The sequence below is a fragment of the Mixophyes fleayi genome, chromosome 3 (assembly GCF_038048845.1).
Source record: "Mixophyes fleayi isolate aMixFle1 chromosome 3, aMixFle1.hap1, whole genome shotgun sequence".
Taxonomy (NCBI): domain Eukaryota; kingdom Metazoa; phylum Chordata; class Amphibia; order Anura; family Limnodynastidae; genus Mixophyes; species Mixophyes fleayi.
Window position 1 is genome coordinate 131227787 of NC_134404.1, and position 144179 is coordinate 131371965.

Consider the following 144179-nt stretch of genomic DNA (forward strand, 5'->3'; position numbering starts at 1 on the left):
AGTGTCCGGTAACTCTTTTACCAGAACCCCACACCACCTCAGGGGGAGCGTCACTAAATCGTTGTCAGCGCACTACCTGAGTATAGCCACTGCGTTCACAATATGAATGCCGCAATGATGAGGCTAATAATAAGCCTATTTTAAATTAAAGTTAAGTAAAAATTGAGACTAGACCAAAAAGGTGCCTTACTCTTTAGGCACTATTAATAAAACTGAGAGCTTCTGGCTGGAGGGGGCATAGAGGGAAGAGGAGCAAGCTAGACAAGTTTCTAGTGCCATTACTCCCACAGCGCCCTTTATGCCCAAGGTGAGCAGTGTCCCCCAACTGTGATAAGAGAAAGATTTTACAGTATATACAAAAATCTTGTTTTCCTAGCTTCTTTTACATGAGCTTCAGCCAAAATCAAGAACTGTCTTGTACTTCCTAGAGTAGAAACACCCCATTTATAATGTTACAACTGCATTTAATGCAGCATTGCTCAACAGAGTAAATAAAATAAAAAACAAACAAACAATTGTGAAAAACAATGGAGCATTTGTAAATTCTGAAAAATGTGTAACAAGAAAACCGTGGCTTCCTACATTGTGACATCATGGGTCAATTTTCTTGCAATTGTCCCTGTTTTTTTTGTAGATTCACAAAAATTTGTGTTTAGCTATAAGAAATGGCATTGAAGAGGTGAAAAAAGTTTGCTAAAATGATGGACAGAGCTTGCAAGACAGGATTAGAATGGGACGAAAGATAATCCCAAATCATTTATTACACAAAAGTAAAAAGGAGATTTGCATTTATGGGACAAACTATAAAAGTCAACACATTGTTAGATTAATAATCAGCGACATATGGCTGTGTGGAAAATATGGAGAACTCACCTTGTTATGACTATATACTCACTAGCTGAATTTAGCATGGTTGAAGTTATTTAAAATAATTAAATACATAATGAAAAGGCCTATACTTTTAAGAGATCTGTTTGGTGGGGAGAAGCTTTGTTCTCAATACCGGTAATAAAACAGAATGCATGCACTTTGTGAAATAAATAATAATGTTTGCCTTGAAAGCCATTGCCGTTTTAAATTTGCCCTGCAAAGTTGACGAATATCGGCAACTTGCAAAACCGTTGGTTAATACTTTTACCCCTAGGAGTTATAGGTTAACAACTGGGAAGCCACAGATTACTTAAGCATGTAATATGCATACCACACAAATCTAATATGTACCCCAAATAGAAATATAATAACTAAGATCCAATAACTATCTGGAGTCAATTATCCACTGACTAGGAAGTAAAGCTGTTGAAGCATGATCTCCTTCATGTTTTTCCCAACAGCATGCAAACCATCTCAATAGTAATATATGGACAACTGGAACCCCTTCTGAGGTGCGTGCCTGCAGGGGTCAGAGAAGCATGTGCTGTGCTCCTAATGTTCACCCTCACGTGATTGAGGCTGAGTGAATATAACAGTGCATCAGGAAGTGCTGGCCCTACTTTACTGACAACATAATCACCAGACCTGCGCTGCCATTAACCCAATAGGCGATGTTCTGGCGGCACAATCGGCAATGGAAAAACTCACCCCTCCCCCAGGAATCCAGGCACCTCTTGCTTTTGAGCCACTTTTTATAAAAATGAAAAAATCAAGTAGCCGAATGGGTAATCTGACCCTGCTGATGCCTTAATGTGATAATTTGATATTTTTTTAATTCACATCATTCTACCTAATTTATGTCTGCCTTCAAGTATAGATGTGTATCTTTGTATTTTTTTAATCTTTTGGGGTAAGGGATGGGCTTGTGGGGAGCAGTTTATTTAATTTAAGTTGATTTTAATATTATGTGTGTATTCTTTTTTGTGGTCCCTCCCTTCCAACCCTGTGCTGACCAGTCTGGAATGATTTTCACTGTAGCAGTTTCTTTTAACGCTTATGGTCTCCCCTTTATAATGGATATAGTACCAGACTATTTGTCTCTCGGGGTGGTTGAGAATTTTGTGTTAGACGCTGTCTGTTTTGTAATTCCCATGTACTGTTGTAGACATTTTTTAATCATTTATTTATTTACCATACTTTTAAATGGCCTTCTAAAACCTATTGGAAATAATGGTAAAGCCATTCCAGAGATAAACAATCGTTCATCACTGCTGATTTGTTTATTAACTAATTAACTAATTTTTCAGTAGTCAATCTCTGAAATTCAACCAAAATTCTGAATCTATAGAAATGATTCATCCATCTCTATTACTCACAAGTTCAGCACAGTGCAGATAAGATAACAAGTGATACATCACACTATTCATTGTAACAGCATTTGCTTTAACCATGTTCTAAAGCACTTTAAGAGGTGCAAATTGCACATATTAGGAGGTGTTCTCGCTTGAGTACAAAGAGTATTTCAAGCTATGCAAAGAGGAACGATTTTTACACCATCGTTGAGAAAGAGGTAATGAGAACTTGTTGAAATCTTTCACTAGGATGCATTTTGCTCCATGTATGAAGAAGCTCATTCATAGGTGCAAATAAGCAGTGTAAGTGAAATCTAAAAATGCTCCAAAGAAAGATAGAGAAATGATAAATTGTGACACCTGAGATAAAGGTAGTAGAGATTCATCTTTTTTTCATGATTTCCAGCCATAAACAAGCAATGTTTCAGGAAAAGAAAGGAAAAGCTTGCATGAATTTAGTGGGTAGTGCCATAACATGTATCATCAGATGGGGGGCAATACTTGAGGTGAGGAATATACTTTATTACGTGTCAACCATCAGTCAAAATACTGCAAAATATTGTGCAAAGCATCTGCCCAAATTGACTACAGAATGTAAAATTAGATAATTCACCTATATAGGGGAAGGGCACTAATGTAGATGCACAATTGTCTGAAAAAAATGTTCATCATGGCCAGTCACCCAATCATTTGAAAACAGTATTAAAGTGAGAGATTTGCTCACTAATATTTCCATTACTTGGATTTCTAATTATATCACGATGGAATACCTAGGGTTTACAGAGTCTAAGGGTGGAAGGGAGATATGATCTGTATAACCATGACAATCATCACTAGTGTCTATTTCTACTGTTATGAATACATATTTTCAAGCATTGCTCGCAATAGGAGAAACTCATTGTACTCTACAGCCAATAACTTATAAAAGAAAAAAATACTTGAAACAATGATTAAAACAAATAAATAAGATTAACACTGTTAAAAACGTATTTTATATCTTACAACTGTTTTTATACACAGATATTAATGAATGTCTGAGCAATCCCTGTAGGAATGGTGCCACTTGCAATGATTTAGTCAATGGCTTCTCCTGCTCCTGTGTTCCTGGATTCACCAGCAGATTCTGTGAGATAAGTGAGTGACTGACTGAGTCAGAGCCTTTGTAAATAACTATACAGGTATATTACTGCTTTATACACTGATCAGTGATCTCTATTCTCAGTATATCCCTTTCTTTCACTTCTACAGATATTAATGACTGCACCAGAACTACATGTAGCAATGGCGGTATCTGTGTGGACCTAGTAAATGATTTCTTCTGCTCATGTCCTTCTAACTGGCAAGGGAAGACTTGCAACACAGGTAACACTTAATCATTGTATTATTATTATTATTATAATTATAATTATTATGTCATTGTTTGACATCAGCAACTTAAATGAGGACATTGATTGACTTTCTAATTCTTTGGAAATATTTTTGTCTTTCAGATGTGGATGAATGTTCAAATGGTCGCAGCCGTTGCAGCAATAATGCAGCATGTACAAACACACCAGGATCATATTATTGTACTTGCAAACCTGGATACATCGGTGATGGATTTACCTGCAAAGGTATAAAGGATTAACATATCCCTTCCAGTGTATCAAAGTCAAGCATACAATATTCATGGTGTTCATTTTGCTAGTTGAGGCTATTGGTTATTGCGCTATTGTCAGGCCAGGCTATTGGTTATTTCCTTATTGTGAGGCCAAGTTATTAGTTATTACATTATCGCTACAAAAGCCAATAACCTGACTTTAACTAATGAACTGTTTAGTTAAAGTCAGGTTATTGGTTTTTGTAGTCTGTCATCATCAAAACCACTGCGCAGACGGCAATGACCAATATGGATATGAAGTAGTAATGGTTACTATTTAATGGGCACATCTGTTCCTGACATCATATATTTTGGGGATGACAAACTACATAAGGTGCACACTTTGTTAGAATTAACAACAAATTTTGGTGCTTTACTATATAAAGGAGATTTGACTTAATTACAATCGAGCATTAGATCCACAACCATATTCTGATTATCTTCAAATATAGATTGCACACATTTAGTGGAAGTGCTCAGAACATATGGGTCAAATGAACCATTATACTTCATTTCTATTTCTGCTAATACACAAAAGTTTTAATTTCTAAATCTATTATGTTAATAAACCAATTTTGAGCATTCTTTGTGTGGGTTGAACCAAAGTACCTCATGTGTTAGGGATGTTTCTAGTTCCTTGAAGTGCTAAAAGTGGGGATGTATATGGTGGTATGTCATACCGCCTCTTCTCAGACTGCTTTCATTGGAAATCTATCAAATTACATTTACTTACATCTTCCATACTGCCACTCCGACCACTGGGTCACAGTGAATTACTAGCCTCAATTTTGGTTTGGCCCACAACATGGATGACTCCACACTGAACAAATTACTTTTGAAAAGATACAGCATGGCTTGCTTAGGCCAAAGATTGAAACATATGTTAGAGAAGGTAAATTTGCACATTTAAATAAAAAAAATATGTATATATTTTTTTAAAAGATAGTATAGTAAATGTCCTGTGCAACATCACTGATTATCACAAATTTATTAGGGACATTTGTAGCTACAACATGTTTATCATCAGTAATATTTAATGCATTTTATAATAACCCTAAGCTAAAACAAAGTTTGTTAAATCTATGAATAAAGTATTATTTGCAATGTAATGCAGATAGTGAAGATTATAGCTATAATACATGTAAGCATAGGGAAGAACTAGTGTGAATAACTGTGTTATGATATCTTTATTACAGAGGACAGACTATTTGAGTATAGAAGCGGGTACAGAGCCACACAACGCGTCAGGGATTTTGTCTCTCCTATGATTAATGTCCCAACAGCCTTTCCTTTTGGATCCTCATTTTACAGCAGATTATATGTAAGTTATAGAGCATAAAAAATTATCATATTTTACAGCAGCTGACACACAAAAGTCAGAACTGAAGATATGAAAAATACTAAATCACTTAAAATAATAGTAGCTGCAATTCTAAAGTATGCAAAAGAGTGTGAATCCAGCTCAGCAGCTGTCATTGGAAACTTATGGTAAATTCATAAATATGTGCTTAGCATGTTTGGTGTCGTCACCCACTTTTGCTATATAATGATTATTATTAATTATAACTTAGAAAAAAGCTACATGTAGGAGCCAAGCAACATTAGATACAGTACAACTTCCCCCTTTAGTTTTTTCCCCCTTTTCTGCATTTAACATGAAGCTTCTTATAAATACACTCAGCTCTTGAAAAGCCCACAAATAACGCTGACCTTCAAGAAGGAGTTCGTGTAAGTGCTTGTGCAGTACAGAAATGGCAGTGTAACTGTTTTTCTTCATATCTTACTCTGTGTATCTTGGTTCTAGGGGGATTCCCAGCACCTGTAATCCTACCCTGATCCTAAACACTTTTGCTTGCATTCATAGACATATGTTGTCAACATTAACAGACACATGACACAACACAGCTTTCTGTATACAGATAAAACTCTATACACATAGCTTACAATACAAATAAGACTGATGACTGATGTCACTGATGCTGATTTGATTGAATTCAGTAGATTTTCAAGCATAAAACTGAGTTGCAGTTTTTATGGAAAAACACATGAATTAAGATGATAGAATGATGGGGTGCAAGTTTGAATATTCTGTTGGTGGAGATACTTACATAAATGAGATCGAAGAAGGACAATATATTATTTATGCTACTAATCTCTGCGTGTGTGTATGTGTGCCAGTATTGCTATACTTGTGTGGACCTCAGACATAATGGGGACACAAAATGAGGTCACCATGAAACTGACTATGCTAGTCAATGCAGGAGACCTTTTTAATGGACCCAGCATCAAAATCGGCCATGTCCGAATGAGTCACTTTGTCAGACAAAAAGTGTGTGTGTTCATGCCATGGAGGGGAAAGTGTGTGTACTCCACCACTGGCCATTAGTGGAACTGCAGGCTCATACATACATTCGATTACGAGACCTGTGGAGGTACTCTGTTGCATCATAGAACCATCAGGGTCCTTAGTGTGCGAGCAGAAAAGGAGATCACTGCTCCTGATTACACATAATGAGAAGCAGAGAGAGAGACTATCACAGCCTTCTCCTGCCAAAAGGAAGGTAAGGAACAGTGGGGTATGACCCAGCCCTAATGTCTAAATATGAATGTTCTCAATGGCATTGGTGGGGGCTCTGATTATAGCCTGGATAGCAGTTAAGACATATAGGACCCTTCAGACGGCAATAGTTCAGGCATCTGCAACAACGGTGATGAGATACCATTGCAGGAAAGTGGAACAAAAATAAAAAACACAGACTTGTTCTACACACGATGATTCCCGCCATCGGTGTTTTAAACACAGAAAGGCCGATGCAGTGTTTGTCCAAACTAGAGAAGCTCAGGATCTTTGTAGATCCAAGTGCCGATCTGACTGAGTACTTTCGCACGCCCTCCAAAGTGAAAACGAGGCAAAACGTCATTGGATCTCGCGAGTTTTGGATTCTATAAGTACTGCCCTCCACGAAGAACCAGTGCCATTTCACAGAGAGACACAGAAGGGGTAGCAGGGATGTTGGCATTCTCCGGTGCAGTAGGGCAACGTCATTAATGAAAGAGAAAGAGGAGGGGTGGCAGTTCTCTTAGCAGTCTCCAGTGACTTTGTACTGTGACATAGCTCACACAGAAATAGAAGAGGTGGCAGTTTTGAGTGCTGAAAGACAAATGATAGGGCTGACAGTGTAATTAAAGTCTCCAGTGACATTCTATTGTGTCATACCTCACCAAGAAACAGGAGAGATGGCAATGTTCAGTGCTGAAAGCAAAAAGCAAAATTGTAATAATAGGGCTGGCAGTATTTTTAAAAGTCTCCAGTGACATTGTACTGTGCCATAGCTCACCCAGAAACAGGAGAGGTGGCAGTTTTCAGTGCTGAAACCGAAATTATAATAATAGAGCTGGCAGTGTTATTAAAAGTCTACAGTCACATTTGTACTGTGTCATCAAAATGGATTCACATCAGTCCACAGAAGACCAGGAGCACCAAGAAGCTGCTGGCACCAGTCATACTGATAGTAATCCCTCTACATCATCCGCTAAAGCCTATGCTAAAGTGCATAGTGTTTTTTAGTCAGGGAAATAAAAATGTAAAATGCACCTTTTACCTTGGTAAAGTAAAAAACACCTGTAATCCAGGCAAAGTTAAGTGCTGAAAAAAATAAAATTGCCAACATGCTATTCAACACATGCAGTGGCAAGGAATGGCTCAGGCCTTTGTCTTTCTCTATGAGTGCTAGTTCTGCAACTGTCAGTGAGCCATCTTCTTGTAAGGTCAGTCATGGCGATACAAGACCTTGTCATTCTGACTCAAAAAGTGGTGCCCAGATACTTTTACGTGTAAAACCCAAGCAGCAAAAAAACAGTTAGGCATTAGAAGAAACAGAATGTTCAGATTCAGAAATGACACAATTCTCTGAGGAGAGTCTATCCACGAGTGCTAGGTGTAAGCCTGACCTTTCTGATACTAGACAAATAAAGAAGCCTCCTTTCAGCATTTATGCACATGTGTGGATGAGCAGCCATAGTGTAGCCGGTGATACACAAATTGAGGATGCCACTTAGGAATTGCAACAGGATGGGGGGGATATTTGTGAAGCTGACGACGGCGCTAATGAGGATGTTGATGAGGATGACGTTGTTTGTGTAAGTCCTGCACCAGTGGAAGCAGTTCTTGCACATGATAAGAAGAAGACCATTATCATACCTGTGCATAAGAACAAAAAATCCACCTCTTATGTGTGGAATTATTTTTGCCCAAATCCTGACAACAGTTGTCTAGCCATTTGTAGCATTTGTAAAGCCACAGTCAGTAGAGGTATGAACCTTAACCATCTAGGAGCCTCACACATGATACGCCATTTGAATCGAATTCATGGGAAGCTGTTGGGAAATTCTCAAACTTATGTTAAAAAAATAACAACAAGCAGTGAGCATCAGCTAGTTCCCTTCTCTCACCTAGATCTCTGCACCTGCAATCTACACCCACAACACTGTCCTCATCAATATCCTCTGTAGCGATCGGAGTTTGTCCTGCATCCAAGTTGCTAAGGCTAAAATGCTCCTCCACTATCCATGATTCCTCAGAAGAATTAATGAGCGTTAGTCCCGCTGCTGCTGGGGGTGGATCTTCAACCCAGAAGCAGACCAAGAAGAAGACTACTAGTAGTTTACAACAATTAACTGTTAAACAATCCTTTGCAAGGGGAAGCAATTATGAAACCTGTCACCCAGTCGTAAAGCAGATCACAGACACCATGGGGACTATGCTAGTATTAGATCTGTGTCCAATATCCACTATTAATGCAACTGGTTTTAGACAGTTAATTGAGGTCTTGTGTCCCAGTTACCAAAAACCATCACAACACCAATTTATACACCCAATGTAATAATTGGGGTACAAAATGCCATTCTACCCACTGTACACTTATCCAAAGATATGTGATCAAGCGGAAGTGTGCAAAATAAAGATTATATGACTGTGACAGCTCACTGGGTTGGTGATTCACCTTCACCAGCAGGAACAACAGCAGCATGTACCCAACTACATCACATTTTTCAGAGGCATACTCTGTGTATCACCAGCTTCACTAAAAGGCATACAGCTGACAATCTGTTACAAAAGCTAAGGGATGTCATTGCTACATGGCTTATCCCGCTTGGACTCTCCCCAGTATATATCATTTCTGATAACGCCACCAATATTGTGAGAGCATTACAGCTGAGTGAATTCCTTCACATTCCCTGTTTTGCTCACACAATCAACTTGGTGGTATAGAGCTTTTTCAAAAATGACAGGGACGTGTAGAGATGCTGTCTGTTGCCCGCAAAATATCTGGACATTTCTGCCATTCTGCTAAAACATGTTAGAGATTGCAGCAGCTACAAGAGCAATTTAATTTGCCCTGCCATCAACTGAACCATGAGGTGGCAACAAGGTGGAATTCCACCCTGTATATGCTTTTGAGAATGGAGGAGCAGCGAAAAGTCATTCACGCTTACTCCACAAGCCATGACATCGGGAAAGGAGGGGTAATGTATTTTACTCAAACGCTGTGGAGAATACTTTCCATATTGTGCAAGGTGCTGAAACCATTCAAAGTAGTCCCCTGTGAAGTGAGTTCAGTGTTTGTATCGTTGCTCTGTCGCTTAGCTTCCAGCCAGCTCCTGCAGTCTTTGGCCGAAAGTGTATGAAAATAATATTGTGACATGTGAGGTGGTCAAAAATTGACTGGAAATTACTGGAAATTAGGGTTATTGAGGTTAATAATAATGTAGTAACAAAAAAGAGCAAAATTATGTGATTTTAGGATATTTTAGAAATTTTTCAAAAAAATACCGATCCAAAACCAAAACCAAACACGGAGCTAATCCAGATCCAAATCCAAAACATGGGTGTCAGTGAGTATCTCTAGTCCAAATATTTTACCAAACAAAGTGATGGTTCCACAGTGTACAACAAAAAGCAGTGCTGCCGAGTGGGGTACTAATTATTGATGAGGAGAATTCTGACAAGAGGGAGTGTGCTGTTACTCCAAAAGGTAAAATAAAAAGGATAGGGGTGGTGTTTCTAAATAGTATCAAGTTTGGCAACGCTAAAGTTAAATCTGTTTATTAAAGAGACCCTTACGCTTTATATTTTACATTTTGGAGTAACAGTTATACTTTATCCTGGCTCCGGGTCCTCGCATCACCCCCTTAAGAGCAGCAAACTAAATGTTAGCAAGTTAGCTGTGTGGACAATGAGACTTACGGCATTAATTCCTATCGGAAATCTTTCCTTTCACTTTTTGTGTATAGCCATTGTAATTTTCATGTCTAACTCCCTCTTGTCGGAATTGTAGTCTTCGTAAGTATGTGTGGCCTCAACTATAAGAAATCTGTCTCAAAAATAGCATGGGAAATTGAGTATATTCATGGTAATGAATCTGAAGTTGCAGGGGCACTTAAATTTCCAAAGTACTCAAAGAAAATGTTTATACAAGTTGAACACCTTAGAAATAGAGGTAACTTTGCACACAACTCTGAGGTAATGAGGACAGGACGCGGAGTTCTGATTCCAATCTTTTTTACCTACACATTTGTTAGTATAATATAATTTCATCACATTACATTTCCTAAATGGATGTAGACTGTGGAGTAGTTGAGCTCCTATGAGGAGAATCACTGCATACAATATGGGCTAATACACCACTTGTAAAATATAAGAACTTTTTAGAAGTCACACAGGAGTTTTGTCACCAAATAAAGGTCATATAGATATCTCAGAACTCCAAGGTGAATTCTTATATACTTAAATTAAAGTAGTGTTGTATTATTCATTTATGCACAAGTAGTTATTTTGGAAAATTAATCAAATATGTGAGCACTTTGTTATTTTTTATCATATTTTGGTATAATTATATTTTTGTTCAGGTGTGTATTTTTAGTGAGAGAAATGGGAAAAAATTGGTAGTCATCACCTATATCATAATCATCATTATTATCCCAACATTTTTCAGATTCTCCATTAAATGTATTGTAAACTTGGGCTGTATTTTCTAAAGTATCAACTTAAAATGGGATAATAGGAGCATTAAAGATATTCTAAGTTGCTTTAAAGAGGAACCAATTGAATTTCTTATTTTTAAAATGGGCTGTATATATTTAAAATCATCATATAATCAAAACTTAGCAACTACGTTTATCAAAGAGGAGTGACAGGAAAACATGATAGAAAATAACATTTTAAAATTAAAATTGCTATAAATCATTAATGCACTATTAATATTACATATATCCTGATGCACTGTGCCTGAGAATTGGGGCCCAAAACAATTGTTGCAAGGATTAAATGATTTTTTCTAAATTGTTCAAAAGCTTGTTCTATGTTAACGTTTTTGTGTATATTCATTTATTTTCATTTTCCTTTCTACAGTTCACAGACAATGGGGTTATTATTTTCCAACGTAATTCTTATGATCCTATTTACACCATGAAATACCCTTATAGTTATTTCTACAACTACGACTACATTACTCCTCCTATGATCGCTGTTTTCTGGGCAGATGCTGATTTTTCCCTCATGGGTGAACTTTACTACCAGGTGAGAGATCTCTTTTAATAATTAGTCTCTGTGCACTCTAACATGGGTGTGTTGGTGCTCACATGTGTTCATGCTATAGATGTACTTTTTGAGTGATACCCTTGTGAGTGAATCTGTAACCAATTTTTAATTTTAAAAAACAGTCAAAAAGTGATTTAATACAGTCTATAATTGTTTCTTGTTCCAAGCTCATAAAGTGTTGCTGTCATTATAGCAATTGCAAATATGTGAATATTGCACCTAGCCTAGCACAGAAACTAATATAATTATGCTGTTAAAACTTTTAAAGTTGGGAACTATAGTATGTTTTTGTTTAGTTTTTAGTTTTTTTTCAAGACTAGCTCTGGATCAGTCCACTCTTTACTTTAGGTTGATTACTACTATATTCTGGAGAAGAGATCTCTCCAATGATTTTCTCAAGCTAACAACAGTCTAAATTAAAAAGTATCGCTAAATAGTACATTAATACATTTGCAGTATTATCCTAAAACTACTTCAGTGTTTGATATGCTAATTTTTTTTATTGTAATAAGGAAGCTACAGCTGATGTGTAACTAATCCCTGAGGTGCAGTTGCCAATGACGCCTCCATTTTTAAAAGGGGTAATATAGCAATTTGAGCCTAGTCCTCATTGCATACACTGAGAGTGGATATCTTAAACAGTCTTTCTATTTTTCAGACATATGATTTCCAGGCATCACCCAATCAGGATACAGTCTTCCAAAACACACTTACATCTGAAGTACAGAGGTATTTCTCTTCCGTTCCTGCGAGTTTCAAAGCTCTCTGGGCAATAAAGATAACTTGGGAACAAGTTCTACCATATCCCGCATATTACTTCTCCTACAACTCCCAAGAGGTAAGGTTACAGACAGGACATCTGCGCTAATCTGTTTAAAGCACTTACATGACTTCTGGGATGGATGTAATATTAAGAAGATAATTATAAAACTATTGTAAGTTATTTCAGAGAAATTTATTTAGAAACATAATAAAATCAGTTAGCTGTACTCACAGCTAGTTTCCTGGTCTGCTTCCGTCTTCAGTGGTTGTGCCTTTTTTGGTATATTATAGATAATTTATCACACTCAAGTTATTTGTGTGAACCTTTTTTTACATTAAAACATAGAAGTTGTAATAATAAAAGGCTATTTTGGATCCTCTTTTAGTTGCACACATTGGCCTGAATATGCAGCCTATTTTCATGGCTCTATCTAACATGTTTCTTGCAGACAAACACCTACCAAGCTGTACTAGTCACAGACGGCATCTTCTCCTTCTGTCTGATGAGATTTGCAGATGGAGGAATGAACTGGCGATATTATTCACTTCCTACATACTACATGCCCAAAATGGGTTACTTCAGGTATATTCTGTGTAAATTATAGCTGTTTGCATATAAAAAAAAAACAGTTTACCTACTTACTATGTAAGACTTGTGATCACTCTTGTGTCATTTTGTGCGTCATATATGCGCTGTATATCTGTTTCACTGTTGATTTAAAGATCACTGCTCTAGACATAATGTTAGTCAGTGTATAGAATAGTTTTTAAATTACAGATGTGTATTGCTTAAAATAAGCAAAGTAGACTTGTCCACTAATACGAGTCTTTTGGCTTAAAGTTCGACAATTTGCTCTAGACATACTGGGCAATTATCCCCTGTTCACTCTGGAATGGGCCATCTTAGGTATCCTCTCTCAAGGTCAAAAGGTCTCTAGAGGTAGAGGTTCTCTTGGCCCTAAATGCGGCAGGCAAAAAAACAGTTTTGCAGGTGTGGTCCCAGCCTGGGGTTCCACATTCATTAAAAATGGGCTGGTTAGAGGCCAAGCTTGCAAAGGAATCCAGAGTGCAGACAGGTATCAGTCAGATATATCGCTGCTTTTCATCAGGGCCCATAGAAAAAACTAGCAAGTTGTGGAATCTGGATACCTCCTTCCCTCTTCCCTGCACCGGGGTCCACAAATCGCTAATTCCGCCGCTTACTATAAACATTTTGCCAGGTCATGCTGTCAGTGAATGTAGTGGCTGGGTGGTAAAAGAGCTATGTTAGCAGGGGAACCACATTCTCTTAAATTTGCTGGGAAAACCCAGAGCAGACCAAACAGCAGCTCATTGGCTGAATAAAGACTTTCAGGATATTCCCTGATAACACCCATAGAACATGTTATAATTTATAAAATCTTGCTAAAAAAAATGTATTTATTAGATATACCAGCTATATCCAATAAAAAGCTTCAATAGTACTATTTATTAAGTGATTTGCATATTGCGAAATTTTGAGTCACATAGAACTGAAGACATCTATATTGCATAAAGTAGTGTTGCTCAACATCTTTTTAGCTGGGACCCCAAGTTTTTAAATAACTGACATTTCTTTTGGATTCCAAATATCATTGTTTAATTGTTTTGTTACCCCAAAAGAGGAGGTTACCTAGAGAACATATTGTATATCTTACAATCAACTGACCCTAAACTATGCAAACCATTGTGCATTATGTGTTATGTTATTAGGTATCATTAGTGTTAGATTATTATGCAGGTACAAGTTTCACATATATGGATTCTCTGTGAGACAGTTGTTCATACTTCACGTCTACAAATATTGTGTTTTTGTTTTAGTGGAGAACTTTCATACAGCTCTGCTCCCAATTTCCCAGCATTTAATGACCCACAAACTGATTATTATGGTAGTATTCAAAAGAGATACTTTCCAGATCAGTACCCAGGATACAACACAAGTAAGTACTATACACTGACATGTCCCGAAGTCTATTAATGAAGTTTATCTACCATCATGTAATATTAAAAGTACGTGGCATTACCCCAAAAATGGGTCTCTATCACTGTATAGATAGGTACATTTTTCTTCAACAGTGTTCCCGGATTAGTTTATCTATTGTAGCTAAAATCAGGGCCAGATTTTTTTCGTGGGAGCCTGCAGGCACACAAGATGTGACACTCTAAACACCCCCCTTTTCCTCTAGCCTAACATGTTTTAACATTTTTCTAACTGGCAATTAACTCATGAGTTTGCTTGCCTAATTGCCTAAGTTATTTTTTTTATGAAATGCAAAAAAATTGTAAAACATGTGCTATAGAAGCAAAGGCACACCTTCACGCCTCTAGCACAGGCCTTCTGTGCCTAATTCTAATATATATATATATATATATATATATATATATAATATATAAATATTTATATACATATATATATATATATATATATATATATATATAAATATATATATATATATATATATATATATATATATATATATATATATATATACAGATAGATAGCTATATGTAGATATATAGTAGATATATATATATATATATATATATATATATATATATATATATATTTAAAGTAACGTTTAGCTCACCTAAATTACGGGTAAGAATACATTTTGCCTCCAAAATATTTTTTATATGTATTATATATATTCTATTTAAATATATACACTGTAACTTACAACAGTTAGGGACTATCCAAGAGTGTAACATAGAAGGTATACAGGAATGGGACCAATTATATAGAAAACCATTATGAAGAATGTTCAGAAAAGCATCAAACATTGTTGCTGCTGCTTGTTGATAATGTCACACATTCTGATGATCCCTAAGCATGTCTCATTGGAACAGTATGTTTCAGTGATACTTTTAAATGTAATTTAGTATATTTTAGGCATGGTGCTATAAATTGCAGAAAAAAAACCTTATCTGAAAAAACAAATCAATCATGCCAGATAATAAACCTCATAACTATTCAATGTTAAGTACCCCTGTGTTATATTTTAAATGTCTACCTATGACTGTGTCTAAAATATATTTTTTATTTCTTTTGTTATCACAGATAAAAATGGCTATTGGGCTTATCGTCTGGAATATAATACAGCCAACACAGTAACCCCCCGGCAGCAATGTCTGGCGTGGTATTACAGTGAGGTTTACACATTTCCGCACTGGATGTATTATTCAAGACCATGCCCATGCTCATTATGGCAGGCTATATTTGATTCTTCTTATACACTAGGAAATAGTCTACAGTGGTATGGCTTTCAACAGAAAAATGCAGGTTAGTCCTTGTCTTTCAATGAATGTACATCTGTTATCATCAAATAGGAATGTAAAGGCTAAATGCTGGAGCTCTGGGGACAGGGATAAGTGACAAGATTGGTACCTCTATAATGGTCAGTGCAATGTTAATTGCTCATGAAGCCAAACAACACACACTATTATCGAGTCAACTTATATTGAATAAACAACTCCATAAAATCTTCATTCACCACATTCAGGATTTTAAAATAAAATCTTCTTTTCTTCTTTCTTGGTTCTTCATACTACAAATAATGGAAGTATAATATTAGTTTCTTATTTATTCTTTCCCCATAAAAGCAACCCATCTACATACAACAAACAGACACAGCAAAATTGTGAAACCCGGCAGTCCCTGGGTCTCCTCTTGACTGCCAACCAATAAGCAGCCAGAGTGGGAAAACACATGTGACTCACTGATGGTAAAGGAGAATTCCAGGAACTCCTGACTGTGATCTTTTCCTTTCAGTACTTTGTATTTTATGTTCCAGTGAGAACAGAAATGATAGGGTTAATATTCTGCTGAAGAGACCTAAAAATTTTGCTCATCCCTATTGTATTTGAAACTTTTTATTACATTGGTCTAGAAATGTGCTTTCCCACACGAGTACAAAATGTGTCCCATTATCAGTAAAGGTATGAGACCCAAGCTTCAGAATTTCAGAATTGCTAGAGAATTCATGCCCTTTGTCTACATGAATAGGCAGTGTGCCCCCCACACCCACAAATCCAGGAACACTCATGTAAATGCACATAATCTGCACTTAGCAAAAAAGGCTCTTGATCTTCCTGACTCTGCCAATTGACTGGTGCAATCTTTTATATTGCTGCAAACACAGCCATACTGCCCTGCAAACCTATGCACTTACCCATATATCCCCATAAATCCAGGTGCAATGGCTCAAAAGTATTCACATGTCATTACAAAAGAACATTTGATTGCTGTTCTACATATACAGGAAAATCTGTGATTATTACTGTTATTGTAGAGTTTTAAGGCGTCACAGTGTTCCGCAGTGCTGTACAGTAAGGAAACTAGGGGACATACATAAAACAAGGACATTCATAAAACAAGGACATACAAGGCAGAAAAAATAAATGCAGACTTGAAAACAAAGGGTATGGAAGACTCTGCTCATTAGAGAGCTTACATTCTAAGTGGAAGAGAGCACCGCTGAAACAGGAGGAGCAAGTGTGGCTTAGAGTAGAAATTGGGACAGCTGTGAGGATGTATTAGTGTGAATAGTATCACCAAGGACAGGATAAGCTTTAAAAAAGAGATAGGTATTCTAGAGAACGACTAAAAATTTGAAGGCTGTGGGAAAGCCTGATTGGGCGTGATAGGGAATTCCATAAGTGGGGAGCAGCACAGGAGAAGTCTGGTAAACATGAGTGAAAAGTGATGTGATGTGCAAGTACCATATTAACTGGAAATGAGTGCAGCCAGACATCGCAGGGATATCTAGTGGCACATGGCAACGTACTATATTAACTGGAAATAAGTGCAGCCAGACATCGCAGTGATATCTAGTGGCTCATGGCAGAGAATTGAATAGAACAACTGTAAAAATGCATTTTATGTACAGTAGGCATTACTAACATCCTGATAAATGTGTTTCATGTTAGAAAACATTTTTTTTCAATGTATTTTTGCTAATGAATATATTATCAATATGTGTAAATGTATTTTTTATGTGCATTCTGATGGGACTTTATATTGCACATATGCATGGATTGTATCCTGCAGTGTGTTGTGTCTGTCTGCATACGGCAGGTGCCATATAGGCAAAGCGCACTTTTACCTGTATTCAAATGGAGATGCTCCTTGAGATCCGCTTGTACTTATACGGGCATAAGTGTGTGCTGTCTCTGCTCAATTAAAAAGAAAAAAACGCAAATTGCGTTCACTTTGCGCTCCTTGGTGAATCAGGCCCTAAATGCCTCTAGGTTATTTATGTCTTTAAATAGTAAAATTTTTTGCAAATTGCAAATTAGCTTTGAAAGCTTACAAAACACGAGGAGGGTAGATTATTATGGAACAAAGAGAGAAAATGAAATATAAACACACTGAATAATGTTTTGAAGTTGACAAATAGAAAACTCACAAGTAATAATGTACTGTGCTAATATTAAGAAAAAGTAGCAGAACAGAGTTCATGCAGTTATGGCTGTAAGAAATATAGAACAACTTGTACTAATTAGCTGTATAAATTTAAGATATTTCTAATAACCAAGTTTTAAGTAACCGTACCAGTGCAGGCAGGAGACATAAACAAAACCAAGAAGCTACACTTACACTTACTTGTTGGAAAATGAGCAGATGTATATGACAATTCTTCAAGGAAGTGCTGCTGTACAGTTATGCTTCCAAGTACCATAATCAAAGGCCTTATTTTCTGTAAAGTAGGAGTAATTTTCTGTAGGAGTAATACTAAACTAAGAGCGCCAAATCCAACCCATAAAAATAAAATAATTAAAAAAATAAATAATCCTTAATTGTAACCACAAATTTAAATATTTTATGTGATATGTATGTAATATGTATATATAATATGGCAATTAAATCACAAGGGATAAGTGTAGTAATTATCTCACTATCCATCAGTACTAAGGTAAAACATTTTGTATATACTGTATTTAAATAAATAGTACATCTAAACAAAAACACTTACTTGTAACATAATATTAGAATCTCAATCAGTGGTCGAAGAGTAAATTTAGAAGTGGTGGTATGGAAAATGAAAGTGAATGGAATTTGATAGTGATACAGTAAATGCACTGAGAGGTGGCAATGAGATGGTGACGATATAGCATACCACCATATACCAGCCCACTTCGACCATTGATCACAATACAATAGTTGAAAATATCTCCTAATACCTTAGAACTACCCTTTTATTAAATTAAATGTTTCAGCTCATTTCTGCTAAAATATCGCTTGTTTTAGCCTCATTTATGGCTTAAATGAATCATAAGGGTCGGGAGACATCAGGAATGGCTTTATTGCGCTTCTCTACAGCTGGAAGGTGCAAGATGCATAAAGGGAGGAGAAAATGTATTGACAAAGAAATATCCAATAAACCAGAGATGGAGATTATAAGGTTTCTAACCTCACATCATAATTTTTAATCTTGATGCAGTGCAAGTATATGTGGGCAAAGGTGTCAAATCTGAGCACATTGATGCCAACACATATTTGTGCAAGGAGCAGAGAAAACAAAATCCTGGAGAGTATGATATACGATTTGTAATAAAGTTCATACATATTTTCTTTACTGCGTACACATATGGAGCTATTTAATTTTGACTTGAAGCAGATATGTCAACTCCAGCCCCACACATCCCTAACAGCTCATATTTTGAGGATTTTCATATTGAGCCTCCTAGTGTTGTGTTCAAGGATGCTTAGAGCTCTCCGTCAGGGAACTTTGTGCAACATTTCACAATGCTTATCCTCACAAGCTCAACTGTCCACCCTACAGTACATAGCAGAAACAGTTCCAGACAGGAACACCTGATTCAGACTTAAAAGGACAGTACATTTGCTGTAAAATGCATAGTAAAGGTAAGAGACAAAAAGATGCAGGGGCACGTAAAGTTAGTGCAGGGAAACAGAAATGATAGTGACAATTTATTTATACTAAATATTGCTGTCCGTTTAATACTAATTAACTTGTTATTTTATTTCCTAAGATTGGTATAACCAGTACTACACCTTCCAGAGCTCATTTTCTTCTTGGTTTGGAGGGGGCACAAGATGTTACTACAATTATTGGGGAAGCCTGTCCTATGGAGAGAAGGAAAGATATTTACCAACCCCTTGGGAGTATGAAAACAGTTGGCTTAGATGGTGGAACCCATATTATTATTATTACTATTATTACAATTATTATCAATCACAATTGGCTCAACAAAGGAAACAATACAAAGGTAACTGAGTACATAATTTACTACTTTCATTTAAATAATTGTGTTTATATCAATTTGAAGATCACTGGGGGCAATGTGGATTTTGAGCAATTGTGTTGTCCTGTCTTTGCTCTTGATCTTTATCATGTGGATACATTAGTCCTCTTATTATTCAGTACTAATATAAATACTGTGATATATGGTGTATTTCTTTGCTGACTGACACTGAGTTATTGTACAATTATCTATTATTTTGTCCTTATAGAATATGAAGTTGATCCTTACAATAACTGCTGTAGGTACTCTGGCTCTTCATATCTCTGTTCTTTGTACCGACAAAGAAGACCTTACGACTTCTGCTCTGGATATGTTCCTCCACGGTTTGGTAAGCTTTGATGTTATTAGGTGATGTTGGTAGTACTTTTCCAACCACAATTCAGTCTACTATTGAATTGCTGCATAACAAGCCCACAAATGAAATGCATACTATTCTATTGTAGGATTCCTATTTGGAGACCCCCACATCAGCACTATAGATGGTGTGCAATATACTTTCAATGGTTTGGGGGAGTTCATCTTGACTAACGTTAAAGACGAGAATGACACAGAGATCTTTAGGCTCCAGGGACGTACAGCAAGAGCCGGCAATGGCACACAGGCAACCAACTTTGTGGGGTTGGCTGCATTAATACAAAATGAGACAACGGTAAGGATTGCTAGTTTTGTAAGAAAATTATGAATATCCGCACTGGAGCATGTAGTTTATTGGGGGCCTCCTTTATTTATCCATATACAATAAATTATTGCTAATATCTTATGATATTCTTATGTGAATAAGCAGGTGGGGCTCCCCCAGGGTATTACAATATTTTATGTCATTAATACTATATACCAAAGAAAACAAGAAAGTCTCTGTTGTGGGGGTACTCTCAATAGGTCCACATTAATCAATTATAATATTATAGTTCTTTATTTTAACATATCATCCAAAGTAAATATTATTTTTGGCAAATAATATTAAAATAATAGATCATGTGAAAATATTAATTAAAACTAATTGTCAATTTAACAACCAAGTTGTTAGTTAAATTTGTTACATGTATTAAAATTTTTAATAAGTGTAACAAATTAACTAAAACTTTGTATATTGAGATCAGAAATATTTATCTAGAGAAGGAATGATAAATGCTATAAAGAAGAGCATAGAAGTGATTTATTGATTATTATAATGTAAGACACAGTGTATAGATTTAACCCATTAACAGGTTCCTAAATTGTTAAATTGACAATCTTTTTAATTTACCTTTTCACATATGTTTTAGCATCATCACTAATCATATTTTAGTATGATTCGCTTAAAAAGACTATTTCATGTGGATGATTTTAGATGTGTTAAAATAAAGAATTATAATATTTGAATTGCTTAGTGTGGAACTATTGAGAGTGCTACCACAACAGAGATTTTCTTTTTTCTTTAGTATAACGTTTACTAGTTGGATGTATATATTCTTGTACGATAGAACATTTTTTTTGGAAAGAAAACATATCACAAATTATTGTAATACACTAAAACATTTTAATTTTTTTTCTCAAAATATGTATGCAAAGAAATATATTGTTCTATTTGATGCCTTTTTTCTAATAATTGGCCTGTTTTAGGTCGAGTGGATACTGCATGACACCAACACAACCATTGTGAGGATAAATGGTACTGAATTTACTTTACCAGGTAAGATAATATTTAATGCTGGGTGCAATTCTACATTGACTGGTAAGAAAATAGAAAGTTTGTGTAAATAATTTTACTATTGGAATCACTGTTTCCCTTTAGTGTTCCTTGTGATGCAGCCTCACAAATGACCAGTGCACGGTTGTACACCAAGTAACCTTATCATGAATACGGTCTGGCAGTGAAAAGTATTGCACTTGCTAGTTGGTCCAATTGTTTAGTATACCGTATGTTCATTATTAACACTATGACATTTTTTGTGATAATGGAAAAGGTAATAGCAAACATGTTTACCTTCGCTCATTGCTGCTAGCACAAGGCAGTAAAAACAGGTTTATGTGCTATATAAGTTTGCTAAATATCTTTAGTAGTTATATAATGTTTGTAAGTAACACTTATGTCAACCTGGTGTTTTTGCTGTGAAATTTTCAAAGCTTCATTTTAAATTGATCACAATTGCATCGCTAACTGCACTGCTATTTTCAAAGTCTATTTTAGCACCTTAAGACATTTTAGCACTATTCACAATTCAACAACACTTTACGTTGGAATGTATCTCAATTTTTTGTTACACTAGATATTCATTTCCATACTGCTCATGTGCATATCCAAATTAAACAAGTAAGTTAATTGTCCTCTGAAACAAAAGAATATGGACGTGTGTGTGTGTGTGTGTGTGTGTGTGTGTGTCTCCTTACCCCCTTCAAAATGAAAAGTGGTTTGTGTCTTATCGAGAGGAAGAGTTATACAAATAAAAAAAATCTATTAATTTTACATTATATTGTGTACTAATAGTGCACATACTACTTAAAATTGTCCAACCACATCTTTGCGCTATCAGGGTTTAAGAATACACACTTGACACACATTTGCCACAAATATTGCTGTTTCTGAGCTGAAAGCATCTTGAGATATCTCATATATAATTAAGTACACTTCTTAGTGTGCGTTTCTCCTACATACAGTACGCAAATGCTTCCAACTCTAAATAAGCACCTTAGTGCAAAGATTGTTCTTTACACATTTTAAACAAATTTCCCTACATATGTTTGGTAGCTTTTCCCCAAATACGTATTCATTGGCTTGTAGGTGGATTCATTTTTCCTTATAGTGGACCTTTCACCTACACACAGTGAAGGCGTTAGAGGCATTTGTGAGCTGAACCAGTATGGAACTTATTAGAAACTACTGACATCATTGAGGCACTGCATGATCAATGTTATTTAGGCCAGACTTATATTTATGAAGTGCTGGTTCCTTGTGATTCACTCTCATGAATATTGGTTCAGTCCACAAAGAAGATGCTTCAATTGTATAATACTAAGATATTTGTGAGCAGAAATGATTAAAAAAACAGTTGTGTACATATATTTAAGTTAGGTATTGAAAATATGTGTGTATCATATATACCCATATATGGATAATAATTAATTATCCACATACTCTTTCCTTTAAGCCAATTCTACATATGTCAGCAAGGTGACATTGGAGAAGACAAGCAAAGGTGAAATTCAAGCTTCATTTGATGGTGGCATCTCAATCACAGTGTCTGCTAAGCTGGGAGCTTTAAGCTTTGTCACATTGTTAGACACTACTTACAAGAACAAAACTAAAGGCCTTCTGGGTAAGATGGATCTTGTCAATGAAATATGTATTTTAAAAAGAACTGCAATACAATCTAATGTGTAGGAGAAAAGATGTTTATGTGATAAAAATAAGTCAGACATTTGTTTGTTGTTCAGCGACACTAGAAAACATAATAGTGTGTGCTTTATTCAAATATTTGAGATGTGTATAGGTATAAAAGTTAATAAAAAAAAATTAAAACTTAATTTGCACACTGTGGCTTAGTGGTTAGCACTTCTACCTCACAGCACTGGGGTTATGTGCTTGATTCCCAACCTGGCCTTATCTGTGTGAAGTTTGTATGTGCTCCCTGTGTTTGCGTGGGTTTCCTCTGATTTCCTCCCACACGTCAAAAACATATTAGTCTATCTCGGTCTGTGTTTGTGTATGATAGAGACTTTAGCCTGTAAGCTCCAATGGCATAGGGACTGATGTGAGGGAGTTCTCTGTACAGTGCTCCAGAATTAATGGTGCTATATAAATTGCGGATGATGATGACATTAACTTTCATGTAAATGTCATTTCAGGTGTGTTCAATGATGATAAAACAGATGATCTAATGGCTGCCAATGGAACTAAACTGGAATATGATGGTGTGAAGCTCCCCAATGAATCCCTAATTTTTGAAATTGGACTTACGTGTAAGTGACTACTAATATCCAATATGTCATGGAAATCCATTTGTGCATAAATTAAATTATAATAAAATTATTTGTACATGTGCCCACTGTTATCTCACATTGCTCAACATAAAATCCCTCTACAGCCAAAAGTTAACCTAGGACATCTCATATGTATGTTATATTTTATATAAATGGTTTTATTTTAAAACAAAAAGTACAACTCAATGTTTTAGACTGTTTTAGGTGCCCCCTAAACATTTGCGCCCTAGGCAACTGCCTAATTTTGCCTAATGGTAGCACCGGCACAGGAAATTACATTGCCTGATCCCAATTATTCTTCATTGCAACATTAAGATGGGCTTTCATGCTTTTGCCACCAGGATCATTGCAGCAAAACACAGGCTCCAATTATCATTGCAAGTTGTAATTATTGTAATGGTGACAAATTGCAACAATCATGCAGTATCTCTAATTAGTTAAAATATTATATTATTCATCTTGATAATGCATTGTTGTCTGGTTCAAATGAACACCATGGGGTAAATGTATGAATCTCCGGATTCTTCATCTCCGGCGTGTTCAGCCTCTTCAGCGCTTAAATTTAAAGCGGTGCTGCATTGTAAAGGGAAGTTTTCCTTTACAATGCAGCGCCGCTTTAAATTTAAGCGCTGAAGAGGCTGAACACGTCGAAGATGAAGAATCCGGAGATTCATACATTTACCCCCATGTAGGTAAACTGATGTTCTGTCACTTAATTCTTGCACACAACTGTAATATTCACTGCTTTCTTTCACAGGGAAAACTACCCCTTCGAACAGCATCTTTATCTACAATGAAACAGATGGGGAATCCTGGTACACCTACAACAATAATACATTTGTGCCACTGTTTTATGATGAGCTTCTATTAGTCAGTGATCCTGACACTATTAAGAAAGCGAATGAAACATGTAATGGAAATGATGAGTGTATCTTTGACATCCTGAGTACTGGAAATTTTGCAGTGGGAGAAGCCACACTGAACAGTGTCAACTCAGCCCATGAACAACAGAGCACAATGAGTAAGACATGTTCTTCACTGTATTCTACCTAAGGCTTTTAGTACTGGTCATATATACATCATGCTTTTATGCAGTATGCTACATTGATTAGTTATTTATTTAAAGTTATTACCTTTTGTGCATGCTACAGAATTGACAGGTTGGGAAAAGGGATGATAAGAATGCTTGGCGTATTCAAATGTTACAAAGTTGTTCAGGATAAGAATGCTTGGCGTATTCAAATGTGACAAAGTCATTTTACTTACACACAAATGTAGTAATCACATTTTGGGCAATATTGCTTTCTTTAACAGATACCATTACATATTATCAAATATATTGTAATATAGTTGGACATGAATAAATGTTCTGTCTAAACTATTTTTTTCCAACAGATAACTTTCCTCCCAATGTAACTGGGCCAAGCACCATCAGCACCAAGCTTTTCCAGCCAGTGACAGTGTATTACACAGCTACTGATGACAACAATGACACCGTTATCTTCTCTCTGCAGACAGATTCCTCTGACATCAATATAACAGGTGAATACATTAATTGATATCTATCTATCTATCTATCTATATTAGTCCATGTTGACATGACAGCATCACACAGTTGCTGCAGATTTGATTGCTGCACATTCATACTGCAAATCTCTCGTTCTACCACATCCCAAAAATGCTATATTGTATTGAGATCTGATAACCGTGGAGGCCATTGGAGTACACTGACCTCATTATCATGTGGAACCAGCTTGGGATAACGTGCCTTGTGACATGGTGTGTTATCCTGCTGGATGTAGTCATTAGAAGAAGTGTGGGATCCCCCTGAAATTTCCAAGAATGGGGCTCCCTCAAAATTGTAATACCAGGAGAAATTCTCCCTACGTGTTGCGGTGATCTATCGTCCCCCTGGAGCACACCAACAATTTATTGAGGATTTCTCTGCATGGCTCCCTCACTTCTTATCTTCAGACATCCCCACCATCATCATGGGTGACTTCAACATCCCCATTGATAACCCACCTTCCAAAGCTGCTTCCAAACTACTCTCTCTAACATCCTCACTTGACCTCTCCCAGTGGATTGAATCATCTACTCATAAGGATGGCCACTGCCTTGATCTTGTTTTCTCTAGACTATGCTCAGTTTCTAACTTTATTAATACACCCTTCCCCCTCTCGGATCATCACCTTATCAGCTACACTCTCACCCCCACTGCTCTAACCTCTCTACTGTCTAACTCAACCAAGCCTCCTCATACTCGTAGAAATCTGAATTCTATTAATCTTCAACAATTTTCCACCTCTCTCCAACACCTTCTCTCCCCTATCTCTACATTCTCATCCCCTGAGATGGCAGTACCTCATTTTCACCTAACCTTAGCAACGGCCCTTGATCAAGTGGCTCCAGCGACACTTCATACTACACGTCGACTTCGATGTCAACCGTGGCACACCAAAGCAACACGAAATCTTCCAAAACTGTCCCGTAAAGCAGAACGTCACTGGCGTAAATCTCGAAGCTCTAATGACTTCTTCACATATACTTCTGTCTACCACTCCTATCGAAATGCTCTGGACACTGCAAAACAAACATACTTTCAATCTCTTATCTATGCTCAGGCTTCTAACCCCAAACGCCTTTTCAATACATTTAATCATCTTCTCAATCCTCCCACCCCGAACCCTCCATCTACTATCAGTGCTCAGGATCTTGCTACCTACTTCAAGGACAAGATTGATAAGATCAGACTAGAAATGGTATCCTCTTCCTCAACAAGCCATCAGCTCATTTCCTTCCCACTACCCTCTGACACCCTCTCTTCATTTGACCCCACAAATGAAGAGGAAATTTCTACGCTCTTCTTATCTTCCTACTCTACCTCCTGTCCTCTTGATCCTATTCCCTCGCAAATTGGTAGATCCCTGTCTTCTGTGCTCATTTCACCTCTAACTCAAATCTGTAATCTCTCACTCTCTACTGGCATCTTTCCATCACTATACAAGCATGCAGTGATTACTCCTATTCTAAAAAAACAAAACTCCGACCCAAACTCTCTCTCAAATTACCGTCCCATCTCTCAGCTCCCTTGCCCCTCCAAGCTTCTAGAGAGACTTGCCTACACTCGCCTCGCACGCTTTCTTTCCGCAAACAACCTGTTGGATCCTCTTCAGTCAGGCTTTCGTTCTCAACACTCCACAGAGACTGCGCTGACCAAGGTTGTTAATGATCTGATCACTGCTAAGACTGAACGCCATTACTCTCTCCTAATTCTCCTTGATCTCTCGGCTGCATTTGACACAGTTGACCACTCTCTTCTCATACAAACGCTGCAATCCCTAGGTCTTCAAGACACAGTTCTATCCTGGTTCTCATCTTACCTCTCTAATCGCTCTTTCACTGTTAATTTCTCTGGAGCCACATCTGCTCCGCTTCCCCTATCAGTTGGAGTACCACAAGGCTCGGTGCTAGGTCCTCTGCTGTTCTCTATCTATACCGCTTCTCTTGGAAATCTAATAAGTTCCTTTGGCTTTCAGTATCATCTCTATGCGGATGATACCCAAATCTATCTATCCTCTCCTGATATCTCGACATCTGTGTTGTCCCGTGTAACTGACTGTCTTTCTGCCATTTCATCTTGGATGTCCTCTCGTCAACTCAAACTTAATCTTTCTAAAACAGAGTTAATAATATTCCCACCCGCCAACAAGAGCATACCTGACATTTCTATCTCTGTTGATAACATGACCATAAATCCCACCCCACAAGCTCGCTGCCTAGGTGTAATCCTTGATTCACGCCTATCCTTTGTTCCCCACATTGACTCTATATCTAAATCATGTTACATACATCTAAAGAACATTTCCAGAATCCGCACATATCTCACACAAGACACTGCTAAAACCTTAATTCATGCACTAATCATCTCCCGCATTGACTATTGCAATTCCCTCCTTACTGGTCTTCCCAAAAACAGACTCAAACCCCTAAAATCTATTTTGCATGCTTCGGCAAGACTGATTTTCCTTGCAAATAGCTATTCCTCTGTTGAATCACTCTGTATGTCTCTACACTGGCTGCCTGTCTTCTACCGAATCCAATATAAAATACTTTTACTAACCTACAAGGCCATCAACAAAGCTGCACCAACATACATCTCCTCTCTTGTCTCAAAATATCTCCCAACTCGGCAACTCCGTTCTGCAAAAGATCTGCGTCTCTCATCCACCCTCATTACATCCTCCCATTCCCGGTTACAGGACTTTTTTCGGGCTGCACCCACTCTATGGAACTCTCTCCCTCGCACAATAAGACTCTCCTCTGTTCTACAAACTTTCAAGCGTTCTCTGAAAACCTACCTATTCAGACAAGCGTATAATATTCCTCAACCACCATCTTAACCTCACTACCTTTAGCCTGTTACACAATTTCACACAAGACAACTACCCCCGGACCAACATTATTGTGTGACAGGATCATTTAGCTTATGAGTCACCCTACCTTTGCAGTCTGGCTGGGCCAAGATGCAAAATGTATACTTAACCTCATGTGTCAATCTCCCATTGTCCCATAGATTGTAAGCTTGCGAGCAGGGCCTTCTCACCTCTTTGTCTGTTTTACCCAGTTTGTTTATTAGTTTATTACATTTGTCCCCAATTGTAAAGCGCTACGGAATATGTTGGCGCTATATAAATAACTGATGATGATGATGATGATGAAATTGTGTCCCACTCTACATAAAGGCCTTTGTTGTGTATGTATATGAATAGATATTAGGGATGAGCGCACTCGGATTTATGAAATCCGAGCCCACCCGAACGTTGCGGATCCGAGTCGGATCCGAGACAGATCCGGGTATTGGCGCCAAATTCAAATGTGAAACTGAGGCTCTGACTCATAATCCCGTTGTCGGATCTCGCGATACTCGGATCCTATAAATTCCCCGCTAGTCGCCGCCATCTTCACTCGGGCATTGATCAGGGTAGAGGGAGGGTGTGTTAGGTGGTCCTCTGTCCTGGTAGATCTCGTGCTGTGCTGTTTAGTTCTGTGCTGTGCTGTTTAGTTCTGTGCTGTGCTGTGCTGTGCTGTGCTGTGTTCTGCAGTATCAGTCCAGTGGTGCTGTGTGCTGTGCTCTGTCCTTCTGAGGTCAGTGGTGCTGCTGGGTCCTGTGCTGTGTCCTGTTCAGTCCAGTGGTGCTGTGTCCTGTGCTCTGTGCTTCTAAGGGCATAGTTATTTCCCCAATATTCCCCTGTGTTTAAAAAAATAAAAAAAAGTTTTTTTAAAAAATACCAAAAACTACTTTAATTTTTTTTAATTACCACAAAATTTGCACAACCAATCCTGCAGTATAAGCCCATTGGTACTGCAATATTACCAAGTTCACACATTCAGCAGTAAAAGTCCAGTGGTACTGCAATATTACAAAGTTTACACATTCTGCAGTATCAGTCCAGTGGTGCTGTGTCCTGTGCTCTGTCCTGCTGAGTTCCGTAGTGCTGCTGGGTCCTGTGCCGTGTCCTGTTCAGTCCAGTGGTGCTGTGTCCTGTGCTCTGTGCTTCTAAGGGCATAGTTATTTCCCCATTATTCCCAAGTTTTTAAAAAATAAAAAAAAAGTAAAAAAAAAAAAAAAATTTAAAAAAAAAAAAAAATATATAATAATTATAACCAAATTTGCAAAACCAATCCAGCAGTATAAGTCCATTGGTACTGCAATATTACCAAGTTCACACATTCTGCAGTATCTTGTGCTACATATAATGGAGACCAAAAATTTGGAGGATAAAGTAGGGAAAGATCAAGACCCACTTCCTCCTAATGCTGAAGCTGCTGCCACTAGTCATGACATAGACGATGAAATGCCATCAACGTCGTCTTCCAAGCCCGATGCCCAATCTCGTAGTACCGGGCATGTAAAATCCAAAAAGCCCAAGTTAAGAAAAAGTAGCAAAAAGAGAAACTTAAAATCATCTGAGGAGAAACGTAAAGTTGCCAATATGCCATTTACGACACGGAGTGGCAAGGAACGGCTTAGGCCCTGGCCCGTGTTCATGACTAGTGGTTCAGCTTCACCCACGGATCTTAGCCCTCCTCCTCCTCCCCCCTACAAAAAATTGAAGAGAGTTATGCTGTCAGCAACAAAACAGCAAACAACTCTGCCTTCTAAAGAGAAATTATCACAAATCCACAAGGCGAGTCCAAGGATGTTGGTGGATGTCAAGCCTGACCTTCCCATCACTGTACGGGAAGAGGTGGCTCGGGAGGAGGCTATTGATGATGTAGCTGGCGCTGTGGAGGAACTTGATGATGAGGATGGTGATGTGGTTATTGTAAATGAGGCACCAGGGGGGGAAACAGCTGATGTCCATGGGATGAAAAAGCCCATCGTCATGCCTGGTCAGAAGACCAAAAAATGCACCTCTTCGGTCTGGAGTTATTTTTATCCAAATCCAGACAACCAATGTATGGCCATATGTAGCTTATGTAAAGCTCAAATAAGCAGGGGTAAGGATCTTGCCCACCTAGGAACATCCTCCCTTATACGTCACCTGAATAACCTTCATAGTTCAGTGGTTAGTTCAGGAACTGGGGCTAGGACCCTCATCGGTACAGGGACACCTAAATCCCGTGGTCCAGTTGGATACACACCAGCAACACCCTCCTCGTCAACTTCCTCCACAATCTCCATCAGATTCAGTCCTGCAGCCCAAGTCAGCAGCCAGACTGAGTCCTCCTCAATACGGGATTCATCCGAGGAATCCTGCAGCGGTACGCCTACTACTGCCACTGCTGCTGTTGCTGCTGTTAGTCGGTCATCTTCCCAGAGGGGAAGTCGTAAGACCGCTAAGTCTTTCACAAAACAATTGACCGTCCAACAGTCGTTTGCCATGACCACAAAATACGATAGTAGTCACCCTATTGCAAAGCGTATAACTGCGGCTGTAACTGCAATGTTGGTGTTAGACGTGCGCCCGGTGTCCGCCATCAGTGGAGTGGGATTTAGAGGGTTGATGGAGGTATTGTGTCCCCGGTACCAAATCCCCTCGAGATTCCACTTCACTAGGCAGGCGATACCAAAAATGTACAGAGAAGTACGATCAAGTGTCCTCAGTGCTCTTAAAAATGCGGTTGTACCCACTGTCCACTTAACCACGGACATGTGGACAAGTGGTTCTGGGCAAACGAAGGACTATATGACTGTGACAGCCCACTGGGTAGATGCATCCCCTTCCGCAGCAACAGCAACAGCTGCATCAGTAGCAGCATCTACAAAATGGCTGCTCATGCAAAGGCAGGCAACATTGTGTATTACAGGCTTTAATAAGAGGCACAACGCTGACAACATATTAGAGAAAATGAGGGAAATTATCTCCCAGTGGCTTACCCCACTTAGACTCTCATGGGGATTTGTGGTGTCAGACAATGCCAGTAACATTGTGCGGGCATTAAATATGGGCAATTTCCAGCACGTCCCATGTTTTGCCCCCACCATTAATTTGGTGGTGCAGCATTACCTCAAGAGTGACAGGGGTGTGCAGGAGATGCTTGCGGTGGCGCGCAAAATTGCTGGACACTTTCGGCATTCAGCCAGTGCCTACCGCAGACTAGAGGCACATCAAAAAAGCATGAACCTGCCCTGCCATCACCTCAAACAAGAGGTTGTGACGCGCTGGAACTCCACCCTCTATATGCTGCAGAGGATGGAGGAGCAGCAAAAGGCCATTCAGGCCTACACAGCCACCTACGACATAGGCAAAGGAGTGGGGATGCGCCTCAGTCAAGCGCAGTGGAGACTGATTTCCGTGTTGTGCAAGGTTCTGCAGCCATTTGAACTTGCCACACGAGAAGTCAGTTCCGACACTGCCAGCTTGAGTCAGGTCATTCCCCTGATCAGGCTGTTGCAGAAGCAGCTGGAGAAAGTGAGGGAGGAGCTGGTAAGCCATTGCGATTACACCAAGCATGTAGCTCTTGTGGATGTAGCCCTTCGTACGCTTTGCCAGGATCCGAGGGTGGTCACTCTTTTAAAGTCAGAGGAATACATTCTGGCCACCGTGCTCGATCCTCGGTTTAAAGCGTATGTTGTGTCTCTGTTTCCGGCGGACACAAGTCTACAGCGGTGCAAAGACCTGCTGGTCAGGAGATTGTCCTCTGAAGAGGACCGTGACATGCCAACAGCTCCACCCTCATTTTCTTCCACATCTATGGCTGCGAGGAAAAAGCTCAGTTTTCCCAAAAGAGGCACTGGCGGGGATGCTGATAAAATCTGGTCCGGACTGAAGGACCTGCCAACCATTGCAGACATGTCTACTCTCGCTGCATTGGATGCTGTCACAATAGAAAAAATTGTGGATGATTACTTTGCTGACACCATCCAAGTAGACATGTCAGACAGTCCATATTGTTACTGGCAGGAAAAAAAGGCAGTTTGGAAGCCCCTGTACAAACTGGCTCTATTTTACCTGAGTTGTCCCCCCTCCAGTGTGTACTCGGAAAGAGTTTTTAGTGCAGCGGGGAACCTGGTCAGTGAGCGGCGAAGGAGGTTGCTTCCTCACAACGTTGAAAAAATGATGTTTATAAAAATGAATAATCAATTCCTCAATGAAGTACAGCACTGCCCTCCAGATACTACAGAGGGACCTGTGGTTGTGGAGTCCAGCGGGGACGAATTGATAATGTGTGATGAGGAGGAAGTACACACTGTAGGGGGAGAGGAATCAGAGGTTGAGGATGAGGACGACATCTTGCCTCAGTAGAGCCTGTTTAGTCTGTACAGGGAGAGATGAATAGCTTTTTTGGTGTGGGGGCCCAAACAAACCAATCATTTCAGCCAAAGTTGTTTGGTAGGCCCTGTCGCTGAAATGATTGGTTTGTTAAAGTGTGCATGTCCTATTTCAACAACATAAGGGTGGGTGTGAGGGCCCAAGGACAATTCCATCTTGGAACTTTTTTTTTGGCATTATATGACCAATCAACAGTCGTTTGCCATGTTCAAAAAGTAAAACCAAATTTTAAAAAATTCAAGAAATTAAACCAAAAGTAAAATGCCGTGTCATAATTTAAAACAAGAGTTTTTGACGTGCTCTAAAACTACTGTATTGTTGTTTATATTTTATAAACACTACACTTGAAAGCTTGAGTCTTTCAATAAAAAAGTAACTGTCCATTGCACGAATATTTGCAACAGGGACAATTTTAGGGTTAAGAAAGCCAACTAATAACACTTCGACGCTGTCTGTCTTTATAAACACTACACTTGGAAGTTGGAGGAGGTATTGTGGCCCCGGCACCAAATTTACTACCGGGGCCACTCCACTGTGCAGTCCATATTTAGGTGTATCAGATATTAAACAACGGTGACAGTTGATGCCCAATTTTTTAATTATATTGTGGCCTCTGTACCAAATTGTGTACCGGGGCCACCACACTACGCAGTCCAGATACTTGTTTGGTGGAATTCAGACCAGTTGAGGGTTTTATTATTATATTGTGGGGACCACTCTATCTATACCACACTACAACTCTATACCACTCTATTTCATACTTTAATTCTATTTAATACTTTAATTCTATTTCATACTTTAATTCTATTTAATACTTTAATTCTATTTCATACTTTAATTCTATTTAATACTTTAATTCTATTACTAATTACCATAAAGAGAAACTGCCGCTTCTATTTAATACTTTAATTCTATTAGTAGTTACCATAAAGAGGAACAAAATAAACCAATTTTACCAAAAGTATAATATGACTTAGACTTACAAACACTACACTTGAAAGATGGTGCCTTTAAATGAAAAAGTCAGTCTTCATTGCACGACTATGTGCAACAGGGACAGTTTTTTGGTTTACAAAGTCAACCAATAACACTTGGACCCTGTCTGTCTTTAACATACTTGATGGGATCTCAATGACGAATTGTCTGTACCATGTTTGGAGGAGGTATTGTGGCCCCGGTATCAAATTGGGTACCGGGGCCACCCCACTACGCAGTCCAGATACTTGTTTGGTGGAATTCTGACACGTGGAGGGTGTATTTATTTTATTGTGGCCCCGGTATCAAATTGGGTACCAGGGCCACCCCACTACGCAGTCCAGATACTTGTTTGGTGGAATTCTGACACGTGGAGGGTTTTTTAATTATATTGTGGCCTCGGTACCAAATTGTGTACCGGGGCCACCACACTACGCAGTCAAGATAGATAGATGCGTATCATAGATAAAGTACATTCAGTGGTGTGGGGCAAATTGAAAAATATTCAAAATGCACTGACATTATCAAAAACAAGAGGTTGTCACACGCTAAAACTCCAACATGTATATGATGGAGAGGATGGAGGAGCAGCCGTATGTGTAGTGTAATGCAGACCTGTTGAAGGTTTTTTATATATTTTATTGTGGTGCCCAGTGCCCACTCCTCTAGGCAGTCCAGGTACATTTATTGGTGCGATTCATAAAAGTTCAGGGTTTTTAATATATTGTGGTGACCCACTCCTCTACGCAGTCCAGGTACATTTATTGGTGCGAATCAAACAAGTTGATGGTTTTCTTATTATATATATTGTGGTGACCCACTCCTCTAGGCAGTCCAGGTACATTTATTGGTGCGATTCATAAAAGTTCAGGGTTTTTAATATATTGTGGTGACCCACTCCTCTACGCAGTCCAGGTACATTTATTGGTGCGAATCAAACAAGTTGATGGTTTTCTTATTATATATATTGTGGTGACCCACTCCTCTACGCAGTCCAGGTACATTTATTGGTGCGATTCATAAAAGTTCAGGGTTTTTAATATATTGTGGTGACCCACTCCTCTACGCAGTCCAGGTACATTTATTGGTGCGAATCAAACAAGTTGATGGTTTTCTTATTATATATATTGTGGTGACCCACTCCTCTAGGCAGTCCAGGTACATTTATTGGTGCGATTCATAAAAGTTCAGGATTTTTAATATATTGTGGTGACCCACTCCTCTACGCAGTCCAGGTACATTTATTGGTGCGAATCAAACTAGTTGATGGTTTTCTTATTATATATATTGTGGTGACCCACTCCTCTACGCAGTCCAGGTACATTTATTGGTGCGAATCAAACAAGTTGATGGTTTTCTTATTATATATATTGTGGTGACCCACTCCTCTAGGCAGTCCAGGTACATTTATTGGTGCGATTCATAAAAGTTCAGGGTTTTTAATATATTGTGGTGACCCACTCCTCTACGCAGTCCAGGTACATTTATTGGTGCGAATCAAACAAGTTGATGGTTTTCCTATTATATATATTGTGGTGACCCACTCCTCTACGCAGTCCAGGTACATTTATTGGTGCGATTCATAAAAGTTCAGGGTTTTTAATATATTGTGGTGACCCACTCCTCTACGCAGTCCAGGTACATTTATTGGTGCGAATCAAACAAGTTGATGGTTTTCTTATTATATATATTGTGGTGACCCACTCCTCTAGGCAGTCCAGGTACATTTATTGGTGCGATTCATAAAAGTTCAGGGTTTTTAATATATTGTGGTGACCCACTCCTCTACGCAGTCCAGGTACATTTATTGGTGCGAATCAAACAAGTTGATGGTTTTCTTATTATATATATTGTGGTGACCCACTCCTCTACGCAGTCCAGGTACATTTATTGGTGCGATTCATAAAAGTTCAGGGTTTTTAATATATTGTGGTGACCCACTCCTCTACGCAGTCCAGGTACATTTATTGGTGCGAATCAAACAAGTTGATGGTTTTCTTATTATATATATTGTGGTGACCCACTCCTCTACGCAGTCCAGGTACATTTATTGGTGCGAATCATAAAAGTTCAGGGTTTTTAATATATATTGTGGTGACCCACTCCTCTACCCAGTCCAGGTACATTTATTGGTGCGAATCATAAAAGTTCAGGGTTTTTAATATATTGTGGTGACCCACTCCTCTACGCAGTCCAGGTACATTTATTGGTGCGATTCATAAAAGTTCAGGGTTTTTAATATATATTGTGGTGACCCACGCCTCTACGCAGTCCAGGTACATTTATTGGTGCGAATCATAAAAGTTCAGGGTTTTTAATATATATTGTGGTGACCCACTCCTCTACGCAGTCCAGAAAGATACCTTGTTGCAACGTTTTGGACTAATAAGTATATTGTGAGGTGTTCAGAATACACTGTAAATTAGTGGAAATGCTTGTTATTGAATGTTATTGAGGTTAATAATAGCCTAGGAGTGAAAATAAGCCCAAAAACTTGATTTTTAAACTTTTTATGTTTTTTTCAAAAAAAATCCGAATCCAAAACCTTAAATCCGAACCGAGACCTTTCGTCAAGTGTTTTGCGAGACAAATCCGAACCCCAAAAATAACGAAAATCCGGATCCAAAACACAAAACACGAGACCTCAAAAGTCGCCGGTGCACATCCCTAATAGATATATGTGTGTATATATATATATATATATATATATATATATATATATATGTGTGTATCTATCTATCTATATATATATATATATATATATATATATATATATATATACATATATACATATATATGTATACTAAGTATTCTCCTACACAGTCCAAGGGAGCCCCAGCACTTTTCAGTATATATATATATATATATATATTACTGGGGCTCCCTTGAACTGTGTAGTAGAATACTTAATTACTAGTCTGGGACCCTTGGAATGGCCCCCTCAGATGTCCTAGTATAGATAATAGATTATGCCCTAGTATACTAGAGTACCACTAATCACCCCAAAACGATTGTTGTTGGGAGTCCCCAGGATAGCATTTCTCAGCTAATTATTATTTTTTTTTTGTTCTTTGGTCACATTTGGCTTGCTGAAGGGAAGTCTTATGGGCTCCTTGTTATATTGAAATGCTGCACGGTGGCTTAGTGGTTAGCACTTCTGCCTCACAGCACTGGGGTCATGAGTTCAATTCCCGACCATGGCCTTATCAGTGTGGAGTTTGTATGTTCTCTCCGTGTTTGCGTGGGTTTCCTCCGGGTGCTGCGGTTTCCTCCCACACTCCAAAAACATACTGGTACGTTAATTGGCTGCTATCAAAATTGACCCTATTTTCTCTCTCTCTCTCTCTCTCTCTCTCTCTCTCTGTCTTTGTGTGTGTGTGTGTGTGTGTGTGTGTGTTAGGGAATTTAGACTGTATGCTTCAATGGGGCAGGGACTGATGTGAATGAGTTCTCTGTACAGCGCTGCGGAATCAGTGGCGCTATATAAATAAATGGTGATGATGATGATGATTAGTGGCACTATATAAATAAATTATGATGATAATGAGCTATCTTGCTCTGAAAAATTAAAATGTATTTTTTCACTGCTCCTCAAAACAAGGATTGTCATTCCTCTACCCAACTCTTCCTCTCTCCATGTGTGAACTGTTTCTTCTCTGCAACTACTTCCATCTTTCTCCACAAACCTATGCGCCCTAGTGGAAGACTAGGTGCACTCGCGCAAATCAATTAGATACAGTGAGTCCAATGCTGTATTTGTGTTGCGGTGTGACAGTTTTGCACTTCAAAATGATCTGTGTGTAGGCAATAACTACAAATCCCTTCTCTTTATATCTACTATACCATCCATCTTTTCTTACTGTTATACAGCTGATGGAGTACTGATGTGGAATCCAACCAGTTCAGCACCTATTAATGTCACAATAGCAGCCAATGATTCCAAGATCGCCACTGAAGTGATCCTAACTTTGGTGCTCTGTAACTGTACCAACAATGGCAGCTGCCTGTATGACAGTGCAACAAGCCTAGGAAATGGAACCACAACCTTCAAAGTAAGCTTTCATTGAATTGTGTCTTTTATTCTTTTAAAACAAAATTAACTCACCTGCAACAGTCAGAATTATTAAGGTAATGCAATATATTTGAAAATGCAGATGAAGCAAAATATATGTTACTACATGACCCAACTACATTTATTGTACTTAGAATGTTTGTGATGACTTCCCATGCAGGTCGCTGGATGTAACTGTTCTGCTGCATGGGCAGGAATGTACTGTGAGCAAGATTTTGATGGTTGTGCAGAAAACAAATGTTATGATAACAGCACCTGTAGAGATAGAAAGGCTCCACTGGAAGGATTCACTTGTGGCGCATGTCCTGCTAGTCTAACTGGAGATGGAATAACTTGTACAGGTGAGCAAATGCATCTTTTCACTTTTCTGTGATGTTATTGGCTATGTTTAAACCTTATTGTGGTTTCCTGAGATTTCACATAATGGTCCCTGACAAACCTTAGAAATTACCACCGACTGAAAGGTTATAAAACCTACATACTATATTAAGAACCCTACAGCATGCTCAAACTTCTGTTATTCAGTTTATCCATTTAATTTTGTTTTAGATATCAATGAGTGTTATCTCAATACATCAACTTGTCAGCAAATCTGTAACAATTTCCTGGGAGGATACAACTGCAGCTGTCAGGAAGGCTATGTGGTGAATGCACTGAACAGCTCCCTGTGTGATGGTAATGCAGCATATCCACTGTGTCTATAAATGTAATGTCATTTGTTTGTTAAAGGTAGTACAGCTAAAACAATGAGATATCATTAACATCACACATAAAAGAACTGAAATCAGATGACTACTGTAATTACAATGAGCAACAGATCTAAAAGAACTATGAATTCTCCTCTTTCCTTCAGACATTGATGAATGCGCTAATGTTACATCTCCATGTGTTGAAAATGCCAACTGTACAAACCTACCTGGAAATTACACCTGTCAGTGTTTGGCTGGATATGAAGGCGATCCCTCCCTATTGTGTGTTGGTAAGTGGGACAGTTTTTCCCTGCATTCGATCAAAGCCCACATTTGGGGGTGGAATAAGATGTTGTTTTTTCTTCTTACTAGTGAATGCTGATTGTATACTCTTTTAATAGAGTAACTTAGGTATTACTCTTATAACTAATGGGCTACTCTCTTGACAAACCATAGGCAATTTACTTGTGGGAAGCAAGCATTGCCACAGAGACATATTTGCGCCCAATGTGGGGGCTGAAATCTCTACTCATTTTTCCTCACACCCCATAGAGGTACAAGGAAAAATACAGGAGATTCCTTACCATAATGGCAATGTGCGCAGATGGACATCGAGGCAATGACCGGCGTTACCTCATGGACAATCTACTCCTAAGAGTTTAAAATCTCCCTTATTTAAAAGAATATTGTTTGGAAAGTTGGAAATATTGAAGAAAAAATAAAACAGCACTTCCACAAATAACGTTCTACATGAACTGCGTTACTTATTGTAATAAGATATTTTATTGAGAGCAATTTCTCAAAAATCAAGGTATTTTTTTAGCAAACTGTTTAGATTTTCTATGCAAGTCTATGCATCAGAGTAGCCTAGTGGCCAACATATATATAAATTCATCAAACACTACTAATTAAGTATTAAGATTATATGACTATTGATGAGGCTTCCAAATTTCCTGGATTCCCATGACAGGCCTGTTTGTGGCACTAACAATCTTTAACCTGGACATTTTTTTATTAGGCTCTTCAAGATTGTGGATTATTAGAAATGGAAGAAGGGGATATCGGGTTTACCTTTTGTGCTTTTTAAAAGAAGCAAAGGATAGTGAAGTAAACATTATGTCAAATGTCAACGACATTTGACATCATTTTAAAATTTTAAAAGCTCTATTACAGTATACAGCAGATACATCTGTTAAAGCATGGGTAGAGATAAAATAACACACTATATAAAAGTACTTTAAGGAGCATTTAACAAAAGAATGTGCATTTTATTTAACTTGACAAATCAAGGGGTAAATGTATCAAGCTGAGAGTTTTCCAGCGGGTTTGGAGATTCAGATTCTAGCTATCATTTTGTAGAATGTACTAAATAAATAGCTGGAATCTGATTGGTTTTTCAAACCCAACAGAAAACTCTCAGCTTGATACATTTACACCCAGGTTGTTTACACTGCGCTTTATACACACATGTAATCCTATTATTGTGTTCCTGCTTATATAATGACTACATACATCCTTGCACTTGCAGATATCAATGAGTGTGCCCTTAATATGACCATCTATCCCACCCAGTCTTTCTGCATCAATACTAATGGGTCCTACAAATGGGAGTGTCTAACAGGATACAGTGGAGCCAACTGCACTGGTAAGATTCAGCGAAAGGATCAAAAATGTTTCTGCAGAAATATACAGATAAGAAATAATTCACATCACTCACAAACAGGCGTGTGCCCTGACAAATTTAAGCAGTGTTTTGTATCATTTTTCTAAAGCATTCAATAATAAGGCTTCAATGTAAATGTCACACCTTAATGTCAGTGCTTCTGAAAAAAAATGTAGTTTATTAACCTATATACTATAAATATATATTGTTCAGAAAGGAGCAAAGTGATAATATAGAGAATTTTTTTTTTTAAAATATTGATATCATGTTTTGTTTGTTTCCCACTTAGACATTTCTCTGCTTACTGAAGCAACTCCAGTATTTCTATCTGTGTTTACCATGATATCTTGTCTTTGCACGCTGCAGATATTAATGAATGTCTGGAAAATAATACCTGTTCCCCACATTCAACATGCACAAACACACCTGGCTCTTACCTGTGTGCCTGTAAAGATGGTTATGGTGGTGAGAACTGCACAGACATTGATGAGTGTTCCAGGGGAGACAGCAATTGCAGCTTTTGGGCCCACTGTACCAACACAGAAGGATCCTTTACTTGTACATGCAGGAGTGGATACTCTGGTGATGGGATAGATTGTGTAGGTGAGTTACTCTGATTGTAAGGGTCTATGAAAAATGTAATCTATTATACTGCAATGCAAAATTTTCTTTGCATCATATCAAACCTTAAAACCAACTTATTGCTAATGTAATTATCTTATTACTTTTTCTACTTTCCTTTCTGTCTCACTCAGGTGTTACCTCTCATTCCCTATTTCTAACTTCATATTTTTTATGTATATAAAATATAAATCCATGTCCATTCTAACATTTTGCAGATATTAATGAGTGTTATGTAAATGCTTCTGTCTGTGGACTATATGGAAACTGTAGTAACACCATTGGCAGCTATGATTGCTTTTGCCATGATGGATTTACCCTTGCGAATGGAACCTGTGTAGGTATGTACAGTGCAGTGATTAAATTAAGTCACATTTTATAAGAGCACTATAACAATGTAAAGTGGTTGAGATTAACTGTCATTTCAGATTGCATAGAATTTATATGTCATAGAAATTTTACTATAACTGTACCCTTACAACAAGTAATCTCGAAAAGAGCATTTAGGGTGCTTATTCCTAATGGTCTTACTCAAGAATAAACATTAAACTCTCCTTTTGCTATCAAACTACCTAGTCATTAACCTCATATAACAGATTGGTACAGTCCACAGGTATAACTAGATTGGTACATTTCATGCCTAGATTATTGCAAAACTGGCTTGATGGGGCTATCTTTATTTTGGAAGGGTGGCAGAGCTTTATTGGCTGTATTTTTAGGTCAACACATACATGTTGTATACATTTGGATTTCCAATGGGAATCTGCGCTCACTCTTAAGTGCAATGAAAGTGATGGTGTATAGTTTTTTTTGTACTGGAAATGAAGTCATGAGAATTTAGTATGTATGTGTGTATGTAGTGACAATGATGGAACTATAGGAGGTTCAGGGGTGTGTGGCCAATATGGGTCCTGGAGATGAGGGGGACCCAGCAAATCCCCTCTGAGACATCTCAAAAGAGCAGTGCGGAGGCCTCTTCTGATTGCCGCATGCACCACAAGCTCATGTGCCAGGTCACACTTGCTCATAGGAGGCCATCCACTCTGATCTTTTCAGAATAGAAAGGGGTCGTGGGAGGCTAGATTGGGATCTTCTCCCCATACTCAAATTTTGCTATTGGACCTAATGATGCACTGTTCTGCCTTGGTGTAGTGATAAGCCAGTGTAAGAGTTCAAAAGATTTTCATACTGTGTCTGACTGTCATAAAAGACAACATTCAGAATTGTATGTTTTCAGCTGGTAGTGTCTTATTACAGGGCACATCTATTTTAATTGCTTTTTAATTTTATAAAAAATAATAAAAGACTATCTGTTTGTATTATGTCACAGATATTGATGAATGCAGCTCTTCAAAGTACTGTACAGGTACAGAGAGACGATGCATAAACACAGAAGGCAGCTTTAAATGTGTGTGTCAGCCAGGTTACCAACAAGTCAATGAAAGCTGCATAGGTATGTACTGAATGTTGTCTATAGTGACATAACCAAGCCTTGTAAGTGTGTAACGGATGCTTGGGGAAAGAAAGGACAACACTGCCTGTAAATCCCATCCCTTGGCATCCCAGGTACTTACCCGACACTGAGGAATGACTATAGGACGAACTGTACACTCCTCACAAAGAGTTCCATGATCTAACTTTGTTGTACGGACCACTCAGCACCTTTGTCTAGGGACGAAACCAGACATGTTACTGAAGGGTAGGGATAGTGAATGGAAGGAAAGGGGGTGTCCGAGGCGACTGCAGGGAGTAGAAACACTTAACGCTACCTAGATTGTCAGAACCTCATTTTGTTCTGGGCCTGGGCACAAGATTACAGATATTCAGGACAGGGAAGAATCCCAAATACCCTACTCACCATTGTACGGTTGAGGGCCCAACCAAGAAAGTGATGCAACTGAAAAATAGTACCCAGTGCTACACGCCTCCTTTTAATAGTCTTCTGCAACCTCCAAACTGGTGCCTAGGAAACAGGGGAGACACAACACAACCCACCAACAGAGTTATCTGCCCTCTTAAATGTGCCTCTCACACTAGAACTAACTACAGCAACAACAAAGCAGTGCCCTGATTCTAACAACATTACTATGTAATCAGATGCTGCAACTATCATGCTATACTACCCTAGCTCAAAACCCACAGTCACAAAGGCACCAATGCAAAGGATGCAGATAACAAAAGTCTACCTTTAATGGTGGCCTGACTTCTGGATTCTGGAAAGAAATTACACAAAGGAAACACACATAATATTGTACAGTACTGTACTTGTGGGAAAGAGTAAAAAGTTGGTGAGTATGTGTAATGTCATTGATGAAATGCAATTGACGGCGCAAAACACCTTGATTTTACAGCTTGATTTTACACTGATGCGCTTGGAAGGTCCGTCCAGTACACAATAGACATTAGGGTACAACCTTACTCTCCGTGCCCTCTCAATATATGCTGTACAAAAGTGTAAAATTCACTTCAAGTCCAACCCCTTGCCACTGACTGAGATGGCATATATTATATGTGTCCTTTTGTGTGTCTAAAAGTTTTTTTTATTGCACTGCTCAAGGTGCACCTTGAAATAAACCTCTCTACTGAAGTGTAACTTGATGGCACTAAATTGATCTTAAGTATAACAGATGCAAAAGTATTAGCAGCAGCAACAGCAGCAACAACAACAGTACTAGATGAGAATTATAACTGCATGGATGCAATTAACAGAACAAATTGCAATTCATACAGAAAAATTCAGCATCAGACATGACAAAGGATATAAGAGGTAAACGGTTGGCGACAGACACTAGATGGATGCAGGACAGACATGTAAGCTCTTTCTGCCAGAGAAAACTTGCATTCTAGAAGGGAGGTAGAGAGACGGTAGTATCAAGTGGGAAAGTTTAGTTTGGGGTATGGAGAGCAATGAGCGCAAGAGTGGTACATAGTGGTGTAAAAGTATGTTAAGGGTACTAAACATAAAGTCCATGATGGTGTGAAGGCTGGCAGTTCTTAGAGAGCCCAGGCATAGAAAAAGTAGGATAAAATATAGGAAGATAGGAAACTTATGTAGTGGAGTGCTGGGCATTAAGCAGCGTGTTGTAGACTTGAAATGGTGCAGCTTGCTTGGATGGACCAGACCTCTGTGAAGGGACATGTTGGGGCAACGTGAAAGTATTAGGACTGCAGAGTTACAGTAAGGACCAGACCTGTTGTTACAGGGGTCTTGATGGAGTGGGGGTGCTCATTGGAGCAGTGGCCTAAGAGGTAATATAATGCCTGTAGAAATGACTACACGCACACAGATCTTACCTAATCACGATGCAACCACTGGTTATCAACAAAAGGACTACACATGGAGGTGTATCAATTATCCTTGAAGTCTTGTACCAATTGTCCTTGGAGGGATTCCTCAACATCTTTCTGTATTCAAGGTCTTTACCCATACCAGAAACCGCCAACCAGAAACGCCCTACAACGTAAAAGCACAAGGCTCACGAGGGCAAACAAACATAAAGACAGGGACCACTCACCTGAAATGTCTGGGAGTCTGAGGGGGCAAACAGCACAAACCCCTCTCCACGCAGCTGAAAAATTCCAGTTATATTGTAATATATATATATATATATATATATATATAAAATAACCATGATTTACCTATTACCTATCTCTAAATTTTGAATATTTGACAGATATTGATGAGTGTGCATCTCGGGAACTTAACAACTGCTCTGTACAAGCTGTCTGCTCCAATGTGGCTGGCTCATTCCAGTGTCAGTGCATGGCAAACTACACTGGGGATGGTGTGAACTGTACAGGTAAGTCACACTTTGCCCATTCTAAGTAAAATACTATATAGTAATACTATGGAAATTAAAGCAGGAAATTTCCATAGAATTCTTTGAGAAAGTCATCTCCCTATATCTAAGAAATAAAATTCTCAGCTGAAATAGCAATATCAGTTTTAGTAACATGTCAGAGATTTCACATGCTTCCCTTTCTATATAACAATTATCAATATACCTACAGTACTTAATTATATACAACAGTTTTAGTGTACATGACGCATTTACAATTTAAGAATTGTAATGATAAGACTGTATATATTTTTTTCTAGTTGTTGATGAGTGCCGCTTAAACACAACACATTGTGAACACATGTGTACCAATTTTCTTGGTGGGCACATCTGCAGTTGTAAGGATGGCTACAAAGTGAATGAACTGAACAGCTCCAAGTGTGACGGTACTGACATTCATAGTTTGAGTGTATATTCCAACATGTTGTACAGGGTGTGTTCTGGATTGTAATTCAGACTGTGTTGCAAATATATGGTGAAAATAAATGCTTTTCCCTGCTTTCCCAACTAAAATGTTGTTGATCCCAGTCAGATATTGATCAGCATTACATGGTTGTTTGTGAACCACATATTACGTTACGTCTGGGCACCTTGGTTAAACTTGCCAGATTGCCAGACAAAATTGCTTAGTTTGTGAACAGTGTTGCCCATAAGTTATCATTATCACACATACATTCATGTTTATCTCTTGAAATGTTATTTTCGGTCATACTGCATAGAAAACATGACAGTAACAAAGGTCTGCACAGTGCATATTTTCTTTAACAAATGTGTATATTTGTTATACACATACACAGATACAGCTTCCATTCCCCTTTTGGGAAGTTCTCTGTGCAGGTGTTTTGTTCCATCCTTTACAGGATTGTGTTCTCTCATTTAATTTTGCATGTCTGAAAAAAATCTGCTTGTTTGAGCCTCCCTTATACATAAGTCAGGACGGTGTCCTATGTCACATTTGTAGAGTTATATTCTTGTTACATACTTTTTTGTGTTCATATAAATCTATAGTGACAAAAATGTCCCAGTTAGATCAATTCCTCAGCCAAAGTATGAGTTGTGTAACATCTACTTCCTGAGTATTTTGGTTAGCACAGTGGTTAGCATTGCTGCTTTATAGCACTGGGTACGATTCTCACTAGGGCACTATCTGTGTGTAGTTTGAAAGTTCTCACTGCTTGCATGGGTTTTGTCAGTGTGCTTGGTTTTTTTCCCTTAGTCCAAAAACATACACACACCCAAGTGATTAATGTGGTAGAGAAATTTGACGATAAGCTGCAATTAAGCAAAGACTGATGTGCATAGCAAAAATATTCTATGTACAGAGCTGCCTAATATGGTGGCACTATATAAACAAATAATAATAAAAAGCTTATTTTATTTCAACCTGTCTTTAAAATGTTCTTAATATAAAGAAAAACATTATTACAATTATTATTTAAACATAAAGAGACAAATGTACAGCTAACAAATTGCGACTGTATAACAAGTGAGCAATAAGTGATATCTGTGCTTTGTCATCCCATGCAGATGTTGATGAATGTGCCAATACTACCTTTCCATGCGCCGTAAATGCAAATTGCACTAACTTACCTGGAAACTACTCATGTGAATGTATCCCTGGATATGAAGGTGATGGCAAGCGTCAGTGTATTGGTGAGTACAATATACCTTGATATCCTGCACACTTCACACCAGGGAACAATCATAAGATTAAATGATTGTCAAATTTTAATTATTATCTTAGATTTGTAAGGTGTCACAATGCTCTGCAGTGCCGTACTGTAGGGAAAACAGGAGACACATAAAACAGGGATATACTAGGTAGACAAAGTAAATGCAGACATGCAAACAAAGGGTAGGGAGAGCCCTACTCATTAGAGAGCTTACATTTTAAGTGGAAAAGGGCACGTTTGAAGGAAGAGGAGCGAGTGTGGCTCAGAGTAAAGATTGGCACAGTTGATAAGGTAAGCTCTAAAAAATAGATGGCTCTTTAAAGAGCATCTAAAGATTTGAAGGGGCGTGGTATGGAATTCCGTAAGTGGGTAGCAGCATGAGATCAGTCTTGTAGATCGGAGTGAGAGGTGGTTACCAGAGACGAGACAAGGTGCTGGTCAGAGGTAGATCTAAGAGGGCAGGAGGGAGAGTATTTTGATATGAGATTTGATATGTATGCAGGGGTAGTGTTGTTGAGGGATTTGTAGGTAAGGGTGAGTAATTTGAATTTGATTCTGGAGGACACAGGGAGCCATTGTACAAATTTGCAAAGTGGTGCAGCAGATGTGGAGTGGTGAGAGAGGAAGTTCAATCATAATAATAATTTAGTTATTTTAATCAGAATAATTAATTATAAAGAAAAATAAATAAATAATAATAATTGTAAATACTGTTCTTACAGATCATATATATGTATATACATATATCAATAACTTTTTCTTGTTTTACCAGGAAATGCCACAACTGGAGTTCCAACTATAACTTTACCTAGCAATGGAACAACAAACACTGTAACAACATTACTTAATACAACTCCACTAAGTATCAGTGAGTCTTCTATGACCAGTACCGTGCCGTTTACCAATACCAGTACCGTCACATCTATTTCAAATACAACTGCAATTCCAATAGTACCAGAGAACTATACTGATGTCACCACTCTTGGACCTTTGACAAGTACCAGCAATGTCCCATCTAGTGTAAATCCAACAATTCAAAGCACAAACACAACAATACCTGAAAACCAGACTAAAAAATCTACTCCAGTGTATGTCACAAACACCAGCATTGTCACTTCTGATATAAATGCAATGAATCGGAGTACAAATCAAACAGCATCTGAAATCCAGTCCATCATCACTACTCCAGTGCCTAATACAAGCCTCAGCAGTGTCACTCTTGATCTAAATGCAACAAATCCAACCGTATCTGTTAATCATAGCACCATAAACACGCCAATGTCTATTACAAACATAAGTACTACCGCTTCTGGTATAAATGCAACAGTTCAGAGCCCTGATACAACAATAACTAAAAACCAGACCACAATTATTACTCCAGGTCCTGTCACAGATACCAGCAACATAACTCTTAACGTAAATGCAACAATTCAAGACACAAGTCTAATAGTATCTGATAATCAGACCAACAATACCACTCCAGTGCCTGTCACAAACTCCAGCAGTGTGGCTCCATTTATAAATGCAACAATTCAAAACACAAGTCCAACAGTATCTGATATTCAGACCAACAATACCACTCCAGTGCCTGTCACAATCTCCAGCAGTGTCGCTCCATTTATAAATGCAACAATTCAAGACACAAGCCCAACATTATCTGATATTCACACAACCAATACCTCTCAATGGCCTATCACAAACAACAGCAGTGTCACTCCAGGTATAAGTGCAACAATTCCGAGTACAAGTCCCACAGTATCTGATAATCAGACTACCATCATAACTCCAGTGCCTGTGACAAACACAAGCAGTTTCATATCTAGTATAAATACTACCATTTCAAACACAAGTACAGTATATGGAAACCAAACTACCAGCTCCTTTAGAACTAGTGCAATTCCTTTTACAAGCACATCAACAACTACATCAACTACAACATCAACAACTACATCAACTACAGCAACCACACTGTCCAGCACAAGTGGAAGCATCAATGGAGGTAAGCACAATGAAACATAGACAGATGGAGGTATTGTGCATTTTTAAGAAGTAACGGATTTCTACAATTTATCATAAAGTTAAATCTAGAAGACTAAAATTCTACAAAAAAAATTCTTAAAAGGATTGTTTTTATATTGCATGGCCTTGTTCTGGGATGTTACCTTACCCATCTTTTCCTACAGGAAAAATATACACATGAATATTGATATACTTTTAGAATGTGCACATAATTTTTGGTGTATTTACTATACTATTTTATGTGCACCCATGTAACCCCAGCTGTATTTCCCTCTAGCTGTTCAACTTTTTGACTATGGTAAAAGTTATGGTGATATGACCTATGTCCAAAGAACAATAGATTTTACCTCACCATTGTTCCAACCAGTGATGGGATTTCCCTTTGGAAACCAGTTAAGGAGCTTTGTATATGTGAGTACTGATTTCAGAGATACAGATTTCCACCTGTGTCTATGACCATGAAAAAAATAACAGTCTGAATTGTGGGTTTTATTTGCAGTACACAGACAATGGCCAAATCATCTTCCCACTATCAAGAAATAATATCCTCTCTTACACCTATCCTCCTGCCAAAGGATTCAGTGCAAAATATAATGTGGCCACAATCGCTGTGTTTTGGAGTGATGCAGATTTATCTAAAAACATGGGTATTACATACTACCAGGTAATTTCATTACTTTTTTTTTTTACCAGTAATTTGTCTTAATGGAAATGATGCACAGTAAAGACTAAGGTGTCTATATGGTACATGTATCCTGCCACACCCTCTACTATGTCAGAAACTACACCTACTGAATGTATAATGCTGTACATAAACATAGTTTGAAATATAATGATTAATTACTAATAATTAAAACCTGTCAGATATACGACCAAAGAAACAATACTGTCATTAAAAGAGTTGAGGACCTGATCAGAAAGCATATGAACCCTTCATACACTGCTCAGTGGACACTGAAAATTACCTGGGAGAACATTCCTGCATATCCAGCAAAGGATAATGATAACCAGGTCTGTAGATCAAATACATGTAACTAATTCTTGAACCATAACTAAGTCTTGATCTGACATAATGATTTGTTCAATGATATTCTATTCTTGTTAATATGTATAGACCAACACATACCAGGCTGTGCTGACCACTGATGGATTTGTTTCATATGTTCTGATGCTGTATAAAGATGGCAGCATGAACTGGGCTGAAGGTTTCACCAAACCACTGATTGGTTACTGCAGGTAAGAATAGATTGTTGCTCTTTCCTATTTACTGTTCATTTAAAACTATCTATCTATCTGTCTTTGTAAGTTAATTCTGGAGCAGCAGTAAGTAAACGCTGCAACACATATGGCTCAATGCATGTCTACTTTTAAAATAAAGAAATGCATTTATTACAGACCATTCACAGACTTTTCCATTAGGTACAAAATGCTCTTCTACCAATCATCCCTATTGCAAGAACCTGTGTTGAATTAATTCTTAGCAATAAATTAATTGTACTCAGATAAACGCAGTAGGAAAATTGGTGGGAATTTTCAGAGCAGAGCATTAAACAATACAACACACAATATTTATGAACAAACAATTAACCCTCAGTACTCTACCACACAAATTATTAACCTATTGCAATTTCGCACTCTCTGGGAGAGTGCAGACTGTTAATTATTTTTTGCTGCATGTTGTCATGTCACCTAAAGTGAAATGATTATGGCACAGTGGTTTTGGTTACTGTATGGTAAATGTACTTCACATTGTCGTAAATTATATTTCCAATATAGTTTAGTCTTGAATTATTGTAGTTTAGTTTGGGAATGTGACTTTTAAATCATTATGTTGTTTATGCCAATATTTAATGATTGGAGGTATTTTTATGTAATCAGTGCTGCTTGTTGACTTAGTATGATAGGAGATCAAGTTGTGAAGTGTAACCATTGCTAGTCTAGCTCATAGACTGTAATGAATTCTATAAAGAGTATGCACATGCTGGGGTGTTGATATTCATATTTACAGTTTTATATATTTAATCAAGATCTTGATTACCGGGCAAAATAATAGATATAATATCTAATTATGTTTATTTTCTGTGTTTAGTGGGAACAGCGACCAGTTCTTCAAAAATGATAATATGTCTGTAAATATATACCAGCCAAACAACTACATAGGAAGCAATTCAGGTATGAAATAATGAGTTGATGTGAAAGAAAGAGGTGTGGAAATCAAATAGATGTACGTGTATAAAATATATACTGTATGTATGCACCACAGCTCTTAAAGGGTCAATATGAATATGAGCTAAACATGCTCCTCCAGCGCACATCTTAAACATGTCTCAAGATGTAATAAGACAGTTCACATCTTTTCACTCCTCCTGCACAAACCCTTAGGCTGCCAGTGTAATTACAGTCTCAAATTAAACTATTCAGTCGCATGAGTAGCCAATACGATTACAATTATAGTAAAATCACAGTTCTAGATAAAGTAAGTCAATTGCATAGCACCCAGATGTCAGTATGTATATCCTCAGCTCTTTCAGCAAGTCAAGTCTTAAGTTACTTGCTTCACAAACAATATAATTGCATTGGTATACACATCACATTACAGTACATACAGGTCATCCTGGGCATAGTAGTTCCACACACTCACATGTCTCATGCTCTTCCTGCATTGAATACCATTAGGCTGTCTGCGCCTGCTTTCAATACATACAGGCTCCCTGTAATTTCACTCCTTGCACTTGTAAAACATCTCCTTTATCCAGTGTAGCTCTGACACACGCTGTGTTCACTATTGTGCTGTTCATCACTCCTCTGCATGGATGATATCATACACATTTGCTTGATTCCACTTACGCTCTGACACCCTTCCCTAGTGCAGCTTTCAGCCATAACTCATGCCTCCTCTATGGGGTATTATGACTTGGGCTGTGGCACCTCTTATATTTGTCTCTTAGCCTCTCTTGGGTCACACTCACATGCAGCAATTCCCTCTAAATAGGATCTCTTCTCTTATATTCTTTAGTGCAGGCATGCTGTGACATGCAGAGATCCTCCATTCTCTTTGTGAACTTCCCCTCCTGTGGGGCTCCTCCTTCTTATGGGGCTCTCCCCCTCCCTGGGCTTGGCGGCTCCTTCACATCTTTGTATGAAACCCAGGGCCTGATCAACCACTAGGCTGACCAGGCTGCAGCCTGGGGCGCTGTTCCCGGGGGGCGCGGCACTGTGGGTATTTTTTTTAAAAAAAAATTTTATTTTTTTTTCTTCATTCATTTTTTTTTTCGGGGTGGGGGAGGGGGGGGGGGGGGTCGCCGCTGGGGGTCGCCGCAGGGGGGGTCGCTGCGGGGGGGTGGAGGGCTCGACGATCAAAAGCATTGGTGGTCAGTGGTTAGCAACACACAGCCAATCGCCAGGCTGCCTGTTGCTGTGCAGCAGACAGGAAGCAGGACGTCTTCACTTCCTATCTGCTGATCTGAGGAGAGGAGCGACGCTGGCACAACTACAGGTAAGTGAAGGGGGGAACTGCCCTGCATATCTATAGGGAGGGGGGGGAACTGCCCTGCATATCTATAGGGAGGGGGGATAACTGCCCTGCATATCTATATGGGGGGGGAACTGCCCTGCATATCTATAGGGAGGGGGGGGAACTGCCCTGCATATCTATAGGGAGGGGGGGGGAACTGCCCTGCATATCTATAGAGAGGGGGGGGGAACTGCCCTGCATATCTATAGGGAGGGGGGGGGAACTGCCCTGCATATCTATAGGGAGGGGGGGAACTGCCCTGCATATCTATAGGGAGGGGGGGACTGCCCTGCATATCTATAGGGAGGGGGGGAACTGCCCTGCATATCTATAGGGAGGGGGGGGGAACTGCCCTGCATATCTATAAGGAGGCGGGGAACTGCCCTGCATATCTATAGGGAGGGGGAGAACTGCCCTGCATATCTATAGGGAGGGGGAACTGCCCTGCATCTCTATAGGAAGGGGGGGGAACTATCCTGCATATCTATAGGGAGGGGGGGAACTACCCTGCATATCTATAGGGAGGGGGGAACTACACTGCATATCTATAGAGAGGGGGGGAACTACCCTGCATATCTATAGGGAGGGGGGGGACTACCCTGCATATCTATAGGGAGGGAGAGGGGGGACTGTCATGCATATGTATAGGGAGGGAGAGGGGGACTGTCATACAAATCTATAGGGTGGGAGGGGGGGCTGCCATGAAAATCTATAGGGAGGTAGAGAGGTTGATATGTATGAAGGTGGGCAGAGGAGGGGGGCTGATATATGTGACTGGGGGAGTTTTGATGTGACGGGGGGGGGGATAGCTAGCTAGCAGAGTGGAGGTAAGGAAAATAGCTGCAAGGGGGATGGATGCAGGGTGGGAGGTAAAGAAAATGGCTGCAGCAGGGGTTAAGGAAAATGGCTATGGGGGGGTTGTGGTTGAGGAAAATGGCTGCAGGGGGTATTTAAAAAATAGAGCAGCTTTGGGGGGCAGAATCTCATGATTGTTTGGTGGTCACATGGGTGGTCTCAGCAATCACTAGAATACTAAATATTAGTGAGATGGGGCTGGTAGAGGTTTGTATTTGATTGACAACAAATATTCAGATATTGCTTATATATGCCTGTCCAATGGGGTACTTTTAGCTGGCCATAATGGAGTGTTTTGTTTTAACTAAAGGGCCTAATCATTCAGGGTTTGCATTATAATACATTTTTGCATTTTCAAAAAAGGACGCCAACTTTCCAGAAGCCAGCGAGAGGATAACAAAGTTGCAAGAGAGAAGAGCAAGGACAGGTAAGAGACAATGGCACAATCTGTCTAAATTTGAATGCTGGAGAATACACCTGAACATTCATATTCAGGAGTGTTCCTATACACCTATATATTCGGAGGAGGGGGGGGCGCTGCGGCCGTATTAGCCTAGGGCGGCCAGAACCCTTAATCAGGCCCTGATGAAACCACATTGTTTTGGCAGCGACCCCACTTCTCTTTAGGGTCTTTGCTCTGACTTTATAGACATCTGTCCCCTTGTAATCTGCTATCTCGGCACTATGCTCTATGCTCTTTCACACCCATGCCGCTCAGCTACACCTCCTGTGTGACACGGATGTCTCACTTTTAGGCCACAACCACTGCTATGAGGCGTGCGCCTAAGCTAAGTTAAACCCCAGTGATCCATTCCTGCAGTCATTGGGGGCCTTGGCCTAGATCTGACTAGTGTAAATTTAAAACCATTCCTTTTATTCAAATACTGCCGATTTTGCCAATATCAGCTTAGTCTGGCAGCTTTAGATGTGGTTTTACTTTTGGGGGGAGGGAGGGTCCCCCTTGTTTTCATTTATTTTTCATCCCGTATTGCAAGCGTAACATAGACTCACTTGTGATGTGCTTTAGTGTATCTTACTGAAATGTTAATGTACTAATGTATTGTACTAAGTAATGTACTTAGAGTAAACTTACATAAGGCCCTCAGCGAGTACAAGGGCATTTAGCTTCCATTAAGTAAGGAATACCTAATCCGCCCAGCTCCTCCTATCAGCAGATTCAAAATGTTTGACTCCATAACCATGTGGATCACTTGTGGCCTATGGAATAAATGTAGTCCTCCAAGTCTTTAAAGTTACACTAACCGTCCCTGACAACTTCCATAGACTCTGCTGTATGACATAATGTTTTAATAACATTCAACCAGCTATTACACATATATAACTCTCTGTATGTAATGTAACTGCTTAGACAAAACTCCACTAGTGTAATTTGAATAAAATGGAAGTAGGGAATGTCTTTGTCTGACATCATACGCATGACCCTATTTCAGTCCTGCCATATTTACTCCCATTTCTCTCTCTTCTGGACAAATCAGTGGGATGTAATTATCAAATCTGACAATTTAGCTGATATTGCTGAATACAGCCAAAAGCAGAAAATATAGACAACAGTAAAAAGTAAATAGAAATCCTACATCTGTGAAATAAACAACAACACACTTACACTAAAAGATGTCTAAAATAATAATAATAATAATAATAATCATCCTATAAATGTGATAAGTGTTCTTTTACAATAACCTGAATCACTTTTTCAATCTAAGTCATTGCTTGAGTGAGAGGTTGGTGTTATGCTGTTCATGTTGAGAACAAATTTCTTGAAATAGAAATACTGATTTTCTATTTTTTAAGTGTAATTTATAATACATAAGTGATATATAGAAAAGTTTTGGACAGGTGTTACAAAAATTTGCTAGTGTGCTGTGAGTAACTTCAGAATAGTTCTGAAGCTCACTGTCTGCTGCAAAACATCAAAGTAAATTTTTGTTTTACTTGGGGAGTTAGTTTCACTATTAAGGGTGAATCAATTGACTGCAAAGTGTCTCGCGACCATTCCGGAAACACTTTATGGCGGAGATTTTTTAGTTTTTCTCTTCCGTTTCAGATTTGCGAGGTCTATGGATATATTCACTGAATAGTGCAGCTCTGGATAACAGTCGTGCGAAATGTCTCAACTGGTTTAACTCTCAGCCTGAGCCCTCATCATGGAATATCAATTTATTGTCTTGTCCCTGTTTATACAGGCAGGGAATCTCTGATTTTCGGTTGAGGAAAACAAATGCAGGTACAGAGATATATAATATTTTTTTCATTCTTTTCACTAACTGTTAAGTTATGTTTTATTTCCTTTTTGGTTATGTTACTATATTGATTTTAAAAGGGTGTGTTAGTTCTGTATTGCAGTTCAAAGATTGTGGTTGATATTTATGCGCCTATGCACCATTCACAAAGTGGTAAACAAAGCACTACTAATTATCCTCATGGAGAAATGCCACATTATTCATACGAGTTCTGAATAAACAGCAAAAGATTCGCTTTCACAATATGATATTATAAAAATTTACATTTGCATTAATTTTTTCCTCTTACTACTTTTGACTTACAGGTCAGACCAGCAGTACCAAAGTGCTTCGCAGCACAGCTCCCAATTTGTATAATGCTGGTGTGAGATGTGTGTATTACAACAAGAATCAATTCCTGGAAGGTTACCAGGAAAAAACATGGATTTTCTCATCATCAAGAAATGGTAAGTAGCACTAAATTAATAAATCATCATCATCATTTATTTTTATGGCTCCAGCAAATTCTGTAGCACTTTACAATTGGAAACAAACACAGTAATAAAACAATAGTTGGTAATACAGGTAGGCAGAGAGGTAAGAGGGCCCTGTCTGCAAGCTTACAATCTACTGGACAATGGGAGTTTGATACATTAGATTAAGTGCTACTTATTTCATACTGGTCCAGTCAGATTTCAAAGGTAAAAAGTGCTTAGTGGACTATATGATCCAGTTACACAGCAATGTTGGTGAAGGAATTGTTGCCTTGTGTGAACTCTGTAAAGAGAGTTAATAAGGTAACCTTATTAACCTTAAGAGAGAGGTTGGGGAATTTTATACACTTGCCTGAAGAGGTGGGTTTTCAGAGAGCACTTGAAGGATTCAGGACTAGAGGAAAGTCTTATTGTGTGAGGGAGGGATTTCCACAAAGTGTGTGCATCCCAAAAAACTTGGAACCAGGAATGGGAGAAGGGAATGAGTGCAGATGAGAGATGCAGATGTTCTACAGAAAGGTGTGGAAATATTTTGAGACAAGTAAGATGTATGTTGGTGTTGTTTTGTTAATGGCCTTGTACGTTAGTAGAAGTATTTAAAATTGGATTTGGTGAAAAACAGGAAACCAATATAGGTACTGATAGAGTGGATCAGCAGATGAAGAACAATTTGAAAGGAAAATTAATCTAGTCACTGCATGCAAAATAGATTATAGAAGTGAGAGTCTGATTCAGGAAGACCAGTAACGACAGTATTGAAAGTGTGTGATATGTGCATATTTTTGAAATGTTTTTGAGATATACTGTATGTAACATAATTTAGATATAAAGTAGATGTGGGGAACAAAGACTAGTTCTGAGTCAAGGTTAATACTTAGGCAGCAAGCTTGCGGGGTGGGATTTAATGTCATGTTGTCAACAGAAATAGAAATGTCAGGTAGGTAATTTCTGTTGGTGAGTGGGAATATTATTTACTCTGTTTTTAAAAGTTTGAGTCAGAAAGATGACAGATGAAATGGCAGAAAGACAGTCAGTAACTTGATCCAACACAGAAGGTAAGAGAACAGTAGATGATAGATACAGTTGGGTATGATTCGCATAGAGATGTTACTGACATCCAAATGAGCTTATTGGTTTTCCAAGAGAAGTGGTATAGATAAAGGAATTGGAGCAGAGGTGGATACTGATAAACTATCACTGAAAGAGCGAATGGATAGGCAAGATGAGAACCAGGATAGGACAATGTCTTGAAGACCTAGGTATTGTACTGTTTATACGAGAAGAAAGTGGTGAAAAGTGTCAAATGCAGCAGAGAGATCCAGGAGAATTATAAGTGAGTAAATGGCCCTTAGACTTAGCTGTAATCAAATCGTTGACAACCTTAGTCAATACAGTCTCTGTGGAGTATTGAGAACGAAAGCCTGACTGAAGAGGATTCAGTAGGTTTCGTGAGTAAAGAAAGCATGTGAGGTGAATGTAGACAGCTATCTTGAGAAGCTTGGAAGTGCATGGGAACTGAGAGATGAGGAGGTAATTTGAGAGAGTTTTTGTCCAAATTTAGTTTTTTCAGAATAGGAGTAATCACTACATGCTTGAATAATAATGAAAAGATACCAGAGAGGGATTACAGATTTCAGTTAGGGGTGGGATGAGCACAGAAGACAGGGATCTACAGATTTGTGAGGGTATGTGGTCAAGAGGACAGTTGTTAGAATAGGAAGATAAGAAAAATATAAATACTTCATCTTCATTTGCGTGTTCAAATGAAGAGAGGGTGTTAGAGAGTGATGGGAAAGAATTGGTAGGCTATTCCATTTCAAGTTGGATCTTATCAGTCTTGTCCTTTAAGTAGGAAGCAAGATTTTGTGCACTGATAGTAGTCGGAGGGTTAGGTGTTGGGAGGATTGGGGAGAGATTAAAATGTGCTAAAAAGGTGTTTAGAAGTCTGCACAGAAGTGAGAGAATGGAAGTATGTTTTGAAGTGTCCAGAGCATTTCAATATGAGTGATAGATAGTAGTATATGTGAGGAAATCATTACCTGTACGAGATTTATGCTAGTGGTACTCTGATTTGCGATAAAGTTTTTAAAGATTTCATGTTGCTTTGGTATGCCCTGGCTGATGCAGTCTTAGCATCTTGGAATCCTGCAAGTATCCTGCCTTTAGAATAGTGCAATTTTTTTTTAAATAATCTGTAACATGTCATGATTGCTAAATGGCATACTTCTCCATCCATTGAATTGCTATCTTTGAAGATAACACTTTGTACTTGATTCTAAAGAATAAAAACAGAGGTTGGAATAGAAATAGAGTCAGACTGAAGTATTCCAATGCATCGCACTGTGCTTGATGTCTGTTTTGTTGTTGGTTGGAATTTTAACCCTGCTTGTTTATTGACTGTTTTTATCTGCCACCTGAACTGACCTTCTCCTGTTTATTTATTATCCTTGTCTGCTTCCTGCCCTGATGATTGTTTGTGACTGTCACTATTCAGTTTGCTGCATACTACTATTCTGCATGATATTTCTGCCTTTTGTATTTAGTTACCATTTGTCACCTGGTATTCACTCTGTGTTGATTCAGGATACTCCTCGTTAATATATTCTTTGTATGCACCAGTTCATAAACATAAACTATACTATTTCACTAAGACATGGGAGCATCTGAGTATAATGAGCATATCTAGCTCTACGGGAAACATGGGCTGCTATAGGTGAAACTGAGAACTTCAGTTCTTTAGGTTTATTAAATAACTGGTTTATTAAATAACTGGTACTATACATTATACAGATTTAGTGTTGAACACAATGTTGAGGCCCAACGCAAAGGATAAATTTGGGCCATAATAGCAATGTATGTATTCATGTGATATCATATATGTGCATCTAATATTACTATAAGAATGTGTAAATGTAAAGATATAATAATAAACTTAAAAAACAACCCACCTCCCCATTGAAATCAGTACCAGTGCTCATAGCCTGGGCTAGTTAGAGCTAAAACAGGGGTACAAAAAGTGTAGGATCCCTATGCAAAAGCTGCAACCAGCATCAAGATATGACAGACAGCACAGAAGACTGATTGTTGGTCTAACTAGGGCTGTATAGCATCTATCATCTTTTAAAATAGCGACTTGCCTAGAGCAGCCATATTCATGGGGACAGCAGAAAAGTTTTTTTCATTTTGTTATTGCTTATTTTCTCTCTATAATGACTTTAAGACAGAAAATGTATTTAATTCAATATTAATATGCAAGAAAGCTGTATCTGTCCCTCACCCCCATTTCCCACAAGAAACAATATGAAATTAATCCAGACCTGCCGACATATTGCGCACAATCGGATCCTTGGCACTGTGGAAATAAAGGATTATTGTGTTATTGCTATGTACTCTGGATATTTGACATTTCTTATCTTTATCTAGACCCAGAACTTGTTGCATATGACTTGTGTTGCAATCAAGTGGAAGATCCCGGGTTTTGCGCAATGTACATGCAGAAGAGACCCTCAATCAACTGCAGAGATTTCAGACCTCTAATCCCTGGTAAATCATTTTTTGCGTCTTCATTTAACTAGCTAGGTCAGATTAACAAGGAGACTGATGGAACAGGAGTGCCAGGCCATTTCCCCAAATAGAGTGTTCATATATTGCTACAACTTAATTACACACAAATATACATTACATTTTCATACAAAGAGAAATAAGAGAAGAAGACATATCCTGAAGAAACATGAAGTTATCACTCAGTTTTATGAAATCTAACTTACTGAAGTAGATCACACTTCCTTATCTAGACCTATGAGCCCCGTTAATCTGGCAGAAACATAATTAGTTTAAACTAAGGCAGATGTGAGGGCTTTATATCAAGGTAAATAATTTAGTAGTAATTGGATAATTTGGTTATTACAAAAAGACTCTTTATAAATAAGACTATTACTTTTACACAATACTTTATTTCGGATCTCCAGGAATAGCTTATATGAATTCAGTTACCAACTGCACCAATAGTTAATTCTTCAGCAAAGATAAAAAAAAACTGCTTGCATCATTTTTAATAAACCACAGCAGCCAGTATTTATATCTCATGCTGATTAATTAAATAAGGTTAAACAGCATACAAACTGCACTGCTGGTGTGGCATATCTGTTCAGTTCCTATGAGTTAAAGATGGGTGTGTTCAAATAGTTTGCAAGAAGTGTAAATGTTATTAGCATTTAGCTTAAACAGAGGAAAAAATAAATGTTGATTCATTTTCTAGTGAATTGGACTTGTACAATAAAATGTTTAAAAAAAGGTGCTGTGAATATTTCAAACAAAAATTCATAGCATCAGCAGGAATAGAAAATACATAATCCTCAACATGGAAAACTGTGTATGAAGAGGTTGCATGAGGACATATGGAGAGGTGGTAGACACATTGGGAAAGACAAAAGAAAACAGAACATACAGGGAAAAGCAGGGGCGGATTGGCCATAGACCTTACAGGGAAGTTTCCCGGTAGGCCGATTCCTAACGAGGCCACCTGGAGGCCACCTCAGATTTTCCTGGGGGGCGCGTTTAGATGCAGCGGGGGGAGGCACGTACAGGAAAGCAATCTAAAATATTGGTGTTCAGTGGGCAGCAACAGGCAGCCAATTGCTAGGCTCCCACGGTGCTGTTCGGCAGACAGGAAGTCTGACTTCACTTCCTGTCTACCTGATGTGAGAAGAGACGCTGCTCAGAGCAACTGAAGGTAAGTGAGGGGGGCTTAGTATACTATACTATACTAAGGGGGGTCCTATACTATACTAAGGGGTGGCTGCCTATACTATACTATACTAAGAGGGGGCTGCCTATAGTATACTATACATTTGCCCTGCATGGCTTTAGAGATGACCCACTGTGTGTAAAGTCATCACATCTAGGTTTTCCTAAACTACAACCAAATTCCTGTAGTTCTAAATCCCGCCTACTTTTGTGTTGGCCCCACCTACAGTTATTTTGGTCCCGCCGACATGAGGCCACTTCAATAATTTTTTCCAGGGCCACTTTAAGTTCCCAATCCGCCCCTGGGGAAAAGCCACAAAGGAAGACAATGCTCATATGAGAGGCACATGGACTGAAGAGTTAAGATAAAGAAAAAAGATAGGAAAAGCAGTAAAAGAATAAGGAGGAAATACAGGGGAACCAGGTCAATAGCTGTAAAGCTAGGGTAGAAAAGGCATATACATACAGTATATAGGATTTAGGTACAAGAAGTATAATAGAAATTATACATATATATATATATATATATATCTATAATATAAAAGCCTAGTGGCGTGTGTGGGAAAAAAAAACAAGCTTCAGCGGCACCTGCTGGGCGGAGTTATACACTGACCTACTAAATTCTTAGTGTGTGTGGAAAAAAAAAGCTCAGAAAGGGCTGAAATTTGGTATACTAAAATGTTTTTAATTTGATAATTGTTAAAAGTGTTTATGAAGATTTTAAAAAAATATATATATATTTCTTGAAGGAGAAGTGACAGTTGGGAGTGGTTGGTGGATGCCAGGGGTGACAGTTGGGAGTGGTTGGTGGTGGTCGGGGGTGACAGTTATGAGTGGTTGTTGGTTGCCGGGGGTGACAGTTGGGAGTGGTTGGTGGTTGTCGGGGGTGACAGAGCGATAGGAGTGTGATACTCAGGACCGCTGAGAGAGATCCCTGTGTCTGGATAGACATTTGGATAGATGTGGCGATAAAGATGAAGGATGAGGTGATGGAGAAAAATGATGAGGTGGTGACAAAACCACGTTAAAAAAGGGCGCTTGCATCAGGAAGTAACGCTCTTCCCCTGAGGAGGCCTGGGCTATGGCCCAAATGCATGACAAGAACCTTTGATATATATATATATAGTGACAAGGTCACAGCTTTAGTATGTGATGGCAGTTATATTTGACATAGGTTCCTAACCTACTTGTTTTAAAACCCCAAGAGAATGTTTGACCATACTTGCCAACGGAGACTCCCGAAATTCGGGTCAGTCTCCCGGGCTCCCAGGAGAGCTGGCAAATCTCCCGCATCCCGCTGCAGCCACCACTAAATGACGCGATTCGGGGTGAATCGCGTCATTTTGGCCCCGTCCCCCGCAACAAAACAGCATTTTCGCCACAGGGAATGGGGCCAAAATGATGCGATTTGCCCCGCCCCCTCCCGCCCTCCAGTCATGCCCATCTCCCGGAAACAGAATAGAGAAAGTAGGTAAGTATGTGTTTGACTGTATTGTCTGTGAACTGCTAAAGGGCTATAAGCCTGTTAAAAAGCCAGAAAGGATGGAGAGAGAGGGCGTGCTCCATCCATTAGGCCTGTTAAGTAGTCTTCCAAGTTACCAGTAAATCTGCTGGTAATCAGGAGTTGCAACGGAGTGGTGCTGGTAAAAGGCTGCAAGGCGGCTCAGTCAGTCTCTCACTGCCTGGGGACAGGCTGCAGAGTCTCTGTAAGAGAAAGCCTGAAATTTGCCTGTATGTGTTAGGAACCCCCATAGCCAGCAACACAAAACCTGGAGTCTACTCAGAAGTCTGTTATTTTTCGCTGGAGCCCCTAGTGGTGGGGACAGACTTGGCCGCAGACAGCTGAGGGTCGTGAATTGTGCGCTGACTGGGGAGAACCCAGCGATGGCGGATAGGAGCAACAGCAGAGTGAGGTCCAGGCAAGGGTCGAGGCCGGCAGCAGACAGAATATCCAGTACACAAACCGGGGTCAGAGGTCACAGGCAAATCAGCAGCGTAGAAGTCCAGGCAAAAAGGTCAAAGGGCACAGGCAATCAAACAGAGTCAGGAATCAGGCAAAGGGTCAGCAACAAGTAATCAATCCAAAAGGTTACAGCAACCAGGAACAAAGCAGGCTAGTCAGCAGCAAGCAGGAACTATAACCGGCAGTAAGGGCTTGCTCCTTCCTGCCTTATATATGTGATGTGGCCCAATAGAATAATCCCTCGTATCAGAGGGAAGACAGCCCAGCTGGAACCTAAGTATTAGAATTGCGCGTGCGCCCAGCTGTACTGGACGCCGGGACGCGGCGCTGCAGCACAGAGCGTCCCGACCGTTGCCTTGGCAACGTCCGGGACTCAGCGGAAGTGACGTCCCGGTCTTCATGGCGACGGCCGCGTCGTCGGGGTACAGCAAGAAGCGAGTCGCGGCAGTGCCTGAAGCCGCCGCGGCTCGTGACAGTATGTTGCTGTGCTAGAACTTGTCTTTGTTTTGTCTTATGAGTAAAAAGAGCATACAGCGCTGGAAGGGGACTCACATAAGTGTATATCAATTTATATAAATAACAATTGATAAATCATAAGTATATATCCAATGCAATATGTACAAAATTCACTTTAATAAAATAACACATAAAAAACAAAATTGGCAGTAGTCATATCCAAAATAATAAAATATAATATATGTAACAAAACAATACTGCAGTATTGGTGGAAGGATTGGTGATAGTAGAAATTAATCCCCACGTCCGGTAAATGTCCCACATAGAATCATAGTAGTGACTTAATCATAAGAGCCGTATATCAATCAGATGTGGATGGAAATGATAAGTTAGACGGAGTTCAGGAGATATCTCGGGACCTTTACTGCAAAAAAGGAGCTTTAGCCTTTAGCGTAGATAACTCGCACTTAGTTTTCCCGCTGGTCCACTTGTTTAGATAGATTCTCGATTGCTCTCTTCCATGACCGATAGTGTCGGCTCCAACAGACGGGACAGGTGCGCATCTGTAAAAGTTCAGTGTGATACAGTCCTTCCACAAAAGAGTTCCTATTCCATAAGCTCTATTAGGTGATAAGTCACAAAAGTACCGTTAGTGGCAATCCAACAATCTGCAGATAGGTGTAGGGTTGATGGCAACGTGTTTCATCCACTCTTGTGTGGACTTTTTCAAGCCTTCTGGAGGCCTGGAGGCTTGAAAAAGTCCACACAACAGTACATAGCATTAAGGAACAATACAAGAAACACAATACAGTTATGAAAAGACAGGAGGCGATTGGACAGGATATTAGATGAAGCTGCAAGGGATGAGATTTCTCAAATAGTTGCGTAGTGATGGAAGAAGACACGTTCATGATATAGCTGTTTTAGCTGCATTAATTGGTCAAATGTTTTTAACAATTTATAAATATTGGTAGTCGGTACTCTGTCAATACTTTTTTGAACAACTTTTTTTTATTTGAATCAGTAACAGGATTTCTGAACAGATTAATCAAATCTAGAAGTGTCTCTAAATATGTGAGTTGTATTAACAAATGTTATGTCTCTGTATTCACCCCCCTTTTATCTTTCACTCTTTGAAGAGGTTTAATACAATGTGTATGAACAAAGCACCTTCTTTAGAGTTGGACACATTTGCACATCTAACGAACACAGAAAAAGATATATGCCAAAAAACTGACTTATGTGTTCATGTTGTGTCGAACGCATCTCTGGATGCATCCAACTCAAAAACAGTAGTTTTGTGCCAGTTGTACGTCAGGCATACAAGTGTGTTTAATTGTGCCTAATGAAAGCTTGGAGATGTAGCTTGATAGTGTTAGTAATAATGCTAAATTCCATTTAAACTACACAATTTTTGTACACAGTGTAATGAAATGTCATATACACAAGTAAGAATAGTGTCTTGACAGTTATATAAAAAAATGGAATGGCGCATTTTACATATAAAATGTAATGAAATAAAACACCTGCACATCAATATTTCCCCTTTAACAATGTAATGTGAACCTTTTTCCTGTAGTAGTCAAAATGGGAATGACAAAAAATATAATGCTAATAGACATCTACAACTTGATATAGTATAGCTGCTACTGTAAAGAATCGAGTACACTTAATTAGAAAAGTCAATACAAAAGAATGCAATCAGAAGTGGCTAGAAAATGCAGCTAATGGTCATCATCATCATCATCATGTGTAGTTAAGATTCTTTCCTCTCTTTAGCAGCTTTCTGATTGGCTCAAACTGATTACTATTTATTTGAATATATACAATGCCCTTCCAACAATGATGATTGTGATAATGATGATTGTGTCATTATTCACAGGATGGATGTTTGGAGATCCCCACATTACAACCCTGGATGGACTCAGTTATACTTTCAATGGACTTGGAGATTTCATACTTGTCAGTGCTTCTGATGTGAATATCTCGTTCATGCTCCAAGGACGTACAGTGCAGACGGGTACAGCGATGGCCACTAACTTCCAGGCGTTTGCTGTACAGTACAACTCAAGCACTGCCAATGTTACAGTGAGTGTCAGTTGGATGACAAGGAGAAACTAATATATTAATGTTAAATAGCATATTTTAAATTGAAATGTAATTATAAAAGTATCATAGAGATTTGAATTTAAAAGTGGGGTTCATTTACAACTGCGTAACATATATTATTGAGCACTTGCATTCTCTTTTGTGCAATTGCACTTATTAAGTCATACAAATGTAACACCTGCTGGGAATGTCAGACACAAATAGATGTCCTACCTTATTCTAAAATGAAACCACACGGACCCACCAAAACCGCTCTTCACAACACCGTGGTCTAGGGAAAAAAGCAAACAAATTACTGGGAGTCAGGTATACAGTTGGAAGGAAAGGGGGTGTACGAGGTGAAGGCCAGGACTAGAGACCCTTCACTCCAATTGCCAACACCACTATTTGCTCTAGGCCTGGGCTCGGGACTATGGATATTTGGGACAGGAATCAATCCCGCCAAATACCCTACTCACCATGGTATGGGTAAGGGCCCTACCAAGAGAGAGACAAACCCATAAAATGATACGCACTATGGAAAATGGCCGCCTCTTCTTTATAGCTGTCTGCATGCTGCCACTTGGAACGTACAGAGAGGGGTGACCCGACAACAACAACCACCCAACAGAGCTAGTTCCCTAGCTCTAACGTGTCTCCCACATCCACGTTATTCTTCAACTTACCAATAACAGCAAACAAGCAGCGCCTTATCCTACCAACAGTCTAAGTGATTGCCCACTGCGCAACTCTAATGCTAAATCTCTACTGGGTGTAGTGCTCTACTCTAACTTACACCACAGTTCCAAGTCACACAGATCACAAAATGCAAACGTTAAAGGATTCCAAAAGCCTACATTTAATGGGGGTCTGACTTCTGGATTCTACAGGGGAAAATACTTAAAGGGACACACAGTTATGCATAATACAATAGTATGCAGTGCAGTGTATTACCTGCCGGCGACCACCTTACAAATGGTCACGAGGCTATTACACCTTGTAATACAGAGTATACACACAAGGGTTGCCTCAACATACAAAGTGTACAGATCGGGAGCAGATTCACAATGGGGACTTATACCTAAAGTTACTGGCCTAATGCCACTTCAAACCCACAGGCCTCACGCCTGAGCATACCCACAGCCTCTAGCTTGGACTCTACCCACAGGCCTATAGCCTGGTACTGGTGACGCAGGCTGAGGACCCTGGTCCTGTTGCCTCAGGCGTAGTGCTGTGACCCCCTCAGGCCTCTCACCTGGTTCTGTGCCGTCCCCCTTAGGCTGTAGAGCCTGGTGCTGTGTCCCCTTAGGCAGTAGAGCCTGGTGATGTGCCCCTTCAGGAGTATTATTCCCCTAATAATACCTAACTGCTGGCTCAGTCCTTATGCCCCCACTACTGCTGGCTCAGGCCTAGTGCCCAAAAATAGACCAGGGCCTTATGCCCACAAACTAGTATGTGCAAGAAACAAACAATACCTAACTCCGTAATTAACCAGGGGCTTGTGCCCACTAATGCAGCATGGGCCTAGTGCTCGATTGCAGAACAGGCCTTGTGCTACCCTATCTACAGGGTTAGCACTTACATGCTCTGCTCAGGATTCTCAGCTTCTTCCCAGCATTTTCAGGTCTTCCAGACCCTCCAGCCGGCGACACCTCTTCTCCTGTTCAGCGTGCTTGATTCAGCTGTCTTCTCTGCAGGGGTGTTCTTAGCTCTCACAAGGGCTCCCTAGATTGTGTCACCTTCCTGGCCGCTGATTGGCGGACAGTGGGAGATGAGCCCTGATTGGCTCATCTGCCAACTATTGCCAGCAATGGGACCTGCAAAGAAGCTAAAGACGGACCTACCTGTCCTGGAGCCCAGGATAGACAAGTGCAATCTTCTCCTCTTCTTGCGCCTTCCTGTCTTCGCCCTCTTCATGGGCTGCATGGCCAGGCACCCTCTCACAACTTGATAAGCAATATGTTTGCCTGTTTGTTCACACATCCATTGTGCCTTGTGATTTGGAGTTAGTGCATTGAGTTGAAAGGGGATAATACAGATGAAGTGCTGCCTACATGTATATCTTAATCTATTTTAAATAGAATTTTGCCTGATTTCAGGCAGAGTACTATTTTGACCCTAATTCAGGTATAAACCCAAGAACATAGATTTCTGGGTTATCATATTACCTCTAGAATGTAAGCCCTCTTGGACAGGCTCCTCTCTGTCCCCCGTCTGTCTACTGTCTGACTTCCTCGTTCGTCCTGTCACGTCTTTTGCTGCACTCTGTGTGGGTAGCCAAAGCATTACTCACACTCATCAGTGCTACTAATATCTGTGTGTGTATATATATATATATATATATATATATATATATATATATATATATTAAAGTTAACCCGTGCATGAAACTCATGCATTCTAGTCAAATCAAGCTACTTAAGGTCTTAAAAAGGTTCTTGTCATGCATTTGGACCTAGCCCAGGCCTCCTCGGGGGAAGAGCGTTAGTTCCCGACGCAAGCGGCCTTTTTAATGTGTGTTCATGAGGTAAAATTACCTCACGAAAATGAGTTTGACCACTCAACTCGTAAATTTAGCCTTTACTACCCCTCCCACGGGGGGAAGGGGGGATGATGGAAGTTAACTGACTTGACTATTCTAATTTTTTTGTCAAATAATGTCAGTATACCAAATTTCAGGTCAATTGGATTAGCCCTTTCTGAGAAAATAGTTTTTTCCACACACACACACACACACACACACACACACACACACACACACACACACACACTAACGCACGCCTCTACACATGTATGTTCATGAGGTAAAATTACCTCACGAAAATGAGTTTGAGCCCTACCAAATTTCAGCCCATTTTGAATTTTTTTTCCCACACACACTAAGAATTTAGTAGGTCAGTGTATAACTCTGCCCAGCAGGTGGTGATGCAACTTGATTTTTTTTTTCACACACACAGACGCCACTAAGCATATATATATATATATATATATATATATATATATATATGTATATATATATATATATATATATATATATATATATATATATATATGTATGTATGTATGTATATATATATATATATATATATATATGTATGTATATATATATATATATATATATATATATATATATGTATATGTATATATATATATATATATATATATATATATATATATATATATATATATATATATGTGCACACTACCAGGGTAAATTAACAACCATCCTAAGAAACACACTTACCACTTGTAAAGGTCAGTCTGAACAGGTTCCTAAGTGAAATTCAGGGATTTCTTAACTAAGAACTCAGGAATTGGGAAAGTCAGCCACTGTCGTTTCAAGGCCAGAATCCTGCACCCATATACATGAGTCTCAACCAGAAAGGCAATATCTGGGTCGTATTTCTGAATTTGGGACAACACAAGGGAACACTTAACCTTATTGCTTAAGGCATACCTGTGTCGCAATAATGCAAACATGAACTTACTGTACTCGATCCGAGCTTACGTAAACCGTTCCTCCCCCATTCCAGCTCTCCAAGTGCAAGGAGGAACAAGTACCAAATATCCATACAGATGTAGCTATACACCTTTTTTTGCGGGCATGCGCAGCGCAAATTTGACTATTTTATGCTAATCAAATGGCCATATGCCCAAATCAGCATGAGCATATTTATATCACATAGTATCCTCATTTACTGATTATTATTTGCATATGTCGATACATCTGTCTTGTCACCTTCTATTATTCTAGTGTGTAATTTCATTTATTCTATGCTTGTCCTTTAGGTGGAGTGGTACCTTGGGGAGTATGACAATATAACTGCCCTCCTTAATGGTCAGAATGTTTCATTCAGTCTATCAGAAGGTAGGTATATGCAAACTCAGGGTTCTAGGAGCTTTTAACATAAAAATGATTGGGCATTCTGATACCTTTATTTGGATATAGAGCCATTACTCTGCTATAAATGTGCAGCAAGCAGTACCTGTTTGGAAGTGAATTATATATAGAAGACATTATGGGGCAGACTCAATTTTCCACAATGTCCCTAAGAACACCACAGACTCACTTTTTTTTACCAATATTACGGTAAAAAGTAACACAATTTTTTGCTCATATCGCAGCATATTAGGAGTGTATCTGAAGTATCAGCGATTCAGGTGCCCTGCAATCAGCTTTACTTCAGTAAAAAGAAATCTGTGCAAGGTGTCTCGCTGTCGTTCTGGAGGAATCTCGCATGGATTATTTATTAATTGAATATGCCTGATTTCTTGAATTACAACAATATGTTAAAAAGTTTCAATTCATATTGGTGATCAAAGGTAGAATACAAGTATCAGAGGCATAATATAAATTGAAAACTTCCTCTTGGATTAAACTTTTTTGCTCTCTTTTGATTTCTAGATATGGATGCACAGATCAATAATACAAACCCAGCCGTCTTTCTACTACAAAACGGCTCTATTACTGCAACCTTTGAGGGTCTTCTATCTGTGTCCGTGTCAGCTTATTTCAGAATATTGAGCACTGTAACCAGTCTTCCAAGCAATTTCCTGAACAAAACTAAAGGCCTGTTGGGTAAGTCTGCAAAGCTCAAGTGAAGATTCTACACACAATCACAGTTGTGGTCTTAATAGAGTTATTTGTTAATTTTTCTTCTTTGTACTAATATAATACTTGTTTTATAGGTACCTGGAACAAAGACCAGAGTGATGATTTCTTGAGACCAAATGGCACAACTATTCCCAGCAACAGTTCAGAAGAAGACATATTTCTTTATGGAATGTTGTGTAAGTGCTATGTTTTCATTTAAGTTCTTCAATAGAAACGCTGAATACATATAAGACTTAATAACCAAATGTCTTCTTTGTGGAATACGGATATATCCCGGATATGCCATTGGGTGTCCATTGATTCCCTCTAGCCATACCACCTATACACATCCATTCAGATTATGTGGGTGGTTGGGGCTAATCCAAGATGCCCTGGTGCATTATACTCAACCAGACAAATGACAGAGTACATTTTTTGTCTGAAAAAAACAGGTTTCATCTGTAGCTAATCATTTAAAAGAAAAGAGCAAGGGTTGAACAATGAAGCACTCCAGTCCTTTACCCAAAAAGTGTAGGTTAAAACTTTTCTTTATTGGAAACCTTAAAAAGCACTCATTAATACATTGGTAATAGGTGAATTATCTTTAATAAATTAGAAAAATTAGGAAAATCAATGAATTCAAATATAGACCCTGGAGAGGGATTGGTCCTATTTATCCAGGAGCTCATATAATATGGTGCAGCAGTCTAGTCCGTAGTAGATAGTTTTTAACCAATATTATGGAATAAGATAACAGTACAAAAAATTGTCTCTATTCCTATTATCATGGCAAGAACACGATGCTTCTAAATGGAATCTTTCTGTAATAGTGGACTTCTCTCATTAACATGAAATATTGTATTGCTCAGTTCCAATTGCCTATAAGGATGTCGTGTGTGTGTGAAAGGAAATGTAAAGTGCACTGTATATTTGGAACACTATCTGGAGGAATTTTAAATGTATTATATATATATAAGACAGCATCTTCTGGTAGTATCTTTTCAAGCTATGTATCTATTTGCTTGATATTATCTTTATTCTTGCCTATATATTATATAGCATGTCTCCAAGCTGTTCATTGATACATTTATTTGTTTATTGTTAACATAGATATGCGTGCTAACAATCTACCCACTGTTCATATGGTTATAACAGGGATAGAGATTAAGCTCCTCCCTCTCTGTTGGCATCAGACTAAATAATAAATGCCTGTCTTCCTGTGTTTGATCAGGTTTATACTGAGAACTTTACTGTTGTTGCAGTTATCACATAGGAATAGTCCCAGATTTGCAGCTAGTAATAGCGCTTATTGTAACCTGGGAGCGCTAGCATTCTAACATACACATAACCGTTTCTTTTATCTCATATTATCTAATTCACCTAGACCTGCTGTATCCTCATAGTTAATAGCGGCAATTCACCGCGAGCAGTCCCCCCCATTTCCGGGTCTGACATCACCTAGCGTGACGAACAGCCCGACGTACGTTTCGCCTGTGCGGCTTTATCATGGGAATTACCCGTCTGTAGTCTGCATGTTTATTTTATACTTCAAGCTGCCAATCGTATTGCTGTATTGTGATTGATGTGTATTTCATGCCAATCGCAAAACTCGTATATTGTTTAATACAGGAGCACTTTCTTTATTCGAATTCTTTTAAACAATTTCATACATGTTGAATGAAGCACTCCCTCAGAACTGGACACATTAATCTGAAAATATGACCAGTGAGGATGGTACAAAACCTGGTGCGGAGCCAAGCTCCTCTGTTTTTCATCTGTAGCTATACAGTTTTTTTCATCAACAACATTTCCACCACTGCTTCTCTAAAGAACAGCGCGTCTAATTGAATCTACCCCTTAGGGGCACATTTAACAAATGACGGTATTGCACTATCGTGCAATTACCGTGAAAATAGGTGAAGGAAGTCTGCAATTGATATTTATGACAGCTCCGTTCGACTGTTCAATCTTCCAAACCACTAATTTTCGCTGCAGTTCGTTTTTTCTAACAGTCACCATTCAACAGAATGGTGACTGCTCCTGGCCGCAATCTAACAAGTCCCGAAAAAACATTTTTTTCGGGAACTTGTCATGTTAATGCACGCCAGCTGAAGCTGGCGTACATGAGGAAATCTAATGCTGTCAGCTCTGCTCCGGAGAGCAGAGCTGGACAGCGCATGTGTGGAGGGATCACATGATCCCTCCCTGTCACTCACATCTCTCTCTCTGCAACGATAGTTGCAGAGACAGAGAGGGGATCTGTGTACTGGACATGCGCACTTGAAGAGTAAGGAGAAGACCCGGAGACAGCGCTTCCGAAGAGGGGGGTAAGTATGTTTTTTTTTATCACTGAAACAGCAGTTTTTCGGAACTGCTGTTTCTCTGCACGGCTGTACATAAATGTGAGAAGTAGTTCAATCCTTATCATTGCGATAAGGATTGAAAACTACTTTTCACTTTATGTGAATAATGATAAATGTGCCCCTTAGTCTTATGGATTCATTAGAGTAACGAGGACAAACTTATTACATTTTAGATTTCATATTAAAAGGTTGTCTCATAAGACCATTCAGCCATAGTATGCTTTCATCTTCAAGAAACTTCAAAGTAATCTACCTCTTCTCATAGACAGCCATGGCAACATTCCAATAAAATCTGAGTGACAAGCTGTAAATTATTTCCTTTTTCCTTGAAACAACATGCCTGCCAAGATTTTGGAAATGGCACAATCTGTTGTTTTCCTGTACAGTGGTAGTGGTGGGGGGACCTTCATCTGACTGCTATTTGGGGGTGCTACTACTTAATATGAGGGGCTATCCACATATGGAAAACTCTTTAAGATAAAAGTAGATATTTACATACCATTTGCTTAAAACATTATGTTTTTCTGTAAATATAGCAACAATTATTATTAATAAATATGAAATATTGGAGTTGTCTCTAGAGGTCAACAGCTTTCCACTGACCCACTGACTATGATAAGGCTGTCCCTGTCAACACTTATAATCTCTCTTCAATTCCTCTTCCACATTCTCATTTATTGTACTGTAAGAACAATTTGAAGGGATTTTTAGTATATATTACTAATACAAATGGTATGTTTGCAGCTTTTAATACCAAATCGTGTTTTTTTTTTCTGTTGTTCACATCTCTTCTAATTTTTTTCTCTGCTACACAGGGGAGGTAAAGGAGAAGAGCCTATTTACCAAAACTCCAGCAAATGGAACAAGCGCATTCACACCAGTTTTCTTAAGTGATTTGTCAAAGCAAGATCCAGTAAAGTATGCAGAGCTGCAGATGAAGTGTGGTAACCAAACAGAATGTATCTATGATGCCATGAGCACCAACAACACTCAGCTGGGCTTAGCAACATTGACAGTAGTAGACAACTTACAGAAAACCAATAGTACTTTGAGTAAGTATGCATATCTGCAAATACCATTACACCTCTTATTCTCCTCTCCATAGGTAACTTACTCTTGTGTATTATTGTCACTTTTGGTTCCGCAATTAGCGACAAAGGTGATACATGTCTGCTTTAAATGGTCCATCACCTGGGAAACATTCACATATGATGCCAAGTACTTTCAAAAAATTATTTCATTTGAATGGCATATGTTCTATTCTTTATTTATCATTATGGTTGAATGCAGTTTTATGCTGATGCTTCAATTTCATGTACTATTAAAACAGTTACCTTTTAAAACAAATAAACAAATGTTCCATGTTGTGGTATGATCCCATCTTACTATGGATGTAATAAACTATATAGGGAATTCATATCATCAAAGCAAATTTTTTTACGTAAAGTTTTCACATATATTTATTTATCTATTCTTTCCAAAGAAGTTTCAAATGCACCTTTCAGATTTTTAGATATATGATTTCAGTGTTTTCTGTCTGCTTTAAAATCGGTGAATGCCGCACATCACAATTACCAGTGCTTTAGCAGGCAATTTATAAATGAGATGACATATTTAGTAGGGCTGTACACTTGTGTCCCCTAGAGATAGATTGATATGTTTGCCGTCTGTGTGTGTTTCAGATGCTGTACCTCCTTCTATTTCTGGCAATGCAACCATTCAAGCTTTCATTATGAGCAGTGTTACAGTACAATACACTGCCAATGGGACAGGGCTCAATTTTACGGCTGATCCTGGTTCAAATACAGATATCAGTGTAACTGGTGAGTGATTGTGCCTATTATTTTATATTATATCATCTCTAACTGTCTTATAGGCACGTGTCTACATTCCCCAACAGGAAGTCCATGTCTGGTCATGCTTAGGGCCTTAATAATAAGATGATCTGTAACCATATGTATCCTTTCTTTCTACTACTTTATGATTGCCTCGTTCAGAAAATATTATTACCTTGTTTGAAAGGCCTTCTTGCAACTGCTACTGAATGCATTGCTTTTTTATTTTTGTTTTGCATTTTTAAGTTTGTGGATGGGGACCCAAATTGTGTTCCCAGATTTATTTTTGGGGTCACTTGATTGTCAGATAAGAAATACATCCTGGAGCTCATCTAAGGTATATAGAACAAATGCATCTATAGAAAAAGGAAAGATACAAGATAGAAGAAATATTGTGAAAGTATTGCAGTAATAATAAAATTATTTTAAAATAAGGGGCATAGGGTTTGTTTAATTAAAGTTAGTTTTTTAAGCTGCTTTTTTGTAATGAAAAGGATGGACTTGTTTTATTTTCTTTATTTTCTTGTTTTATGGAATACTAGCTAACTATAGGAATCTCAAGCCACCAGCTGTAACTTTTAAACACTTTTGTTGGAAAAATCCATTCTCCGAATCTTTCGAAATCTATGTTGATACCAAATCATGCCGATACTTTTTTAAATCCTGATTAATAACAACGGTCCTTCTAATAAAATGTCACTGTTTATTTATATTTTTACATAAATATTTGATATATATATATATATATATGTATATGTGTGTGTGTATATATATATGTGTGTATATATGTGTATAATAAAATGTCACTGTTTATTTATATCTTTACATAAATATTTGATGTGTGTAAAAAATGGAACACACTTCATTCATTTTGTTTAATTGTTAATTACATAGGGTGAACTAATTTGTCATTTTGAAACAACTTTCATCACTCATCATACAAAAGATGACATTAACTGTACTGTATATGAACATACTGCCTATGTAGCTAAACTTGTCTTTTGTTCTTTTTCACTTTACCTTCATTTTGTTACAGCTAATGGATCCCTGACGTGGTCACCAACTAGTATTAGAAATTTCACCTTCACTCTTGTAGTCACTGACTCACAAAGTCTCTCGTCAATCTTCCATCCCAACTTTGTTGTTTGCAATTGTAATCAGAGTTCTCAGTGTGATTTTACTACAACATCTAAGGTCACTGGCAGTTCTCTTTCTGTGAGTAATAGAATCATATCTAATAGTATTTACTGTTCATGTGTAACACTGGTTGTTGTTTCCATGACACCATACTCCTTACCATAGAAGTAAACATGTTCTTTAATGTCCCAAGACATGAAGTTAAGGGCATAAACCCATAATCAAAAAATGTGGTTGTCTTTTTATGTCACAGATAGATAGATAGATAGATAGATAGATAGATATATAGATAGATAGGTAGGTGGTGCTTTATATTGTGAAATTTGATTAATCTGCTTATTTTGTTCTTAATGACAGATTGCTGGCTGCAATTGTACAAATAACTACACAGGGGAATTCTGTGAAACCCCTCCTGATCTGTGTGTTCAAGGCTGCTTCCCTAATGTATCATGTGACAGCAATACTGGCTGTGGGTCCTGTCCTCCTGGCTTCACTGGGGATAGATTGCATTGCTCAGGTGAATATACTTATTTGTGATTTTTTTTCATTATTTGTATAAGGTGTAACAATGACCAAATTGAACATTTTTAGGGGTGTTTGCCAACAGCAACATTCCTAAGCAATACTTATCCAGTCCATGTTCATATTTTTTCTGAAGTCTGTGTTGTACTAAAGTAATAACAAGTTTTTTTTTTTATTGCTGTCTGTTTACAGATATTGATGAATGTTCAGAAATAAAACCATGTCCAACAGATGCCAGGTGTACAAATTTACTGGGAAGCTATAACTGCACCTGCAAAGAGGGATTTACTGGTGAGTATTCATCCCTGTGGTCTAGAAAAAAGGGTGGGTTTATATCTTAGGGATAGAGACATTTGCGCTATAAATTTTATTCCAGTGGTTGTCAGTGAAACAAGCGCAATCAAGTAAATTTAGTGAATTGTTTATTCATTAAAATTTAGGCACTTCTAAGTCAGGAGCCAGTCAGCCTTATATTATATTTATTATTAGAAGTACATAAAAGAAAATGTCCTGCAAGTTACTTTTCCTAATACTCTAAATCTCTATAAAGAAGTGTAATTGTTTTGTAATTACAAAAATATTGTTGCACTTGGTATGAGTTAAACAGTTCTGTAGCTTAGTGATCAGTCTGAATATGTGTGGGTTTTATGACAAGCATCCCTAGAACAGCTACTGCTGCTTATCAAAAAACTAGTGCATAAAATAACATTCATCTTTGTTAGCTATTTGGAATTTTCTCAATTGACAAACATGTATCTACCACTATTATAAAAAAAATTATGTGACAAAGTTTCTGATCATGAAATGTGATTAGAGATCTCTGGAACACAGTGCACTTTTAATGAAGCATTTAGGAAACACATAACTTTAATGCAGAAATCATCTGATTTTAAAGTAAATGACCATTCGACGATGTATTTGTTATTAATGATAATAATAATAATTAATTAATATTATTATTATTATTATTATTAGATGCCCCATTGTCAGCCATACTACAAAACAGTCTCTGCTGCACAAACCCATTGATCACACATTTTTTCACTATTACTAAACTCAGCACCCCCCTCCCCTATAGCTGGAGAGGAGATGCGTTGCTACAAAAAAAATATTAGTGTGCATAGTCTCCTCCTTTAAAGAAGGCAATATTACCGATTTTGTTGTTAAGTGTTGTTAATTAAGTTATTAATAATTTTTTTTCCTATGAATAGGTAACGGGACCTACTGTGCTGATATTGATGAATGCCTGAACAACAATAACTGTTCACCTAATGCAAGCTGTACTAACAGCAAGGGGAATTACAGCTGTACCTGTAATGATGGATTCACAGGTAACTGAGTAAAATTGTTTATTATTACACCAATTTACAGTGTTGTTCTAATGCTGTACTAATATGAATACAATTGTTTTATAAAATAACAGCGTGAGGTGAGCTTAACATGCTGCACTTTGGATTCTGGTTAGAGGTCACGAGTTCAGTAAACTGAGAGACATATATATAAATATGGAGTAGGAGAAAAAGTTGAGTGAAACTTGGAGTCATTTTACGCAAAAACACCACTAGAGGCATTTTCAACAGTTATTTACATTTTTGTATGAATACCGAAATCCTACACAAACACCAACTGATAGCTTTGTGTATGGTGATATTCTTGCTTTTGCACCAGCAGCTAGGCCTGGATTGTAAGGATGGAATGCTCTCTTCAAACTTGTCCGGACCTCATTGCTGTTGAAACAGAGACATTGAGAGTTAAATTTTACCTTTACATGGAGAAATGGTGTTTATTTCAAACACTTTAATAAAAATGAACAATTTTTACATTAGACATTTTTTGCATTTTGCCTTGCAGAAGAAAACAGTACCTCTTAATTTTTAATAATACACCTTAAGCTACATGTCTCCTGCTATTTTGTTATTAATTCAGTTTTATAGTTTTACAGGTAATTGAGTAATACATTTTATTGCATCAATTTTCAAGGCTGTTTCAATGCTGCTCTTTGGCTCCTGGTGCATGTTCAGAGGCTAGGTACAGTGAGGAAAATGTATAAACAATGGAGTTGAGAGTAAGCTTTACTGGAAATTATAACATACACTACCAATGCAGTATAAAGGTAAAAATAAAAACTTGTGCTTTCCTGCACAACTGTCAGCAAGACGAGTAGACAGCCTGCGTTTGTCTTCACTATATTAGATTGACCACAAGGATGGGGATCTCCTGTTGTAATGAAAACCAGCCCCATGCAAAAACATGACCTTCCCTCCCAGAGGCTACCAGCCTCACACCAAAGGCCTTGTGCTGTGGGTGGCAGGAAAAGCAATAAAATAGAACCCTTGAGTGGCAACTTTGCCTTAAGACCGCCGGGTCATTATATCTAAAGATAACAAAAATCAGACATTCATTATTTTCAAATAAACTTTAATTGAATAAACAACTCTCCAAAACCCATGTTCACCAAGTACAAAACCATATCTCTTATCTACTTGTAACACCCCCCTAGTGGTGTTTTAGTTAAACCTTTACCTCAGTGAAGAGAGGAGGGGTCACCTAGAGGGTAAGATAGAAGTTTCTGAAAAGTTACATAAACTGGTTACCATGGTGATAACCCAGCCCAGCCTGTGAGACTAAGTGAGAGGAAGGAGGGGCTGTCATTAAGGGGGGATAGGAACTGAGAAGGGAGACACAAGAGGAGAGTTGTAGCTGGGGACCTGGGGTGGAAGCTCCCAGGCTCCCCCAGCATTGCCTGGAAGTCTGAGCGTGGTGACTGAGCCAGGGCAAGGAATGTGTGCACTGGATGAGGGGGAGAACTCCATGCCACTATAGAGAACCCAAGAGAGAGGGGGACACTTTGCATGGAAGAGGCCCTGGAGTGAGGGCTGCTACAAGAGGCCTGGTAGCTGTAGTGTCAGATCCTGAGGCTGAGAGTACACAGAGTGACATGTCAGAGCACAGGAGACATCATCCCCGCAGAGGAGGGGTGAGCTGCAGTTGAGAGGTACACAGAGTGTGTCAGAGCTGCATGGAGGAGAGGCTGCCTGCCTATTAGCATCCATGCATGTGCCCCTGCAGAAAGGGTATCTGCAGTGAGTATGGAGTGTAAGAGAGACCAATGATTTATGTTACATAACATCTGGATAACATTAAGAACTGTGCAGGAGGAGTAATGAGATATATTTGCAACCATATTCGTATTGCTCATTAAGAACTGTGCTGGAGAGAGTAAGGAGCTGTACATATATTTCTTTATTGCTGCAACCATTATGATTATCGTGCTGGAGGAAGAGTGTAAATAAAGAGTTGAGTTTGTTATAGAGATGGTCTGGCGCCCAAATTATTGTGACTTCTATTACACTGCACCAAAGTGACATTACCTGTGTCCCACTAACTACAAAGAAACACCTGCATGTGCAGGGACCCCCTGATCATTTACACCCATGCCCATCAGCTAGCCAGGGCTTGAGAAGGAGGTGCACTGTGTACCCTTTGCACCCCACACTACACACAGTGACAGGGGGTTACATACTATAATGAGCAAAGTCATACCACTCAGAGCCAGAATATCTATGCCGAAGCTCTATGCGGTAACCTAGGCTCCCGCATAGAGCCCAAAGAACACTGAGGGGCCCAGATTACGCAAATTTTTTCATGTAGGTTTTCTTACAAATGGAGGGGCCCCCAAAAAGTATCTTGTCTAGTGCCCCAGGTCAGATGCCACCTGACAGTTACTCAAATCTGACTTATATCTACTTGCAAGTATAATTTATTGAGCTATATGTGTTTCTTATTATACTATGTAAAACCATAGTTGGCAAGTCTAATATATAGTGCCATAATTGGTGCCAAGTATACTATGCAGAACCATATCCAATGGCAAGTCTAATACGCAAAATATTATCTGGTGTTAAGTCTAATATGCAATATCACTATTGATGTGCCAAGATTACTTTGCAGAAGGCAATAGTTCCTCTTATAATGTGTTGTTAATTAGTTGTATATTTGAGTTAATTGTTACATATTTCCCTTTGACTAGGTAATGGTACCTACTGTGCTGATATTGATGAGTGCCTGAACAACAGTAACTGTTCACCTAATGCAACCTGTAGAAACACAGTTGGAAGTTACAGCTGTACATGTAATTATGGATTCACAGGTAACTAAATAAAATTGTTTTATTATTACTCCAATATACATTGTTGTTCTAATACTGTACTTTGATGAATAAAATAATTTTTAAAGCAACAGCATGGGGTGCACTTATCATGCTGCCCTTTGGATCCTAGTCACAGGTCAGGAGCTCAGTAATGTAAGAGAAATATGTACAAAAGTGGAGTAGGTGGTAAAGTTAGTCAGAATTGGAGTAATTTTAATCCAGAACACAATTACATGTATTTAATTTACACTTTGTACGAGTATAAAAATCTTACACAAACGCTGTCTGATAACTTTGCTCTCAAAGATATGTTAAAATTCAAATAAAGAAGTGATTTCACATACACAGCAACAATGACATCAACTAAATATTGGATCAATTAGTTTAGAGATACTCTGCTTATTTTGTTTCAGGGAGTTAGAATACAACTGACCAAATGCTATAGAGTTGCTGATCAGGCAACTCTATAGATAATATATGTGTATATGTGTAATAAATGGATATACTAATATATGTGTACTTTATGTATGATATGTGCATATGATGAATGTGTTGTGGCAGTGTCTTTTTGTTTCATGCTGATTTTGGGATAGGTTTGTGAAATTTTCTGATTCCCTCTATTAATTTGGTCTTGAATGTAATGTATTCTTCTTACTACTGCCCTTTTAAGTAATTTATTAAACACATTGGGTTTGATTCATCTTCAGATATAAGTCCCTTTCAGTGCCATATCTTGCATGAAATAGCTCTATGCTAAGAAATGGATCTTACACCAAGAAACCCAATTTCATATAATTCATGTCTGAACGCAAATGACACTTACAACTGCCTATGAATTGAAAGGCGGAATGGGGAAAAGAAGGGTGGATGAACGTAGGCAATGTACAGTAAGGGCGTGCTGAGGTCATGCCAACAGAGATGCTGCCAACTCAATCCTGGATTTCTCTCATTTGTTTTTTAGTCATATCATTTGCACCAGGCACTGGGCAGCTGTAAGGGGTTGGGTATGGTTCCCCGAAGCTCTAAATGCCAACAAGAAGCACCACAACAGTTTAAAACCGACTGATGTAATTTCCGACTAGATGTTAATAGCGACAGGTGTAAATTCTGAGATACATAAAAGTAGACTTGTTGAAATAGTGACATATCAGAATTGAGACAATCCCACATCCCGACATTGACGCCTCTTGTAAGGGCTGATGTTATTAAAGGGGCAATACGAGGACCCGGTTTCTGTATAATGTACAGCCCTTCCTATTAAACATTATACAGGTGCCGGGACTTCACATTGCCCCTTTTAATAACATCAGCCCTTGCAAGTGATGTCAGTTTCAGTGTCAGGATGTGAGATTTTCTAAATTCCAGTATGTCACTATTTCAACAAGTCTACTTTTATGTTTGTATGAATTTACAACTGTCGCTATTAACATCTAGTCGGAAATTGCATCAGTTGATTTTAAACTGTCGTGGTACCTGTTGTCGGCATTTACAGCTTCGGCAAAATTACTACCACTGAGTGTAAGTTATTTTTTGCTTTAAAAACTACATATATGCCTGCCACTAGACAGCACAGAACATGTGTATGCTAGACCACTGTAAGATAGTATATAAAAACACATTGTATGTACAGTACGCATTAAGAAAATGCTAATTTATGTGTTTACTGTAAAAAAAAATGGAGGGAACAAAGTAAATATAAAAACAAGCAACCTGCCCTCCGAGCAAAGATACTTACCTATTTTTTTTTAACGTGTGCTACTTATTTAATTGTGGGGTCATTTAAGGCACTTATTTAATGGACTTCATAGCATCTGAAAGTTTTGTTTTTTGGAGTCTATTTATCAACAAGCGTAAAGCCTAAACTTCGCTGAAAACAACTATTTTGGTCAGAAAAAGTCCCTTTTAGCACCCAATTTATTCAAGGGTTAATGCCAGTGAAATCTGTTAACCCAGTTTTTGAAAATTCTCACTGTCCTCATAGAGCTCTATGGGAATGGCAAAAGTGTCAATCTACCAAATGGAGAGATGTTAACCTTTTATCAGTTATCAGTGCTCCAACCGACAGGTGGACTAATTGCGCTCATTTGTGTCTACAGGTGATGGTATATCCTGCTGTGGTGCCTGTGCATCAAATTATTGTTACAATGGTGGTACGTGCACCAGGAGTGGGTCTTCTTGCACTTCCAAATGTGACTGCCCTCTGCCATTCTCTGGTGATAGATGCACAACAGCCAGCAACACTTTCCAGGCACAATTTAGGCCAGGTAAGTTTAAACGCCAAGGCTGACTACTGACATTTGTTTTATAAACTTTATTATATATCATATACAACAGTGTTAAAACGATAAATATTTTAGTCACCTGTAATCAAGCTTGTTTAAATCGGCCACTGATTCTAATCTTTATGCTGACATCTGAAATTTAAGTTATTTTCTGTTTTTCTTTAAGGCTGTGATTTCAATATCAGTAAGTAAAATGATGACATGTTTCAATGTGTATGTTTGCAAATTTACTGTCTTCTAATATTTGATGTTTTGTCTATAGGTATGAAAAAGAGATCTGTAAATGTAACAGTAATATCTGCTGGAAATAACTTCACTTTTGAACAAGCTTATAATAAGGTATGTACATTTTATTATCTTATATATAAAAATCATTGGTCAGTTTGTCTGTCCGCATATGCATTCGGACACCCCTGCACCCATTGGGATGTAACCAACCTGGCTAATTGGATCCTGGCCCCAGGTTTTAAGGGGGGTTAGGGTCATGGTCAGACCTCCCGTTGGTGTGCGCTGGGCAGAACTTTGACATGGGGAGCCTGTTCAGAGTCTTCCACTGAATGGATTTGGACAAAAATGTCACAAACTGGTAACATTGGATCCCAGAAGACATACTAGGGGGTTGAGATCCCAGTTGGACCTCCCGCTGGTGTACACGGGGCAGAATTTTGAACTGGGGAGCATGTTCTGTGCCTTCCACTGGATGGATTTGGATGGCATCTTAGCTACTAATTATTTATAAAAGCTTGACAGTTACATCCAACTCATTGATAACTTAATAATTTGAATATTTAAACCCGGGCAATGCCGGGTACTTCAGCTAGTAATATATAATTCTGCAAAGTAAGTTCAGATAAGCTGAACTATTGGTGTTGAAATTTGCAATGTGCTTTCTTATTAAAGCTATGTATTATCTTACATCAATAGTAGGGAAGATTTCTGTTTCTGACATGTATTGTCCTTTTAAGGATGATACTACATTTTACCTGGAAGATGAACAAATTGGAAACTGGGGACATAATGACAGCCACTGAAATTTACAAATAGCAATGACCTATCTACAAAGAATAAAACTTGACTTTGTCCCTCCACATTATGTTGTTTATTCATTTGATGGAGTTCAGCATTTCTATTATTATAGCACTACAACCCCTGTTTGCTATTGTGTGATAACTGCAAGTTTGCATGTAGTGGTACCCAGACACCCAATCCTTCTGTAGCATAGCTGTCACACATAGTTATGTTGTAATAAATGCATATTGTATAATGTTTATCTCTGTTTTTTCTCTTCTGCAGATTGCAAGTATTCTAAAATCTGCTTCAGTTGATGTGACAACTCTGTTTAGTAGTGAGAGTACAATGGAAACCCCACAGTGAGTGCAAATCTGTCTCTATTATCCCAAATGTTTTTTTCCAACTTTATTTTATAATGCGTGTTGTTTTTACTATGAAAAGGGCAGACACATTACAAGGTTTTTCTAAAAACAAAAGATTGTACTAGTGTATGTAGTTTCATGCCCTTCGAATAAAACTGGAATGTATTGTGGAATATTTGCATCATTTTGCACATTTCTGGAAAAAATTGTCTCTAAGTATCCTGCATGGAATTTCTGTTATCATATTTATTCCACCCAGAACTGAAAAACAAACAGGGCAGAATGAATTGTCACCGTCAACATTCCAGTTTTATTTACAGACTATTAGCTCAGCGAGAAGCAGAGTGGATATTTGATAACAATGTGGACCTCACACCTATTGAAATGTTACACTGCTCACGTTGGGCACAATTTCTGTGTTTTATAAGAGTATGTAACTTTTGTGTAGTTTCCCCCGTATTCAAATCCAAACATTTCTTCAGATATATTACAATTTGAATAGGGGTGGAAATAAAGAGCTCATATTTTCCATAAATGTAGACACACAAACAGGCTAAAGTATTTTTTAGGGCCCTAGGCAATATCTTGCCTAGGGCCCCATGAGGTCTAAATCCGTCTTTGACTGTTGTTCTGTGTTAGCTGCTGAGATGCATGCATAAAGACAGGATTTGAGTTAGCCGCCTCTGTGTGAACACGCCCTTACTGTCAGGGCCTGATTAAGGGTTCTGGCCGCCCTAGGCTAATACGGCCGCAGCGCCCCCCCTCCTCCGAATATATTTAGATGTATAGGAACACTCCTGAATATGAATGTTCAGGTGTATTCTCCAGCATTCAAATTTAGACAGATTGTGCCATTGTCTCTTACCTGTTCTTGCTCCTCTCTCTTGCAACTTTGTTATCCTCTTTCTGGCTTCTGGAAAGTTGGCGTCCTGTTTTGAAAATGCAAAAATGTATTATAATGCAAACCCTGAATGATTAGGCCCTTTAGTTAAAACAAAACACTCCATTATGGCCAGCTAAAAGTACCCCATTGGACAGGCATATATAAGCAATATCTGAATATTTGTTGTCACTCAAATACAAACCTCTACCAGCCCCATCTCACTAATATTTAGTATTCTAGTGATTGCTGAGACCACCCATGTGACTACCACACAATCATGAGATTCTGCCCCCAAAGCTGCTCTATTTTTTAAATACCCCCTGCAGCCATTTTCCTTAACCACAACCCCCCCCCACAGCCATTTTCCTTAACCCCTGCTGCAGCCATTTTCTTTACCTCCCACCCTGCATCCATCACCCTTGCAGCTATTTTCCTTACCTCCACTCTGTAGCTATCCCCCCCGTCACATCAAAACTCCCCCAGTCACATATATCAGCCCCCCTCCTTCAAACATATCAACCTCTCTCCCTCCCTATAGATTTTCATGGCAGTCCCCCTCTCCCTCCCTATACATATGCATGACAGTCCCCCCTCTCACTCCCTATAGATATGCAGGGTAGTCCCCCCCCCTCCCTATAGATATGCAGGGTAGTTCCCCCCCTCCCTATAGATATGCAGGGTAGTTCCCCCCCTCCCTATAGATATGCAGGGTAGTTCCCCCCCCCTTCCTATAGATATGCAGGGCAGTTTCCCCCCCCCCCCCTCCCTATAGATATGCAGGGCAGTTCCCACCCCCTCCCTATAGATATGCAGGGCAGTTCACCCCCCCTCCCTATAGATATGCAGGGCAGTTCCCCCCCCTCCCTATAGATATGCAGGGCAGTTTCCCCCCCCCTCCTTATAGATATGCAGGGCAGTCCCCCCCCCCCTCCCTATAGATATGCAGGGCAGTTCCCCCCACCTCCCTATAGATATGCAGGGCAGTTTCCCCCTTTACTTACCTGTAGTTGTGCCAGCGTCGCTCCTCTCCTCAGATCAGCAGATAGGAAGTGAAGACGTCCTGCTTCCTGTCTGCTGCATAGCAACAGGCAGCCTGGCGATTGGCTGTGTGTTGCTAACCACTGACCACCAATGCTTTTGATCGTCGAGCTCTCCACCCCCCCGCGGCGACCCCCCCCCCCCCTCGCGCGGCGACCCCCCCTCCCCCACCCCGAAAAAAAAAATGAATGAAGAAAAAAAAAAAAAGAATAAAAAAAAAAAATTAATACCCGCAGTGCCGCGCCCCCCGGGACCCAGCGCCCCAGGCTGCAGCCTGGTCAGCCTAGTGGTTGATCAGGCCCTGCTTACAGTGCATGGCCTATGCTAGTCCACCCCTTTCCTACCCTGTTCTGTCTCTCAAGTCATTAAGGGTCGTAAATGTCAGATGCATGCGGAAGTGAATGCCGTGTTGTTGTGTAAATTTGCTTTCTGGACATACACACTGAAAGTCATGCAAAATACGTTATGTAAATGGGTGTATGTCTGGAGCTGAATCAGGCCTATTTTCCTCAATTACTTTCAATAGTAATGGAACATTCCCTATCTATAGCGCCACTTTCCAAGACCAAAATATTTGCAAGGATGGTATCATTGACCGCACTGTAGCAGCAGGAATGGTTCGGAAACAACCCCTGCATTTTAGTATGTCTCTGTAGTATCTTTTTTTCCCTCACCAAGTAACTCATAAAACTTATTTTCTAGTAAAGATTTTTTCCTGAAGCGCAAAATCATTGAGCACATTTATTTCTCACAGTTTCTCCTTTTCACCAATTCAGCATCACTGTGCAATAAGATAATAGGTTTGGTTTCAATAACAGAAGGGGTCTGTAGTTAACCCCTTCTTTGTCAAATACAAATTTCAACATTTTTGTTTAACTGTATTGACACAGATCAAACACTGGTTCCTGAATCAAGGTTTTTACTCAACTCCAAAATGATTTTTCTTCTTTATAACAAACATAAAATACTCAGCAGTTGTGGGCAGTCACAAATTAAAGATTAAACAGGCTTCACACAGCATCCTACTTCAACAAGCACATTTCAGATGGTGCTCCAATAATGTCTCTCACAAAAGCTTATTTGCAGTAAAATCTTCTGGTTTATTAATTCCCTCCAGTAACAGCAGTAACAATCGCAAATATGAATAACCAGTAACGATCCCAAAACCTAAGCTCCACACCAGCTACACACTCTACATCAGTCAGCTTGTACAACGTTATTGAACTGCTCACTAGAAGACATTGTTTTATAGACTTTAACGTCTCCATTCTGGCTGAAACCTCCTGCATCTAAGCTCTGCTTGATGAATAATGCTCCTATGCAGTCCCTTGATTATCACAGACAGACACACTTCTGATAACTTCTGTTTGTAATCTGACTCTCTCTCAATCATGATGTAAGACTCTTACTCTTCTACACTATGTAACATATCTGTATTGGTTGCATTATTCTTGTACGGATGAAAATAATCCAGATGCAAATTGCGTGCTCCTTTAAATTATTTATATATGTTTTCTTTTCTTTTTCAGGAATCTTTCTAGTTCTTTTTCTGCAATATTTGTTGCTCGATTTGCCTATGAGGCAAATATGAGAACAGTTACTTTTCTGAATGATGAACTCGTGCCATATTTTAGGAAATACATTTCTGGTAGCGCACGTTCAGCGGATCTTAAAATTTCTAGTATTACAGAGGGTGATAAATGTAAGTGTTCTGCATTATTTAAATGTATCATAGAGTGTGATATTGTAAAATGTAGTTTGTAGCCAACGTAATTAAATAATTAAATTGTGTCATTTAACTTGAGCTTAAGTGTCAGATATTAGACAGCTGCCCAAAAATATACCATCCAACAAATGATGGTCAACACATTACACAGAAGCAGCAGGTAAAGTATACCTCATATTGACCAGTACATTATATCCAGCAGCCTCAATCATTCTATACCCATTAGAGTCCAACACATTATACCCATATTATCCTCTGTGGCTTTATAGCTTGAACTGTAATTCACATTCTTATAGCATCCTGTTGTACAGTAACTATATAACTAAATATAAATATACAGTAACTATATATATCTAACTATATATATCTATTGCATGCTTCTCAGAAATACCTCTCTGTCACCTCTTCCACTTTTGTTTGTCGTCTTAAAGACTCATCCCTCTCAGGCTGTTACCTCTGCAATGTAATATATTAAGCATGTTCTTTTCTCACATTTAAATCCAACCTAAAGTCATAGTTCACGAATGAACCTTTAAATAATCAGTGGTACATGGCAACTACTGTGGCCAAATACAACCATCTGCTGCACTTTCTCCTACACATTCAGTTTCTGTATGCATCACCACTTACATTTAGAATGTAAACTATCTGTATTTGAGACTTTCCCTTTTGTCTGATTCAGTTTTCACTTGTTGTATTGCCTTATTGTACTATACTAGATTTCCCTAAAAATATACATACATAAAAACGCACGTAATTCGGGGATATGCACGTCAGTGTTCCCCAAGAAATACATTTATCAGGATTTTGTTAATGTCTACTGTACATAAAATGCATTTTCAGAGTTGCTCTTGTTTGCAAATATATCTTATAGCATGTATACACGTCCTTCATCACTATCACTCAGCACTTACAACTGACCTGTAGCAAGAGAAGAAAAGATGCACGCAAGGAAGATTGACTATGTAAATGCATTGTATGTAGCGTACGCATTAAAAGCATCTTAATTTATGTATTTAATGTAAAAATATATATATTGTATATATTTTTTTTAAATCCATGCTTTTATTAATGATTATACTGTTAAGAGTTGTTTATTTATTTTAGAAATTATATGTGACCTTTTATTGAGCAGATGCTTATGCGTATACTGCAGTCTGTTGTGTTTATTTACATACAGCGAGCAACTTTTAGGCAGAAGGTACTTTCACCCCGATTCAGATCGAAATGTATCTTGAGATACGTTTGGATATGAATATGGTCATAATGGTTCCGTGTTTGTTGCATTGAACATGAAGAACTTTCAATGTCCGGTGCATTATACCCAGCAGGTCCGTCATATTATACCCGATGTTGTCAATCGGATTACATCAAACAATGCTTAAAACATTATGGTGACAGTGATAAACACTTTATGCTGTTCTTTAACCATGGACAGTGCTGCTGTGCTGGCTCTCGCACCTATATTCAGGAAGATATCTACAACAAGTTTGTGGAGAAAAGTGTTCACCTAGCCAAGAGCAGAATCTTTGGTACTATAAAGTCAAAAAGGTTTCCAACGACTTTATACGTAGCAGAGACTAGCATATTGTGACCATCTCACTGAACCTAGCAAAGATAAACACATCGGGCCTGATTCATTAAGGAATGTAAATGCCACTGAGCATGCCAGAAATGGATTATATGCCAGTTAAAGCGAGAACATCCAATTCATCTTCGAACACAAAGGACACTTCCGGCAGCGTACAATTTCAGGGGCGGAACGGGGAGGGGGAAGGGGCGTATTCCACATATGTGTTGTATGTATCCAGCAGTGTGATGTGTCTGCCTACATTTGGCAAGTTCTATATAGGCAGAGAGTGCCTACCCCCGTATTCAATAAGAGACATTTGTTCAGATCCGCTTGTAGTTTAATACAAACGCGCGTATAACTTAATTATGTGTATTTTAAAGAAACGCACAATATGTTTGTTTTTTGCGCTTTAATGATTCAGATCCTTTATATCCTGCAGTTAATTGAAAATAGTGAATAAACAGCCTCCCAGTATGATCCAGGTCATGTTGCTTAATTTACTTTAATGTAATAAACATGACATTTATGCTGAAAGACTAAGATTGACTAAGACTCTACCACTCCGCTTATTAGCTCATCTGTTAATCCCTGTGAGATTCTTTTTCCTACATTTTGGTATACAGTCATAATATTTGACTATTTGGACATATGCTCGGCATCTAGACTTTCAAATAAATTTAACTGGCATGTAGTTTCAGGAATAAAGCCATTAAAATACAGTTTGATTCTAGCTTTATATTCTTCAATACGTATTTGTTTGTTTTTGAACATCAATTCTCTGCATAGGTTACGTAACTTATAGCTTGTAAATTATTACTACAATATATAGGGGTGTTCTGCAATAAAGAGACAAGAGGTTCTGTGTAGTACACATTGGTAGCTTGACAAACGTTTATCTGTTACAGCACTTACATACTATGCAAAGCACTGGAATATTTTGACTTATGTAGTAATAAAAAAGTTAACTTAAATGTTATTGCTTTGTGAAACAGACACACAGTATGTGGGCTAAGGTTGAGAGAAATTTTTTTTTTTTATAATTGTCAACTTCTTTCCTCAGTGACCATATCTGACCTGATTGCTCTTGCTAGCTGTAATTTGGATAATTACACACTAGATAATGAAACTTTTCAGTGTGTTTCAAATTGCATTCTAACTTCATACTGCAAGAATAACGGCACCTGTCAACTCATTGCTGGAGAATTTAGCTGCAAGTAAGTGGACATCCTATGATGCCAATGTCATATTACATGGAACAAATACAAACCAAAATAGACTGACTCTAAATGCCTACCAAATCTGCTTCTGCTTTCCCATTTATACTTATTCCCTACTTTTTTTCACTTGCAACAGCCTGGGATAAATTAGGTAATCAGTGTTAATCATTTCCCTGCCAGTGATTTAGATTCTATGTTTTGGCCTGTCCCACACTTAGAAGTTCAATGTCCTTTAGCATTTTCATATCATTCTAACCTGCAACCAATAGCAGCAGGTTCATATGTAAATAACAATTGGGTCACCTGGAGACTTTATAGCTAGTTAGGCACATGGGAAAACAAACTTATATAGATCATTATCTCTGAGTATCATAGTGGTGGCCCTGGAGCTACAGAAAATGATATTGTGTGTGTGTAAAATTATTTGTGTATAAAGTTATATGCGTGTGTGTAAAATGTCCCAAACATTCACAATAAATATTGCATATTTCAGTGTTTTGTATTAACAGTTGCTGTTTAGATCAGTACAAACTAGAAATGCTCAGGCTCGGTTTTCTGAAAACCAAGCCCACCCGAACTTAGGGGATCCGAGTAGGCTTGCGAGCTAGGCTCGTTACTTTCGCTCGTCTTTGGATCTGAATCGAGGCAAAACTTCAGTGTTGCATTGTCGAATCTCGCGGGTTTTGGATTCCATAAGAACCTCCCTCCCCAGGAGATCAGCGCCATTGCTCACACAGAAACAGAGGTAGCAGTGTTCTTGTCACTCTCCAGTCTCCAGTGCCATTCCTCAAACAGAAACAGGAGGGGTAGCAGTGTTCTTGTCACTTGACAAAAATTGAGTGGAAATGATTGAAAATTAATGTTATTAAGGTTAATAATAATGTAGGGATAAAAAAAGCCAAACTATGTGATTTTAGCAAAAAAAAATAGGGATTTTACAAAAAAGTTGGGATTCAAAACACGTGAGGGCGGTTTTGCCGAAAGTAAAACACGAAGTTAAACCAGATCCAAAACCAAAACAAAATATGGAGGTCAGTGAATATCTCTAGTACAAACTATTATTCTACATTATCGGCAATATTAGGTTGTCAATATTGACTGCAATTTGTTATAATATTATTATTATTATTATTATTATTTCAGATTACTGAATAGGAAGTCTGCTGTGTGTAGGATAATATCTTTCTCCACAATCACTACTTTTTCTCAAAAAGTTTTAGTACCACTATACCCAGCAAAGATAAACACATTGGGCCTGAGTCACTAAGGAACATAAATGCTGATATTTTCCATATTTTGTGTTAAATTGCACTGAGCATGCCCAGAAATGGTCTATACGTTCAGTGATCGCGAGAACATTCATTTCATTTTCAAACACAAAGGACACTTCTGACAGCCTACAATTTCAGGGACGGAGCGGGGAGGGGAAGAAGCATATTACACATATGTATTGTATGTATCCAGCAGGGTGATATGTCTGCTTGCATATGGCAAGTGCCATCTCAAATCAGCAGAGCGTACCTATCCCGTATTCAACAAAAGACTCTTGTTCACATCTACTTGTAGTTGAATAAAGACATGTGTAGGCCCGAATTACATGCAGTTTTTAAAAACCCACAATATGTTTGTTTTGTGTGCCTTAATGAATCAGACCCGTTATATCTGATTCTAGCTTCATATTCTTTCTCCACAATCACTACCTTTTCTCAAAAATCTTAAATTCTGATAAGCCCCTGAAACTCTTGATACAAATTTGTAAATGTTGTTGTATCTTTATTATATAAGCCAGCTGGTATTTTAGGTTCACTTTGACTTGGCGTTTTGCTAAGACATTTTCAATACTGATTTTTGATTTGTTGCTAGCTGCATCAACATGTGCAACTATTATTGGTTTTTTTGCAAAAATGCTAGTTGCTATATTCGCAAAGACCATACTTGACATTATTTGAAATTCACCAACAAAGAAAAATAGACACCTTGCACATGGATTGCTCTAATTAATTTCCACCCATTTGTTTTTAATTTCATGTGCACTCCGTGATTACATGCATTTTATAGATTGTTTGATTTCAATTGAAGATGTTTTAATTTGTCCATATAATTCCATTGATTGAATAGTGTGAATTATTTTGATGTATTAAATTAGATAGGTACTAGAAATATATGAACTTTGATATTGGTTTATTTGTATCTTGAGGTTATTAGATACTTGTATTTTCATTAGCTGTCTACACCAAGTTTTAGTATTATAGCAAGTTTCCTAGATTGTATTTGTTTTTTAACCTTTTTTAATAACTGGTTCTTTTCTGGTGCTTTGTGGAGTTAGGAACAAGAAACTGTAGGCTTCCAGACTAGGCTAAGTGGATTCAATACCATCCTACATGCTGTTAGGATATGGGATACCTGTTTTAGGTGTCACAAAGAATTTTGGCCAGTATATACTTGCTACAATAGTCTATAGAATAATAGGTGGGGAGGTAAGATTTCCATGTAGTCCGTTGGAAAGTTTTTCTCCCGCTCACCATCCTATTAGAGGGGCACAAGAAGAGACACCAGTACAAGGCTGGGTGTAATTTAAATATGTCACATCCCAACACAGCAGTATGGAAAGTTATCAATTCCTTTTGAATTTCATTTGTACCAAGGAGACACACGACTAGTGCCTCAAACACTAGACTGGATCAATTTTCTTATTCCAATTGAGCAGAAATAAAATAATTCACTGACCTTTAACCATTATGTTCCTCCTGTATTATTTGGAGCGTTCCGGGGTATAGTAACTGTTGGAAGGGATAAATGAGTCTAAATACCCAATAAAGGAAAATGCAAAAAATACAAAAATGGGATTAACTCATGGGAGAGTAACTCATTATGTGTAACTATTCCAATCCGCCCAGATCCATATAGCTAGAAATATTACTATAACTAAAAATAGCTTTAGTGCTCCATTTTCATGTCAATTTCTATAACCTTTCACAATGGAATAAATATAATTGACCATAGAAATGATAAATCTAAATGCTTATGTTGCAGTTTAATAAATGTGGATATGTTCTGTTGTAAAACCAAATATATTTTATTTTATTTACTTTTACATTCTATGTGAGAAACGATATAAATTATGAGAAAACATTATATATTATATATATATATATATATATATATATATATATCTATCCTTACATGTTCTACATTTATCCTACCACAGATGTCAGCCCTTCAATATATATACTACATCTGGACCTCAATGTGAGAACCTCTCCATGAATCTGAATGCTTTCTTTGGGATATTATTTGGAGCTTTAGCATTCCTCCTCCTGCTCCTCCTGGGCATCTGGTTGGCAATACACTGCTATCGCAAGAAGAAATATGCTGACGATACAGACGAGTGAGTGACATCTATATTAGTGTCTGCTCCGCATTTTCATACTATAATATCTATAAGTCTTAAATGATAGCATAGAGTGCAGCATATAATGCATATCTAGAAGGCAATTTCAATGTAATATGTATAGATTTAGAGATGTAGCATGTATTATATGTAGAGAGTTTCCTTCGTACAGATAACCCCATTGTACTCCTGAATGATACCACAAAAAAGCAGCACTATCACAGAACTGCATAAAGAATATCGGTACACAATAGTAAAAGGTATTAGATATTAGCACAGCGTTAACAATTATATAACAATAAGTACATGTTCTGGATTCCCACAAAACTAAATAGGCCAGATAAAGGCTACATGCACTCTACCTATGTTGGTTAAAATATTGTAGGGGAACAAGAATCATTTTGGCTGTGTGATAATTCTTAATCAGTGTTTAAAGAGGACCCTTCATAGGGTATTTTTGTTGACTTGTTACCGTCGCTACTCCTTGGCCAACAATCAGCAAGGGCCATCTTTGCTGATCATCTACAGGCATTTTATTAGCATATTCAGATACAACCCACAAGATCTATTTTCCTCATTTCATTTCTTACAAGCATCATTTGAACTATCAGTTATATCAAGAGGTATCTGCCCAGCTTGCAAGGCATCATTCTTGTCTTTATCTTCTTCTCTTTAATGCACTGAGCATGTGCAAAAATTCAAAGGGTTATAGGATATTCAGTTCATATAATCGCCTTGTTAACATAGCACTAGCATAACAAAATATAGGGCCTCAGTAGTCCCTATAAAACATACAATGTACACTATGGTTTCATGACCCACATATAATGTATACCCCCTTTCTGGTGGTTAGTATATAATGCAAATTGCTCTTCTCATCGGCTACTAACAATGCATGCCCAATTCTGATCGCTAGTATACAATATTGACCCCAATTAAGGTGGCCAGTATACAATACAGAACAAATTTATGGTAGTAGTATACAAAACAGACCACTTTGCAGGTGACTAGTGTAAAATCTAGGCCCACTGTTGTGCTCACTGCTGCTTGCCCACTCTGCTCAGTCATTCCTAAGGAAAGTGTTGATAGTTTACCAAAGGTATACAGCTTAAATATGCTTAAGAGAGCAGTCGCTCAGACTTCCTCATGTGCTGGGACTTCACCAACCACTAATAAGCATAATGTTTTCATTTTCCTCTCACACAATACAGCATTGCTCTAACACATTCCTTTCTCTATCTGTTCTCTTTGTCTCTCTTAAAGCTCTAATAACAATATTCATTGTATCTTTCTAATCAGGCTTTACAACACAAGGTTTAGTTGGAAATCTTCTATATTTCCAGGTAAGCATAACTCATATTTTATTAGTTATTAAATTGTATTTTGAAATATATTTACTTTCAGAAAAAGTTTATTACCATTATTGATACTTGGTTTCCTCTATATCTACTTTTGTAGCATTTGAAAAGCTGGGAGAATCAGAAATACCAACTTCAGACTCAAACACAAAAGGGCCCAATTTGGTCAGCTGGAAACAACGCCTGGAAAAAATTGACAGTTTAACAGAGGTATATACTACTATATGCTTACTGACATTTTACCGGAAGTGTATATCACTTCAGGTGGTAGATTTACTATTGAAAAGTGGAGGTGTTGCTCATAACAACCAATCAGATACTAGATATCATTTTATAGAATGTACTAGATAAATGATAGCTAGAATTTGATTGGTTGCTATGGGCAACACCTCCACTTTTCCTTTTTAGAAGCTTTAGCAAATCTACCCCCAGATGTCTATAAGAGAGGAACTGTAATAGTTGCTTTGAGTGTTTATTGCAATTTAACAGTAAAACATCTTTATTGAGTATTGATAGTTTACAGGTGGAGCACATTTATTTCAAGACAAAAAACACAACATGGCGCTTGTTGCAGAGTGGCCCAAACCTACTCAGGCAAACCGCATGTAGAAACAGATTGTATTGAGGGAATGGAGCTAATACAGTGCATTATGTGCTGTGTTTCACTGTTTGACTCAAATAAACTGGCTCCATATGAAGTTGAGTTTCATTTCACTTGATGTTTGGATTGGCAGCTTAGTTGTATTATATTCATGTGTCATTAACAATTTTTATATATTGACAAATTGACAGTTTAGCAACATTATATGTGTGTTACTATACATTATTCACAAAAAGACTTAATAGGGCAGATTCAATTCTAAAGAACAACGCGGACCGCGCACTATTACCGTTACTAGGGTAATTTCAACGCTGATTTTTTCTCGCAGCTCTGTGAGCCGCAAAAATCTGCGTTAACATTACTGTGGTTACAGAAATAATGCGTGGCTATTACCGTTGTAACGGTAATAATATGTCCCCCATGTTGCTCCAAAGACCAACGCGGGGGAATTGAATCTGCCCCAATATGTGAGCTAACCATTTATTTAATTCCTCTTGGTGTGAAGTCGCACTATAAACATATTATTCACTAGAAAGCGAATAGATATAAGTCACAACAAAATGGCTTCTAAACCTTTTATCTTCCCAAATGTTTAGCCTGTTACTTTTTGAAGACTTTAATTCTAACTTCTACACATAATAAATACAATTTTCCTTTAGCAATACTACCTAATTTAATTTCTTTATGTTTATAATTTTTTATTTTGTGCTAATTTATGTTATTAAATAATATATATTTCTGTGACAATATGAAAGACAGTTTTCCTTTGACATTCCTTGTGGGTGGCTTTTTTGTAGGTCAAGATTAAACGACCAGAATTGAAAAGTGACACAAATGAGTATCAATAAAATGCCGAAACAAAGTAGGTCCCACCTTCTACTCTGATGGAAATGTTTGCACAATGGCCAGTGCTCAGACCTGCGAGTGCAAAGAAGTCATATAGCTGGACTGTAATGATGGGTAGTTACATGGGACCATTGCACAATATGTTTCTGAAAAAAACCTGCTAATTTATGGTGGAAGATATATGTAATATAGTGCAATAAATTAATGCTTTACAATGCATCCCTTGGGAACTTTAATGTATTTAATAAGACAGGGATTGATCAAGAGTATAATGGAATAGTCATTGCTTACCTATTGTTAACAATGAAGAATATATTTTTATATCATCTTTGTATAGGTATTGATTTTGGAATTGTTATATTTTTATCTTATAAAAGTATTAATTTATCAAACATCTATATGATAATGTACGTTGTATACAACGCATCAGAATATTGAATTTTGAATTTAAAAACCCACTGAAAGTCTATTTTTAGACAATTTTAATAAAGAAACATTATTTATGTTAATGTCCATTTATTATTTATAGTGACAAAAGAAAAAGGACAAGATGTTCACAATGCATATGCTTGATGGTAAAAATGGATGCAGCCAGTTTGTGGCCTGAACCAATCAACTTGGTACCAAAACCTAGTGACCTCACTGAGGCATGTGACAAATATTGGTTGTAAGCAGCTACACTTTAAACTTTCTAAATATAGTCTGTATATTAGCTGCTACCAGAATCAACCATCAAGAAAAGTTGTTTACAAAATATAAACTTTAAAATTCACTGGGACTTCACTAAAGCATTTGGTACTTTGTGTCTCGTGGCTCAGTGAGGTCACTAAGTCCAGTTGAACTGCTCAAAAAAAAAAAAAAAAAGCAAGAAAATTGTGTTGACTGTTCTATAGGCTCATTAAAATATATATAATGCAGTGTTCAGTTATGCATAAATAAATTGCTAAGGGGCCACCTTATATAAAATATAAATAATTTATTTATCATACACCATAAATAAAAAAGTATAAAAAGACATTGAATATTTAAGAACAATAATCACACATAGGGGGGGTATTCAATTGTCGGCGGGATTGCTGAAAATCCCGCGGTCCACGCAGGATTACCGTTATTACGGTAATCCTTCGCGGAAAAAACATTGATACTGTAATTTACTCGCTGGATTTCAGCTTGCAGCTCAGGGAGCTGCGAGCTGAAATCCAGCGAGAGATGACTGTATTAAAGGTATTAGTTTTTCTGCGCCGGATCCCGCGGACAATTGAATACCCCCCCATAATGTCTAATAGTTACCATCTTGTGAAAAGCTGCAATGCAAACGGATCTGCAATGTTACCAATCCGGGGACATTACTCATAATAATGTCCAAATAATTAGGAGATCACTGTCCCCAAAAATAATCTTCCATATTTTTGTGTTGCAAGTACCCAGAGATATCCAACAAGTAACTAATAGTATGCCTGTAATTATGCAATCTTGTGTCTGCTGTACGTTAGCTGAACACTCTTATCAAAGAATCTCAAGCTTATGTGAAAAGTTTCTAATAGTCCCGATGTGTAATACTAAGGAGCAGTACTCTAAATCAGTAATAAATTCAGTGAATAATCCATAAGTATTGGTTTACTCCCAATGTCCATCTCATAGGAGGATAAGTATCTCTTATTCCTATAATGAAAACAGTATATCAGCTCAGAAGCTTTTCTTTTTCCACAGCTTGGAGGCCTGCTGGTCCATTTTAAAGGAGCTGTGACTTACTCATCTGATTACGCGTTTCTTCCTTTTACTTTCTCAAATTGGTGCATCCCCAACAATTTTCTGTCTAAACTGTGCATATGCAATATATACACTTTTAATGCTAACTTTGCCCCAAAATTTAAAATTTAGTTTTAGGTGCAGCATGATAAAATAAACTATTCTATTTATCTGTGGTACAATGTTCCTCCGATCCAGTGGGCTCCCCCAAACGTTATAATATCCAACACTGTACTCCACTCTCTTATTAAGGTGGGCCTTAATAAAACAGATTGAACTGGTGTCCATAACTCCCTTTGTGTACTAGCCATTCACATGAATAGGAGAAGATACATCTACATCACTATAAGACAGAAGAGTTTAGTGCCGAGTTTTGTGGGTTTTTTTTTTAATTCTTGTTTGATAATACAAAAATAAACCAAAACACCTCCAGCCATTGTATTTATTGCTACCAGACACAAATGTGGGTTGCTATAAAATGTCTTGTTGTTTTTACATATATAGACACCTGTACTTTATAAACAGAATGATCAAAATACAAATTAGTAGAAGCATCTTAACAAAATAATAAGTACTGTATAATTAGAACTTAAAGCCATAGTGCTCCATTTTTGTTACAGAGCTGCGCCTTGTGTGCTACAGAAGTCTAACATACTGTATAATTCAGCTCTGCTGCAAATGGAGCAAATCTGAACTCCACTGCCTCATAGATGACATAGGATTTCAGCACAGGTAGGAGGGGAAAGTCAAGTAAAACAGGTAGAATGGGAATGATTAATATCATTACCATGCATTTACACCCTTGTCTCCTCCTCTCGCTATGTTCCAAATATTGTATGCAAATATGGAGTAAATATTGGAAACCGCTGCTCTTACCTCCTTAATTGCCTTGATACATGGACACCTTATAATTAATTTAGTGGGGATTTCATATTTGATTTCATGACACATTTTAAAATTGTATTTTGCTGATTTCCTTAAAATAGTATCTAGACTCATGTGCATACCACACATATAAGATCGTAAAGTGAGTGTTTTATACTAAATGATACAGGTTTTGCAATCTCAGAATTAGATTATTGGGAACTGTAATGACAATCTTTCAAAATGGTGTCCATTTAATAAAACACCTTGGGCTAAATGTATCAAGCTGAGAGTTTTCCGGCGGTTTGAAAAACCAATCAGATTCTAGCTATCATTTATTTAGTACATTCTACAAAATGACAGCTAGAATCTGATTGGTTGCTATAGGCAACATCTCCACTTTTCAAACCCGCCGGAAAACTCTCACCTTGATACATTTAGCCCCTTGCCTACTTGCTCATTTTTAATGATTCCTTTTAGACACAGCAGTCTGAATTGTAGGACATTTGAAGTGCAATTTTACAGATTTCCAGCAAGAAAAAATGGGATATCTTGGAAAACTGGGTCACATGGAGCCCTGCACTTAAACATGAGAATATGATTTTGTTGCAGAAAAATGCAGGAATAGGGGGAAAAATCTTTACTCTCAAGCTTACATAACATATGGTAACACACAGGATAAACAACACATTAAGTCCTGACAGTGCCTTGTGAAACTACAGGGGCAGTATATCTGACAGTTGGCTTTTGGATTTGATTACCTCTCTAAGCTTTCCAACTTGTTTACATTGCGAACATCAGCCTTTCCACCCACAGCCTCAGAGACAGACATCTTGTATAGATATCCCTTCTGACAGAAATCTCCTTGGCAGGATGTTCGGACTCAGCCATGGTGCTGTGTAGCTTCTTTTTATACAAGTTCAAGAGTCTCCCATGTGGTCAGTTTCAGCTGCAGCAGATCCTGGTTACGCTTATAGATTCGCTCCAGAACCTGCACATTTTCAATCTCCAGCTGCTGGTAATCCACCTCGTTCAGGACTTGGTCATTTTCCACAGCATTATCATAACATTTGCAAGGCTTCATCCTAACCATTATGACTTTAGCTGATAGGGAGGAGATCAGCTGCAGTGCTCTGCTCAGAAAATAGCGTTCAGGGTGAACAAAGGACATAGAGAAGCAATAGAATTGTGTTGTTATTGTAAAGCAGTTCTGTAGAATTTAGTCAGCACGAATAGTTTAGTGATCAATTGCTTTTAATTTCAATCTTAAATAGACATTATGCAGGCAAGTGGCTACTGGTTGTTGTTAATGCATTGCATTTATATAGTAGTACTAGACAGTATATACAGACTTAGTTATATAGATATCATTCTGAGCTAAGTAGTATATTTTTATTACTTGGAGAAAAACAATGTGCTTTTCTTGTGGGACTAATAGCAGCAGAATCCAAAAAAGAAATAGATTTATTTCTTTTAAAATTAAAAGTTTTTCAAGTGAAAGTAATCTTGTGTGGGGCAGTGACAGCTGAAATCATTTTGAAAAAAAACTGCATGTGAGATTCAACAGCAGTTGCACACCCCCAAAAAATGTTATAAATTATTATATTCTAATATTTTCTATTTTTCAATACTTGTTCATTTTAAAAGAGTCATTCAGTGAAATCTATAATTAAAAAAGGGTGTTTGCGAGTGAGGTTCATCAGCAGCTGCACACCCCAAAAAATGCTATATATTCTAATATTTTCTATTTTTCAATACTTGTTCATTTTGGAAGGGTCATTCAGTGAAATATATATTAAAAAAGGGTGCTTGTGTGAGAGGGTTTTTTCTGGGCATTTTTGACATTCAGCGACCGCATGTAGAACATTGCAGCAGCTGCAAAAAAATGTGTCATCTGTCATGCCACCAACTGAAGCAAGCACGTTAGATAAATTATACAGAATTATTTTTAGTGTAAAGTGCAAGAGATAAAAATGTTAAAGCACTACGCACACACTAAATTTGGAACATTACACAGCATACATTCATCAGTGAAGAGGCAGTAACAATTAGATGTCATTAAATGGACAGAGGCATCATTATATATTTAGACAAGTAGATACCTACTTGTAAAGAGCTTACCTAATTTGCAGTCACTACATAAATAAATGAAGATGCTGAAAGACGAAGGTGGCCTGCACCTAAACAATATTTTTTAAAAGACTACAAACACAATACATTGCCAGAGCATTCATCTGTTACCGAGAGCAGGACTTTCCTAACTTTCCTGCTATATAAATAAATGAAGATGCTGAGAGATGAAGGTGGCCTGCACCCATACTGCAAAAGTTCAAAGATTACACAATACATTGCCAGAGCATGCATCGGTAGCCAAAAGCAGGGCCTTCCTTTTATCATGTGTGTTCTTGGCCCTGGGCTGCATCCTCTGCAATTGAGAACATGTCCATGTGCTTACACTTTTAGTGCATCTTGCAACTTTCTTGCTCATGCCCCTAGCTAAAGCAGTAGTGCCACAATAGTATGTGTCCTCCCAATATAAATGCACTTTGTGACACTGCTTTGTGCCCTCTGTCAATGTTTCCTGGCCCTCCAGACCCTAATGCACTTGAACTGCCAATGTAACCTCGCTAAGAGCTTGGTGTGGCCTTTCTCTGAATTGTCTGACTCATTTACTGATCTGACTGAACTCACTGCTACTAGATAAATTGTCCACAGACAAATTATTACAATTGTTTAAGTCACTGGCATGTCACCTTGGCTTGTCAGCGGCTCTGTTCACTCCCTTCTGGGATAGTCCTTTTCCTTCAGACTATTCCGCTTTCCCATGGTTGCGCCCCTCTGCTGGCAACATGCAGATGTGGAGAATGGGACCTGGACAATATAAGCCCAGGTCCCATGTCCATTTGGTTTCTCTGCTGCTCCACTACAGAAAATATTCACTTGCCCCAGGACGCCTTCAGCGTCTTGGTTTTGGTTGGTTTTGTTTTGCAATTTTGTTTAAAAATCAATGTTTTTTGGCATTAAATAACTGAATTTAGTGCTCCACCTGTTTCTTGGATAAGTAATGTAATTGTAAAGCTATATAATTATGAAAAAAACTGTTTAATTCCTGGTAGGCAGTCATTAATTCTACACACAAACCAGATTATCTTCCTCTCCATCTATGCATACTGGCAATGCAGCTGTCGTCTGTGGGTGTATATTACACCCTACACTTATAGTTAAATATCTAAAGAAATGGACAAGGGCAGTTTGGTTTCTGTCTCTCTAGGCCCCCCTCCACTTGTAGAAAATAGTAAAAAATTCAGCCGTTATAGACTGTACAATATTAATTGAAATGGACAAAGCCAGGTTGGGGTCAGTCTGTGTATGGCACCCTACTCTTATTGAGAAATTGCCAAAACAGCAGCCTTTCAAGACGGTACGTGATATAGAAATGCCCCAAGTCCCTTTCCTATTTGGGGATAGATTGCACCCTACACTTAAATAGAAAGTTTTAAAAACATGTTATCATCATCATCTTCAGCTTTATCCTCACCCTCATCAGTGTGTACGTCATCATCACAGAATATCAATTCATCGCCGCTTGAATCTGCAGTTAGAGAACTGTCAGTGCTTGGATGTCTTTGATAGTGAAAGCCTTCCTTGTGGAATATGTAGTTCATTTTTATAAACATCATTTTCTCCACATATTTTGGAAGTAACCTTCTATGGAGATCACTGACTAGGTTCCCGGCTGTGCTGAATACTCGTTCAGAGTACACACTGGAGGGTGGGCAGCTTAGGTATTGCAATGCAAGTTTGTACATGGGTTTCCAAATGGCCTGCTTTTCTTCCCAGTAAGGAAAGGGACTGTCTGACATTTCCATATCAATTACCTCTTGAAAATAATCTTCCACCGTCCTTTGCATGTTAATACTCGTATTGAATGGAGTTATGGGCAAGGTCACACATTTTTTTGAAAAATCCTTCAAACCAGCCCAGATGTTAAACTGTTCTGGTCTGCCCCCTGAGTCTTCCCTGTTTCTTTTTGGAAAATTACATTTTTTACGAGCAGCAGCTGCTTGAGAAACGGAAGGAGGACACGTCGTGAAACCAAGTCCCAGTTCAGCGGACAACTTGCTGAGCAATAGCTCCTTGCAAAAGTTCACATCTCGCTCATTTTGAAGCAAAGACTCAATGTAGGTCTTAAACCTTGGATCTAGCACAGTGGCCAAAATGTAGTGATCTGAGTTCAAGATTTTAATAACTCGAGGATCATTATGAAGCAAATTAAGTACTTGATCTACAAGGGCAACATACTTTGCGGAATTGCTTTCTTTCATCTCCTCCTTCAGTTGCTCAAGCTGCTTTTCCAATAGTATAATTAAAGGAATGACTTGGCTCAAACTAGCAGTGTCTGCACTCACTTTACACGTCACAACTTCAAATGGTTTCAGCACCTTGCACAGCACTGAAAGCATTCCCCTCTGTGCAAGAGTGAAATACATCCACCTCTTTTCCCAATGTCATGGCTTGTGCAACACGCTTGGATGGCTTTGCTCTGTTCCTCCATCTTCTGAAGCATGTACAGGGTGGAATTCCACCTCTTTACCACCTCTTGCTTAAGTTGGTTGCAGGGCAAGTTAAACTGTTCTTGGAGCTGCTGCAATCTCCTACATGCTGTGACAGAATGCCTAAAATGGCCTGACATTTTACGGGCCAAAGAAAGCATCTCCTGCACCTCACGGTTATTTCTTAGGAAGCTCTAGACCACCAAGTTGATGGTGTGAGCAAAACAGGGAATGTGATGGAATTCACCCAGCTGTAATACTTGCACTATATTGTTGGCATTATCAGAAATGACATATCCTGGGGAGAGTCCAAGTTGTATAAGCCATGTATCTTTAACATCTCTTAGTTTTTGTAACAAATTGTCAGCTGTATGCCAGTTAGTGAAGTCGGTGATACAAAGAGTGGCCTGCCTGTGACAAATGTTACGTAGTGGTGTACATGCTGCTGCTGTTCCTGCTGGTGAAGGCGAATGACCAACCCACAGTCATATAGTCTTTGGTTTGCCCACTTCCACTTGTCCATATATATGTGGTTAAGTGGACAGTGGGCAAAATGGCATTTTTCAGCGCAATTACTACATTTGTACACACTTTTTGGTATAGTTGTGTAATAGCTTTACGGGAAAAATGGTGTCGCGATGGAATTCTGTAACGTAGACACAAAACCTCAATTAACTGTGAAAAAACAGCTATGTTTATTGTCGATATTGGACGCAGATCTAACACTAACATTGTAGCCAAGGCATCTGTGATTCGCTTGGCAACTGGGTGACTGCTGTCATATTTAATTCCCCTAGCAAATGATTGTTTCACAGTTAATTGTTGAAATGTAGGACTGCTCTTTTTCTTGGCCTTCTCCTTGGCTAACGATTCACCCCCAGCGGCAGCAACAGCAGCAGCAGTGGGACTAACGCTTTCTTCAGAGGAATCAATTGTATTGCAGGAGTCATCCAGCCTTACTAAGTAGGATGCAGGGCTAACTCCGAGCGCTACTGAGGATATTTATTAGGATGGTGTTGTCTGTGTATTTTGTAGCCGAAGGGTCCTAGCTGATGATGGAGTGCTTGTTATTTTTTTGGAAGAACTTTCAGCTTTTCCCAACACTTTGCCATGAACTCTTGACAAATGGCATAACATAGACGAGATTCCAAGATGGTTAAGGTCCCTCCCTCGACTGACTGTGGCTTGACATACACTACAAACGGCTATACAACTGTTGACTGGATTTGGGTAGAAATAATTTCACACATAAGAAGTGGATTTTTTTGTTTTATGCCCAGGCATGACAATGTCCTTTTTCTTGTCACGTGCCAGAACCGCTGCCACTGGTGCAGGACTTACACAAACAACCTCATCCTCATCAACATCCTCATTAGCGCCCTCATCGCCTACACAAATCTCCCCCTCATCCTCTTCTAATTCCAAAGTGGCATCCTCAATTTGTGTATTACCGGCTACAATCGGGCTGTTCAGGCACACATCAGCAAAACTGCTGAAAGGGCACATCTTTATGGGTACACTAACAGAATGCTCACGATTAGACATACCATGGACTGGACTCTCCACAGGGATTGGTGTCATTTCTGATTCAGAGCATACATTATCCTCTAATGCCTTACTGTTTTCTTACAGCTCGGCTTTCACGCGTAACAGTAGTTGTGCACCACTTTTAGACTCCAAATTACTTGGTCTTGCTTGGTCACGAGTGACCGTACAAGAAGATGGCTCAGTAACATTTTTTGATCTGCCACTAATAGAGAAAGGCGAATCAGAATGGTCACGATTACATATAGTACTCGTAGATGGACTCTGCTCAGGGATTGGTGTCATTTCTGAATCTGAAAATACATTTTCCTCTAATGCCTTATTGTTTTCATCCAGCTCATCTTTTACACGTAAAAGTATTTGGGCACTACTTTGTATCCCTCTTTCAAATGGCACTAGATCACCATGGAGGGCAGTATTTATAGATTCCAAAACTTGCGAGATCCGAGATCCGACGACGTCACAATGACGTTTTGCCTCGTTTTGGAATCCGAAAAAGCGAGAAAGTACCGAGCTCGGTGCTCTGATCCCCTAAGTTCGGGTGTGTTCGGTTTCCGAGGAACCGCGCCTGAGCATCTCTAGTAAATGCTAAGCAAAGCTGGCTGTCCTCTGTAAGAGGGACAGAGAAGAATGAATTGCTAGATATATAAGTAAAATACTATGCTTCTGCAGGGATCTGATTGAGGAGGGTATGTGGGTTGCGTACAATAGGTGCATCAATCACCATCCTTTTCTTAATTTCTCTAAGATCGTGAACCATTCTATATTCCTGTGGTTTTCCAGGTTCTAACTTCTTTTTCACTGGGAAAAGGGGCTTGTTCCAGGGAGACATGCATTCCCTGAGACCTTTAGCCTGTTGATTTGCCACTATCTGTTTGCTTATAGCTGCCTCTTGTTGTTGAGACAGAGGATATTGCCTAATCTTAATGGGGACCGTATTTGGTTTCATTTTTCACTGTACAGGCTGTACTGCCAGTAATCCCACATCTGTCTTTCCCCTTGACCACACTTCTTTTGGCACTTTTTCACTGAGAGAGAGGGGGATTGAGCTTGTTTTTTTGGGGGAAATACTTTGAACCAAATATATGGCAGCATGCAGTTGACAACTTTGATTTTATGTCAGGGAAGTAATCTGGACCCTACCTTCGTTGTAAGTTATTTTGGCTTGGATTGCTGACAGTATATCAGTCCCTAATAGATTGGCTGGATAGGTAGTTAAGGTTAGAAATTGTACAGGTACCAACAAAGTCTTATCCTGCAATTTGACAAATACTGGTTCGCTTTGTTTAAGCTGGACTACATCCCCTGATAAACCTGTGCCAGAGATGTTTACTTTACTCATGTATTTGTTATTATCTCTGATGTCCACTATACAGTGCGGCTTGCTCCAGTGTCCACTACGCAATCAATAATTTCCCCTTGGGGTAATTCCAACTGAATTTTTCCTGTGGGCCCTGGGGTATTACTAGTGGGTTTCTGAGGGCCTGACACTGGGTAGCCTATTTTCTATGGGTGGGGGTTGGGTGTGGAGGTAATAAATGCTGAGACTTCTGGGTTTTGGTGGGTATTTTCTGCTCCAAGACTTAATATTTCTGACAATCCCTTTTCATATGTTCAGGTTGGTAACAAAAGAAACTAAATCCCTTTTTTTTTGCCTCTTTCCCAGTGGCGCTCTTTTTCTGATTAAAGATCTTTGGTCGGGGAGTCTCCTGGACTACATGGACAGTGACCCGGGAGGACTTTTCTTGGCTCGTTCTCTTTTTCTCTTCTCTCTGATCCTCTATAGCCCTTAATACTTCTAACAGGGAAGTTACTGTCATTTTCCGGCCTCTGGCCTTTTGGCCATTAACTCATTCCTTAGGGACTCTTTGAGTCCCTGTAGAAAAGTGGTACGCAGTAGTCACTGATGGGTAAGGTTATCTTCCTGGAAACTCCTATCCAGAAGTGCCTGGTGGACTTGATCATAATAATCTTTAACTGACTGTTCCCTCCTCTGGAACAGCTGGCATTCTCTGCTGTTGCGCCTCACACCAGTGTCTCATCCTGGTTAGGAATAGGTTACCAGATTCTTCTGATCTCTGTTCTATTCCTATTGGGGCTGCGACTATTCCATCCGCAACGATTATTGCAAGTTATAATTTACACTACCCATTCCAATTATCATTTTACAAACCTCTTCTAAGTCTCCTCGCGTGGCGGCCCAAATTGTCACCAGTCTTTCTATATATCTATGTAAGGCCAAGGCATTCTTCCTGTAATCCGGGGCTTTCCTTAATATTTCAGTTAATTCTGCCGGTGTCAAAAGTCTATATTGTTCCTGTCTTCGAGTTACTCTTAATCTAGGTGCATCAGGGTGGATTAATTGACCAAATTCTGGATTTGGTTTGTGCACTGTCTGTACAGTAACTGGGTAACTTGGTACAGTACTATGAGAATATGGGGATGGCCCTATTTCCACTGGATACATTGTAGTCTTCTCACAATTACATTTGGTACCCTTGGAGTCAACCTGACCATAATTGCAGATATTAACCTTACTCCTACTAGAGTGTGACCACAAAGGAGGTTTTCTATTTGAGTTTCAAAGTAGGGAGTCAGATGGTTCTCCTTCAACTGATACCTGATTATCAGTTTAGGCGGGTACTCCCTGCCCCTGGGACACAGAATCCACAAGCTGGACATTTTTTTATCCCCTCTCACACCCCATGTTCTAAGACTGGGATATCTTACTGGTGTTACAAATGGATTATTGGAGGGCAATTGTCCTGACGTCCCTTCTAGTGGGTGATTATGTGGGTCTGATGGTGCACTGGAGGGTGGCTGAGTAGGAGGTGGGTTTACAGTTGTATGTCCCTGGATGTCTTCCAACATCTCCTCCTTTACCTATTGTTCTTGTTCTATTTGTCTACATGACCTACCCATGCTGATACTTGGAGTTCTTTCTTATTCCGAGTAATCCATATACAATTTTCTTTCTGAAAAGTCTCCCATCTTAGAGGCTCCAATGACCCTATATCTGGCATTCCTGTCTTCCTGAAGATGATATGGATTCCTCTAACAGCCACATTACCTCCTCTTTCCTTTACTAGATCCATAAGAGTGTACGTATGATATGTGTACCATCATACCTTTACTGCCCTGGGCCTCTATTACTGCAGTGATGGTAATACCGGCCCCTAGTGTGCCTGAGAAGTGACTGTTATTCTAATTATATATACTTTTACAATGAAATCCTGTTTGTATGGATTGTTTGATCAACTTGGGTACATACTTCCCTTGTATTTTATTTATTGATGTATATGTAAGTGACACTATCCTTCTAATGTTTTCTGGTAAAAAATTAAATATTTTCCACCACCCCAATCCTATTTGGGTTTTCAGATAGGCCGGACAACCGTGACTTCCAACTATTACTGTATATATTGTTGGATTATAAATTCCCTCCTTATGTTCACCATATGTTACTGAACAATCACTGTCAGTTCCTATCACCGCTATCAATTTGCTAGTTTGTATTGTCAATGTCTTTTGAATTATAGCAACACATTTAGAGTCTGGACAACAAAGATTATTTTCTGACATTTATACTCCCCACAGCATGTCTCTAATTCACTCCACTCCCCTTGATGTTTTTATGAAACAATATATTAAAACTAGTACAATTATTGCTTTTACAATAATTCCACCATATACTCAACTATTTCTTCTGAAGGTGTCATTCCATTTTTTTAAGACAATAAACAATTGACAGACCTATCCTCCTACCACAGGCACCCCTCAACAGGGGTACCTCCAAGGAAATGCGAAGGACCCTTTCCAGAATCACTGAGCAACTTTATTTCACGCTTTTACTGTGTTACTTAGTTGTTACTTCTTTCAACTTCTAAGAGAACTGAGGACCCTTGTAAACTGACATCTGACCCAGTGGTCGCACGTTTCATGGGACAAGGGCAAGCCTCATTAGCAATGCAAAGTACAGACTTTGATCAGGTCAGTCTTTTCAAGGTTATGTTGTCCCCTTATACATATCTTATCAGTACAATATCACTCAGTCTTTACAGGAGCGAAGGATTTCTTATAATGAGCTCTCAAACCCAGGGATAATAATCTACACAGGACAAGGTCAAGCCTCAGTAGCGAATATAGAGGAATGCCTTTGATTATCGAGGTCAATTAATAAGTTATTTATTTGTATCCTTTTATATACATCCTGTATCGACACAAACACATACATTCACTCTTATCTATTTTTCACAAAACAATTAATTAATAAATCAGGAAAACAGATTATTCAGTAATTGTTCAAATACCCGTTATACCATCCCCTACTGACCCTCACTTTATATCTTACATGAGGAGCAGATAAAGTAGAGAGGTGAAAATGCACAAAACTTCAACTACTCAATGTACGGATTTGTCTGCCCTTCCCGAAGATTGAGAAGGTATCTGATCAGTCCTGGACTGGTATTTGGGGTATCTCGGCGAAACACTTGTTATCTTCTTCACTCTTATGTCAAGGGCGTAGTTCTCATATCTGTAGTTATAACTTTTTAAGGACTTTCACATATTTATTTGTATCTTTAATAACTATTTATTGTTTTATATTCTTACACATAGCTCTCAGACAGGTTAGCGATACAGATTTCTCGCACACAATCAATGGATCCCAAAGGAGAAATTCAAGTTGTGCCGGATCTGCAATTAGGATGTCAATCTCTCCTTTTCATGTGGTTCAGAGTATAATTAAGCATGTTGACCCTTATACCGATGCACCTTACGCGTTTCTCCACTAAAACTGTGGTTGCCTCATTCCTCATTCTGGACTGCCTTTTAAACACAATGGGTCTAAGTCATTAAGGAGAGCAAAGCATTAAAAAGGAGTAACTTTGCACCTGGGCAAAACCATGTTGCATTGGAGGGAGTTTGTAGTCAATTAACTGTTTTAATTAATCCCACATTGAGGCTATAAAGAAGTATCCAAATTTTTCTCCTTTCTCAGGCGTTTCTAATAAGTGTTTTATTACACCCTGTAGTAGGGCCAGATTAGGGTAAGGGCAACTGGGACACTTGGCCCAGGTCCCTGCAAATCAGAGGGGCCTCACTAATTTTTCTCAGTGTGTCCAACTTTCTCCATCTGTGCAGCTTGTAATGCAGTGTATTAAGAGAGCCACACCAAAGCTGCTCTAACTCAAGCATTGCAGCCTACCCCCAATTCCCTGTTAAAAGAATATAAATGGAGGGACACTTTTTTACCCTATGTATGTAACACTTGTAGGGAATGCAAATGTGCACTATTTAAGTGTGGAGAGTGGGCTGAGTGCTTCAGCGCTGCTGTGGTCAGATCATCAGTCATCCTTTGAGTGATACCCATTGTGTCCATCTGGTAGGTCATGGTGGGTGTCTCTGACATCAATCTTTTTGCAGGCAATTTTATTGACATGGGACCCCAAAAATAAATTTCTATGGTGCTCCCACAAACATTAATTGGGCCCTGCTCTTTACAAGATGAATTTTCTTTAACTTTACTATAAAATGAATGTACATTACACCTTGAGGTAACTTTCAAATGGAGTGGCAATAATAAGCCACAATAATTGCTAATAATTAGTCACAATAACTAATACTAATCCAGAAAAAAACAATTATCCATGGCAAACTTAATCTGCCTCTAGAAGGTCTGGCTGCCTCCACTGTAAGCATTCCAGCTGCTTGATAAAGCAGTAACTCACCAATTCATGGTGTATTTGCCACTTAGCAGCTCTATAGGCCCTCTTTTTATCCTCATTTTTTGTGTATGGAACCTTCAAATTGAGATGCATATCCATACATTCAGTGAGGAGCAGGAGCTCCTCTTTCCCCTATTACTCGCATTTGTTGCAACTGAATGAAGCTTGTCAACAATCGCTATGCTGATTGGTTGGGTGGTGAAATGAGTACTGACCTTGTCAATGTTACGAGCCGCCGCGGCTCGCTTCCTGGGTCCTCTAGCGCCCCGGCCGTCACCTTGACGACCGGGACGTCACTTCCGCCCAGCTCCCGACCGTTGCTAAGGCAACGGTCAGACGCTCCTTCAGCGCGGCGTCCCGGCGGTATAGAGAGCCAGGCGCGCACGCGCATTTTGTAGATTATGATTAGATTCAGCCTGTGGGCTGAATTAGCAGGCATTAGCCTGCAAGTGTGTATACTTCAGGGGCAAGCCCTGATTGGTCCCTCTGTGTATTTAAGGCAGTGAGGTCTGCAGCCTCACTGCCGGTTATAGCGTTCTGTCCTCAGTCCTGCTGCCTGCTTGTGCTATCTGTTTTGGTTCCTGCTACCTTGGATTTGACTACCCGTGTTTTGACCCCTGCTTGTTATTGGACCTGTGACCCTTCTCTTCTGACCTCGACCTTTTGCCTGAAATTCGGATTTTGCTTCTCTGCCTGTGTGTTTGACCCTTCGCTTGTCTTTGGATATTGCATCTGTGCCTGTGACCCTTTGAGCTAGGATTCTTCTTTACTACAGTCCGCCAATCACTCCACTTCTGGGAACTCCTTTAAGTCAGTATACGTTACTTGACCCTCGGTCGGCCCGCAGCCCAGTCTGTCCCCACCACTAGGGGCTTCAGCGAACACCTGGCCTTCAGAGTAGTTCCCGAGTTTCACTGTACTGACTTGGGAGTTCCTAACAGTCAACGTATGCACACTGCTCAACAAGATCCTAGGAGTGCATGAAATACAGTCCCATTCCTCAGAAATTTCTCTGTTTAAGATGATACTGTATAGAAATTCCAGTTTGAGGCCACACTCAAAGATTTTCATCAGCCAGGTATAATAACAAAAGATGTTAATTCCATTCCAACATTTCAGTTTTATTACTGTTATTATCGTCATAGTTTTACACAACTTTTTTCATTGACATCATGTGAACGCTAAACAAATGTAAGCACTATCTATAGTGAATGAACTAATTAACTTACCCTACACCTGCTTCTGTGTAATCCATGCTACCCTTAAAACGTGTCCTATCATGCCGCTCCCAAAATGCAATGCGATGAGAAGCCAATCACAAAGACTTGTGCAGCACCAATCAGATGTAATAAAAACCCTAGGGGTAAATGTATCACTGTGAGATTTGAGATTTTCAGTGATTTTCTCGGATGAGCTTAAACTCAACGATATTTGAAAGTGCAAGTTGACAAGAAATCGTAAATAGTAAAGTGATTTTAGCAAAATCACCATGCTACAAATCACTACAAATCACCATCCTGGCATTTGGCTACTCTAACAATACAAGTCGCTATGTGAATGAAGTTTTGCAAACCAACCTGAAATTACTGGGAAAATCACCAAAATCAACACGCTGCTTAAGATAGGCAAGATTAGGATAACATAAGGCAAAATACTGTTAAATAACACACAATGAATGACCTACCCTGAAAAGTAAAAAAGTGTGTCCCTGATGACTTTTTGGGGTTTAAAAGCTGCAAGTATTTTTATTTTTTTTACACTCTTGAATTAATTGTATTAGGTATTTTTTTAAAGCTTACAAGATTGGTTCCATTACAGAGGAAGAACACAGACGTTGAAAAGTATTACTGGGGTGTTATATTTTTAATAAAATGATTGGTACAACATGGTGTCTGGTTTATTTAGATTTTGTATTGGTGCACTACAGGTTCCACCGGGCCCTGCCCTGGCAGCCATGAATATGCTGGTGCTTGTAGTACTACCAGCACCAGCATCCCCAGACTGTTCAAGGCAGCCTGGGCTTGCTGGGACCTATAGTGCACCAACAGAAATTGGTGTATTTAGTATTAACATCTATTTTATTACCCCACACCCACCGCCCAGGGGTGTTGAAAGACCTCTAGTGCTTTCAGCATGGGGCTGGGTAGCCCTAGGGAGGGGGCCCAATTTTTTTTGCAGCCCCATCTCTCTATGGAATCCAGCCATGTGCAGTCCAGCCTGGGGCTGGTTGTCATTATGGCAGGGGGTCCCCCTGCTATAGTGACATAAGGTCCGGCTGGCTAAGCCCAGTGCTGGTTGTGGATAAATCAGGGGGAGACAACACTTTTTGTCCCCCTGATTTTGCTACTACCAGCCTAGGCTTGCAGCAAGGTGGATAGAAGAGGATGCAGACCTGTGCTCTCCTGGTTTCCAGTGTGTTAACCTCCTCCTCTGTCCAAGAAATCTAGAAGCATGGAACAAGCAACAGAGCAGGACAAAATATGCATACAACATATGAAATACTTGAACCTAAAGAAAGTTATGAGAGGTATCCAGCTACCCCCTCCTCTCATTTGCCTAAGGTAAATGAGTGAGCACTTCTGTGAGTTATGCAAGAATGGGAGGGGAAGACTGGTACATGGACATCATAGCTGACAAGGCTGTATAAGCCATCTGTTATACTCTGAGAAAATTACAGTTTAATCTACTGGAGGCTTAGCATAAGTAAATGTACACGAAACTGAAAGGTACTGGGCCATCTTAAATGATAGAAGGATATATGCTTAAATTTAAAGTTTGATGTGTCCTTATCTGAGAGCCAAGTTAATTTCCTGAAATTGGGTGTTATACCTACTTCCATTAAGGACCACTATCATTGGTATAGAACATGTAAGATAAAACTGTAGGTTTACAGAGTTTCAAAGTCTTGTACCTATTTAGATCAACAACAAAGGATGTTCTAATGAAAAAAAAAAATCTGTCTATAAGGTAACTGGAGACAGGATAAACAACAACTACAAGAGCCCCATGTTTCATTGGGGGAGTGCACATTGGGGCTGGTTAGAATAAAAACAGCAACCCTAGCAAAAGCTCAAGTGTCTAATGAATGTTTAACTTTTGAGGGGGTTCAGCGCTAGCTGCTTCTTGGGATCCTTTGAGACAAAGGGCCAGATTTACTAAGCTGCGGGTTTCAAAAAGTTGGGGTGTTGCCTATAGCAACCAATCGGATTCTAGCTTTCATTTATTTAGTACCTTCTACAAAATGACAGCTAGAATCTGATTGGTTGCTGTAGGCAACATCCCCACTTTTTCAAACCCGCAGCTTAGTAAATCTAGCCCAAAGTGTCTTTTTCTCCCTTGGGTGGTGGTGCTGAAGGAAGAGCAACTGGTTGTAATAGGTCTAGCTTTTAGAGCATGAACACTGCTTCATTGGGGATCCTGGGTGCCAGGATCTTACTTCTGCCCTAACTTGGAGGGAAAAGTAAAAGCCTAATGTGTATTTGAAGTTGTTGGCCCTCAAGATTTGTGCAATATCTTTCATCTCTCTTCATTAAGTCAGGATTGAAGGAGCTGGTCCTCGAATATTAAGTTTAATTTCTTCCATGATGGCTTTAGTTTTGCCTCATTGTAAATTTGCTCTTTCATTTAATAATAATGTTGATGTAGTATAACATCTCTCATTGTGTTGTAGTCCTGAGATCAGGGACGGAGTGCCATTTAATAAAGAACATACCTTTCTATTAGTAAATACTGAAATCCATATAATCTTCCCTCCTGTGGCAGGTTTTTTTCTTAATTAAGTTTCATGGATATTGTATTATATTATTTGATGTTTCATACTAACCTTTTTAATCATTTTATTAGGTGCTGAAGCATAGTTGATCGCAAAATGGGAGTAAATTACTGTGATGAGATGGAGATGCCCCCTCAAGTACAGATTCATCTACTTTGACATTCATCTTCCTGTAATCTGGGTTTAGCATCTTTTGGACATCCCCACACAGTTTCACACACTGGTTCATTGAATTTGTTCCTCAATATTCTTTCCCCATTTGGTTACATATAAACTGCTAGGAAGCATCGGGCTGCTAATGGAACTCCTCCCCATTATCGTGACCTGTTACACTTTGGAAAGGAGCATATGGAATAGAGCATGTAATTTGAATTAGCAATTGACAGATACTGACTGATGCCCCAAGCATACTAAAAAATAAAGTAAACTAGTAACCCATTCCTTGAACTTTATTCTCAAAGGAACTTGTATTACAAGTATGGGTACACAAGTGCCATTCATTGATAATGTGCATGGAGAAATTAATCTAGTGTGATTTTGCAGTGTTTGTTGCTATATTGATTATCAATGTATATGATAATTGTATTCTTCAGTTCTTACATATAGTCAGGTGGGTCCTAATTAAATTTAGTAGGTTATGTTACTGGATGTTTGAAATATGACAGCACCTTGCCTCCCCCTATCCTCTTTCCTCTCCAAAACAGGAATCTGTGAACAGCTGACACTTCATTATCATAGGTAAATCATGGAAGGGGTTAACTCTGGGAGGTTAATTAAGGAGACTGATTACTTTTGTTACCATGATGGAGTGCCTAATATTCTATAAGGTACCCCAGCAGATCTCCAGGTACCTACCCAGCCGGGAAAAGAGGATTGCACAGGTAATGAAGAATGAAACCCCAGTCAGCCCCTTTATGCTTTTTGCCCAAACCAGAGTGTGAGGAAACCAAGGATAAATGGCTTTTTTTTTTAACAAGTAAAATTTTTATTGGTTTTTATAGATTTTTTCAAAGGGGTACAGAAAGGAAAAAAGGGAGGGGCACTTAAAGGGAATGGAACACAATAACCCTGAAAGCATACAAAATCAGAGCAGTATCTACCTGTCTAATTTACCATATATGGTACACCCAGTTAATTGCCTACATACAGACTCTCATTCACCAGTATTGTTATCATTAGTGGGCGAGGGTAGGGTACATGACGGGGCTCCTTCCCCTTCGGTAACATAAATATGCCAAGCTCTCCACTTAACCAACGGGGATGATGTTGACGTGGAGTATGGGACACCTAGGGTTTCCATTTCAAAGTTAAAATTTATTTTAGAGATCACTTTGGCCAGGGGTGGGGGAAGAGATTGTTTCCATGCCTGAGCGATAGCTGCTCTGGTTGCTATCAACACCTGGCCTATCACATTTCTATCCCAACGTGTAAGAGCCAGAGGATAGTGTTGTAATAGAGCCAACTCTGGCATGGGGGAGATCGAGTGACCAAGGATTCAGCTTATCAATTGGAAGACCTTGTTCCATAACGGATGCACTACAGGACATGACCAAAATATATGAAGAATGTTACCACGTTCTGAACAATTGTGCCAACATAATGGGGACACTGAGGGCCAAATTTTATGGAGATTTCCTGGGGTGGCATACATTCTATTCAATAATTTTACCAACATCTCCATATGGTTAAGGCACTTAGACATTTTGAAAGAGTTAACAAAGATATGTTCCCAGTCTTCTTCTGACAATTCTAACTGGAGGTTTGTTTCCAATTGGATCTGAGCTTCAGACTTGGGTACAGTGTTTAGGCACAATAGGGTATTATACCAGAGGGTAATGCTGGCTTTATTACTACTACCTTTAGTTAAGGAGGAGTAATATCTGGGTAATTGGCTTTTATACTCCTGGTCCTGCTCTACTACTATCATAGGACTTTGAATAAACAGTGCCTCTAAGTACAGGACGTTTGGCACCACTAGCATCCACGTTATCCAGCTGTTCAATGTGATTTAGTACTGTTCATGTGTTTTAAAGTTGTATTGTGAATGTTGCTACATATTTCTAAGATACTTGACATTATGTATTTAATACTTGCCTAGTAGAAATCACATGATGTTGTTTAAATAGTCATATGTGCCCTTTATTTTTAACAACAGTGCTTTGTGTGAGCCTGGGAGCGGGGCTACACAGACTGAGCAACAGCTGTCAGACTCACAGGAGGAGCTGTAGTTGCAGCCAGGAAAACTCACTGTTTTCTGAAGTAAGTGTGTGTGTGTGTGTGTGTGTGTGTGTGTGGTTAGGGCAGTTTAGATGCTAGGATTAATTAGGGTATTGGAAGAAATGATTTGGAGTGCAGTTTGAGGTGTGAGGGTACAACACTACCTAAAGCTCAACATGTCCAAAACAGAGCTAATTATCTTCCCTCCTGCCAGAATCAGCACCTGCCATCAAATCTCCCTCACTGTCAATAACACCACAATTTCCTCAGTCTCCCAAGCCCACTGCCTTGGTGTTACACTTGACTCTGCCCTCTACTTTGTTCCTCATATCCAGACACTCTCCCAGTCCTGTCAACTCCACCTTAAAAACATTGCCAAAATATGCCCTTTTCTTACTCAACATGCTACCAAAACTCTTATCCACTCTCTCATTATCTCCCATCCTGACTATTACAACCTCCTGATATCTGGCATTACTTATACCCATATATATGCACACTTCAATCCATCCGAATTTCTGCTACAAGACTGATCTTCCTCTCTCACCACTCCTCATCTGCTGTACCACTTTGCAAATCTCTACAGTTGCTCCCTATGTCCTCCAGGATCAAATTCAAATTACTCACCCTTACCTACAAAGCCCTCAACATCACTAACCCTGCATACATCTCAAATCTCATATCAAAATACTCTCCATCCCGCCCTCTTAACTCTGACCTGCGCATTGTCTCGTCTCTGGTAACCATCCCTCACTCCTGCCTACAAGACTTCTCTCGTGCTTCTCCCCACTTATGGAATTCCCTATCACGCTTAATCAGACTTTCCCACAGCCTTCAAATCTTTAGATGCTCTTTAAACAGATCTCTATTTTAGAGATGACCTTAACCTCGATAACACTATTCACACTAATGCACCCTCACAACTATCCCAATTTTCTGAAACACATTTATTCCTCTTGTTTCAGCTGTGAATGTAAGTTCTCCAATTAGCAGGGTCCTTCATACTCTTTGTTTTCATGTCTGCTTTTATTTTGTCTACCTTGTATGTCCCTGTTTTATGTATGTACTGTTTTCCTTACTTTATGGCGTTTCGTAGCACTGTGGCACCTTACAAATCTATGATAATAATAATAATAATTAGGGGAACAGTATGAGCAATGAGGGGAGCAGAGTGAGTTGTGGGTTGAGCAGTGAGCTGTGATGGGTAAGTGTGAGCTGTGAGTGGAGGAAGTGAGCTGTGGGTTGAGCAGTGAGATGTGATGGGGCAGTGTGAGCTGTCGGGTGAGCAGTGAGGAGTGATAGGGAAGTGTGAACTGTGGGGGGAGGAAGTGAGCTGTAGGGTGAGCAATGAGATGTGATGTGGAAGAGTGAGTTGTGGGAAGGAGGGAGTGAGTTGTGGGATGAGCAGTGAGGTTTGATGGGGAAGTGTGAGCTGTGGCGGGAGGGAGTGAGCTGTGGGGGGGGGAGCAGTGAGGTGTGGTGGAGAAGTATGAGCTGTAGGGGGAAGGAGTATGTATAGTCCCAACAATTTGAATTGGTGACCCGAATTAAATATATATATAGAGATAGATACCTCCCTCTCATACGATGTGTGTCAGGGAGGGGTTAATATTATCCTAGCCACAGAGGATTCTCCTCTAAAACATATCTGCTGTGTATGGAATTAGGTCAGCTCTGCCCATAGTCATGCTGATAATAGCGATCTGACTAGCGGTATTAAGGGACCCAAAAAGACTGATCCTTACAGTCACCCCCCTGTTGTTAGACAAAAGTATACTGGTATTAGATCCTAAACAAGGCGCATAACAATAATCTAAGTTTACTGCAAAATTAGACAGAGTGTGGCACGATCGCGGCTAACTCCGCTGACCGGCTTAATACTTCCGGGTGTGTGATGTCACGCGTCACACGTGACCCGACGTACGTTTCGCTGTGATCGGCTTAGTCATGGGAAATTACGATGTTGTCAAGCAAATTTGAAAGTGGGGCATCTAAAAGGCGACGGTGACAATCAAGAATCTAAAAAGTTAAGGCCATTAAAACGCTCCTCACCCAAGTAATCCAACAACCAGTTCTTCAGGTTCATACCCAGTTGAAAGTGAAACCAACCAAACTACTGCAACTGCAAAAGATGACAATTCTGTTGCAAATTCAATACCTGCGGCTGAAGTTAAACATGCGAATGAAGACATTTGTCGAGAAGGAAATGTGCCAACAGCCATACCGCTGAGTCCGCCAACACCAAGACAATCAGCAGAAGATCCAGTTTGCAATCCAGAAACTCAATTGCAAGAATAATGAAAGTTTTACCACGATCAACACTGGTTTTATCAACAAAAGCAATGCTCCTATTAAATTGACCCTAGTCTGTGTGTGTATGTTTGGGAGTTTAGACTGTAAGCTCCAATGGGGCAGGGACTGATGTGAGTGCATTCTCTGTACTGCGCTGTGGAATTAGTGGTGTTATATAAATAAATAATTATAATGATGACTGCTGTTGAAGTCTAGGCTTCTATTAGTTCTGACTGTAATATTGTGCTATTGGTCTGCTGTGCTGTCATTTTACTACCTTTCTATGTGGATATGCTGAACTGTTCTCCCCATCAGGTAAACAAGTAGATCTGATACCGTAGTGAGCCTACATTGGTAGAGGACAATGTGGCCAAGTGGCAAGAAGGACTCAACATCACCAGTGCAGTTGTCCTGGAAACAGCAATCTGTGAAGTGGACAAGCAGCATTTCTCAGGAAGTATTGAAAACGCATCACCAGGGACTAACCAGATCAGAGACTGTCTGGGTAAGGGTGCAGACTGAGGGGTTAGTGTCTCACATGGCTACTGAAAAGGGTTGTTTTTATATAGTTGAATTGCTATATTACATTGTATTGTTTTATATTATTGAATAAAACAATATACTGTTGTATCTTCCTTATTGTCCTTACCTGTGTGATCTGTGAATCCTAGATACTATGTGTATAGTGTGAGTTATAGTGTGGGTTTTGGCACTAACCTCCCTGTACCATGACAATTGTTCTAAAAACCAGAGCATGGAAAAATAGCATATATCTGCCCATATGCAAAGCCATACACATCTCTATTTCTGCTGATAATAACTCTACTCCTTAAGATTGTTGCCTAGGTGTCAAACTTGACTCAAAGCTGTCCTTTGTTCCCCATATACAATCTCTATCTAAATCCTTTGATGTGCATATAAGAGATATTTTCAGAATAGGTATATATCTCACACAAGACACTTCAAAAACATTAATTTAGGTACTCAAATCTCCTACATTGACTATTGCAATTCTCTTCTTACTAGTCTTCTCCTAACCAGATTTTCACTCTTACAATCCAAGTGCGACACAATTGGATGTAGACACATCTGCTGACATGCATTTTAAATGTAATTTAATATGTTTTTTGTAATTGTGTTTGTATTTAATTACATTTTATATTAATCATGTCACTTTTGAATTTATTAATAACACTGAATACAATACTCTCTCTTTTTTAAGTGACACTTTATTATACTGTTATTTTGTATTCAAATAAAGTAATGCAACTTTAGCATTTACTCCTAATACTCTCAAGCCAAATATCTATACTATCTCTAAAGCCTAAGTGGCCTAAATTAAAGCGAGTAGCGAAACGCGCGTCGGCATTCGCCTCGCTGTGCTGTCTAAATACCTCACGCTACTATAATATGCTATGGAATACTAAATAATTAAATACCAAGGGATATTAATCCCGTTGTAATAGGGATGTACTGAGCTTTATGTTTAGAGATATCACAGCTCCAATTATTTAAGGGGTGTTAATCCCGTTATGATAGGGATGTATAGGGCTGAGAATCCTATTAGCCAGGGGATTATTACCAAAGGAATATAGATCATATTACTTTATTACGCTGACTATATATCCAGTAATAATTGGTACAGATTATAAAAGGAATCCAGATTTACACAGGCTAAAGGGTTTTTTGAGAAAGCAGTACAAACCCATGATAACAGTCTGTAGCAGTCTTTATAAGCGAGTGACACTAGACTAGTGTGAATAATAAATAAATTAATGATAATCTACTAGTCATTGCACCAAACAATTTATATTTATTTTTATTTTATGGATTAATTTCCTGCAATAGACATATAAATATGTTATCATTGTCAATGTGTATGGGAATTACTAAAGAATAAATCTTGATATATGTAATAACATATTACAAATAATGGCAAGAGTGATGAATATGAACCTTGCCAATAAGTAATATAACTTCATACACTGACATATTCGGTCAATTGTGGCATTAATATAACGTGAGAATTGTTAATTAATGGAATATATCCCCTTATAAAAGACAACACAGCCAGGCTTGGCATATTCTGCCAGTTTATTAACATCTTTATTTTAATATTTTCATTCCTTTTTCTCCTTTTTATTTCGCTGCCTACTATATTTAGGCTTATTTCAGGAACATTATATTTTAAACACATTAATAAAAGGTATATTTTAATTAAATGACTATTACAGAGTGCCCTTGTTAAGCATGTTTCCTTCTACCACATGTGTCTCTAACTTCAATGTTCTACATGCAGAGGTGCACCAATCCAGCCACACAGTATAATCAATAAAGTAACTCAATATTAGTCTGGATATGTTAATTATAACTTAGTGCGGTGGCATATATTTTTCTCTCTTGATATCTCTAAAGCCTATCTCTACGGCATGGAGGATAGGTATCCACACTTGTTATGCATGACTTTAATGTGGTACAAATGCTTTTGCTCTGGATGCATCTTGAGATATGCATATAAGCTTTTTCTAGTGAGTATTTTCACTACATTCATTATGAGCAGAAATGCTTCCAAAGGGGTTTAGTACTTGAACACCTAGCATGAATTATAAGTTCATAATCATAATGTTTGTATTAACCTGAGAAATTGTTAAGTACATTGTGTATTTCAATGTTCCTTTTTAGCTATTTAATTCAATTTAACACTTTTGTTTCTCAGTTAGTTTTGACCCTGTAAAACCATGGCAATAAAAATACACCTGCAAGATTATGCTTAGTACAAACACTGGAATATATACAGAATAAAGTCACGCATGCATAGGATTTACGATGTTGTTGGCTGGAACCTTCCAGTTATAGATTTCTTTGTGTGTTTCATTGCCCAAGTTATAACCTCTCAGTCAGATTAAGAACATTTTTTTACAGAATAAACACAAATAATAAATTATAAACTTAGTGTACTCTGTATTGAAACAAAATAATATAAAGAGCAACCACCTTCATTCCCACCACATAGAGCCCCATGCCCACCATATACAGCCTTGATCCCTGCAAAATAACCTGATGCCCCCACATATTAGCAAATGCCCAACATGTGCAGCCATAGAGATGCTGACATTTTAAAAAACACTAAACTGGTTCTTCAAATTTGATCTAAAGTTCAAAAAGTTGACAGATGTTCTCTCACTTTAGATAAAGAAATCTTGAGCTGAATTTAAGCGGTTTTGACCATGTTCCAGCCGATTAACACATGATTGAATCAGTTTGACCTGCACATGATCCATTTTAATACTGTTCTAATGCAAATGATGAAAAACAAATGACGATCTTTGAATACAGTAATGTTAGCTGTCTGAATAAAAAAAAAATACTATAAAACATAACCACTTAAACTCAAATAGGTAACATTTTATAATTATTTCTAAATGTGTTACAACTTTAAGATTGCACAGCAAACATGTTTGAGACCCACAAACTGGGTCACAATTTTCAAGCATCTCTATATAGCCTTGAGCAACAGACTTGCACCCAACGCCTTCAGCAAAATGGCAACTAAATGTATCTAACCAGACACAATCTGTTGTCAGATTTGTACTTGACTTGAATTTGAAAATGTAACAAATTACCAAATTGAACTGAATTGAATTGAATTGGAACATGTGTTCCAGCATTTCATTAGTTTTCTTTTTAAAAAAAAATCTTTTAAGTAAAGAATTATCTGTGTCAGAGAAATCCACTGATACCTATAACAATATGAAAGATTTTTTGTATCATTGCTAAAGAGAGTGCTGTGCAATTAAGAGTATGAGGTAAACTGCCATTTTTTATTGGTTTTCTTGTAATTTTTTATGAGAACAAACAAAAAGCAATGCTAAACACACACAATGGCACTTAACATGTATCATATAATCAAACACTGTACAAACATAGTGCACTGTGTATACAAACAATGTAGTATACAGCATCTAAGCAAGGTCATGCATTACATTGAGCAATGTATATATTCTATAGAAACAAAAGGAAAAGACATAGGGAATGGCTGGGTGTCTGCCCGATACAAATTATAGTGAGCACTCAAATTCTTGCTACTGCTCAAGAGGAAAGGGAGATATTCTTCACCTGTATCTTTTCATATTTATTGTACGTGTACAGAGTGGTCCTGCGGCATGTGCATGTCCCTTTTAACATATGGGTGGGTTGGTGGACCCAAAGACACTTTCATCTTGCACTATTTAACATTATGACCTTGGTCTATCATAATCTGCTATGCGCCTAATGACCTCTTGTTCTTAGTGTCTCTGAGGCATGCTCTCTAATGTTCAAAATGTAGTGTGCATGGTCTTTCACCATTTTTCTTCTGGGTGCAGCCCATCTTCATCTATCTACTTGTCAAAATGTCTATTGATGCTGCTTTCTTTCTAATGACCTCTTATTCTTTTTTAAAAATCCAGTTTGTTATTATTGGTTTTCAAAATAAACATAAACACAAAAATGTAAGTAAATAAGTCATAACACCAACTACCAACAAACAAGCATCACATTATAAATAAAAGACCTAACAGTATAGCTGCACTGCATAACAAAGATGGTACATTTGAAGCTGGGATGGATAAGATATAGACAACAACATGACTGAAGTAAAGATACTTTAAGGTTCAATTTACATATAATAACAATAAATATGCATGCCAAAATCCAGAAATGTGACCTTTAATTCTTACTGCCTCTTCACTTTCCATGAGGCATGCTTTCTAACTTAAAAATATAATGTGTGGTCATTCATCATTTTTCTTATTGGTACTGTCCACCTTCACCTATCCACTTGTCTAAATGTCTACTGACGCCACTGACCATCTAATGACCTCTTATTCCTACTGCATCTTCACTTTCCATGATGCATTCTATCTTACATTAAAAATGTAGTGTTTGTGGTATTTTATCATTCTTCTAAATGTAACCCACCATAGTCTTCTGTTGAACTGTCTACTGATACTGCTGTCCATCTACTGAACTGTGATTCTTACTGCCACTTCACTTTCCATAAGGTATACTGTCTAACTTTAAAAAAATATTGTGTGCGTGATCTTTCACCATTTCTCTTCTGGGTGCAGCCTATATTTGTCTATCTAGTCACTGCTCTGCCACTGTGTTCCATAGGGATTGTATCATGCTTTGTATACACAACTGGGTGGTTCTTCATCCTCCCCCTCATCCTTTCAGCATAGTAGTGCTAGCACACAATATCAAATCATTCACAGGCAAGCTACTCTTTGTATCATTGTTGTCACTGTGTCAATCTTTTGTAGAAACTCAGGAATGTCATTTTCAGCATTCAGCGATCATATGCACACTCGTGTTTCATTATGTTTTCAGAGGGATTGTGTCTTGTATTAAACTGCCATGTATTTGTGCCACTGTTCTGTCACTAATTTTAGACAGCCAGTTCGCTGCAGCCTTCTGACAAAATTGGCAATTTGTTGAGTGTAGGAGGAGACTATTAAAGTCTACAGAGGAAGCCAATTGGTGAATGAGATCAGGTGTTCAGACTCAGCAGGATGTTAAGCAAATGTCTCACCCAAGATGGTAGCCTCCGGTACTGCAGACAGAAGTCACGCTTGTCCCAGGATAGAATGCTGCCTTCGATCAGGAAGGAGATGTACGGTGATATAGCACTAAGACCCCGATTCGTGACAATATGGTTGCATTTGTAGTTCAAAATACTCTAGTTTTAATTTGAAAAGAGTGCATAATCTTTTGGTAGCAGCAGCTATCCCAGCTTGCAAAGTAGGCAAGGTAAGATCCACTACAATCCAATTAGATTGTAAGCCAAATTAATATTTGTATTGATAGCTACGTGAGCTTTAATGCTTTCTGCATTAGGCACTAGCCTTTCCATTGTGAGACCCAGGTTTGTATGTCACAATAAAATTTAAAAATAGGCAAACCTGGCTTGCCTAGAACTCAATCTCTTGTCAGATTTTAAAAATGTAAAAACTGACAGTTGGGCAAAGAGACAGGATCAGCTCCTTTTACAAATTTCAGTTGATTGGGAAAATAAAGAGTAAAAGGTTAATGTAAGTTAGTATAATAAAAAGAGATCTCCACCCTGAAAGTCTCCTGGTAATTGTAATCCTGAACAATGGATTTATCCTAGTAAATTAAAGTTTTTAAAATCGATTTCCACATATAATTGTATGTTATATACTATAAGTGGGTGCAAATGCACAAATAAGATACCCCCAGCACACTGCTATAACCAGTAAAGGAGCTGCTCTTTCTACTTGTACATGCAGAATTATCAGTTACACACATTTGCAAATGTATGGTAAGCCACACGCCCCGTCAAGGTGTTTCTGTTAATAGGGTGGGTCTAACTCTAAACAATGAGAGTCCCTAAAATTAACCCCTTACGCTACTTTGTGATGTCACAGGGTCCCCAGCTGTTCTATGCATCCTGTAGAGGAAGGAGGGGGAGAATGAGCGCAACTCCAGCCCCTTCACCAATGAATAACAACCTCACTGTCACATCATCAATATACAATACACAATATACATATTTACAATGGGCTACAAAGCCCCCTTATCCACATGTCATTAGACAATGCAGTTGTAGACTGTTGAGCTGGGGAACAAAAGCAAGGGCTATAAAAAGTACTTTCTATAATCCACATTATGTGAGAACCAAGAAACAGGATGGTTACAGTGTTATCACACGTGTTTCGTCACAAGATCTAACTTACCAAGAGGTACCAAAAAAAGCCTACAAAATTCCAATAAACCAACAGCACCCCCATCAGCTACTGATAAAAAGCATGTTTATTTAGTAGAAACTAAGTGTAGAAACAGTCTCAACAATGCACCTCTTTCTATTTCTGTTCATATCAATAAGTTTACACTTATTTACTAGCTAATCGTTTATACATTTCTTTTTAAATAAAATAATAATAAAAAGTAAAGTAATTTAAAAAACTTAATGCAGTATTCATACATATTCCTTAGTAGTATTTAAACTATAATCTTTAGCTCTTGTTCTTTTTTAGATATGGAAAAAATAAGCCTGAGCTCGATTTATCTCATATTATACTTGGTACCATGGTAATATAAATGCCTTATATGTATACAAAACAAAAAAACAGCTGTTGTTAGCACTTGTCATCAATCATATCTGTCTGTATCTAGCTAAATGAAAACATGAGCTATAGGTTCATATTTTGACAACAATTTAAGGACATGCATCGACGTCTTTTTGTTTTGTATATAACAGTAGTAGTAATTGTAATAACTAATGCTCATTTCATATTAACCAACATTTAAATAAGATTTTCTATTTCAGCTTGTTTCATTTTTTTGTGCCATAACATTAACCTTCCATAATATTATGGTTCTTGTATATTTTTTTTGCATATTTGTAAGAAGCCTTATTTTACAATATGTTAGATTTTTTCTAAAATATGAATCAGTCTCAGCCTCTATAAAATATTCACTTTGAAATCCACTTATAAGGTTTGCTTGATTTCCATGTTTAGGTACTCCCTTTTTTAAAAAATAAAATTTTGGATCACTAGACAAGATATGTCATCTGCTATATACAGAGGAACAATTAATTACATTGACAGTGAGAATATATACAGTCATGGTCAAAAGTTTTGAGAATGACACAAGTATTGGTTTTCACAAAATTTTCTGCTTCAATGTTTTTAGACCTTTTTGTCAGATGTTGTCATGGCAATTCGCACTAATGCTGTCAATCAACTTCTGGGTCTAGTTGATATCAGTCACTATACGTCTAATGGTATCATAAACGTGATGAAGCTGTAAGTATTAAAAGAAGCAAGATGAGGGGATATAATATCAGTTTTATAGGTCAGCAAATGTAGGGAACAGTTGAAAGGGAGCTATGCCCTTAATTTTTTTTATATCATATCGTGTCCAAATTGGGATTTGAGTCAGGTGAGTGTCTGGAGGGAAGGAGGGGTTATTTCATAGGGGAGTCATGCGCCAGGTGTTAGGGGCTAGTTCATATGATGTCACAGTGTGGGAACAGCTTGTGAGCAAGAACGCTAGGGAGGAGGGGAAGTTTCGAGAGGAGAGGGAGGTGGTGAGGTTTCAAGCACTGGAGTGAGGCTGGAGAATAGGTGTTGGAGAGAACAGCTGCAATATAAACCCAGGCTTTAAGGCCGGGAGACGATTGAAGAAGAACACACTGCGTGAGGTGAGCGGCTCGGTAGTATTAAAGAAAATGGGAAACTCCAAGGCCTCCATCCTGTGAGGGTTTATGAAGAATGTTCATGCGAATTCTTGGCTTTCTCGCCGGCCAGATAAATTTAGAGCTTGCGGGGACTTTGAGGTGGAGGGTTTGGAAAAACTACAGGAGACGTGGAAGGACATTAATTTTAAGGGAGTTTATGAGACCCGTCCAAGAGATTGTAAGCCTTTGAGAAAGTCAGCTTTAATGTCCGCAAAGAGAGTGGGAAAATTCGCGGCACACGTATAATTGCCCATAAGTGCAAGTTAAATAGACTCCGAACTATTTCAATGTAGAGGATTGCCAACGGAAGTCGAAACTGGACTTAAGACCTTGTAATTGCATTGGGGGAATGTTAAGGTCTAAGATTTCGGATTTAGAGGGGTTGATCTTGTAGTTGGAAATGTCACCAAAAGGGGTAAGGTCATTAAGTAGGTTAGGGAAGGATATGTGGGGATTAGTAAGAGTTAGTAAGAATGTCATCCGCATATAAGGACAGTTTATATTCCGAGGAGTTGAGGCGGATTTTGTGGGCAAGGGGTTCAATCAGGAGAGCGAATATAAGAGGGGAAAGCGGGCATCCCTGTCAGTTGCAAGTTTCGGATAGCGAAGGAGGAGGATTGAAAGCCATTGGCCAAAAAGAGGAATAATGTCTTTTAACAGCCCCCAGTATGGACTCTAGCATAAAAGGACTAATAGGTCTTCTCTGACTCGGCTGAACAGGATGTCTATGTGCAACCACCGTTTAAAAGCCTTAGTGATGACAAAACTTAGACACATCAACCTGGCCGTACAACTTGACAAAAAAGGATATGTGCACAAAGAAAGTATAAGCCTTGGTCCTGCTTCCACGATACTTAGCATAAATAAGTGAGAGCATGCATTGGTGCAACCCTTTACCTTGCCCATGTCACGATCTGCCCCAAGCTGCACTGCAGCATCTTCCATGGGAATGCTGCCTTCCTCTTGCAAGCTGTATGCTAAGAACTGTGTTTGGACTCATTATTTGTAGCAGACCTGCAGTACCTTTGGCATACCAGAGGTGCTGCTGTTGTGCCATTATCATTTTCCCCTCACTAGCAGGAGTTAACCTCCTTCCCTAATCCGCAGCTACACCTGTTCTACTGCCTTTATAAGACTGCCTCTCACAGTAATCTGTGGCAGTCCATTGTTGTCTATGCTTGCTGTTGTTGTCTGTAAACCCTGTGGATATTCTGCCCCAGACTGATACTTGGGTTTAACCTCTGCCTATGACCTGACCATCCTTGTTTGCTTCCAGATTGATCCTAATACTTGTGACTCCGACTACGTATATATCACTGCTTGGACCAACCCTTCGCCTGGTGCTTTAACTCTGCCTATCATCTGTGAAACCACCTTCCCAGCCTCAGTTTCGTAGTGCCCACTGTCTGCTCCATTGGACTCACCTGTGTTCGCTATGTTTCCCCATGCAGATCTACAGCTCGATCTGGTTTCTGCTAAATCCCTTGCACTGTGTTACTCTCCAGTGCCATCCTCACACAGGCCACAACTGGCATTACACCTATCCTGAAACTCTGCATTGCGAAGCTTCTGCATTGGTAAGCTTCCCAGCTTACCTGGATCTCCGTGCTACCTGTGCTCGGAGATCACCTCACCTTACTGGTAACCAGAGTCCTCAGCTCCATTGCTCAATCTGGCAATCTTAACATCACTTTTCCAGCATCTAACTGTTGCCCTTTCCTACAGTTTTGCCTTTATATTCTTGAACCTGATGTTACTATAGACTGGACAATTTAAAACATACCATTTGCATCCATGGTTTTCTGTGTGTTCCTGTTTAATAAAACCACTTTGTTCATTCTAGAATTCTCTCCATGGTATTAATGCAAGAAATCCTGACAGACCAGCATATACAACCTGAAACAAAGGACCACTCCCTCCTGGAACCCCTATAGCTCTTCAACATATGAGGAGCGAGAGACAATTTTGAGAGGCCTTCTATGCCGACTGCCTGATGGCATCAGTGTAAAGCTGCAACTCACTGGATAGATGGGGCTTAGGCTACAAACGCACCCCATTAAAACCCCTATGAAAAATCTCCCACACCCACAAGTCCTCATGTATTTCTGCAGACAAAGAAATACGGCATAGAGGCTTGATACAACCAGCAGTAGCCTTTTCAAGTTTCCAGCAAAAGACCCTTTTCCCATAGGAATAATCTGGCAGTCAACATTGAAGAAACCCAAAATCGATTGTGCCTTCCACAAAGTTACCTTGGTGAATACCCAAGCCTCCATATTCATTGCCTGAAGCTTACCAACATTATTAGTGGGCACCACAGCAATGTCAATTTCAATGCCCAAATAAGACAAACAGGTTGTAGGACCTTCTGTCTTATCACAGGACACCGGAAAGCCAGGGAATGAAAAATGCAGGGTATAAATAAAATATTTCAGTAATGCATAGAAGTGAACCTAATTATGCCCTCAGCTAAATGTTTGTTTCCTTTTTAAAACATTTGGTCAATTAGCCCAGTAAGAGGTAATTCGGTTGAGCATACCCTTTGTGAGGAGTCAAGCTTAAGATATGCAGATCTTAGACTTCCATTGTTTTGATCATGTATTCCGCTTCCTAATTGACTTCCTTTCAATAGGTATTGTAAACACAAAAGTACCACTAGTTGTAAATTAGAGAGCCAGGTAAAATCTGAAGGCTCTTTATGCAGGTATTTAGAAATAATAACTTCAAAGAAGTGCCTCATATTTCATATTTTGGGAAACCCATGTGCCGCTCCGTATTGAGGGGCAAAAACCACACAAGGGTTTTAAAACATATATACCAACTATACAGGGAACAGCTGTAGTCACATGTATTTCGGGATGAGATCTGATATTGTTGTAATCCCATCATATTTGATATTTAAATGTGCGGGAATTGCTGTCGTCCCTGGCAGGAACCAAGAGTAACTGATTCAAGTGCTTGTGGAGTCTGATCAGAAACTAGGAGCCGTAGAAGAAAGTGGTGAAAATCTCTCTGTTTCAGGAGAGCAGTCAGCATTGGACATTACCACAAATACCTCTGTTCAATCAAGTGAGGAGTCTACCCTGGACAGTTACATTCACACTGTTCTCAAACAGATGATGGATGCTGACTCAGCAACCTCAATGTGGCTGATCCAGCAATGCCAAGAGGTTGCACAACGCCGAGCAGACCAGGTGGCTGCTGAACGCCGTGCAGACAGGGAGACTGCTGAACGAAATGCTGCTGTAGGCAGGGAGGCTGCCGCAGAGTGTCAAGCAGCGGCAGCCTCTCGAACGTGAACACCTGTTGGTACTAGCCAGGCTCAACAGTCAGTTGGCGCACCAAAGTTCGGGTAGGGAAAAACCCAGGCACGACCAATTTCCTGTGTTGGAAAAGGATGGCGACCTTGATGCATTCCTGAGGGGATTTGAAAGGACTTGCCGACAGTTTAAGCAGGACCCCAGTGAGTGGGCCAGCTATTTATCCCCTGAGCTGAGGGGGAAAGCTTTGGAAACATTTGCAGACCTTCCCCAGGAACTGGACAGCGATTATGTTGCAATTAAGAAAGCTTTGTTACTTCATTTCAACACAACTCCTGAGGCTTACCGGTGAAAATTTTAAGACTTAAGGTGCAGTCCCTCTAATACCTATGCCAGAGCGCAATTATCATCCATGATGCATCAATGGATTGAGGAATTGCAAGTACTGGACTATGATAAGATAAAGGATCTTATTCTCCAGGAGCAGTTTCTCACACTGTACCCAACTGAGGTGAGGAAATGGGTTGTGGATCATGATCCTAGCAGAGCAAAAGTACACAGTTACCAGGGCTTCTGTAACGAAGAAGAGTTGGGGAGCGCCAGGGCAAACTAAATGGAAAGAGAGACAACCTGGAGGATCACCACTGAGTTCCCCGTCAACCAAACCAGCTGTTGCTGCACCTTTTTTGGGGGAGGGGGGAAAACCTGTTTTGGCACCTTGCTGCAGGTGATTTAAATGTGATGAAGTGGAGCACATCAGTGTCAATTGGTCCAAAAAGAAGAAAACAACTCCTTCTCCTCTGGGGGGCAGGAGGAAAGAAAATGCCGGCCGTCCTGTGTACAGAAGGCCCCCAAGACCTGACTCTTGTACATCCAGCATTATTCCTAGGAAGACTATTGCTGTGTGAGGAGTGAGGGGCTTACATTCTGCAGTACCCCTAGCCAGGGTGTACCTAGATTTGGGATCTGGCAGAGGATGCAAGATGTTGGGGTAATAGATAACCTGCCTGCCACGGTACTGTTGGGGACTGATTTGGGAAGGATGCATGCTGCTTAAATAAATTAAAGTGATGTCATTTGTGATGCACTGATGCAAACTAGGGATGAGCGCACTCGGATTTATGAAATCCGAGCCCATCCGAACGTTGCGGATCCGAGTCGGATCCGAGACAGATCCGGGTATTGGCGCCAAATTCAAAAGTGAAACTGAGGCTCTGACTCATAATCCCGTTGTCGGATCTCGCGATACTCGGATCCTATAAATTCCCCGCTAGTCGCCGCCATCTTCACTCGGGCATTGATCAGGGTAGAGGGAGGGTGTGTTAGGTGGTCCTCTGTGCTGTTTAGTTCTGTGCTGTGCTGTGCTGTGCTGTTTAGTGCTGTGCTGTGCTGTGCTGTGCTGTGTTTTGCAGTATCAGTCCAGTGGTGCTGTGTGCTGTGCTCTGTCCTTCTGAGGTCAGTGGTGCTGCTGGGTCCTGTGCTGTGTCCTGTTCAGTCCAGTGGTGCTGTGTCCTGTGCTCTGTGCTTCTAAGGGCATAGTTATTTCCCCAATATTCCCCTGTGTTTAAAAAAATAAAAAAAAGTTTTTTTAAAAAATACCAAAAACTACTTTAATATTTTTTAATTACCACAAAATTTGCACAACCAATCCTGCAGTATAAGCCCATTGGTACTGCAATATTACCAAGTTCACACATTCAGCAGTAAAAGTCCAGTGGTACTGCAATATTACAAAGTTTACACATTCTGCAGTATCAGTCCAGTGGTGCTGTGTCCTGTGCTCTGTCCTGCTGAGTTCCGTAGTGCTGCTGGGTCCTGTGCCGTGTCCTGTTCAGTCCAGTGGTGCTGTGTCCTGTGCTCTGTGCTTCTAAGGGCATAGTTATTTCCCCATTATTCCCAAGTTTTTAAAAAATAAAAAAAAAGTAAAAAAAAATAAAAAATTTAAAAAAAAAAAAAATATATAATAATTATAACCAAATTTGCAAAACCAATCCAGCATTATAAGTCCATTGGTACTGCAATATTACCAAGTTCACACATTCTGCAGTATCAGTCCAGTGGTGCTGTGTCCTGTGCTCTGTCCTGCTGAGTTCCGTAGTGCTGCTGGGTCCTGTGCCGTGTCCTGTTCAGTCCAGTGGTGCTGTGTCCTGTGCTCTGTGCTTCTAAGGGCATAGTTATTTCCCCACTATTCCCAAGTTTTTTAAAAATAAAAAAAAAGTAAAAAAAAATAAAAAATTTAAAAAAAAATAAATATATAATAATTATAACCAAATTTGCAAAACCAATCCAGCAGTATAAGTCCATTGGTACTGCAATATTACCAAGTTCACACATTCTGCAGTATCTTGTGCTACATATAATGGAGACCAAAAATTTGGAGGATAAAGTAGGGAAAGATCAAGACCCACTTCCTCCTAATGCTGAAGCTGCTGCCACTAGTCATGACATAGACGATGAAATGCCATCAACGTCGTCTTCCAAGCCCGATGCCCAATCTCGTAGTACCGGGCATGTAAAATCCAAAAAGCCCAAGTTAAGAAAAAGTAGCAAAAAGAGAAACTTAAAATCATCTGAGGAGAAACGTAAAGTTGCCAATATGCCATTTACGACACGGAGTGGCAAGGAACGGCTTAGGCCCTGGCCCGTGTTCATGACTAGTGGTTCAGCTTCACCCACGGATCTTATCCCTCCTCCTCCTCCCCCCCCCTACAAAAAATTGAAGAGAGTTATGCTGTCAGCAACAAAACAGCAAACAACTCTGCCTTCTAAAGAGAAATTATCACAAATCCCCAAGGCGAGTCCAAGGGTGTTGGTGGTTGTCAAGCCTGACCTTCCCATCACTGTACGGGAAGAGGTGGCTCGGGAGGAGGCTATTGATGATGTAGCTGGCGCTGTGGAGGAACTTGATGATGAGGATGGTGATGTGGTTTTTGTAAATGAGGCACCAGGGGGGGAAACAGCTGATGTCCATGGGATGAAAAAGCCCATCGTCATGCCTGGTCAGAAGACCAAAAAATGCACCTCTTCGGTCTGGAGTTATTTTTATCCAAATCCAGACAACCAATGTATGGCAATATGTAGCTTATGTAAAGCTCAAATAAGCAGGGGTAAGGATCTTGCCCACCTAGGAACATCCTCCCTTATACGTCACCTGAATAACCTTCATAGTTCAGTGGTTAGTTCAGGAACTGGGGCTAGGACCCTCATCGGTACAGGGACACCTAAATCCCGTGGTCCAGTTGGATACACACCAGCAACACCCTCCTCGTCAACTTCCTCCACAATCTCCATCAGATTCAGTCCTGCAGCCCAAGTCAGCAGCCAGACTGAGTCCTCCTCAATACGGGATTCATCCGAGGAATCCTGCAGCGGTACGCCTACTACTGCCACTGCTGCTGTTGCTGCTGTTAGTCGGTCATCTTCCCAGAGGGGAAGTCGTAAGACCGCTAAGTCTTTCACAAAACAATTAACCGTCCAACAGTCGTTTGCCATGACCACCAAATACGATAGTAGTCACCCTATTGCAAAGCGTATAACTGCGGCTGTAACTGCAATGTTGGTGTTAGACGTGCGCCCGGTGTCCGCCATCAGTGGAGTGGGATTTAGAGGGTTGATGGAGGTATTGTGTCCCCGGTACCAAATCCCCTCGAGATTCCACTTCACTAGGCAGGCGATACCAAAAATGTACAGAGAAGTACGATCAAGTGTCCTCAGTGCTTTTAAAAATGCGGTTGTACCCACTGTCCACTTAACCACGGACATGTGGACAAGTGGTTCTGGGCAAACGAAGGACTATATGACTGTGACAGCCCACTGGGTAGATGCATCCCCTTCCGCAGCAACAGCAACAGCTGCATCAGTAGCAGCATCTACAAAATGGCTGCTCATGCAAAGGCAGGCAACATTGTGCATTACAGGCTTTAATAAGAGGCACAACGCTGACAACATATTAGAGAAAATGAGGGAAATTATCTCCCAGTGGCTTACCCCACTTAGACTCTCATGGGGATTTGTGGTGTCAGACAATGCCAGTAACATTGTGCGGGCATTAAATATGGGCAATTTCCAGCACGTCCCATGTTTTGCCCACACCATTAATTTGGTGGTGCAGCATTACCTCAAGAGTGACAGGGGTGTGCAGGAGATGCTTGCGGTGGCCCGCAAAATTGCTGGACACTTTCGGCATTCAGCCAGTGCCTACCGCAGACTAGAGGCACATCAAAAAAGCTTGAACCTGCCCTGCCATCACCTCAAACAAGAGGTTGTGACGCGCTGGAACTCCACCCTCTATATGCTGCAGAGGATGGAGGAGCAGCAAAAGGCCATTCAGGCCTACACAGCCACCTACGACATAGGCAAAGGAGTGGGGATGCGCCTCAGTCAAGCGCAGTGGAGACTGATTTCCGTGTTGTGCAAGGTTCTGCAGCCATTTGAACTTGCCACACGAGAAGTCAGTTCCGACACTGCCAGCTTGAGTCAGGTCATTCCCCTGATCAGGCTGTTGCAGAAGCAGCTGGAGAAAGTGAGGGAGGAGCTGGTAAGCCATTGCGATTACACCAAGCATGTAGCTCTTGTGGATGTAGCCCTTCGTACGCTTTGCCAGGATCCGAGGGTGGTCACTCTTTTAAAGTCAGAGGAATACATTCTGGCCACCGTGCTCGATCCTCGGTTTAAAGCGTATGTTGTGTCTCTGTTTCCGGCGGACACAAGTCTACAGCGGTGCAAAGACCTGCTGGTCAGGAGATTGTCCTCTGAAGAGGACCGTGACATGCCAACAGCTCCACCCTCATTTTCTTCCACATCTATGGCTGCGAGGAAAAAGCTCAGTTTTCCCAAAAGAGGCACTGGCGGGGATGCTGATAACATCTGGTCCGGACTGAAGGACCTGCCAACCATTGCAGACATGTCAACTGTCGCTGCATTGGATGCTGTCACAATAGAAAAAATTGTGGATGATTACTTTGCTGACACCATCCAAGTAGACATGTCAGACAGTCCATATTGTTACTGGCAGGAAAAAAAGGCAGTTTGGAAGCCCCTGTACAAACTGGCTCTATTTTACCTGAGTTGTCCCCCCTCCAGTGTGTACTCGGAAAGAGTTTTTAGTGCAGCGGGGAACCTGGTCAGTGAGCGGCGAAGGAGGTTGCTTCCTCAGAACGTTGAAAAAATGATGTTTATAAAAATGAATAATCAATTCCTCAATGAAGTACAGCACTGCCCTCCAGATACTACAGAGGGACCTGTGGTTGTGGAGTCCAGCGGGGACGAATTGATAATGTGTGATGAGGAGGAAGTACACACTGTAGGGGGAGAGGAATCAGAGGTTGAGGATGAGGACGACATCTTGCCTCAGTAGAGCCTGTTTAGTCTGTACAGGGAGAGATGAATAGCTTTTTTGGTGTGGGGGCCCAAACAAACCAATCATTTCAGCCAAAGTTGTTTGGTAGGCCCTGTCGCTGAAATGATTGGTTTGTTAAAGTGTGCATGTCCTATTTCAACAACATAAGGGTGGGTGTGAGGGCCCAAGGACAATTCCATCTTGGAAATTTTTTTTTTGCATTATATGACCAAGCAACAGTCGTTTGCCATGTTCAAAAAGTAAAACCAAATGTAAAAAAATTCAAGAAATTAAACCAAAAGTAAAATGCCGTGTCATAATTTAAAACAAGAGGTATTGACGTGCTCTAAAACTACTGTATTGTTGTTTATATTTTATAAACACTACACTTGAAAGCTTGAGTCTTTCAATAGAAAAGTAACTGTCCATTGCACGAATATTTGCAACAGGGACAATTTTAGGGTTAAGAAAGTCAACTAATAATAACACTTCGACGCTGTGTGTCTTTATAAACACTACACTTGGAAGTTGGAGGAGGTATTGTGGCCCCGGCACCAAATTTACTACCGGGGACACTCCACTGTGCAGTCCATATTTAGGTGTATCAGATATTAAACAACGGTGACAGTTGATGCCCAATTTTTTAATTATATTGTGGCCTCATTATGTAACCCCCTGTCACTGTGTGTAGTGTGGGGTGCAAAGGGTACACAGTGCACCTCCTTCTCAAGCCCTGGCTAGCTGATGGGCATGGGTGTAAATGATCAGGGGGTCCCTGCACATGCAGGTGTTTCTTTGTAGTTAGTGGGACACAGGTAATGTCACTTTGGTGCAGTGTAATAGAAGTCACAATAATTTGGGCGCCAGACCATCTCTATAACAAACTGAACTTTTATTTACACTCTTCCTCCAGCACGATAATCATAATGGTTGCAGAATATATACATCTCCTTACTCTCTCCAGCACAGTTATTAATGAGAAATACGAATATGGTTGCAAATATCTTATCACTCCTCCTGCACAGTTCTTAATGTTATCCAGATGTTAAATAACATAATTTACATGTCTCTTGCACTCCATACTCACTGCAGATCACCCTTTCTGCAGGGGCACATGCATGGATGCTAATAGGCAGGCAGCCTCTCCTCCATGCAGCTCTGACACACTCTGTGTACCTCTCAACTGCAGCTCATCCCTCCTCTGCGGGGATAATGTCTCCTGTGCTCTGACACGTCACTCTGTGTACTCTCAGCCTCAGGATCTGACACTACAACTACCATGCCTCTTGTAGCAGCCCTCACTCCAGGGCCTCTTCCATGTGCAGTGTCCCCCTCTCTCTTGGGTTCACTATAGTGGCATGGAGTTCTCCCCCTCATCCAGGGCACACATTCCTTGCCCTGGCTCAGTCACCACGCTCAGACTTCCAGGCAATGCTGGGGGAGCCTGGGAGCTTCCACCCCAGGTCCCCAGCTACAACTCTCCTCTCCTGTGTCTTCTCTCTCTTTCTGACACTTTAAAGATCGTGCCTTTAAATGAAAAAGTCAGTCTTCATTGCACGACTATGTGCAACAGGGACATTTTTTTGGGTTTACAAAGTCAAACAATAACACTTCGACCCTGTCTGTCTGGGGTCTCTCAATGACGAATTGTCTGTACCATGTTTGGAGGAGGTATTGTGGCCCCGGTATCAAATTGGGTACCGGGGCCACCCCACTATGCAGTCCAGATACTTGTTTGGTGGAATTCAGACACGTGGAGGGTTTTTTAATTATATTGTGGCCTCGGTACCAAATTGTGTACCGGGGCCACCCCACTACGCAGTCAAGATACTTGTTTGGTGGAATTCAGACCAGTTGAGGGTTTTATTATTATATTGTGTGGACCACTCTATCTATACCACACTACAACTCTATACCACTCTATTTCCTACTTTAATTCTATTTCATACTTTAATTCTATTTCCTACTTTAATTCTATTACTAATTAATTACCATAAAGAGGAACAAAATAAACCAATTTTACCAAAAGTATAATATCACTTAGACTTACAAACACTACACTTTAAAGATCGTGCCTTTAAATGAAAAAGTCAGTCTTCATTGCACGACTATGTGCAACAGGGACATTTTTTTGGGTTTACAAAGTCAAACAATAACACTTCGACCCTGTCTGTCTGGGGTCTCTCAATGACGAATTGTCTGTACCATGTTTGGAGGAGGTATTGTGGCCCCGGTATCAAATTGGGTACCGGGGCCACCCCACTATGCAGTCCAGATACTTGTTTGGTGGAATTCAGACACGTGGAGGGTTTTTTAATTATATTGTGGCCTCGGTACCAAATTGTGTACCGGGGCCACCACACTACGCAGTCAAGATAGATAGATGCGTATTGCGTATCATAGATAAAGTACATTCAGTGGTGTGGGGCAAATTGAAAAATATTCAAAATGCACTGACATTATCAAAAACAAGAGGTTGTCACACGCTAAAACTCCAACATGTATATGATGGAGAGGATGGAGGAGCAGCCGTATGTGTAGTGTAATGCAGATCTGTTGAAGGTTTTTTATATATTTTATTGTGGTGCCCAGTGCCCACTCCTCTACGCAGTCCAGATACATTTATTGGTGCGAATCATAAAAGTTCAGGGTTTTTAATATATATTGTGGTGACCCACTCCTCTACGCAGTCCAGGTACAATTATTGGTGCGAATCATAAAAGTTCAGGGTTTTTAAGATATTGTGGTGACCCACTCCTCTACGCAGTCCAGGTACAATTATTGGTGCGAATCATAAAAGTTCAGGGTTTTTAATATATTGTGGTGACCCACTCCTCTACGCAGTCCAGGTACAATTATTGGTGCGAATCATAAAAGTTCAGGGTTTTTAAGATATTGTGGTGACCCACTCCTCTACGCAGTCCAGGTACAATTATTGGTGCGAATCATAAAAGTTCAGGGTTTTTAAGATATTGTGGTGACCCACTCCTCTACGCAGTCCAGGTACAATTATTGGTGCGAATCATAAAAGTTCAGGGTTTTTAAGATATTGTGGTGACCCACTCCTCTACGCAGTCCAGGTACAATTATTGGTGCGAATCATAAAAGTTCAGGGTTTTTAAGATATTGTGGTGACCCACTCCTCTACGCAGTCCAGGTACAATTATTGGTGCGAATCATAAAAGTTCAGGGTTTTTAAGATATTGTGGTGACCCACTCCTCTACGCAGTCCAGGTACAATTATTGGTGCGAATCATACAAGTTCAGGGTTTTTAATATATTGTGGTGACCCACTCCTCTACGCAGTCCAGGTACATTTATTGGTGCGATTCATAAAAGTTCAGGGTTTTTAATATATATTGTGGTGACCCACTCCTCTACGCAGTCCAGGTACATTTATTGGTGCGATTCATAAAAGTTCAGGGTTTTTAATATATATTGTGGTGACCCACTCCTCTACGCAGTCCAGGTACAATTATTGGTGCGAATCATAAAAGTTCAGGGTTTTTAATATATTGTGGTGACCCACTCCTCTACGCAGTCCAGAAAGATACCTTGTTGCAACGTTTTGGACTAATAACTATATTGTGAGGTGTTCAGAATACACTGTAAATTAGTGGAAATGCTTGTTTTTGAATGTTATTGAGGTTAATAATAGCCTAGGAGTGAAAATAAGCCCAAAAACTTGATTTTTAAACTTTTTATGTTTTTTTCAAAAAAATCCGAATCCAATACCTTAAATCCGAACCGAGACCTTTCGTCAAGTGTTTTGCGAGACAAATCCGAACCTCAAAAATAACGAAAATCCGGATCCAAAACACAAAACACGAGACCTCAAAAGTCGCCGGTGCACATCCCTAATGCAAACTAACCTTAATCTTTCCTAGGTGAACTCTGATGACCAGCATAAAATAAGTGCAAAAATATGTAATGAATTTTCATGTGCTGCTGAGAATACTCATGCAGATTTGCAGGTACCAGTAATGCAGAGGGAGAGCTTATGTGCCAATGTGTTTGATGATAATGCTCTTGTTGGAGAGACTAACACTTTAAATCCCCTTGGTTGTGAATTTGATCAGGCAAAATGTGTGAAATTATGCCTAAATGTGATACCATGTCTGCTAATGTTTTAGATAGTCAGATCGATTTACATGTGCCCAGTTCTGAAGGTGACCCAAAGTGTGAAAATGTATCCAATGTCTTAGAAGTAGTGACCTGGAGAGCAGCACAGAGGAGCTGTACATTAATTCCTGAAAGTATGGAGGGAAGTTCACTAGAAGCTAATCCCCCCCCACCCCTGTCCCTCACTGTAGAAGCTGCAGATTCAGGCAGAGATTTGAATGAACGACCTCATGTTGTATGCAACCCTGACAAGCTGGGAAGTGACACTTTTAAAAAAGAACAGTGAGGAGTAGGGTCAGTAAGTCCCATCTTGAAAGAAAGTAAGGAAGATAGAATATGTTGGGAAGATGGCCTTTTGTACAGAGAGAAAAATGACACTCTGGGCTAGATTTACTAAGCTGCGGGTTTGAAAAAGTGGGGATGTTGCCTATAGCAACCAATCAGATTCTAGCTTTCATTTATTTAGTACCTTCTACAAAATGACAGCTAGAATCTGATTGGTTGCTATAGGCAACATCCCCACTTTTTCAAACCCGCAGCTTAGTAAATCTAGCCCTCTGTGTGAAAAACCTGAAATGCTCTGTGATCATTCCGCATCCTGTAATGTGATAGAGATATATAAGGGTGAGAAGCAGATAGGTGCCAGTGTTAACTCTTGCAATTATGTGGATTTATGCGACGATCCAGATGTAACTGGGGATAATTTGGAAACCCCTAATTATAGTGAGATGTGTAATGGTGTGAATGTCACACTTGGTACTGTGGTAGAATCCAATTATATTTTTCCACTGACATCTTCTCATGAGGTAGGGACAGGTGACAATGTTCCTGCAACTGTGTTACAATCTGCTGACAGTACCCCTGTTTGTACCCAGGTACCAGGATATGACATAGAAAATTAAGGCTCCATTGTACATTAAATGTGTTGCAAGGATGTGACAAGGAAAATGTAGGTCTGGGTGCGCCTGAAATGTGTAAACTGTCTGAAGTGTCAGTGTTCCCATGCCAGCAATCAGTGCAGGCCAAGTCTTCAGAATTAACCCCTTAGGGGTAGGGAAGGGGATTGCCAGAAGGTAACACTGACCCTAAATCAGTCTCTCTAACCCCACTTCCTCCAGCTCCTGTACTGATAGAGGTGTCTGATGATATTATGGTAAATTGTGTTGTTTTGAAATCTAGCCCCCCTTTACAGACCCCCTGTCCTGAGACAAAAGAAGCTTGTGTATTATCTGTGTGTAGCCTGCATGAGAGCGATCAGGAATCTAACCCCTTGGTGGATTTAGTAGCCATTGCTTAAGAGGCAGGGTTCCTAGCAGACACCCACTGCAGTGAAGAACTGTCTGACTCTCAGCTAGAGCAGCTAGCTGACATGCTACAGTCCTACCAGTCCCATTAAAGGGAAACCTGGAAAAACACACTTGGTCACACATCATGTAAACACAGGCATCCAGACCCCCTCAGACAGCCAGCATATCGTACTTCCCTAAAAGTGCTAGAAGCAATGAAAAAGGAAATAGATGAGATGTTGCAGCTAGGGTTAATTCAAAAGTCTCACAGTTCTTGGGCTGCTCCAGTGGTACTGGTCCCAAAGAAAGTGGGGGCACCTGGTTCTGTGTAGACTATAGGAGGTTGAATGATGCCACAGTGTTTGATGCTTATCCTATGCCTAGGATAGATGAACTACTAGATCACTGTCATGGATCTCAGTAGAGGGTACTGGCGGACCCCATTGTCACCCAAGGCAGAGAGAGCTCCACATTTATCACCCTATTTGGGTTGTTTGAGGTTTTGGTCATGCCCTTTGTAATGAAAAATTCCCCTGCATCCTTCCAGTGCCTGGTCAATGACCTGCTAGAGGGAGGGACATCCAGTTGCCTACCTGGATGACATTGCAGTGTTCAGCCACACCTGGAAGGAGCACCTGATTCATCTGAATAGTGTGTTAGGCCGAATTACTGAGGAAGGTCTGATTATCAAGCCAGAGAAGTGCCAGTTTGGCACTCGTGAAGTGCAGTACTTGGGGCACCATGTAGGGGGAGGTACACTCCGCCCAGAGCCAGGCAAGGTACAGGCTATCATGGTGTGGCTGAACCCTACTACGAAAAAGGTAGGTACAGCTGGGAATTATCGAAAGTTCATGCCCCATTATAACACATTAGCCAAAGCTTTGACTGACTTAGCAAAAAATAAATTACTACAGGTGGTTAATTGGACAGAGGATTGTGAGAATGCAGATACAGCTCTGAAATCTGCTCTTGACCAGTCCCCTGTTTTAAAGGCCCCTGATTTCAAACAGAGATTTATAGTACAGACCGACACGTCTAACTATGGCCTAGGAGCTGTCACTTAGGTGACAGCGCAGGGGGAGGAGCACCCTATCATTTTCGTAAGTAGAAAACTACTCCCTGAGAGGTGGCATATGCTACCATTGCACGAGAGTGCCTTGCCATCCTATAGGCACTTCAAAAGCTACAGCCCTACCTGTTTGGACGGGATTTCACCATTATTACAGACCATAATCCCTTAAACTGGCTGAATAGAGTTTCTGGGGATAATGGAAAGCTTTTAAGATGGAGTTTAATTTTGCAGCAGTTTACCTTCACCATTCAGCACTGGAAAGGTGCAGAACATGGAAGCACAGATGGCCTCTGGGGCAGAAGTGGTGAATGGGCAGTTGAGATTGTGACAGATCACAGTTCTCCGTGCCCTAGGTTTAGGGTGAGGTGTGATGATTATGTAGTATATCTAATGACTCATTTTTATTTTCTGTTGAATTCATTTATGATATTGTATATTTAATGTACTCTTGTAATGTAATCTCATTGTGTGCTTTGCTAGATGACATGAGTTTGAACTTATGCAAGTGTCATTAATCTGTTGAAAATAGCCAGACCAGGGAGAGATAGGATCTTGGAGGAGTTTGAGGTGATATATTGTTTGACTGGTGGAATATATGATAAGATATTAAATCAGTGAGTGCCTAGAGTGGCTTATCCCTGATAAGTGCTCATAGGCTTCAATAAAGAAATTTATTTTAAGGGCATGATTTAAGTCTTGCGGAATAAAGTTTAATCTGAGGGCATGGGAGATCATTCCATGGGTAAGGAGCATCCTGGATGAAGTCCTGGAGTGGGAGGAGGAAATCAGTGTCATAGTGAGATGGTGTTCATTGGTAGAGTGGAAGTTGTGGAAAGGCATGTTGGTAGAGATGAGATTGGAGATGTCAAAGGGATATTAGTAGAGAGTTCTGTAAGTGAGGGCGAGGAGTTTAATTTTAATTCTGTAGGACAGGGGTTGGCAACCTTTTTCTATCTGAGTGCCGGCTAAAATCTAGTCAAGCCCAGGTGTGCCAGTTGTGTGTGTGTATATATATATATATATATATATATATATATATATATATATATATATATATAATTATCTCTCATTTTATGAGGCCAATATCATATTAACAGTAAGGGACCAGCAAAAAAAAATGTTATGCCGCACAGTAGTGCCCCAGTTCACATCATACCTCATAATTGTGCCCCCAATTCATCTTATGCCACATAGTTGTGCCCCCGATTCATACTTTGCCACAGTTGCCCCCATAAATACATAGTATTTCACAGTTGCCCCCAGAAACACATAATATGCCACAGTTGCCCCAGAAACACATAATATGCTGCAGTTGCCCCCAGAAACACATAATATGCCACAGTTGCCCCCAGAAACACATAATATGCCACAATTGCCCCCAGAAACACATAGTATGCCACAGTTGCCCCCAGAAACACATAATATGCCACAGTTGCCCCCAGAAACACATAATATGCCACAGTTGCCCCAGAAACAAATAGTATGCCACAGTTGCCCCCAGAAACACATAATATGCCACAGTTGCCCCCAGAAACACATAGTATGCCACAGTTGCCCCCAGAAACACATAATATGCCACAGTTACCCCCAGAAACACATAGTATGCCACAGTTGCCCCCAGAAACACATAATATGCCACAGTTGCCCCAGAAACACATAATATGCTGCAGTTGCCCCCAGAAACACATAATATGCCACAGTTGCCCCCAGAAACACATAATATGCCACAATTGCCCCCAGAAACACATAGTATGCCACAGTTGCCCCCAGAAACACATAATATGCCACAGTTGCCCCCAGAAACACATAATATGCCACAGTTGCCCCAGAAACAAATAGTATGCCACAGTTGCCCCCAGAAACACATAATATGCCACAGTTGCCCCCAGAAACACATAATATGCCACAGTTGCCCCAGAAACAAATAGTATGCCACAGTTGCCCCCAGAAACACATAATATGCCACAGTTGCCCCCAGAAACACATAGTATGCCACAGTTGCCCCCAGAAACACATAATATGCCACAGTTACCCCCAGAAACACATAGTATGCCACAGTTGCCCCCAGAAACACATAGTATGCCACAGTTGCCCCAATACATTTTATGCCACAGTAATGTCCCCATTGACTCTTATAGCCTCAGAATTGGATAAAAAATTTTTTTAGGGCACTAATAAATTAATAAAAAATGATATAATATTATACTTACCTCTTCTAGCAGTGAAACGGTCCGCAAAGGTGCTTAGGAGGAACTGCGCTGCCGGCACTGAAATGCTGCGCAGGCGCAGCAGTTCAGCTCTTCTCCGGCTGTCATTTTTAATAAATGACAGCCGGAGAAGTGCTGAGCTGTTGCGCTTGCGCAGCAGTTCAGTGTTGGGGAAGGAATGACAGCCGGAGAAGAGCTGAACTGCTGCGCTTGCGCAACAGTTCAGCTCTTCTCCGGCTGTCATTTAGAACAGTCGGACGGCGTGCCAGGACTCAAGGGGCTGCGTGCCACCCCTGGCACGCGTGCCGGGATTTGCCGACCCCTGCTGTAGGACATGGAGAGCTAGTGTAGAGGCAAGCAGCGAGAAACAGCAGAGAACGACAGGGAGAAAAAAAATAAAGGGGGGGATTTGGCAAGTCCAGAGAGGCCAAGGTTACAGTAATTAAGGCTAGGGATTTCAAGGGTATGAAAAAGAATTGTGGTAGCTTCCATGATGAGAAAGTTCCAGATCTTGGAAATGTTCAGGAGATTGAAACACAAGGTTTTGGACAGGGACTGTATGTGAATTGTGAAGGAGAGGGAGGAGTTGAGCGAGACCCATAGGCAGCAGACATGAGGGGCAGAGGTGAGGGTAGTGATATAAACAGAAAGATATAATGTGATGTGAAGGAACCATGGGGGAAGGGAAGACAATGATTTCAGTATTAGAAATATTAAGAAAGATCTGGGACATCCAAGTAAAGATGGCTGAGAGACCAAGAGACAAGAAAGAAGACAGAGGTCAGGGGAGCATAGATAGATTTGGGTGTCATCAATACACAGATGGTACTGGAGGCCAAAGAAGCTAATGAGGTCACAAAGGAAGAAGGTGTAGAGGGAGAAGAGCAG

The 144179-nt window shown here is 39.3% G+C and overlaps 1 protein-coding gene across 1 annotated transcript; it reads left to right on the forward strand.

Moving 5' to 3' along the window:
- Window positions 1–45640: 45640 nt before the first annotated feature.
- MUC4 (mucin 4, cell surface associated) lies at window positions 45641–95376 on the forward strand. The gene is made up of 28 exons (XM_075200893.1): window positions 45641–45759; window positions 46552–47778; window positions 48076–48209; window positions 48298–48462; window positions 48663–48809; window positions 48913–49034; window positions 49888–49970; window positions 58325–58444; window positions 63949–64154; window positions 67944–68022; window positions 68560–68733; window positions 68844–68945; window positions 71927–72163; window positions 72794–72934; window positions 73983–74161; window positions 74441–74600; window positions 74798–74896; window positions 75817–75936; window positions 78636–78755; window positions 80852–81019; window positions 81300–81376; window positions 82331–82407; window positions 85861–86033; window positions 88691–88844; window positions 92056–92235; window positions 93538–93581; window positions 93697–93806; window positions 94995–95376. The coding sequence occupies exons 2-28, from the start codon at window positions 46659–46661 to the stop codon at window positions 95043–95045; spliced, it is 4542 nt and encodes a 1513-aa protein (XP_075056994.1). The 5' UTR covers window positions 45641–45759; window positions 46552–46658; the 3' UTR covers window positions 95046–95376.
- Window positions 95377–144179: the final 48803 nt, after the last annotated feature.

Excerpts from the sequence above, each read along its gene's own strand:
- MUC4 (XM_075200893.1), top strand. The coding sequence starts at position 46,659 with ATGACCAGTACCGTGCCGTTTACCAATACCAGTACCGTCACATCTATT. Across the intron at positions 81,020-81,299 it reads CCAGGCACAATTTAGGCCAG|GTATGAAAAAGAGATCTGTA; the intron begins GTAAGTTTAAAC and ends TTTTGTCTATAG. Across the intron at positions 93,807-94,994 it reads AAATTGACAGTTTAACAGAG|GTCAAGATTAAACGACCAGA; the intron begins GTATATACTACT and ends GCTTTTTTGTAG.